Source organism: Battus philenor, unplaced genomic scaffold, assembly GCF_028537555.1.
Source record: "Battus philenor isolate CCGP_79_NKW_IND1 unplaced genomic scaffold, ilBatPhil1.0.hap1 SCAF_14, whole genome shotgun sequence".
NCBI lineage: Eukaryota > Metazoa > Arthropoda > Insecta > Lepidoptera > Papilionidae > Battus > Battus philenor.
In genome coordinates this window covers 9,885,832-10,010,000 of record NW_027181676.1, presented here as the reverse complement: position 1 = coordinate 10,010,000, position 124,169 = coordinate 9,885,832, and the positions used below count along the sequence as shown (strand labels likewise).

Below are 124,169 nucleotides of genomic sequence, written 5' to 3'. Positions count from 1 at the left end.
CATTATGACTATGTAGTTATTAAATTTTCATTTCTTTTTCAGCAGGAATCTTTGAGATAAAATAAAGGTTATGCAACGACCTAATTTTCAACTAAAAAACGTCATCTTAATATCTTTTGAGCATTGATGAGGTAGTCGAAAGTGAACATTGTTTTTGTGTAATAAATAATTTTTTAAATTACGCGCATTAAGTTATTAATCTGGGAAACGGGTTAACTTTATGTTAAACTACGACTTTCTGCGACAGCATCTACCAAATCTCTAATGATTTAGACACCCAAAATTAGTATACAAGAACATAGATTATTCAATAAAACACTCCATGTGTTTAATTGAATAATGTTTAGTTTAAGATAAATAGATAAGTAGGATAATGGAACATAGAAGCGAGTTTAAAACGTCTATTATATCCTTTGCATTAGTACAAGATGAACCGTCATAGATAAAAATGTTGACATCGCTAGAGTCTACTGCTAGTTAAAACGTAGATTCATGCTGTAAACATTTTACAATCAAGCTGTAAGTAATGAAGAGTGTTATAAAAATTTAATTCCCTTAATATTTTTTTTGGTCTTGACTATACGGCTACCTAAGTGGCATTTGCAGATTTTATAATAGCAAAGCCCGAGAACTCCCTAGAAAGTCTTAGCCAGAACCGCTAATTTCTACAGTATTACCAGATTGAAATAGTGATAAGTTACTAAAAATAACTTTACAAAACTCATAATGCAGTAAAATAAGGAATATAACTGTCATTTTCCCAGAGATATTTGGGTTGCTTTACATCCTAATTTTTACTTATTGGACTCAAAGATGGGAATGAAAATACAAGCGTTATATAAGCAATATGGAAAACATCGATAGCGGATGGAAATTAACTATCAAACATCGTCTTAAAGTTGTTCGACGTATATCTACTTGTCTAACTCAGGGAGCAAAAGCGTATTTAAATTGCCGTGACCCCTGCCTTATGGTAATGTAGCTTCGGCAATGCCAATTAAAATGTTAACAATGGCAGTAGTAAAAGCTCTATGGCTTCATTGAAATCAGACCGGTTTGGCACAAGCCGTCCCGCGGCTCTGCCGTTTGGGGATGTTACACTTCGTTCATTATTGCAACGGATTAACATTTTAATATGTATTAGATCCGAGAGTATAAACAATAACGTTTTGATATTGGGGTCTTTATCTAGGGAGGAATTATTGCACTACATCTAAATTAAAGAAAGATGTTTATTTTACATCTTTTTTATATATATATTAGTATTAATTTTAGCCGTAATAATGTCGGTTACATTATTACGACCAAAGCAGATACTGATCAACGTACATTCTAGTTTTATGAACTTCGTATTATTTATTTGTATTTATGTGTGAATAGATTATGAAGAGTAATCGACGGTAAAGTAATGGGATAATCCTTACAGTATTAATTACTTATCACATAATTATTCGTACTATACTGTAACTAAATATGTTAAATAGATTTTTTCTCTAAACAAAGAATTAGGAATGAAATATGATTTATTCGGTCTAGTCTTTGGCGTACCAAACAACAGCACTAACATTAATCAAATAATTCAATGAACGCCGAGCGGTGACAGTAGGGAATCGATACACCAGATAGTGTGGGGAGGAAATAAAAACCAGCGTTGCTTCCTATTTCACCCTTCGGCTTCCATGTCAACGGTTTTTTTTTATCGGCGACAATTCGTAAAGCGACTATGCTTTTTTTTATTCGTGAGATGACGGTTCAAAATCTACATACAAATGGCTTATTAGATCTTCGGTCTACGACGCCACATTAAAACAAATTTTATTTTACTTTCTCTTCATTCTCTATACAGAAAGTTTTGGTATTATTCTTGCTAGTGGTGAGGGAGCGAGAGACATTTTACTTTAAACAACTGGTGTTAAATGTAAAATTGATAAAAAAACTATGTTCACCTCTTTGTATTAATTTTATCATATCAACATATTAATATTATTAAAAATTCATATTCAAATTTCATTGAGTGAACTCATAATATATTTTTAGTTATGCATTTATGTATTGTTTTCTGATATTTACAACATAGAGTATTAAATAAATAAATCGACTAGAAAAATCAGAACAAAAATACGAAAGAATAGTTTTTTGTAACGAATCTTTCTTTTTTTGAAATGCTATTAAAAACTTAGTTTGGGTAAAAAAAAACAACTTAAAACCTCTCAAAACAGATTGGACAACTATTAGCCACAAATGTTACATTACAGATCGCGTCAAAGAAACAGCAAATCGATTTGTTTTGCATCGGCCACATGATGGATGGGCCGGCGCACGCCGCGATTCCGATACGCACCCTTCTATTCACAACCATCGGGGGATTTGGGGCGTGAAGGGTAAATGAATAAATTAATATACGGCCTTAGAATTCAGCGCGCTGCAGCTGTTGCCGTATTTGCATTAGCAATGCACTTTATTAATGTTGCAACTTTTGATCGAAAAGTACAAACAAACCTTTCAACAATTATCGCAGTCGACTTCTTTCTTCTATTTGATTCTATTTACTTCTGGTAAGAGGTACATTCTTACACAATATTCTTACGCAAAGGAGGAAAAAAATCGTAGTATCTTTTTGTTTATTTTTTTCTGTTTATTTATTTTAATCTTTTTACCCTTTGCGAAATGGCTTTTGATTCCTTAACATTAGTTAACATAGAGCGGAGTAGAAACAGCCAAAATAACAACAAAATGCATTAAATACTGTACATACCTGATAAACAACTCTATCTAATTACTAATAAACGTGTTTTAAAAGGAGCATATAATATATACAGAAAGTACACATACACTTAAAAATATACTATTGTATATAATGTATAATTTAGGTGAAGTTGTGTCGATCCCTCCGCTTATTAGTTTCGAATTTTCTTTTTAAACATATAACGATTAGCTGTCTCAAATTGTGAGAGTGATTGAATTGCAAAGATAAAGCGTTGAACAAAAAAGGAGATTGAACGAAATCAGATTTGTGACAACTACATAGTAACGATTGTGATTTTTCTCGTGGTTACAGTAATTGAAAATATGATGTAAATTAGTAAAGCGTTAAGGTACGCAAACCTGCTTAAAATTTTATAGAAAGTTTCATACTAGTAGTAGATTAATACAGAATAGCAACAGATAGACTAGTACAAAATGTGGCTCCACATTAAACATATTCAAACGTATTTTTAGTTATATAGTTTTGAGTTATTAATTTATTATATGTTGTCTCGAAGTAGAATTTACAAAACTCAACCGCGGTGATTATATTTATTCTTGTAATATTTTTAACACTGCAATGAAACTCAGCGTATTAATCTTACCATTATATTAATAATAACTTTTTAAATAAATTATCTTTTATCAATATTTTTTCGAATCAGTGTAAGATCCAGTTAGGAGTAAGTTGTAAATAATATAGTAAATGATCCTCATATCAGAGAATCTCGTAGTTAAAATTGCCGTCGTAGGCAAGGATATCGGATTTCACTTTATCGCTACGGACAGTAGCGTTGCAGAAGTTGACTTTACGAGTGAGATGTTCACTTCCATTTATAGTTTGTATTTACTGTTAATTTAATAAGATTCATTAAAATTTTAATAAAATACTGAACCAAAAATTATTTTTTTCGATGTTAATTTTATAAAATGGGGACGTTACTAACTTATATTCAAATGATTTCCTTGTTGCTGTGTCATAGTATTGCAGTTTTGTGGAAAATATTACGAACTAACTTACATTAAAAATAGACAAATATTAAATTAAATATTTTCTATCAACAAACAATACTATAAAAGTTAGTAACTCGGGTTAAATTAAATTTAGTTCCGACACAAATAACATTGTGTAAACAATAATAACAAAGTTCGTTGTAAACAGTTCCCTGCAAAGTTGTCGCAGTCGGAATATCCTGCCGTCTCTGCTCCTGCAGCTTCCTGCAAAACGCGCGACGTTTAAAGTTGCTATTGTTGGACTAACTGGGTTACCAGTGACATTACCGCTGATAATATTCATTCTGTTTTACTATGATTCACAGTTATATTTATATCTTCGAAGTGACATTCTCACTAATATTAATGACGAATAATTATGAAGTTAGTCTATTTAATTATTGATGGTTCTAAATTTAAACACGTTATTAGGTTATCCTTCATGCTGTGAATTACAATAACGTTGGTTCGTGCTATGTTTTTTCATATAAAACAAGTTTTTAAATTATTTTGTACATTGTATTTTACTCATAAATGTGTATATTAGTAAATTTGTGGTGTCACCTTAAGCAAAAAAAGAAATGTTCTTTTAGGTTTTTAAAAAATAGAAACAAATGTGTAGAAGAACTGGATAATGAATGCTTCACTTTATTTCCCTCGTTTAAGTTTGAATTTTATAATTATGAAAAACTAGTTACACGCCTTTTTATCACTTGTGTGTTCATTAGACGGCGCAAGGGAGATGTTTACTATACAACGAGAAAAACACGAATTATGTTAAAACTAGAGAATTAACTATATTCCTGGATGTGTCACTGGTTGGCCGAGCTGTAGGGCGACCGGTCGGGGCGAAAGTCGGCTTTGGCCACACAGTGCGACCGCCGCGGTACATACCACGCCACAGTCTCATCTAAGCCACAGCTATGCGCACATCTTCCCCATCATAGCCGAAAATTCCTCATACGAATTCCGGAGTCACGCGTGCCGACATTTCGGGAAAGTTGAATTTTTTAATTTCGAATTGCGAATATTCTGAACCTTTTCGAGTTCCGCGAATAATCATTGAAAAATAGTTGCAGATTTTGGCGGCAAACGGGTAAAGTGGTGTTTAGTGTTTGTTAAAGTGCGTTTTGCATACTTTTAAAGCTTTTAAGATTTTTTTATGTGTGCGGTGTAACAATAGATTATATTGATGTGAAGTGTTATATTTTTATTTTGTGCACATTTTGATTTTGGATTTTTTTTTGCTCCGGAAATTTTTGGTTGGTTTTTTTGTCATGCTATTTTTACTTTTATTATTACACTATTTTACCTATTTATGATATTTAAACTTTGTGCTTTACTTTTTGTTTTAGTTATTTACCTAAATCGTATTTAAATCTTGGGAAACTTACTGAAAAGTGATAAATTTTCGTGTTTATAGCTTTTTTCAGTTTGGCAAGATGTGTTATAAATATAAATGATTTATTCTATTTCGAATGTCTATAAGAAACACGGCGGGAGTATTTAGTGCTGAATATTAGTCTAGGAAGGACCCCATTAATTTTCCTACGACAAATGCAATCACTTTATATTAACGGGTTTCTGACGACTTGGAAAATATTCATAGAGAGCGGCTTGCGGCGGCCAATCGTGATTAATTTCTTCTATACGATAAAGGTATTACACTTTTTACCTGGCGAAAAAAGGTCCATGTGGGGTAAAAACACTACGCTACTTTGCTCTAACAAGTATAACGATATAGAACTAATACATATTAAAAATTTAAAGAAAATTCTTATTCAAATTTGATAAGACTTTTAATAATGATGTAAAATCTTTTCTTTAGCCCTGTTGAACTTTTTTTATTTCAGTATGAATATCTAAAGATGAAAAGAAATAAATTTTGTCTTAAGATGTTATTTGCGCGGGTTTCTATTCGTCGGTCTCATACATAAATATGAAGTGTTTGCTACGCGACATAGAAAGAAGGGTGTACATGAATATGTTTAAGCCAATTCAGTACACGTATAATATGTTAGATGTTCTCTGCATGACTTTAATTGTACTAGATCTTGCTTTAGAGTATAGAAAAATATCTACGGTGCATGGGATTGAAAATTTTAAGAAATGTAACATGCTTTTCTTGACTAATTAAATTATTCTTTACTATAACTTCAACAGGTTTTTATGTCTTCATTTACCTTCATTTTTATTTATCATACGAGTTTGCAATTCGGCTTATAATATTTGTACACCCGGGTCGAGATGAAAAGGGTGCGTGTCTAATGATGGGCACAATCACCCTTATTCCTTTTAAGGATTTACTATGGCAACAATATTAAAAATTTTTGAATAATTTAAAAGATGAACAATCTGAGGCTACAAATATACTGAGGTGTGCAAAGTCACAGATCGTTGTAGAAAATTCTAGATTCTATTTTCAATTGCTTTAAGGATGCGGGGTTATGCTTAAGCTCTCTATACGAAACTTCACAGATTTTCTGAATACAATTACAAGAATCATCATCATACATTTTTTTTTATTCTCACGCATATAAACCCCAGCATCGCATCGAGGACTGTAAGAATGCCTTCGGAATCTTAAGTCATTCTTATCGAATCTTATTTTATTATTAAAACGATTGCTGCACATATGTTTAATAAAGTTCATACAATTTTTTTATTACAGGGGGTCGAATTCTAGAACCTTGGCGTACTACTTAAGTTCACTTGGCCACTATGCCGGTTACGTACTTAAATGCGTTCAATTTACAAAACCAACTCTTTTATAATTATTTGCATTAATTATAAATTTTAACAGTAAAGGCTACCTCTTTTCTACGTAGAATTAGCGCGGTAGTTGTAGGAATCAATAACGCTAAAACGAAACCAATGTCCGCAGTGAATTGCCGCTATATTTAGTCTGCTCTAAAATATTTTCGTGAAAGCTTTCAAGCTTTAATTCGGCTAAGTGACATTGGCGCGAGAGCCTTCCGTTTCTAATTATTCCTTAAATGAATTTCGTCAACGGCGTCGCTAGGCCTTTTCCACTCATACGTGTAGGTATTGCGATGGCAGTCGCGAACTCTCTTTTATAATTCATAAACTGAGTATGTTTTTTGGTTATTACGTAATAAGTATTTCTCTTAAATTTTTACAACACTTTTAAATGTTTACTCTGCATATTACGGAAATGTAAATGTGAATAAATAGCTCACCTATCATAAAATCAACGGTTTCAGAGATAATAAATGATTTAATAGTAAGAAAAATCGTTTTTAAAATTCAGATTGCTATATATATTTAAATAAACTGAATGTATAGATCATTTGTCAGCGAATGAACTATACTATCTACCCCTCTTTAAAGCTTTTACCACTTATTTCCAATAAATTTGCATAAGCATGAAAAAAATTTTGGTGTATTTATCCAAAAGATCTATCTTTGTTTTTTTGTTATTAATTAAACTGTACATTTAAAAGAAGTAATATGATGATTAGTGTTATAAATATTTTTTGGTTATTGAAAATACTTTCTTAAACAGCGTATAATGTTTTATTGAATAATAATTGAGTTGAAGTATTTGTTAAAATAATTAGGTCTCGGTCGTGCTGGAAGCTGTTCAAAGAATTAATACAACAAATATTCAGTAATGTTTATTACTAGGCCAATGAGAAGTAATATTCCATTTCACAAGGTAATAAGCGCCGACGTAATGTTGCGCAGGATATTGTAATTGTATCGCCTTGCATATCTTGTCACTTTAAAGAATATAATGGAAACCTTAATTAATTTTTCAATTTTATGATCTCATCAGTATTTTTTTTTTAATTTATGATGACGGAACTATATAGATACAAAATGTGATATTGGTGTTAAATCGCTAATAATTTGTATATAATAATTCAAAATTACAATTTCAATTTTTTTGTTACTTTATTTAATAAATACGTTTTGTTTCCTGACTACTAAGATTAAATTTTATAATTGGAAAAAAAGTGTTATTAAATAATCCCGAATATCTGGTAAGGAACATTTATGCAACAAGTATATAAGAATTTGAAGATCGTTTTTGAACGTTTATTTAACAATAACTATTACTTTATTTCCCATAAAATCTTTGATTACCGAAATATTTTGACAGGGCGTCGTTTCTGCAATCAGGTATAAAGTTGTTTTCTAACACATGGCCGTTCTTATGAAATTTAATTCTAAGTATCAAGTCAGATTTAAGTAAAATTTATTGGTATTTAGCGCTTATCGCATCGTCGTGGGCCGTTCTTGCTTTTTCCTTCACAAAAACCGTAATATGATTTCACACTATTTATGATGACGATTAACGAGATAAAATCAAAACTTAGATGGGACTTCACAAATACAGTCGTTCCTAATAAAAATCCAATTCAATAAAAAACGTCTCCGTTCTCTTCGATACAGCTATCGATTTTGATAATAAAAAGTATGAAAGAGCCATTGACGCAAACCTTCCGTACAATGTTTAAAGAATTGTTCATTTTATTTATATTGTTACTTTTTAACTCAACAATATGTACTTTGTCAAAAGTGACAGCATCCGTTGGTTATCCTTTTACAATTTGTTGGTTAGATTCATGGTCCAAGCTAAGTTTATGGCTTCTTTTCTATTTATCCGAATCGCTGTGTATTTCTTAATGAACATTTTCCTGTTAAAAAATAACAACGCATAGAATACATATGAATTTATGATACCGAAGGACGTAGCCTAAAAATAAAATTATTATAAAAAGTACAAACAGAAGGTTATGTAAGCCGCAAGAAAATTGTTGTAACCGACGCAACGTTTTCATTTAATTTAATAACTTAGTTCTTCTATTTCTCTGACTGTCGTAGCGAGTTATTGGTAGCAGTTGGTTCGTATGTCTCAGTGTATTGACACTGTAGCGCATTTAAAATGAAGCAATAAACGTTTTATATTTGTATTTCAATTCATTACTAATAGACCATTAAGACATGTTTTAAACTTATGAGCGTAGACTTAGCATAGATACCTCGGTTTTGAGGAATTCCTACTATTTTTAATATATCTCTGCCTCTTCCCATTATAAGATTATTCTTATACCTGGTATGTCAATATCAAATCGTAGTACAAGTTTATCGAAAATAAAGATTTTTTTTAATTTTCTCTTAATTTTAGCCATAGGTAATAATGTATATATATAGGTACGTATGACAAAACTATGTATACATAATTTAAGAAATCAATTATTAATTAATTAAAGATTATGAAGCAAATTATTTGCTTATTATTTCCTAATTCGTATAACAATACATATTCGTTTCAATACAATAGTTTTATGCAAACATATATTTATATACAACAAAGAACTATTTAAAAAGTTGATTATTTAATATATTAATTATTATAAAATTTCAGAGTGATTCATTAGGAACAAGCGCAAAAGCTTTAAATGTTTTTCTTGATAATTACTTTGACATTTTTAAAGATTTTACGCATATCCAATCACTGTACATATAAGTCTGTATAATATAGCGTTACTTGTATGTAACGATTGATATAAATTCTAAAGTCCCACTTACACGCGCACAAACAGTTTTGTAAAATGGAATTTAAAATTGCTATCCATTCCAATATATTCCGCGGAATGGTGTTATTGACTCGCACGGGAAGTTCGCGAATAACAATCCACTAGTGCAGTTTCTAAACGGATACTACCCCAAACTGCATTTGTTAGTACTTAACTTTAAAACTCGTACGTAACCGTAATAAACATTCGCCAGCGTCGCAAATACTTTTAAGCTGCAGTTTCTGATTCGTAAAGTATATTTCCCACATTGCATTCAGCTTTATTGTTCTTTCTTTGTTTATCTCTCAGCGATACTAGGTATAGCATTATACTTTTTTGACTTGTACTTCGTTTGACTTATGGCATGTTATTTTTAGATTAAACTTTACATGCAGCGAATCCCGTTAGCGAGGTATTTGCTTTATCTTACGGTTCGCAAAAAAAAATAATGCTTGTGTACCCTATATACGTATACATTTGGCTCGTTCTGAGGGTGGCAAGTAAGTCATTGATACGTTTTTGAGTAAAAGGGTCCGTTTACGTGATGGATTTCCGGTTTCCTTTTTTGACCACACGAAGTATAAAAGCGTTAGGGTTATTTGACCGTGGTGGGTCTTTTTGGTGGAACCTCTATGTAGGTATCGACGGATGAACTTTACTCTCGATCAGTTTTGATAAATAAGAGTTGTTTATTGTAATCAGAAGTAATTAGAGCACATAAATGTGTTACCATGATGTTATTAATCCTAAAAGTTACTATTTTCAAATGATATGAACGATTATCACTTATAAGTAATATTATAATAATTAAAAAAAACAATAAAGTAAATAATGTCATAAAAGAATAAGTACATCGCATGAACAAGACTAAGAAAAAATAATATACAACACACCGTCGCCAGTACGTTTTTCGCACATAAATTCTGTGCCGCCTTTACAACGTCCAGTGAGGTATTGGCCGGCCGTGTCAACGCAAACCGCAGAGCTATTTGATTATTATTTATTTCATTTACTACTAGTGTCTTGCGTTTAAGAACATCAATTCAAATGGACGTCTTTGTGTTTTTGGATTATTGGTAATAAAACTAATTTTAGTGTTCATACCCACCGAAGCCATAGCATTTGCATGAAGCAAACGAATAAGAACTTCAGGTTTCTAACAACTGTTGGACAATAATAATTTTCGGGATACTTAGTTATAATTTGTATTAAAATAATTTTAATTACTTGAATTGACTCATTTTGATGTTCACCTAATGGCAAGTCTTGTGAATTTCATCCATAACAATATGGTTCTGCGCCCGTCAATCGAAAAGAATTTCTTGGATAACTTTGCTTGTCACTCGATGGTACCTCTTGTTAATCATCGAACATTAATATTCTACTTAAGTTACTTATATATTTTTAAAAAGAATTTTTAGAAATTATTCCCGCCTGCTTTTTAAACTTAACGGACGTCCTGCCTCCCTCCTCTTGCACGCGGAACTTCGTAAAATCAGTTTCAAGCCGGTAAAACAATCGTCTTAAGCTGGCCTGTGCATGCGAAAAGAATGTTCCTATTAAATTTCAAGTTTGAGAGCATTATAGTTCCAGAGATATCGTAATGAATCAGTACATAGGAGGAAATCTTTCGTGTGTGTGTGTACGCGTGCGCGTGTGCGTGTGTGCTCGTGTGTGTGCGTGTGCGCGTATGCGTGTGTGCGAGTGAGCGCGCGTGTGCGTGCATGCGTGAGTGCGTGTCTGCGTGTGCGTGTGTATGTATGTGCGTTTGCGTGTGTGTTTGTAGGATGATTAGTTTAAGTTGTAAAAGCTTTAAAAGTGTGAATGTATTGGTTGTCAATTAATACACGGAACAAATTAAAAAATTGAGATTTAACACCAAATATAAATTAATTATCCTTTACTATTTGTACCAGCAGGCTTTGTATGTATAATAACGCATGACTACGCACCTTCTCTTCTTTTCTTGTTATAAGGCTACCTACAAATTTATGATGTTTCGTATTTTCTTACATGAGCGCAGTACGCGTTTTATTTGTTTCCGTTTAATAGTGAGAAATAATAATTTTGATAAAAAATTATCGATTGAGTTATAAAATTAATAAAAAATGACAAATGCGTAGGATTTGGCGTGCCATATTTGTCATATTTATAATTTATAAATGTTAATGTTATTGTTAGCATTCCAAATAAAAGATAGACTGTTGACCTTTTATTATTTAACATTCATAATTTATTATCAAAATATTTGGATAAACAAATTATTGAATATTATCGTCTAGTTATTGTGAACATATTTAAAAATCTCCGTTGAACTTTATCAGAATATACACGATACGTTATTTTTTGTCTTTTGCTGCATACAATCTTTAATAATAGTGTAAGGTATAAAAGAGATGTAAATTTATGAAAATAATTGTCTTTTACTGTGCTCTGTCTAATCGACAATCGCCTATATTTCGGTAGGTCAATACATACACCGGTAATTTGTGTGCCTTTACTTATATGTAGGCTGTCTGTCCAATTTTCTATTCCTTGCTATATCAATCCCCATGCGCACAAAGAATGCGTGGGTTAATAGGCGAGAACAAATCGTGCGCTACCGTTGGTATTACACTTTTATAAATGATTTCAAAATATTTGCGTGGACTCACTAGGTACCCTGACTTTATATATATAGTTAGATTCTCGAAAATTCGCTGGATGCGGGTAGCGTAAAACCGGTCATCATGGCAATGTCATGGGAGGCTTGTTTTGCAGTGAGCATCTATCGGCTGATATCATGATGATGAATAAATAATAATTCTTTATATATTTCGTGAACTACGGTCATATATTTTCCCAAAGTACTTATATATTCAGCAATACAAAAGTGCTATGGTTAGTTATGCGTTATCAAACCGAAAATGTCTGCCATTTGAAAGATATAAATATATTCGAATATCATTTTTTCAAATTTTACCGCAGCCATGAAGGCCATCGTGAGATCGATGGTCGGATTGTTATGAATGAATAAGTCATATTTGTTATTTTCATATATAACTTTACAAGGAAATCTTATGTTTATTTGTATAGATAATATTGTTACGAGTTGTTTTGAATGGAAAATATTGAGGGCCGGCTACTGTATAATATTTTTATAATGTCGTAATAAGATTTTGTGAAACAGTGTCATTTAATTATCAAATTAAATTTATTTCAAATTGAGGTAATGGAATAAGATATAAAAGTCATAGCCAAATTTTAAGTCCAAAAGTTTGCACTGTTATTAACTCTAAACATTTCCTTACTGCTACTCCATAAAATTGACCACCACAACATAAAAGATAAATTAAATATTACTCTATTAAAATAAATAGTTTTTAAATCGCAGCAATTTAAAAAAAACTTCAGGTAAAAATGTGAGCGCTATACACTTACGTTTTCAAGGTTAAGGGCCCTTTTGCCATGCTAGAACTTTTCATGTTTAATATTTTAAACAGTGCTAGTAAAGTTAAAAGTATTTTCTCTGATTTTTTTTTCATTAATATGAGGTAGTTTTGTTAATCGAAAACATTCGGATATTATAATGTGAATTGCGATTATTATTTTTTATTATTAATTTTTTTTTAAATTCATTTTATTTTTCTTTTTTCAGATCTAAGATTATTTTTTTTATTAAATGGTCATATTCATTTATACCAGATTTATATTTTATTTCACTGTATTACAATAATGAAATTATAACATCTGAAGTAAGTTACGGGCATTTACTATTGAAGTAAAATGATCAGCTCTAAAAATTTTCTAAAAGAAAATAAAGCCTTTATTTTTAACAAAAATTGGACGCTTTATTCTAGAATGCATTTATTTAGGATCTGTGTCTGTACGAGTTAGATATAATACTTTTCAATATAAAGCTTTTCACTATTCTCTCAGACAGAAAATGTTTTTCGTTTGTTGAATAACAGCCGAATGCTGCGATTGCAGCTTCTCTCTCCCCAAGTTAATATACTTTATTTGCTATGTCTCTTTTGTTTTTCGGTGAACATCTTGCAATTCGATTGAAAATATTTTAATAAGAATAGATGTACAAGAAGTAAAGGTATATTGGAATATTCTTTTTAGATAAATTAATTACTTGTTAATAGATTTATGTTTAATTTAGAAATATTTCTGATAATGTAGTGTTCATTAGGAGATATTTAAAACTTTTACCTTTTTAACAATAAAATACAAAAGCAAAGGCTCGAATGAAAAGCAAAAAAAGTCGTAGAACAGTTTGCAACGATTCAACATTTCATTCAACATGTTAAGTGATTTTTTTATGAAAACGGTTGAATGGGCTGTTCGTTTTCTTGGCTAGAAGTTGCTTTAATACATATAAGACGGTACCAACATAATCAACGTATAGATATATACACATATAAGTACATATATTTCATGTACCTACCTTAAATAGAACTCTATTAGCAAATTAACTAGAGTTATAAAGCGCGATTGTGATGCTCAGAGTATATTTTGAATTAAAAATTAGCAGCGTTATGGTATAAAATGCCTGAAAAATGGAAATATATTGGATTATTCTATTTAAACAAAATTCTCAATCTTCCACTTTATAAAATATCCATTACGTCTTTATCTCCGGTTCATAATATATGGATGAAAGCCAATAGTAGTTTAATATAGGCATTACGTAACTTATCCGATTCATATGAATCGCTGAACATACAGTCTTTTAGCTCGCTACGGCGTGGTTTGCAACGATCCGTGAGAATTAGCAAAACACTTCAGACTTCTTACTGCTGGATATACTACAATAAGGAAAATGTATTTTATAAAATTAATTATAATCAACACTTTACCAATAGCTGCGAAGAGTTGAATTCACGACCTTAATTAAAACGAGGTCAGGAATTGGGGCCACCCCGATGATTACTTGATGCATTAGCACGGACAATTTCATTATCAGAAAATTAATCGATAAATACAACCCTAACTAAATGATATTTAGAATATTGTATTAATTGTTTTTATGACGATTCCAATATTCCTTAACAATAGTAGTTTGTTTGTTTTTACGTTTCCTGCATTATTCCATCCACATTTTATAAACAAATTATAAACCTAATTTCATAGTAATTTAGAATTAGAAGTAAAAATTATATGAATAGGTTAATAAGTGTTAACTATTGGACATACATAAATTTACGATTAGAAAAGCACTATTGACATATTTAACTGTTGATGTTTATATTGGCCGATTTAAAATCGAGTACAGATCGATATATTAGATTTAATGTCACGCGATTTCCAGCGGTGTTATCGTATTTAATTATTAAAATATTTAATGGATAGCTCAATCGTCTCCAGTTTAACATATTCAATGTATTTAACACGTAATCGAATGTACCTGAGATCCGCACACGGAATCCTTGCCTTTATTTATGTACACTTGGACGGAATCACCCTTTGCGTCGCCCGCTCGACGCACGGCAACCAAGAAAGCATTCAAAATGATTTATTGTAAATGGTTTTCTACTTTGTTGGCTAAAATAATAACCCCCACGCTCGGATTGCTGTTCTATATTCGAGGTTTTATTGTTATTTTCCCCTTTGCTGCACGCCGATGCGATTCTCAAAAAATCCAAATTTGCAATCCCTTTCCCATTAGCAGAGTTGGAGTGAGTCAGCAATATGGTAATTAGGAGTGGGTCAGGGAGGATCGAACCATTAATTAGTGGCCCGCGTGAGAATGACTGCGGAGTCATAAATGTAGAAGCTAGGGAATTGTGCGTCGAAACGGACATCGGTAGTGTGAATAATACAAACGTTCAAGTACAGTAGGCAGCGCGGGTGGCTTTGTCCGTCATTACAATAGCATTGTAAGGCGAGCCGATTGACGGTTTAACTTCGGAGGTGTCATGAGAATTAGTGGGCTATTATTGCTCCATAGAAAAAGCTATGGTCAAGCAGAAAGCAGATAACAATAATTAGTTTGGACTTCACAAAAAGTGACATAAATCCTGCATAATAAGTTCCACGTGGTGCAAAAAACGTTCAATTTTACCTGAATTCTTACTTTTTTTCGCACAACTCCGAACGCCGGCCGCTATAATAAACACCTCAATTCCTGGCAGAGGGTTTGTTTAATGATTTTCTGTTGTGATCTTGCACAATTCTCGCCCGACTTGATTTTTTCTGCGTTTAACATGCAAGAAAAATAAAAGTTTTTGTATGTCTTGGTAGCATTTAAACAAAAGGGCCCGGGTTTTGTGAAGGTGTGATTTATTTATGACGATGCTTGGAAAGTCTTCGCTTGTTCGATTTGGTTAACTTTATATCTCGTTTTATTTTAGCACAATTCGATTTCAAATTTAATTACACAAATAACTATAATCATTTAATTAGTTTTTTCTCTTGTTTCAGGAACAATGTGGAAAAGTCGTAGTGAAATAATAGTACAATTTTAAGGAACTTCAATTGATTAATATTAAATAATATTGATATTATAAAAACTGTGACAAAAAGATGCTGGGGTGTGCTTTTAGAGAAGTCGCCTCGGTCTTCGTATTCTTCATTCCAAAATACATCAGCTTCACCTCGGCTGACGACAGCCGGTGCCTAGACAAGTAGATGACTTTTTAAATTTCCATAAACTTGAAGAATTATTCGGCCACATTCGAAAAAAACAGAACCACTAAAAATTAGGAATATCTATACTTCAAACAAAACATCTGTAACTAAACTAGTCATAGTAACAAATCGAAGAGCGATAGCAATAATAAGTTACCAATAGCAGAAGTAAAGAAACAAGCTAGTAGTGAAGAGCGTGCTTCAAACGCCACTGCGGTGGTATGCTTTATATTGCATCTTGTATCGACTGCGCGCTGACTGGTCGCTACGTCACGTGGCTTCCCAGCGCGCGACTCCAGTGCTGGATGCTACTAACTGTATACACGTAAGTACTCATTTCATTTTTATTATTTATTATAAAAAACACTCATTTTTCAAATTAATTTACTAACACTCGTTAGTAAATTAATTTTATGTTTTTCCATGGTGATACAGAATTAGTTTTGCCACCAGTTTCTGAAACTCGCCTATCGAATCACAGATTTACAGCTAGATTCGTTCTAAGGTCAAGTGATAGTCGGAGCGCCCAACAAAAAACTCCATCCCTATTATCACTACGTGTTGGTTCGAGGTGGTCAACATTCTTAGGATATACTAAAAGTACTTTCTTCTTAGATTCAATACCAAACTTTTGTGCCACTGAAGCTTGTCAGGTTACTTGACCGCAGTCCAATGCTCAGCGTTGCTACTCATTTAGCACCACCCAGGTAGCACAGGGTGTTTGATGTAATTCTTGTAGCCACGTTCTCACTAATATCTTATATAAAACGTTTAAGGACGTAAATATTGCAGTGTATTTATTAGTTAAGTGTTATTACCTGATTTTGTTTTGTTGCAAAAGAAATATTCCTAATTATTTAAATTTTTTGTTTTTAATAATTTTATAATCTGTTGTTATATATGCTGTCTATTTATTTTTAATGAAATCCTTTTTTTGAGATATTTAAAATAAAAATAAAACTAAGCTATGCTCAGAATTTATCTAAGCCATCGAATCAAAAATGAAAAGATCTGAAGGCAAACAAATTTAACTGTAAAAGTCCAAGAGATAAGCAAGTGGTTGGCTATGGACTGGCTTCACAGCGTGAAGAAGAGGTGGCGTCTGGAGGTTTAAGGTTTGGCAATGGAGACAATGGCTGGTCCATCGTATTCAAGCGCAGCGTAGATTGTCTACCCACAAGGTGGACAGATGATCTTGTTAAAGTCATCGGAAAACTTTGCATGCCGGCCGTTTTTTACTGGCCTTAAGGGAAATTTATGAGAGAAGCTCATGTACAATAGTTGAAATGATGATGAAGATGAAAGAAACATGTATTTTTTATTGGTAAATGCCGTTTACTAGTTCGCCATAAACGTAGCCACTGAGCAGGTTTGCGATCGCAGATTTGATTAGATTGGACTTTATTGGAAATGAACACTATCCCTCTCACTTTTGTATTAAAATATCTTTCATTACGTAAATTAGGAGCAGTAACGGCCAGCTATAAAATACAAAATAACTATCCCTTACCAAATATTAGCGGGTATTGAGCTACTCCGCAGTACGCTGCTAAGTAATAGTTTTTACTGTTTTTACTTTGCCTGTATTAATTTTAAGCTAAGCCAACAATCAAAAGCTTGTTTTTTTCTTTCGATCTTACAACTGTAATGTGTTTATGTAGTTTGCCACTTAAGTTGGTATTGTTTGTTTTGTCACAAAAGAATAATGCGCCGGCATTGCCGAACCTTGCTGTATTCGATATAAACCTCCATTTTGTGGATAAAGTACAAAAGCAAGGTAAAAAATGAAATTGGAAATATCCTATAAATGTTAGTAAAATAATATTATACAGTGATTTTAGCAGTGATTGGATGAATATTAAATGAGGAATGAACGTATTTTTAGTGCATTGATTATCGTTTTATTTCATCTTCTTCGTAAAATTTAACAAAAAAAGTATCTTGAATTACTGGTTGTAGAATTTATGACAGTGTTACTTCTAATACCGAGTTAATTTCTCAGGTTGTTCTTACTGTAGATAATATAAAGCGCAGTACAGTTATGTATAGAATTTACGTAGTGTCGGTGGTTAGCAATTATCCACGCGCACCGCGCATTTACTTGAGCCCTACGACCTTTTCTGCTTAACGCTCATCAATGTAAAGGACATAAAACATCTCCACGAGTTCCGTCGAATTCACCGGACAACCTCTGTTCGCGGTGGCTGCTTGCCATTGGATTTATGACGCGGCTTTCATTACTCGCCTCTATGTGCTTTAGCTTTGTTCGCTCAAAAAGTTTCACGTCAAACGTCGTTCTTTTATTGTTATGATTAACAGCCAAGTTTTCTTTGTAAGAAATATGACATTTTTATGGCCATATGGAAGTTAGAATGTGAGCTTTGAGACAGAGTAAGAGCCGCATTAGCTAATAAATATTTTCTAAACAATAACTGTAGCGGCGTGCAGTTACATGTTTAACATTTTAATATTCTGTAATATTTTAAAATATCTAAACTGTTTAAGAATCAACGCAATATTTGATTTTTCTTCTACCGTATACTGTCACATAATAAACGGTATATTTTAATATATGGGAATATTATGTTGTGGATGTATTATATTATGAAAATGTAAAAACTGATCACGTTTACACTTTCCAAATTCAAATTAAACTTCTTTTATTCGACTTACGATGGATTATATCTATTATTACCTTCGAAATGACAACCACCTGGTTGGAAAATAAATGCCATAGACCTGAGGCGAATAAACGATAGCAACCAGAGGGACAATTTCTTTAAAAAAAACATAAACTTACGCGTTTAATTAATATCATTATAGCCTAAACGGAAACACCTTATTCCCTAGATAAGCTATTTTCTATGAAATCATTTACAATATGGTGCGACGCTAAAAATGTATTTTGACAGTTTTTAGAAGCGTATACATTACCTGTAAAAATGGAGAAGTACAGTCTTAAAACTTTAAAGCTTTCCACAATTTTATAAATTGCATTAAAATTAATTTATAATGTAATCAATGATCTACTGTCAATATTTAACGTTCATATCATGGAAGTTATGAATGATGTCTGACATTGGTTACTCGTTATGTACGCAAGATAACATAGAACATTTGACAACGACCTGAAATGTTTGCATATTTAGTTTATTTAAAAAATCACGACAATGTGCTAAATTTACTGGAATGTAACATTATTTGATTTCAAATAGATCATATACTAATGTGTTTTTTATTTCTGCATGTGATTGTATCTAATTCACCTTTTCCCCGTTCTCTGAGCACGCATTAAATTCGTTAGATAGACATACTTTTGTAAGTGAATCACAGATTAATCAGAGTCAAAATAGGAATACACCAAATTGCAGATTAAATAAAAATTAGTCCAAAAACACGCGTACTCGAAGGGAAAACAATGAACATGAAAGCAAAAGAACATGTCTCACAAATGACAGATGTAGTTTGATATTTTTCCTCGTGTAACCGCATCCTTATCTTGTCATTACAAACCAATGAGAAAAGTCCCGAATTTTATAGTACATACTTTGTTCTGGTAATACATCAAAGATATTTTAGAAAATACTTGACGTTGATCATACATGCTATTTTTATTAAAAACAATAAAGTAAACATAGTGTGAAAAAAGATATGTTTTTCAAATATTTTATAAAAAAGTTTTTCTTGACAAGTAGTATTATTATAATTTTTTTGTCAAAAAAAATAAGCAGCAACTCATTTATTAAGATGTTGTGTTCTGTTATTTACTAAACAGTCGATGCGTACTAAGACATCTCAGAGAAGCTTACGATACAGCGTTATCATGTAAATAGAACAAATATTAGCATACATATTACTTTTTCCTTCCTGATGTATCTAATAACATTTTGGCAGTTCATCAGGTGATATAGGGTAATGTTTTGAATTAAGCCGAAGAAATAAATATTTCTTCTTAAGCGGGAGCTTCTTTTTCTGTATACAGTGTGATATTTTTTAGGTATAAAAGTTTAAAAGGGATCAATCTGAAAAATATAACATCAATTTATGTTATGTTTGGAATGCTACTGGCCAATAACTTTTGGCGATACTAAATCTGCAGAGACAGATAGTAAACAATAATTAATTTTAATATCTTGTTAACTTAAAAACGATTTTCTTAGTATACTATCATCGCGTTAGGTTATATTTCTGAAGTTTAGTACTAGTTTTTAGAAAGGGTGTACCATATATTGATTCACAGCAAATGATAAATTATTACAGTTTTTTTGACTTTTTTAGATTACAGATTGACAAAAGCAATACATTCATTCCTTTAACCCTTAATTAGGCGCATTAAGAAAATCACTCAATTAGGCGCATGGGGTCTTACATGACCCCAAAAAAACATTGAGAAAAGAGTACCAAAAACTACTAAACTTAATGGATTTCTATAGTAATTAATAAAGTTCTTTAATATACTTAACTTTAAGAAACAAATACTTACTATGATATTAAAAATATTAAAAAAAAAAACAAAACAGTGAACCTCTCTTTAAACTAATTTTTTTGGCATAGCCGAGATCAACTTAAGAAATAAAGTTTATTCAGCCTCATCAGCGGAATCTTCTGTTCTGCATCCAACGCAGTACATCCTTGAGTGTTGCTGACAAATAAATTTACGACACTTGAAACATTTTGTTGGCACTTTTTTGTCGTCCTTTCTAGGACATGATGAACAGCGCCCGCGCTTAGCTGTCGATTGATAAACCCAAGTTTTTCACATTATAAACTTAATGGAGCCTTCTTTTTGTTGTCGCTGGTACAGCACGTAGTTGTATGCGACGTTTTTGGTGATCTTCCACAAATGCCGCAGCTATTTTCTTCAAGAAAATCCGTCTTATATATGTCAAAGTCTTCTCAGTATTCGCTTTGTGTATGACAAATGGGTTGATGCCAGGTATGTTTATACTCCAGGTAAATGTAAAATAATATTTTGTGCTCGGGTCCTTACTGCGTTCGATGGTGGTACTTTACACCATTTCACTTTCGGGCCATTTCTCTGAGTATGTCGAGATAAAAAATAATTATCTTCATTTGATACAGGGGTGTCTTGGATATGTTCAGACTTCTCAATTTGGCTTTCTGAATTAAGAGCACTATCAATGACAGCATCGTTTAAAGTTTCGTCTTGCGAATCCGAACCAGCAACATCTTACTCTTCATCAAGCACTTCATCCAGCCACTGCAATACTTGTTTGTCGTTAGGCATTTCAATTCAAAAAAAAGAAAAATCATAGAAAAAAACACAAAAATACATAAAGAAATCATACCGTATCAAAATAGACACATACAAAGATAAATAGTAAACAATATACTAATATAAACACAAAAAAAATCACAAAAGTAAAAACTTATCTTTGCCAAAAAATGGAACGTAACTGGGCGCATGGGGTCAGCTCTCTAAAGGACAGCGATGTGGGCGCAGGAGTTAATGTTCTGGATGCGACTAATTTGCGTACCTCGCGGGGAGTGAGGAAGCTAGAAAGAGCGTTAGTACGCTCTGAAGACTGTAAGCCATTATTTTTTGAATTTCAAGCGGCCCTGACCCCATGCGCCTAATTAAGGGTTAAAGCTTTTACATCTGTAACCAATCATACTGTGCGTAATGTTATGACTCTGTATTAAATATTAATAACAACTAGGCAAGGTAAGAAATAAAAAAGGTTGGAATATTCTTTGTTGGAATATTGTTTTGTCCGAAAAGGGTACTACTATACATATATGTGTAAATTAAAAGTGAGCTTTTAAATATATGAGTAAGGTATATATTATAACCAACCTTCGGTTCTCTTTGACAGCATAATTAAGTTACTCTTAAACTTGACTCATTTTTATTCGCACGTTAAGAAATCCTCTACAGTTCGAATGAACAATAAAAAAATAGCGTGCGTGGGCACGCTCGTATTGTTTAAACCAACGCTCAGTTTCATATTACAATTACCGAGTTACGACATGTCTAGACGAATTGGAAGGTAGACATTTTTTCTTACTACTACTGTTATAATCGTAGGTGTTCATTGTAAACAAATTTATACAGATAATATTCAATATTATTATTATTATTGTATGTTAAAATGAAATATGTATTATTAAATCTATGATTTTCTTTTTCTTAGTGGGCTATTCTTCTCGGAGTAGACGTGATATATATCAACATAAATAAACATTTCTTGTGGTCGTTATTACATTTGCAATGTATTTATGCATCTATCATATGGACTTCTCGGCTATCCCATTTTGACACGAATGGATCGATCTGGTCAAGCCATCAACATAATTTCAATCATAAGATGTTTTAGGCTGAAAATATGCATAATTCCTAGATTTTCAATAGAACCTGTACAGCTTCCATTTTATTGGTGCACATCCTAGTTTGATCGAACAATGGTTATTGATATGAGCGTCTGATCAAGCTCTTGCGCCTTTTTATTCGGAATGTTAAACGCTTTTGGACTCTTAGCTAATGCCGTGGCTCACATACGGGGGCCTCTATGCTCAGTTACGTCATGAAGCATCCGCATGAAACGTCTAAGAGTATGACAGCTGTCTAATCTATACCCGTAATATAACGGACCACGCCGCGGTTGCAGGGAAGCCCCGAGTTTTGTTAATATAAAGAAATTTAATCGCTAGTGCAACCGACATACCGATAATCACGGCGTAGGTAGAACGCAAGAATGTGATATATTGGAGAGGTTTATGCCTTGTAGTTAGCATATCGACTTTTATAATAATGATGATGAAAGAAGTTTAGGCTAAGCGCCTTTAGTACTTTATCACAAATTCCACGAATCTGTGGGTATTATCGGGTAAAAACTATTTGTGTATGAAAAACAAAATTATTTGCCATTCCATTCAGTAGACTGTTGACCGCGTGGTCTATAATGTCTAGGCCCTATATTTGCCTCTCCAAGGACGTGTTTGAAGTGTTCGCAATATTGACAACGAACATTGTTCTTCAATTGACTTTTCGGAATTGACATGTTAGTTTGATAAGCGCACGCAGTTGACTGGTAAAGGAGTGTAAACTTTATCTTGTGACATTCTTCTAAATGAATTTAGAGTCAAGGCTACGGTAAATATAAATAAAAATAATTTTCATGCAGTAACATTTAATTTTAATTATCATTTCAATTTATCAGCGTCAACAAATGGGCTATTTTGTAATTATAATAAAGTTTTAAAAATTATTTATTCTTATGAAACTCTAATTGCTTCACTGTTAGACGAAGTAAACAGTAAGATATCAGCCGTTAAATCGAAGTGTAAATGTAATAAAACAGAAGTTATTGCAATTATCATTTATTTTACTGCAGGTGGTCTCACGAAGACATGTTTTCTACGATTTATCCTAGACACTTAATATATGACTTCAAATCTTTCAATATTTACAGAAATGCATTTTAGTTTATGCAGCTGAAGTTTTAGTAGACTGTCATATCAATTTTATTAAATCTTATCTTATAATTATTTCTAAGTGTGTTTGTTCATAACAAAAAAAAACATTTTTACTTAATGGTTATTAAAAAACGTAATATTATAATGTTGAATATATATTTGTCTTTAATTTGTTTTATTAACATCTTAGCAAAACTTTTAGTAATTCTTAAAGGAGTTCAGGTGTAACAAAAAATTGGAATATCTATTCGAACAATAAACATCCATCACTTTAGAAAATATCAAAGCGAAGCCAATTAATTTGTCTTTTGAATGTCGAATGAAATAAAAACTAAAGTTTTAAAAACACAACTGAGATCGCTAATTGCAAAAAATGCGAAGTGAGAAGTTTTTTGATTTAAATTTCTTTAAAAAGTTTTGAATATTGTCTTTTATTAAACCTGTTGTCATTATTTAAATATTTATATACCCTTTTTACAATCTGTGTAATAGCGGACCTAATGTCTTCAGGCATTCTCTATTAGTATACCCAAGGTTGTGTAGAGATAATCAGGAGGCAAGCGTCTAATTATTGTACGAAAGTTAATAAGTTAAATGAACCTATGCTGCATATACATGGTAATTTCTATACTTATTATATAATTACACATAAAGAAATCTTAAATGAGGAAGACATAATATATACATAAATGGCATATACGTAAATATATAAACTATATTTTGTAACTCGTTATTAGAGAGAATTTTTAAGGTGTAAATTTAGTTGTTGTGCAGTATTTGTGAAATATGTACCGCTGTTAAATAGTTAAGTAGCAAGTTGAAGAGTTTGCCCAAAGTCAAGTGAATTTTCTGTCTGAGAGAAATGTTTGTACGCACTAATTTTATATAGCCGGTTATTGTTGACTTGTCACAGTACTCGATTGTGTTTGGAAAGCGACTTTTACTCACGCAACTGTGTAGGTGGGTTATTTGGAACGCCAAGGACAATATTTTTCTAGAGAGTATAATTTTCTTATTTCATTGCTTTATGTAGTCTCGCTTTTGAACGTTAAATAGTATGAATGATGGACTGGCCATTGTTACTTTGTAATCAAAACACATTATTCATTTTATAATACATTCTTAAAAAAATGTATGATGTTTAAAGTATAATGATATTTTCGATCTATTATTTATTTTAGTCGTTTGTGCAACAAATTGTGACAGTATATGTTGTCCAACTAATGTGATGAGTAGCTCATAAAAAGCGAATATGTTAAGGTAGTTACTTGCGCAATAAGAGAGATTTGTTGAACTGTTCCTTTTTAGGATGTTTTGTAAGAGATAATTTATACTAAGTCCATGTGTACCGTTAACTATTGTCCCTTATTTGTAAACTTAAAGGTTAAGACATTTAATTTTTTGTTTGACTCTAGCCCATGTTTTTTTTTAATTTTCTGTAATATATTTTTATAAGTATTCATATATATAAGAAACTTTCACCAAAATACTGACTCATCACGATATCTCTGGAATCATAATGCTTATAGACTTAAAACTAAGTATAAGTATTCGAGTATAATAGTAAAAGTAAGCTAAGAATGAAATTTATGAAATTCCAACCGTAAGGCTGGTTGTCGGAGCATTTATAAAGTTCGCAAAGCGGAATTGCGACAGCTGGAGGCCAACTAGCAGTCCAGCATATTTCTATCATCATCATAATTTTATCAACTCTTAGATGCCCACTGCAAGTCATAGGTAACCCTCAATGATCACCACAATTACTAGCATCCAGCGACTTCCAGCGACCCTGATGATGTAAAAGTAATAGTAATATTATAATATAACATATCTGTATAGTATTTTGTTATAGTTTTTTGTTTTAATATAAAGGATGGATAGATTTTAACAAATTTATTAATATTCTATTGCATTGATTAAATTATTTAACACACTATACGGTTATTCAGACTATTTTCTAATCGGGTTGAAGAATTAGCACTGACCTATCTTTACTCACGCTAACATGTCTGCATGTGACACCCATATTATCCATTATAGGCGCTACAAAAGAACCGGACAATAACGCGGAAAGCGATGAGAACGTACGTGACAATAAATTAATTAGCACAGTACCGCGGTCCGGATCTGTCCCTCGGTATCGAGCTCCCTCAGGTTAGGTGGTCTTTCACGTTTGGAGAGGGAAGTGCCTTTTTAAGGGCTGAAAGGATATGATGCTTATTATATTCCTTCATAATAAGTAGACTACGTCTGTGATCGTGTAAAAAGCGCTAACGATAATCTTTTTTTTAAATCTGTATTTATTATTTTTAATAGAAAATTCTAAAGATATTATTTGCTATTAAACAAGGTACTGTGTGAAAGCACAGGCGGTGTGGTGTACAAAAGAGTTAAATCGAGATTGAAATCATTTTTTTTATTCTTTCTTTTTCATATATTCAACACAATTACATAATGGATAAAGGTTATTGACATTCTCACCAGCAAAACTAACCGAAAAGTTGTGATGCATGTAATTATAAATATCTTACTTTGATAAAGTAATAAATATAAATGTGACATTAAGGCTAGAGTCTATTTACGGACGTAAATAAATATTTCAAGAACTGGAGAAGTATTAACACATTCTAACGCGCGAATTGCTCTTTCATACAGGCATTAATTGAGTTGTCCGTATTAATTCGCAATAAGTTATAAAGGCGGTTCCATTAGGCTTTTACATTTGGTTTATGCAAAGAGGTTTATAGAAGGACCATTCGAATGAGAACTTTTTACATTGTTTTTGATATTCAATTTCTTGCAGGTGTCTTCACAAAGCGTTTTTCTTATTTACATTTATGCAGAAAATTATTTTCATCAATATTTGATTTTATCGAACAAGTTAAAATTTATGTAAATCGTTGATACTAATAGTTATCACATAACTAAGCAATTAAAATATCTTTGCATCCACTTTATTAACCTATTTATGAACACTAATAAAATAAAAAAAAAACTATTATTATATTATTACAGTGTTAAGTAATTACAATTAACAAAAGTTAAATAATGTAATGAAATCAAAATATGTAAGATGTAATACACATTAATCAAAAGCAAAATGAAATCGAGTAAAATGTCAAGTGACGCATATCTTTAAATTTTAAAAAAATTGGACGGAGTAGTAATTGTGAGTAAATGTTTTTAAAATAGAGCTCTTGTTCATAATAATCAAATTATTTTAGAATGATTTTCATCTGTCTTTTATAAATTTGTAATAAAGGTAACATTAAAATAAATTAGAAAACTCGGTTTGTGACTATTGTAATAGAAAGAACATCACAGAGTGTAAAATTCATAGAATTATTTTAAAACGTCACGTAGAGTTTTAATTAAATTTTTGCGTAGCCAATCCTTACCTCTTGACATGATTTTAAAAACAAAATCGGGATAATCCTGAACAAAAATCATTCCAGTCGAAGAATGTCCAGTGCAGAGCATAGGCCATCCCATAGATTTCGTTTAAGACCGGTTCAAAGTTCCAACGACTTTAACAAAGTTCTCGTCAAGGATATCCCGTATATGTATAATAACAAAATGCTTAGTAAAGTTATTAATTACGATACTGTATATACTGTATATAAATTGAAAGGTTAGCCTATATTTAATTTGTAAAATCTGAGCGATATAAAATTTCATGTATAATACAAGAATGCTCACCAATTATTGAAAAATTCTCTGCTAACATTTAAAAAAATTGCATGTGTTCATTTGCGACCGGATTAAATAATCTGGTTTAGCTGAAGAGATAGTGCGTATTATGATGTAAAATGAATAGTAAAACTAAATGTTTTCCTTCGGTTTCATGAACGCGTCATAATAGCAACGTCGTCGGAGTCTTTTGATCCGGTCATCCAATATGCGTAATTGTAGGTTTAGCTCATACCGTGCCAGTGTGGTGTAAGTGACCGGAAAAAGCGGGCTGAATCCATCCTATTTTTATAATAATAAATCACATCAGGCCACTCTTTAGATTACCAATAGGACTGGAAGGAAGCGTTCTGCATCCAGCTTCTTTCACTAATTTTAACAACGTCTTATTGGAAATCTATAGTGAAGGTGTGTGATCAGCATTAGCCGTGCTACGGCTGAAAAGGTGGTGATGATGATGAAACCGCAATACGCTGATATTATTAGATGAAAATAATAAGATAAAATTATCTTCTTTTTGTCTCTTCCGTTCTTTATCTTAATTTTTGTCATTTTTAAAGGTAACATAATCATCTTCACGTGGTACAAGTGCATTCATATGAACATTTTAATCAGATTTTACACAATTAAAATTTAAAATTTAGTTTTAAAATCAAATAGTCAAGCAAAAACACTTATCTCTATGTTACATCACAGTACTATGAAAAATAATAGATATTCGGACTATCGTCCGATAAAAAATTATTTAACAGCTCTCGATAAATAAGCCCTCGCTTTAAGGATAACTAGGTTAAGACCACGCACGCTCACCGCTCTGTCATGTAGCAGGAATGTGGCCAATCGGGTAAATCTGTAAATGCCAATAGAGCTAGCTTCGAAGAAAAAAAAAGGATTATAATTATACTTCTTTTTTTCACTTGATAGACACCAACTGCAAGGCATAGATCTTTTCCAAAGATCGCTATGATGACCGGTCTTTCGCTGCCTCACATTCAGCAATTTCTGGCTACTTACGTCGTCGGTCCACCTGGTATGGGCCTACCCACGTCGCGTCAACCGACTCGTGGTCGCCACTCGAGAACCTTTCGGCCCCAACGGTCATCAGTATCACAAGCGATTATACTTACGTGGTTTATAATTAATATTGAACATTTCGTGATTATGAGATCTTAATACTAATTATGAATAATTACACCATAGTTTGCTAACGTCGTTTTCATTAAACTAAATAAAACAATTAGAACCGCGTGCGATTTGGTATAGTAGTCATTTTTTTTATGTCAAAAATTTTTTCCTGTTCGCTTTGCGTAATCTACATTGACTTTCATGGGTGTAATTTCATAAAATCAATTAATTGGTTCATGAGTTTTTAAGACCTAAAGAAAATATTCTTATCAAATCCTATATCGTGATGAGAAAGAAATGACAAAGGTGCACATATATACATACATATATATACACACATATATATATATATATATATATATATATATTTATATATATATATATTAAAAGATAAACCTCCTGTTCACTCACAACTTAACCCACGCAATGATAGCGCTTGTTTTAAAAGTGAAACAGTGTTTATTATGAACAGGTACATTTAGTCGGAGGCTTATTTTATCATAAACTGTCTTAAATGTCTTCTTATAAACATATTACCTCAGTTATACGATAAACTTAAAGATAATAAAATGATTAAATATTTTAATTATGTTATTATTACACTTTTAATGATTACCGTTAATTTACAATAACTATGGTTGAAGAAATTAATTTAATAATATAAATATGCCTGTCGTAAATCTGGCTTGTCATCACAAAAGAAAGAATTGCTCTTTTGAATGTTTTTTTTGTAAATGTTTACATATTTATTGATAAACTTCAACACAATGGTGTTTGAGTCGATCCAATAAAAAGTGGTGATCGATTGAGTGCTATACATCCGTTCTTAAACGAAACGGGCGCGCATTATGAATATTAAAAAGAGCATAGTTTTTTAATCGACTGGGGCGTTAAGAATTTCGTTTATAAATAACCAGTCGCTTGAGGTAGCATGTTATTAGTGTCGTCGGTTGAATTCGAAAAAAATGATCTTTATTTTCTACCGAAATTATTTATAAGAAACATTTCTCCGCGTGGTAAACCAAACTATCTATGCCACGGGGCAACTTGACATAGCGTGTACAATAATTACGTGTACTTTATTAGCATTCACTATCATTAAATTGAATTTTTATCACTTGTCAGTTTAACTAAATGCATAACCGCCGGATACATCGTAAAATAGCCCATTGAGCACCTAACATTTTTAGATTAAAGACACATTTGATTGTTGGTGCAGTGGTTATAAAAGCATGTAATATTTGCATATTGATTTGTACGAAACGAAACCTACTCAGTTTTTCTAATGGTTATTTTTTGATTACGCTTCTTGGCTTTTTATTTCTTACTACATGTAGGCTAAATAAATGTTTAATCAATTATTTAACATTAAAATGTAAAAATGATTACTAGTTATTAATAATAAATGAATATAAACCTACAGTATATTTTTAGATTTAGTGTATTTATTTTCATTGTAATGTAATTTTCATTATAATTATTTAAATAATAAGTATACAAGTTGATTGGTTACAAACGGTATAAAAGATTTAATGGGGTGAATATGTATCTCGTTAGTCAGCAATATGGCTTTTCCACATATTTACACTTGCCAATAATTTCTGATAGTACAGAGTCTACAGGAACAGACAGTAAAAAACAATTAATTTTAATATGCAGTAATTAAATTTTGTAAACGCTTTCTTAAACCATATTGTTATTAATTTATTATTATTTGCGACCCTTGATTTTCGGATAGGGTGTACCATACATTAATTGAGTGCAAGTGAACTATACATTCACCACTTTAAAAAGTTTTACATCTATAACATACAACAACATCACATTGTATAATAATCGCTAGGAAGCTGAACTCAAGTTAAAGTTTACTCGAGAACCCGGCGCGTAACAGATGGGACGCGTACCTCACGCCAGGACAAAACTGTTGAGTAGATCGAAAGCATTTTACGATTATTAAACCTCACAATTGACAACCGGGAAGGCATTCCTGTCGTACCCATATTTTTATAGCGTGTAAACCCGTCGGCGCTTTTTTATATCATCTCTTTAAGTGACATAAATTCTAATACAAAGTCCATTTGTGTATCTCGGACGTCTTAAAAGGTACAGGGATAATCGTTTTTCTGCTTTTTACAAGGAACTCATTTCAATTATCGGGCGATTTGATGGGTATAAAACGCAATGGTATGTGTCTCGGAAACGGCGCCCAACTGCGGCCGGTAGGACGCTATGCCCTTTTGTTCTTTTATTAAAATTTGGGACGCTAATTTAATTATAGAATCTCATACTTTTTTAACCTAAACAGCTGTCTTCGATATTCTGTGCATTTTTTTCGGTAACGGTTTTTAAAAAACCCTTCAATGCAACACAGTAACGTACACTTTTTTAAATTTGTAAACTTATGTTAATAACATGCCACTTTTAACAAGTTTATGTGATAAACATGAGCACAGGCATTTTTATTGATGGTATTAATATTAAAACCGAAGAGGAGCGTTAATTAATACAAATCAGTAATTTTTAATTAGTCAACTCCTCGATAGTGTATATTACCCAGTAACAATCACAATCTCGACAGTTAATCTTTAAATGAACTTAAAATATTTTTAATCTACGGAGGTGTATCAGTCACAGATGATTCGACGCGGGATTTAAAGATTAATTTTGGATGTGGGGAAAAAGCTAAGCGTAGTTATCAATATGACGTGACAACATTTATATTTCGTATAATTTAATTTTTATTTCATTTGAGTAATAAATATATTATTCGAAATTAGAATGAGAAATTAAAACATTATTTTCTTATAATAGAAGTTAAACTGGACTAAGTATTTTTATTAGTTCAGTTAAATTAGATTTGTAGTCGTTTTATTTAATACAATATACTGTATACGATGGCGGTACGACAACATCGACAAACTACAAAATATTGATTTACTAATATATACATAAACATATACGACGATCGGTTATAGGTAAAGCTTTTAAAATGGTTAATTGTATAGACCATTCGTCGACAAAAAACATAAAAGCATAAAAAAACTGGAAAATCTGCAAAAAATCTACAAAAACCTTAAAACATAAAAAAATAAACCATGAATGTTTCTAAGGTCATAAAATTACGCTCAAATTATTGGTTGGTATTATATGCATGTAATGTACCCGTGCATTTTTTTAATAAACGCCCTCTAAATCCACCTCTGCGAATAGAATTTCTAAAAAAATAAAATCTGTTCTTAGAATTAGCCGGGCATAGATCACTATGGCTAAAGGAATATTACCGAAGCCTTATGGTTTATTTATTTCCTTCAATTCGATAAAATTTTTATATGATGTAAGATTATGCTTTGAATTAGTATAAACTGTCACGTCTACATGTTTCAATCTCACGGTATCAAGGAGAGCTGCGTGCGACAAGAGGATAATTCGAACCAGCGAGTGTTACTGATACTACGCTCGAAACAAACGTATAAAGCCTTTGTTTTTTTTTTTAATTTAGTCGGCAGTGGAATTTTTGAACAGGACCAGTTGGATACCGTTAGGACGAAATTATAAAATTAATAGCCCTTTTCTATTAAGACTTTTACTTAAAGACACTTTATGAATTAGTTGAAATGTGGTAATGATATTGACTTTCAATGTTTTACTTAGACGGTGTTGTGTAATGGGTTGGAGTATTATCGTATGCTATTAACAGATAAAATTGAGGTTATTTTTAAAGGAAAAGGTAAGATTCGGGCACTCACTTCGCCTTATGTTATATGACCGTAAACTATATTGGTGTTTGATAACAGTGTTACTATAAGGACTAAGCTAAACTACTCATTTCCTAGCATTGTTATTGTTCTTCATATTTTATTGATATCAAATATATTGTGTTTTTAATTTACGTTGTAAGTTATTATTTATATCTAAATCAAATAGCCCTGTTCGTACGCAAATTAAAAATGTTTGATGCTTTTTATATATTTTATATATACATATTGAGCTTTTCACGCTCTAGAACACTAGTGAAAACTGGTTTCCAAACTATGATCGTTAAAAAAATTACCGATCTTTCGCATTTATTACAGTATGTTGAAATAACTAACATTTTTTTGGCATTTTATCTCGCCTGCATAGTCCAATCGCTCAGCATTTCAACATCCGTTAATATCAGAGGAATTTGAAAAGCTCAATATATCACTTGCACACTTTATATCAAATTAAAGCCTTCAACTGTTCAGCTATATGCCAGTAAAAGATAGATGGGGCCTACTTATATTATAACAAGGTGGCTAAAGCGATTCATCAAGGCCTTGTCAATTATTATTCTGGTAGCGGACGCGGTCATCTCGTTCGAGAATGTTCACTTTAATTAAAATTTATTTGACACAAAGCAAAAGGTGGTCCTGTTATTGTGAGTTAGAATTTGTTTATCGTTCGGCAAGTAATCAGCTACTAATAAAATAGAAGTGGAAAACAAAGAGAGAATTAGATTTATTTTACAAATGTACTTTTCAAAAGATGTCTCAGAATTTCCCTTTCTTAGTTCTAAATATAAAATTAAAAGTATATTATTAAATAAATCTTATTACAGACTTCAACATATTTTAGTCGACCGAAATTTGTGGAATTTAGTTTGTTGACTTATTTGTATGGTTGACTATACAATGAATACATTGAAAATTGTTAAGTATCATTTAAAAAAATAAATTGTTTATGGCCAGTTTTTCGCAGCAGTTTAGCATTATGTGTCGCTAACTGCGTATTATTTTCAAAAAAATTAACGAATTAAAAGTGCATGTTAATGCCTATTCGAATAAAGATTTTTTGAATTTATATATTTTTTGAATTTTAGGAATACTTCAAAAAAACTAAATTGAATAACTATTTAGCAAAGTAATAAAATACGATAATGTTATATGTCCGTTATTTTTATAATTACCGAATAAGATTACTTACAATATAAACGCGGTGCATTTGAAGATCTCAAAGTATTTTCATTTTATATTCGAATAAATCATGTGATCCCGCCTTTGCCTATCAATTAACCTCAATTACTTATAATTAACGCCCCCAATCCACACGTATTTTCTAATAAACGAGACTTTTCTATACGTACCATAACGTAATGTATAGCATTAGAACCGTTCCGCTGTCAATAAATTGTTGCACGATTTAAAACGATAATAGTTACGAAGAAATTAAGCAAAATTTATGCCTATTTTTATGTTTCCAGTGTATTTATAGTATATTAATGATACGGTTTGTTAATTTAAATTAACAAGCGTGTAATTACTTCGTTCATACATTGAATCGATTTCCGTGCCTAAAGTAATGTTTAAATGTTTCAGTGAATTGTAAACTAAAATTGTTTTATTTTCGCTATACAATTCAAAAAATCCGTAAGTTTTAATTGATGCTTTAGATGGACAGGTAACAGTAGTTTCATTGCGAAAGATTTATGGTACAGACTGTCCAAAATCCGTGTTTTTAGAAATAAAATAACGTTATGTATAGTAACGTTATATATGTATAGTAAACAAAAGCCTTTAAAACTTCGGATGAATACACGTATAAATTAGTTATTGTTTGTCTATAGTTGCAAACTTTTACTGTCGATCATAGCAAACCAAGTACAGCCAGAAGTTATTACTCTGTCGTATTTTAATAAAAACTTAACCTATTTCAGTTTAATCATGTTACACAGTGATTGGTATGACGTATAATAGCTGTAAAGTTTTTTCGCTGTATAACCAATCACCCTTAAATATAAAACTTATTTGTAATTGTTTATGTTATTAGTATTATTTATTTATTATCATCTTAATTCGCGACTTTCACATCACTTGCGTTGATCATTGAACGATCACGCTGCTGTTGTGTGAAAAATGCAAATCAAATATTCAAAACATTCCAATATACAGGAAAGTTAGAATAGGCCCGCTTAACACGAGTTTAATAAAATCTTCGTCGTCGTTCCGGCGAGCATTTATTTGCGCAACCTTTCCATTTTGATTATTAATTAAATTTAAATAGCGTATAATTAATTCCCCCTACTCACACGTTATTACCATATCGCCGGCGCGACTTTACCCACCTTTATTTCGAGGCCCTGACCCGTTTCCAGGGCTCGAGTTTCCACTCTATCTGCACTCTCGATCTAAGCTAGGCTGTATACGTGCCGACGCTTAGGCTTTATGTAACACCTCCAAGTTCAAGTCGGTCGATACGGTTTTTGATTGTTTGAGCTTTCACGTCCGTAGTAATTTTATATAGTTTATTGGCATAGTTAACGTATTTCAACGCAATATTATACTTTTAGTGTGCTAACATATTTGTATTAAGTTATGGTTTTTGCATTTAGATATTGATCGATTTGTTTTGAACTTATATTTTCTTATAAAGATATAAATTTTATTTTATAACATTTAATCTTGATAAATTTACCGTGAAACATGTGAAAAAAATTAGATCCGTAAAATTTTCTTTGTCTCTGTTTTAGCATTAACAAAAAAGTAAAAAATAATGTGTCATCATTGTTTATCTACAATGATAACCGATCAGTTCTTTTATTAGCTGCATATACTAATAAGTAAAGCAATTATTTCTATAGAAATAGAGTATCGAGTGCTATTTTGCCGGTTACTTTTGTTCATGGTCTTTTATTACTTAATACTCTGTGATCGGACCAGTTGGAAGCGGCTTGAATCCAGTGAGTGTTTCGACGATTTTAACGATGGTAAATGCTGGGCCAGCTGGTAAATGGACGTCTTATGCTGCCTTTGCTAGTCAAAACATTTAGGCCCCAGCGGCCCTCACTTTTACACAGCTTATATCTAAAATTTCATATGTGAATAAAAGGGAAAAATAAAATTAAACAGCTCTCTATTTTTTATTTAGAAACTTTTTATATATTTTATGTATGACAGCGAACAGCTGAAGGCATTCTCCAACGGTTAACCGTTTTAAGAGGGGAGACGAGGTGTTAGCCAAATAATAATAATATAAATAAAATATACGCCCTCATCATAACAAAATTGACATTCCATCATCATTACTAACTCTTCTCAACCTTAGACTTAATGTTTTATTGATAAAATGTCCATAACAGAATAAACTGATGTTTGCAATAGTGCCTGTTGAGAGAATAGTAAAAGCACCCTCCTAAACTTAAAATTTCAAGAGATGTAGAACATATATCATAAGCCAGCATTTATTTTATTAATTGACATTGACATTGAAATTGATTTATTGAATTATCCGCATAGAATCGTTTACAGTAACTACTTGTTTTTGTACTTCATGAGAAGAACGCCAGGAGGGTCTAAGTTAAAGGGAACTAAATACATATTGGACTCCCATCCTTCAACTTAAAGATAAGAGGTTTACAAATGCGTTCAGATCTAAGGAGAATCCACAAAAAATTCACACAGCGTTTTTTTCTGGTCAATTTAACAATATCTTTAATACAATAGTAGAATAATTTATTCCCAGGTCTTATTACTAAATAAAAAATCCTTCTTACCATAAAAGTTTTTTTTGCAAGGGTTTTTTTATAAAAGTAGATAATTTATTTTTTCTTCACGAATACTTTCTCTAAGAAAGATCTCACAAGTCGCTCTTAAATTATCGATTGCACATAAAGCTGTCTTTTTAATTCGGAAATTATATCTATATCAGCGCTATTTCTCCATTTCTATAACCCGTACAAATATGCTGTGAGAATAACTCAAATAGACTTGCTATAAAAATAAGTAAGCATTGCTACATAATATTGACAGTATTTATCCTTTTTAAATGACTACATTTGCATATTTTAAAGGAAAGGTGCATAAAAACATTCGGCATTGAAAAAAGTCTAGCAAAAGCTACAGCTTTAAGATTGCTTAAATAATTGTCAGCCGCAATATCTAAATGTCCGCAGTATCGTAAACGATGCGGAAAGAAAACGAGTAAATAAAGATCTTCGCGTCTTATTCCAACCCGCATTGCTAGCTCCCAATTAGTGCTCTGAATTTATTTCGAGATATCACCTTTGTTTTGTCTGAACAGATTTATCAGAACGACGTTTATACAATGAGATGCTATTTAGTCAATGCACGGTTTTTTCTTTTACATTTTATCGAATACCAAAAATCTTGAAATTATTGAATATGCCGGGGCTTAAATGCGATGGTGTGGTGACCAACCCGCAACCGTAGTACAGCACTAACAAGGTGGATAGATGGCGATGTTAAAATCGTTGAAAGACGCTGAAACAGGCTGCTTCGGACCGGTCAGAAGAGAAATGAAAGAGACCTATGTTTCGCAATTGACATTCTATGGCTGAAATAATGATAATGAGATTACCTCTCATTATTTACCCAAACTCTAAATAAAAGCGATTTTATTCTCTATTTCGCAGTCTAAATATACATAATTCGCTTGTTATTCGTATCACAATTGTACGTTAACGTTATGAATAGCTACCTGTATTTCACTTAACGATAGTAAATCTTTCCGTTATATTGATTAGACGTAAAACGGCAGGTATAATTTAAAAACACAGGATTATCATGATCATTTAGTCTGAAAGTTATTGAATCTTACTTAAGTGACAGAACAATGAAGAAAGAAAAATTTAAGCTAGTTGTGACTTAAATAGAACGTGTGACGAATTATTTTAGCTTTTCTTTAAATAAAAAAAATCGAATATTTCTAATTAAATTATTCTACGCATATACCTATTATGTATGATTAGATAACATTGTGCTATTAAGTTAAGAATCCAGCTAGCACATTTTTACGATATGGATAAAATGCGAAAACTTGAAATTAAACTAAAAATAAAACAAACAAGTAATTAATTAACGACATAAATTAAGCGCAAATGTATCGATAGTGTCAATAAAACGTTGAATTTATGGCTCTCAAGGCCACAATTAAAGCGAAGATCGCGTCTGGAAAGCTTTCAATACAATAATATTTATCCAGACAGATGTTATCAGTGTGCAATAATCCTTTATCCGATTCGTTTGCAGAAAGATATTATTTTAACGCGTGTTATTAAATTATACCTTATTTTTATTATTTAATTTATTTTTGCCTTTTATTATTTCTTATTAATTTTTAACTATTTTAATTGATTGACCAGCATATTGAAATCACAAAAAACTACAATTTTATACGTCTTTTACGTATTACCCACATGTTTTATTTTAATTTTAGAATTAGCAGGATTATTTTTTATGACAGTAAGTAAGGTGAGAACCTGTCTTATTCTTTTTATTCATCTCATTATGAAAGGAAAAAGAGCCTGCTTAAAACAGTTGGACGCTGAAAAGAGTTTTGTTAAACGTTCGGGCGTATGTGTGTTAAAACGACGACAACTGCTGATTACGAAAAATATACTATTTGAAAGTAGCTTAGTATCTACTAAGGTGGTTAACAGCAGTAGAGGTGCGTTTAGAGTTACTGCGAAACAAAAACAAAAAGTCACGGAGTTATCAAACTGCCATCGTATCGAAAATAAAAAAATAAGTAGTTGAAGATTCATAACTTTAGCTTTGTTAAAGTTTTAGTAACAAATTTAATAACGGCGATTACTTTATGTAAAGCTGTAATATAAATGTGGATGAAGACAGGCGGTATTTGGTTATGATATAACAACTAAAATACGTAACAACGTCAGAATAAAAATCATCAATCAAAATCAGAATTCTTTTTTCATTAAATTAGCAAGCTCAATTATTTTTATTTTTTTACATTATTCTCTTCCTGCTAAAAGCAGCTCTTTCCGCAAACATCTAGTACATGATGAGTTGATAATAACCTGATCAGTTTCAGCCCAATTTCACTAACAGGTAATCATTACTCAAAATCGTGTTAACATTAAAAGCATATTAGTATCGCGCTGGGCGACTGACAACTCGAAAATGAGAAAGGTTTAATAAAGAAACCCGGGCCGCGATTAATGCAACATCAATAAAATACTTTGTTATTTTATATTTATCTCCTTAAAGCTAATAATTGCTCAGTTACAACATACAACTTATATCAGTAGGTACAAAGTTAACGACGTGTGGAGTATGTGGTTGACATATGTTTACATGGATTTTATTAACAGTATAATTGATGTTAATTAAAATATTCTTAATTGGTTTATATCCCGTAAAGTTAGTTCAGGTTTTTAAGTATATATATAGGATGATAGGTTAAAGATGTAAAATCTTTAAAGGGGTGAATGTACAGTTTATTTGTAGCGATCACGCTGTATAGAGTGATAAATCTGAAAATTATAATATATATTTATACAGAATTATATGCCTGTAATTATATTATAACAATATGCATACTTTTGTTTTAATTAATTTACGACGTAATTAGACTTTAACCTAACAATTACATAGTACTAAAGAAATATAGAACACGGACAAAATGCATTGTATCCGTTTAAGTTAATTTCGCAATTTAATTATAAAACAAGTGAAAATCAATACCAAAATGTTACCCATTAGATAAATTGTTCATCTTGATCAATACAACATGTTCACTAACAAAGCATCAATTCACAGTCAATAGTTGAAGAACGTGAAATGAATAATGCGGAAGTGAGCAATCAATATCAAAATCAATCTGTTGTAATGATCGTGCATCAAACAAATGATTATGAAACTAATATTAAGCCGCCCGATGAATACCAGCGTAGAGCACCGGTGAGCAGTCACGATTTGACAGACAACACTCATTAGCATTGTTTATTTTAATTTTGAAGCATGCTATTACCACTGTTGATGTCTTTAAGTCTGAATACGTCGGACACGACTATGGGCCTTTAATAATGCTGTAACTATGATTGCCTAAAATTTTTAACAAAAAAAATTATTACAGCTTTAAGTTCCCTGATAACCAATTTTTATATAACAATGCAAGTACACATAAATTTAATAGTGGCAATAAATATTTAGACTAAAAAATATAACAATTAAAGTATAATATTTAAACATGTGGAAAATTAAAATTTAAAATCACACGTATTTCAAGCTCATAACTGTGTAAATAAATGATTTCACACTTAACGAAATTAGTTGAAAAATATTATAAAATTTTAAAAATATAGTAGAATATAAATATATTATCATAACTTTTGATTATTTAATAAAAAAATTTAATCTTAGAATTGTTAAAACAGAATTGCATGAAAATTACTTATGTGATACATAGGCATGTCAAGTTTCCTAGTTAACCACGAAAGCATGGCTTATATTCATAAAAAAACAAAGTTTAATATGTTTGTGTATTGAATTAGACAGGCAGACAGTTAACTACACCTCTCTTACCTCTCTTTGAGTGATTACGGTTCTAGGACAATAAGGAATATAATTTCAAGACGACAAGAACAACAGTTGTGTGGTCGGAATTGTTAGAAATCTTTAGTGTCGTTTTCTTTGATGTTTACGAATGTACGTGACGAACATTACACTCCTAACCATGTCCGCGGCATAAATGCCTGACAATAGAGACTTGTCCATTTGAATATACAACCTGAATGTTCTTCAGCCATTAACAGGCTCGTATTAAGGTTTGTTAATTGGCGCCGCGAACTAGCGCCGTTCTCGCAAACCTCCGGCTTTATGTCTTAATTTTTAAACATTTAAAGCTATTTCGATCCCGATTCGAAGAGTTAACACCATAACGTGTGCACTAAGGACCAATTTATTTTTTAACACCACAGCTTTAAAAAATATGTTATTAAACGTAAGCGCAATCTTTTTTCTAAATATTGTTTATTCTCATTACAATTGCAATTTTAATAGCAACATTCTGCGTGTGAAACAAATCATTAATTTTTAAGCAACTTTGTAAGGGTATGGATGGCCGTCTGTCCTTTTCGTTTTGTAGACACTTTACTCTTGTGACTAATTAAAGTTAATTTAAAATTGTAACAAATAAAATAATGGGGTAAAAAAATCTTGGCTTAGGTACAAATATTTCTTTAATATTAGAATGTCGCCTTTCTTTAGTGATTGATAATAATTTTTGATATACAGATTATTGCTTTATAGTACCGAAATACTTTCAGAGAGTTCATATTTGGTAAACGATAAATGATGTATTACAAATTATGATGATGTACACATGTTACGAAAAACATATGAAACATTATTAAGAAGTTAATACAAATGTGTAATCCTTTCGCATACTTTGTTTAATTCCGTAAATGAAATAATATTCATTAGTTCTAAATGATTTCATTATGATATTTATTGTATAATGTGGAGCGTCATTACATATCTATTTATTAAAAAGTTCATCAAAATATAATAATAATAATTTTTCTTATCATCATGTTAATTAAAATAGCTGTCACAATAATAGCTTATGATAATCATTCATAATAGATTAAAAAATTCAAATCACAGCGGAACAAACTAGTCTTGAACATACGATTTAAGCACGACCCTTTTTTATGCTCTACATGAACAGGAAAACTGGATACATTACAGCAGAACATTCGTGTCATAACTCAACTAGGTGGTAGAATCGTAATATCTCTAATGATACAGTACACAAAAATTGGATCTCTTATCAGAATGAAATCTTAATCGATATCGCAATGAAATCATAAAAAAAATCTTAATTATCACATTTTGCATAAAACGTGTTGAAAATAAATTATTAAAGATGACTATGAGCATAGTGAAATGACGTGGGAGGAAGCTTGAACCGTGTGCTCGCGCTACGAAATGTCACTTGGCAACTTGTTTAACAATATTTATTCAATAGCGTACCGACTTGAATACCTGAACACTTGAAACACTTGTATAAGAAATTATTATTACATTCACATTTCACTAACTCATCGTACCGTAAGATGAAACGAACGGCGGCAAACGTCTGAGCTACCAAATTCTATCTTCAATTGCGATTGTCACGGTAATCAATGAACGTAATAAAGTTCGTGACAAATTATGAAAGGGCAAAAGGCGGCTTTACAAAGAAGATGAGATGGCGCAAAATATGACAAAAACAAGAAAGCTTGATACAGTTAAAGTGTGATTGATTGCTGTTGTTTGTCACACGGTTGTCAAGATTGTGAGGTTTAATTGAATTGAATGACAAAATTGTTCTGCTACTGGTTTTGTTTTCGTATTCGCTCTTTGTATGAAATAGAGTCGAAATTTGGGGAAAAGAATGTTTATTGGATGAGTTTACAAGTTGTTTGGACGCGCGTTGACGTCGGAAGTCACAGAAAGGCGAGTAGTTCAGTGGCGGGATTCCATCTGGTCATTAATTTGCCTCGCTTCAGCGGCACGGAGTTTAAGCGCGATATGCAAAACTATCGAGATATTGTGAGAAGCGGGTTTAGGACAGTTAAAATAAAGTTAAGAATACACATAGGCCTTTAATAATTAAATGTAAACTATATTATCAATTACAAAGTGACGAGACAGATTTCGTTGTAATCATGATAAACTCCTGATCCACGAGCTTTGTTACTAAAAACGAGTTTTAGGCTATTCGACGTCTCTACCTTGTTATCTCAAACCTACGGAATATGTAAATGCGAATAGGGCAACATTGGCAATATCAGCTACAAAAAGCGTTTGACTGTTATCGAATCTAACAGCTTTGGAAGGTAAAACGCGTAAGTCTACAATATGATATTTAAACAGAAATTTGATGCAAGTAACATGGGTTTCCAAAGGATTATGCTCGGGATTTCTCTAGATGATCGCAACAGGAATGAGAAGATTCGTAGACGAGCGAGTGAATTGAGAACACGTAGTGGCAGTAGGTAGGCCACACAGATAGATGGCCACAGTAGAACAAGCGACCTTGTTTTCAGGTTCATCAGGTTTTCGGAAGACTCTGGACGCAAGCCGCTTCTAACTGGTCTTATTGGGAATCTATGTGGGAGACCATGTCCAGCTATGGGTGTCTTACGGCTGAAATAGTAATGATTATAGTGAGTCTTTCTTATTTTTTCGGAATAAAAATGAAGTGAATCACTTCGTTTGCAGTGAAGAAATATCTTTAATAAAATATAATTGGTTCCCGTTGTAATAATACGTGGTTAACGTCTTGTGATAATAAAGGTACTACTACGAAACACGATTACTTTTACACACTCTTAGAATGCGAACTCTGACAAATCGGGGTACTGTTTGCTCTTCGTCTGTCTATGTAGATCTACCAAATTTGTATTCAAAATTCCAGACATTTAAGTTCAAATTAAAATTTTAACAGCTTGTAAGTTTTTAGGCTATTGCTGATTACGTTAACCATTTGTTAAAAAAAAGAAAGACGTAAAACAATAATATAAACATATTTCTGATAGTAAAACGTAATTAATTGCACAAAATTTTAAAAATATGAACTCTAAATTAAATATATTTAAAATTTATGACTGTGATACATATTATAAAATAATCTATTGAGTCTACATTGGCTATGTGAAAGACAAGAATAAATACTTTTTTTTTTACTAAGAATGAAAAATTAAAAATGAAAGAAAATAATGTAAGAATGTGCTTATTACGTCACAGTCCTGCTCCCAATCCGCGGCGGTGCTCAAAGCTCTATCCGGTGCGATATCGCCTGCGATATGGCGCCAGTCCTCGTCACTACCTACAAGCTACGCACCTTCTACTTTGTGAATCACATGCCGATACACTTCTGTTTCGCCCATATCTACTTCCATTCACTGTCATTTATATCATTGCTTCAATTCAATTAGCTGCAAATATGTTTCGTTGTTTTAATGTTATTTTTATCTTCGTATTGATATATTGCCTCTTTATTATCTGTATGCAGTACAATAATTAGGTTTATGAATTTTATTTTACTATATATTTAGTTTTGTTAATATATTGTGGTATGAAAATAGGAATTTAAAAATACATCCCAATTTTCTAAAATGTATTTTATTACATTATGCATAAAAAATCATGAATTATTTAAAATTTTAAACATTCATGTATTTATCTGATTAAATTTTAATGACATTCTAGAAGACTCAGATGTTTTAAATGATATTTATATGGTTCATAGTGCGATCGAATTTATAAGTATTCTTTAGGCGTACACAACTATTTTATATCGACACTAAATCGACACCTGTGGTTTGGGCATACCAAATTGTTTCAAATGGGAGTCTCATGAATACGAATAAGATATCATTTCAGATGGTAAACATTACTTTAGCAGAAAACAGTAAATATGTACAGTATATACCGCTTATGTTTTACTAATATTTTTAGTGGCTGACATCATTCCAAGATATTGTTGTAAACTTAGATCATTCTTAATCAGCTTTATAAGACTGATTAAAATTTTGTTTTATGTATTATACATTTCACTCTTGATATTTTATTTGAACCGTTATTAACATGTGTGTAATTTTTGTATCAATTCTTTAAAACTAGTAATATCAAACAGACAAATTAAGTATTTATTAGTTAGCTGCTAAACTTTACGGGTATATTTTTGAGAGGATCAGTCCCTTTAATATATAATATAATAGATATTTGTTTTATCCTTTAACAAACACATATTGATTGTATAAAATCATCTATTTTATTTAGTGAATATAACGTATATTTATTATGAATATTGGTGATGAACAAAGGCGTCGCAATAAATAATTTATGATAACATTTTCAAATGTTTAAATATAAATTTGATCTTCATCCGTAGAAGCAAGAAGTCTAATATATATTCAATAATTGACCACTCGTTTAAAAACTTTAATCAGTTTCGTTATAAATTGAGCTGTATTTCATTTTTCTCCACCTACACGTTGCTACATAGAGCCAAAATTTATGACAAAACGACCAAATATTGATCAAATGTATGCCAATGGTTTTGCCTTGTTATTAGTTATTGTCTACAAAAGTGAACGGTAACGTCTTGATTATAATGTAAGAGATATTAACTTTTTTATACCGTATACTATATTTATTGTTACTATAGACACAGCTTTCGATGAAGTACAACTTTGAGATTCAATTCACGTAAGCTGAGCGAGGAATGTAATAAAATCACTATAATTGAGCAGATACTGCTTCGTCTATTGATTGTAAAGCTATTGATTTGCATCTTATTTTCGGGCCCGCGAACTTATTTGTCTAATACATTTTGTGTCACTTGCTCACGTACACACGGACGGGAATCAGGGTGGGCCAGATTTTATGTCAATTGTACGATGTCACGTAAATGTTTATTAAAGATACGTCTCATTCACCTTAGTAATAACGTCCTCAGTTTGTGTGGATCGACAAGATTTTTAATGATGTTTAAACGAAGGTCTTACACAATTATTTTTATTACAATTTTTTAGTCGGTACTAATCAGCTAAAGTAAATTATTAGTTCTTTGTATAATTTTTTTTCGAACAAGAAATAATTTTATAACGTCAAATGTTTTTCTACTTTCATTAAAAGTCGTAATTTCCACGTAACTTTCAAACCATCTCGGCAAAAACTTTTCTCGTAGCCCTTTCTATATAAATCTTTTATTCCCAAAGAGTGAAGTATACAAAGACGATCTAATGTATGTGACTCGGCCTGCCAAAATATAATAAGGTTTCTCAAGAAATTGTCAATGTTTGCGCAGCATTGTTTGTGCAATTTTTGTCATATGTAACTCTAACCACAGCAGATTTATAGCGGAAGACCTCATGAGCGACAAAGCTTTTGATATTTTATAGAAATTGAAAGTTTGTCAGAGAATAAACACGAGAAAAGCGATGGTCGATCATGAAGTTTGACTCTTGGTGAATTAAGATAATAACATACGAGTATACTATAAGGTCTTGTAAGTGAAACTGTCACTGTAAGTGTTTCTGGCTACTGGAAAATTACTTATAACATCTCTAAGTAACATATGTAAAATTCAGCTTTTATAATCTAACGTAACTAATGTTACAATTCATTAAAGTTTAATGCATCCTGGAATCTGAAATCTGCAAAACTATGTCCTTAAATATTACAGTAAGTAGTTGTAACCAAGTAGTTATTTGAAGGTTGTGTGTTTGATTTCCACCTATCATACTTTTTAAGATTTGCAACATCGCAGTGTTTACAATCAGTCGCGAGAAAATATGTATATATTACAAAAACGAAAATACATGTGATATTTAAAAATCTTCTGTAGGATTTTTATAAGGCCTTCGTATATTGTTTATCTTTAAATACAGGCGCTGCCAGGTGATTTAACAAAACGGTGTGAAACAAGAGATTTACCATACAATCCCAATAGTTTTTCTCACATAAATCTACTTTAGAAAATTATGGTTGTTTTTTGTTTTAATTACAAAGATGGCATTTCTAGCGGAACCTAAATTTTCTTAATTAAACCATAATTTTTGCTGGATATGTATTCGTCACCTTTAGGCGTTATATATTTTTGTTATATATATTATTTAGATATTATTAATTTAGTAAAATAAGAGTACATTGATTAAATAAAAAATCCTAATCTGAATTTCCGGAAACAACATTCAGTTGTATTAATGCAGAAAACACGCCTTTAGGAATATGGTAAATTCTTTGTTTTTCTTCACCTTTTGCGGAGGGCGTTGATGTTAAATAATTATTAACAAATATGTGCCATGTGAGTAATATAAAAGCTATCTTGACCTATATTATTACAAATTTTTAGTACAATGTTTGTCAGTGCTACAGATTACCTGGTCATTTTCACAGCGGAGCCTTTTTTTAACGACTAAAAACATTGCATTCCTCACGGAGGAATAGCGTGCCTAAAATTATAATAAATCACAAACATTATTAAACTAAACAAACTAACGTTTCAATAAGTTTAATGTTTAATGTCTCATACAGACAAGCAAGAATACGAATAAAACATGGGTGGCCCCCATCAGTATGAGTAGGCACATCACGTTCTATTGATCTCGGCCATGTGACGATACCCAGTAACTGCTCTAAAATTATATAAAAAGCGACAAGTAAATTATAAGGCTACCGGGGAAGAAAATTGCAACATATCGACAACTCTGTTCATATATGATATATACCGTAATAGAGACGCTTAGACAATAATAATAGCAGTTATGCAGGATTATTGCTTATAGGTAAACTTAAAGGGGTGAATGAATGGCTAGATCATTTGTCAGCATAAAGCTTTAAAACTTATACACCTATTCCCGATCATCCTTTATAAAGTGATCACTCTCAAATTTGTGACATTTTTTTCTGTTGCGTTACGATAGGTCAATAATTTCTACCAGCACAAAGTCAGTAGGTACTAATAGTAAACAAAAATTAATTTTAATCTGTAATAATTCGAATTTTTAAAACGCTTTTTTTCACTATCATCACGTATTTTTTTATTCCAGATCATATTAATTTGTGCTTACGGTATACCATATATTAATTTACAGCCAAATAGCTATACTTTCAGCCCTTTAAATCCATCCAATACACTTAGAACTAATCAGCATTTCTATTGTAATTATTTATTTATTCATTATTATTCTAATGACCTATTTTTGAAAAATAATGAAATCACTACATTATTTAAACTGGCATTTAATAGGATATATGCAAAGTAAAAATAAAAGGTATAACAAATATTTTGCAATCCGTTTATTGTGGGTAAAACATATAATGTAAACATTAACAAAATTTTTTGAAGATTTCACTAAAACCTGTTTTCAACTCTTAAGAATCTTTTAATTAACATAATTATACAATAAATTATTGTTTCGACAAATAATTATTAGCTTATATTATTTGTCGAAACAATAATAATAATTTAGATTAGAATCTGTACAATTTGTAATAATATGACATATTTAATTAATTACTCGATATCTCCGTATTCCACATGAAATAAATCTGATTTTTTTAAATTTATATATCTTTTTTGTCATTATTTCATTGTATATTGTTATAATTACGTTAGCAAAAATTACAATCCTGAACCACAACTTATTTTCAGTAATGAGTCTTCAAGTTTAGTGCTTAACTCTGTGTACAACAGTGTTATCTAAAGAATAATTTAAATAAATTTTTTTAAATTTATGACGCATTAGAACAGTGAAAACAAATGAAAACGAACATATAAAAAAAATTTAGTTTACACTAGCCTCTTTGGCAAGCTTACAGTCGCTCAATGGGCTATGGAGAAGGCCATTCTCGGGATGTCTGTAAGATATCAAATAATAATAAAATCAAAATGAGATCTGTAGGTGACCAAAAGTAACTGACATAGCCCAACGAATTAGCAAGTGGAAGTGGCAATAGGTAAGCCACATAGCACTCAACGTTCTGGATTAAAGTTTAAGACACCGTCAAACAGGTGGACAGATAACGTTGTTAATTCGTTGGACATTGAATGCACGGGCATTAGTTTAACTTAGAAGATATAATAATTGAATTTCTTTTTCAATAGCTGCCAGTAAGTAGAATGTTTTGATATATGATTTAGTAGAAATAACACTAACAATTTTTAAATACACACGAGAAAAAACTTTTCGTTGTTGCCTGGACTTAAAGCACAAATAAATATTATAATCTAAAGAAGCTTTCCCAAAGACACATGTTACGTTGAATATACGGAAATATTAATGGTGTTGCTAATTTATTTTATTACTTTTTAATATGTCAATTTTATTTAATCGTGCCATTAACTATATTTAATAACAACATGTCAGGTTTGAAATTAAGAAATGTTTTCTCGAAACACTGATTTGTGTTTTAAATTGCACGATCAAAGTTTAGGTTAATTTAATAAATGCAAGTTTTTATTGATGTTAGAAAAATTATAAAACACAAACGGGTTTAGCGTTCCAAATGTGTTTCTTACTGTATTGAAAATGCTTGAGAGGAAATTTATTTTCATAAAGACAGTAACTTTATTAGTTTACTTCATTTATTTTTTACTTTGATTTTGATGATTATGTGTTACTGTTGTCATGTTCACGAAATGATTACTAATGAATGTTTTTATTTTTTATTTTACCGCTAACGCAATAGTTAGAGCTTTGCAAAAAAATATTACTTCACGAAACGGTAGGAAATGTGTAGATAATGATGTTGTCCTGTACAAGATTCTTTGAATTGATTTCTAATTTTCTTTGGAAGGAACATAAAATTATCATAAACGACTTGTCCGACACGTAAGTCCACTTGAGCCAGTCTGCTAAAGAGAGAATTGAATACAAGCCGAACCTATTGACCACGAATTAATATGAATATTCATATATAGATTCTTCAGAATAATAATTGATAGCAAGATTTTAAAAAAATAAACTTGTTTTGATGCACAAGAGACAGGTGACTTGGTTCTAAATATTTATAATTGTCTTCAAAACATCGTTTATTATTAGTAAAGATTTTGCATCTTTTTTATTAATCGCTGAAACTTTTTAATTTATTGTTTTTGTAGCCTTATAACGTTTTAGCAATGTAACGGTGCTACTATAACTCTAATCTACGAAGGAAAGGGTTTCAACATCGTCGCCTGTATATTATCTACTATCGTTTTTATTTAGTACGTGACAATTACTACGAGTATATACATCATGTCACATACTACATAAAAACAATCTATAATATTAGACTAGACATGGTACTGTATTGTACTAGACTGTTATTACTCGACACCGTTTTGCTCATCTTATCCTTTGTTACAGAGGAGATCGTTTTTGAAAAAATTATTGTGTACCATGTTACATCATCTATGCCGATCTTTGATAGCATGTACTGCTTTGGCTACTATAGTATCGAGCATAGTTCGGACGAGCGCTTTGGGCTGCCGCCTTGTAGTCGCTGTCCGTCTACTTTTACGGGGATCAAAATCTATTATTGCATCAGTTGTCGTTTAAGCCCATAGCAGCCTCTTGTAAGGAATAAATCTCCCCCAAAGATATCTATGGGAGGGATATACCAAAATAGCCACGCTTGGAGGTGGGGTGGTATTAGCATTGTGGTATTACGGTACGCAGAGAACGCTGCTGCCCATCCTCTGGAAACTCATATGTGAGCTGTGCTGATTCTGCACAATTAATGCACAAAGTGTAAATTATACAAGATTGTATCTCGGGAATCAAACTCACGACCCACGATTGCCAATCTCAGTCGCCTACCGCTTGTATTATTGCCAAAGGATTTAAGTTTATTTTTTTTTAATGTGAAGTCCTTGTTAATTTCTTTATAGACATTATAAGAGAATACAGAGAAAAGAAATGAAAAACAGAATGGGTCATTGCAGCGATGTATATTAAATTTTTTACTTCAAAATTTTGTTATAAAAATAATATAAATTTGTTAATTGATTTGAGGTCATGTAAAAATAAATCCATTACACATGATGCGCTAGTTGACGTAGTGACGTTTGTGCAAATGAAATTAATGCAAAGCAGACCGATAAATCATAAAAATAACGCATGCGGCATATTCTGATATATTTTGATAGTATAATGGCGCTGTGTTATAACTTCGTATATAAATATTAATAAACAGAGTTTCTTACTATTTAAAGGGAATTTTAAGATGATGACCAGTACCAAATAGTATAAAAGCTTTTTAACTAATAAAATAATTCAGAGGTAATTAATTAATGTAAAATTACTGTCAACAGATGCATTTGCGTATGCCTCTTATATTAATTATTCATGATAAAATCTGACAACGACAATGATTCAGTTTATTTAGCCTTTATTATTATTATAAATTCCTGATGATACTCTAACGACTTTGTTGTAGTAATTTGGTCACCATTTATTCGTAGAACATACATAATCAATCAAGATAACTCCACCTTCCAGCATTTTTAAATCCAAGATAATAATAAATGTAAATTTCTGTTCTATGGTTTCATATGCTAAGAACTATGACAAATCCAGGTGCTATCGCTGTCGTATTGATGACTCACTACTTTCCCCTGCGTTTGACAAAAAAGTGTTATAAGGCTTCGATATCATTTGTCAATCCAAAGCAGGATGAAGAAATACCACACTTCAGCATTAGTCACTATTGTTTCCGTTTGAATAAACTTCCCAACTAACGAATCTGGTGTCCTCTTTATTTTTTATTACAAACAAGAAGTGAATCATATTCGTTACAGTTTAAAAACTTAATTGTTATTTGAAATGGAATCTTTTAACTTCAAAGTCGATAGATGAGTGATGAAAAAATGTGATAGAAAACTGGGCAAGGACGTATACTTTTAAGGATTTCTTACAGTGGTTTTGAACCTTCAATATAATTTTTTTTGACCTAATTATGTCAACACGTTTATATAATTATTCCGAAAATAAATTTATGGAACACATACAGAATGGCGGAATGTTAAGGCGAGTACAATTACGTTAGACGGGATTTATTACATGTTCCCCCGAACTCCGCTTACTGGGAAGAAATAGACCACCTCAATATCTAATGTCTTTTATAAAAATCATCTCGTTTATTTCAGCTATAAGACGACCACAGATGTGTCTTTCCCATAGATTTTCAATAGGATTGTTTGGGAGCGGAATTCATTTTTCGTTTTGGTGGTCGTCGTACGCCGCGCTTGCCGATTTGTGTTCTGTACTTCAGAACTTTAAAGACCCAGCGGCCGCCTGTACCGCGCGCTATGTCGCCCATTACCAATTCAACTTGCCTGTTGTTTGCCGTTTATTTAAATATGGAACTAAAAATTTAAAAAATGAAGTATGGACCTAGAGATTTTATTTTCAACTATTAATTCAAATTAATTAAGTTAAAGCAACTGACTTAAATTGGCAGTTTAATTTTACGAAATTCCGCAAAAATAAGACAAAAACTTGTTCAATAAACTGGAAATAAATTTTCCACTATTATGCAATACGAAGCGGCAAATTAAGCGAGTTGTTCAGCTTAAAGTGCTCAACAATAGTTCGCGTGACGTCAAAAGTGGGTGAGCGCGAGCATTACTGGGGTTGGGGTCACTGAATTAATCCAATTCAAACACGAAGCCTCTGTAATGTTGTTATGTTGGTATTCTTTATAGTTGTTTTATCTGTGGATTAGAGTTAACTTCCGCGATAGTTAATAATGATTCTCTATCTGGTATTGTAACTTTATAAATAAAACTACACGCGTTTAGCGGGTGCTAAATTACCAATACGCACAACAGCACGTATATGCTCCTACTTCATGGCATCAAAATTGATAGCCATGACTGATCGAGGCGATCTCTTTACGTGTATATAAAGACTAATAAAATTTACAACTAACCGAACGCAGTGGTAATAGGTGCATTAATGAAGGCGTTCGATTAAAAATCTGCGTTCGAAATTCAATTCAAAAGTGCAAGAATGATTAAACATATGCAATACTGTGGCCGTAGTGGCCAGTAATACAAAGCGTTCTGACGTAAATGCGGAATAAAAGCTATTATTTTTTTTAAATTGTCATTGATTAAAATAAATGCGTAGACATCACACGTATATTAAGTCTTTGTATTTATCTGAAAAGACAGCTGTCACTACTCAATGTTTCTTTTGAATAAAGTAATACCAATACTACTCTATGTAATAATTTGTACATACATCAACGTATGACCGTGTTATTAGGTCAACACGATTCCGCGAAACACGTTAACAATGTATCCAATGAACAAATTATTGTGTTATAACAAAATGGTTTATACTACTATTACTATTACTTAAATTGACGAGCAAAATTACTAATATTACGTTATAATAGCAATGATTTAATATTATTATACGTTTAAAGCGCTATATTTACAGAGATTTTCGTCATACGTTTACGGAACCGCAATTAACATTTTTAATGACACAATTTTAATTGCGAGATCTTATTTTCTATTTTACGATTGTTTAAGAAAAATGTAAGTACAAGATTACTCTTTCACGTTGTGTTATAAGGTATCAAAAAAAAGGCAAAGGGTTTTATTACTGCATTAATGTCGGCAATATTAATAGATGTATATTTTAAAGTCTTTTTCACTCATGACATAACACAATAGAAGTCATATTATATATTATCATATCAGCAGGTAGACGCCCACTGAAAGGCATAGGCTTCCCTCAATGATTGTCTCAATAACCGACCTGTCGGTGCCCGCATTCAACGACTTTGCACGACTTTAACTAAGTTATTGGTTCATGTTGTTGGGGGTTACCTTCGCTTTGCCTACCGGCTTGTGGTCGCCATTCGAGAACCTTCCGATTATTTTATTTTAACTAAAGGCTACGAAGGTTCCAAATGCGCTTTGGCCTGAAAAGAGTCCACGACAAATTCAGATAAGATTTTTTGTAGCACAATGAACTGTAAAAATTGTTGCGAACGGTTATTATTACTTGATATAACATAATATTTACGTGAAAAGTGAGTAATACAGATATATAAACTGATAATATCCTTTTATTTTTGAAAACACATTTTTAAGCTGAAGAACACACATTTTCCTAGTAAAAACTTTTTTCCTTTGTTTTTGTCTTAATATTTAAATTAACAGATCAGTGAGAGTAACATTACCCAACTAATGGTTAGCGCATCCCGAATAGAAGATTCGTTAAAAATGCTTAAAAAGTCAAAATCGTAGTTCAAAAGAATAAGAGAAATAGTTTTTTTTCCCATGTTGGTTACATACTGGCATTCTTTGAAAATCATGATATGTTTTAATGAAAACGACTTTTTCTACTATATCAGTAACAAATAAGGAAACTAAGATTGTGTAAATTGCCGATTTGTCTATAAATACACTGCGGGTATTATAGCTACCTGTACGCCTACATCTTAACGGGTAGTCTAACACTTGTTTGCGTATTATAATCACTAAGGAGAGTTTGCGAGTATGTTTGAACTTCTCAAACATCGCGCGAAAGGAATTTCGATGCGTTTACAGTGTGTTTTCCTAGATTAAATTAACAGTTTACACACGGTCTGTAATAGGACAATGGTCATGCGCCTACATGTGAGAGAAACAAGCATTTGATTAGTTATATTCATTCAAGTGTTTGATTACTCTATGTTAGCAAATATATACCGAGGAGGTTTTAGTTAAGTTATTTTTGAACAGTTCCACGAATTGAATGTTTATTATCACAGGCAAATAGCGGATAGTGTAACGGCAGCAGTTAGTTATGTCCGGCTCTATTATGGATAGATCACTACTGTGCTTTTTATACTTAGAAATGGAATGGTTTTAAATGTACTAAATATAATTTGTTAAAAAAGTAATTGAGTGATTTTGAAATGGCAGCAATTAAGCGTAGTTATATTTGCTTTTTATAAAAAAATTACACAGTTTAAGAATTATGTCATGGTTTCTATCTTTTAGTGTACGTCAAAAATATGTTTGTAATAAATGTCTTGTACATGATATACTTTTAGTTTTCCTTGTATTTGTTGCAATTCGTATGCTAATATTTCGTATATATTATTTCTATGAAGTTGCAACTGGAAATTTGTTCTCAACCCGTATTGCCGTATTGCAACAGTAATAAGGTAAAATTTATGATAAATTCTATCTGTCATTTAAATTTCTGCCGTCTTGATAAACATCTAATCCGATGTTTTCCTTAGATTTAATGTTTGTTTACATTATTATTTTTTGCATCAGCTGTTGTGGTTTATTATTTATATCTGAACGTTATTTATGAAAAAGGCCTAAGAGACGTTAATTTACATTTTGCAAATTAACAGTTACATATGTAGGTGGAAAAATTTTCCGATAAACATCATGACAACATATCATTATAATATTTGTTTATTTTTCGTCATAGTCTCTCAAAGCTGGTATTGATGAACTGTAGTAATTAAATGTCAACTTATATAACTTAAGTTTAATTTAACTTTTGTGATACAAATTAAATGCGATAATTATTTAATGAACATATTTAATAAAAAAAGTATTTTTTTTCTTTCCGAGGCCGTTGGCTTCTGTAGGTCATCTAGATAGATACTATTACGTTTCTGAAAAATAGACATGTCAAGTTGAAGTGGTATTGTGCAGGCCACATAGCACACGAAACAAATGGATTTTGGTATATTAAGATTCTGGAGAGGAGTCCATGGTCCGGTAACCATATAAGACATTCTCAAAGTAGACAGTAGATATATGACCATGTTTAGGTTGAAGGCGTGAGAAGCAGGCCGCTTCCAACCAGTGTAATTGGAAATCTTAGAGACTCATGTCTAGTAATGAAAGTCCTATGGCTGAAATGGTAATGATGATTGAGATTATGACTGAATAAGAAAAGATATACTATCTTTTTAAGGATGCATGCATAATATATCAAAGAAACATTTGGCTGACTGACCTTTAATCGTTATTATTAACCGCACAATATAGGTTAGCTTTGTTTTAGTCATAATAATAAACTCTTTTGACGTCACGAAATATTCATGAAAAAAAAAAGGTAAACCATGGCTTTTGTTTTAAGTTTTTCTACTAAATATCACTATAATCCTTTACTTGTCGGTTAACCGTATGGCAGCTAAACGTCATGGATGCGCCGTATCACCAAATATCAGGTGAAAAGCCGACTTCTATCTACACAAGTTATAAAAATAGTTTTTAATATTAAAATATATGTTCAACACAATTGTAAAATTTTAACACAATTACTGTGTGGTATCACTTAAGTATATTTAGCTCATAAAGAAGATTATATAAACACGTAATGGATTATTTATTTGACTATAACAGATTAGTCTTGATTGTAAAATACAATAAATAAAAGTATTGTACTGTTATATAATGCTATTGTTATTAATGAATTTACTGATTGGATAGACTCATGAACACATAACACCGTCTTTTGCGGTTTCTACTAAAGAACTCTATGTAATTGTTCTGGCATGCGGTCGCGCGGTGTCATCCTAATAACCATATTTTCTTCCTTTGATATGTCGAACCTTGATTACGTCCGCCGAATGGCACGTTTACTTGCACAACACGCTACGATTAGCGTGTTTGTCGTTTCAACATTACGTTCGTTCTTAATTTAATAATACTATTTCGTCAGCAGTTTTATTATTATTCAGTTTCTAAAGAAAATTGTACAAAACCTAGAAAATAGCTATTCATAACATGAAAATATCGATTCTTTGCGCTTAACCTGCTTACACGGGATCACCGTTAGCCTTTCTCGATTAAACGATCGCTTATTACGAAACGTTCTTTTCACTTACAGCAATATTTGCGGAATATTTTTTAAAACAAATTCCGTGCTGCACACGAAAATGTTAAGTTGTCAGCGTTTAAATGGCGAGCGTGTACGCGCATTAATTAGTTGGCTAACGTTTGTCAACAAACACTTATAAATAGCCGGGAAAATTCCAGATCACAAATCCGAAAACATCGACCACTCGATATGGCACAATTGACACTGTAAAAAATACTATGTATAGATACTCTATAAAATTTTGTCATACAAAAAGCTGACGACAGTCAAGATAAGAATAACACAAACATTTTTAAATAACACTTTTTTATTATTGTTTAAATACCAAACCAATACCTTTATCTAATTTTAGACGATTACATCTTAAGTAATCTTAAAATATGAATAGTTGTTTTTATTTGTAGGTATTCGTATTGAAATTTTTACAAACTGCCTTAACAAAGTATGTTTGTTATAAAGCAGTGAAGGAACTAACTAGAAAGTAACATAATTTTTTATTTCTTTATATGTATTCATCGTAAGGTTTGTTTTAGCAAAAATCGTAACATTTGTGATAGCATTAATTGACGCCTCTCGAAGAAAAAGTGCGTATAACATTTATAGTTATTTGGGTGACAATCTAAATAGCAGTTAAATGGAACTGTTAACAGTTAACATTAACACTGTCAACAATGTCAATAATAACAATAACAATATCTCTAGCTTCTCCCGGAGACCTGACAATAAGTTCTATGCAATGATTCTGTATAATGAAAAAGGTGATGGAAATAGGTGTAAAAACTATAAAGGGGTGAATTTATAGCTTATTTGCTGTCGATTAATGTATGATGAAATCAATGGTTTCAAAAATAATAGATAATAATAATATAATATTAAAATGCATTTTCAAAATTCGGATTACGACTTTTTAGAATTAATTATAATCCCCAAAGACTTTATATGGATAGATGGCATAAGCCAATTGCGTTATAATTAAAAAAATGTAATAATTCAGCATGATCACTTTATATAGAATGATTGGAAATATACAGGTGGTAGGTATAAATATGTAGGTATCTTTTCAAAGATTTTACTATTGTCAATCACTACAACTATTAATACATCTACAGATCTAATTGAATCAAACGTTATATATTTAACACATTGTGTGACATATTTGATCATACAACATTTGTACTAAGTTTAAAATTTTTGAAATTTTCCTCGATTTAGAACAGTTAAATCGGAACGTTATTTCGCAATCTAAGGAATGTATTGACACAATTGAACAGGCCGTAGACGGTGCGTAAGTCGTAGATATTTCGAATGCATCCGAGCTCTTCGCCTTTCGACCGTTAATTCATTAAGATATTGTTATTACTTAATAATCTTCGATTAGCAAAGGAATTTATTTCTTAATACAGGCAATAACAAACTTATACGTACGGACGAAGTTAACAAAGTTTATATAATCTATGATTCATATCCACATTACACGATCATTTTTAACATTCCAATAAATTTATTCTTTTAATATTCTCATGTCGTTGAACTGGTTAAAAGATCGGCCTGCAAAATGTGCTAATGCAGTTTGTGAGTTTGAAGAAGCCTTTTGTTTAGTGCATGTTGTTTTAGTGCTTTGATCTTATTTGCGGAATTCAGTTAACGCAGCTAAAGCGAGGCATGCTAATTCGTTTTGAGCAGTGTGCTAGATTGCGCCGATCTGTTGAATAAAGGATTTGCTTCAATCTGCGAAATCTTTTATAAATTATTTTAAATATTTTTTATTTTTAAATTAAAGAAAGCAAATTTTTTGATTAATCAGGCAATAATGACTATTAAAAACTTTGCAGGTTTTTATTATGTTCTTCTAAACGTTGTCCAAAGTAGATGTCGGCGAAAATGTCTTTAGTGACTGTTGTTTGTGAAATGTATTGTTTGATATAACTATCTAACAAGTGGTTTAACGATAATTGATTAATAGGTATTTATTTATTTCTCATCGAAAATATTTTAGATAATGTTACAAGTACATATGAATTTACAGTTGTGTAACAAATCATATGACTTGTTTGAGGATTCATATTTACTGAAAAATATTAAGATTTCTTGGCTATGTTTAAAACTTAAAGGATAAATGAGAACTTAATGATCAGTAAAAAGCTTTGTAGTTTTTACATCTATGTCCAATCGGACTGTATAAAGTCATCATTCTTAAATATGTTACATTCATTTATTTTTTCTATTAGAATACGGCAGAGCAATAACTTCTGTCATAATAAATCAGCAGAATAAAAAGAGATAGTGAACAATTATTAATTTTAATTTGTAATACGAACTTAACAAAGTTAGAGAATGCGTTTTATTACTATTTTATTATTATGTTATTTATTATTTCTGTCATACATTAATTTATAACGAAAAATCTGTACATATAGTTATACATATCTTTAAAGGTTTTACATCAATAACCAATCAGCCTATATATGATTTTTTCTTAACGGAAAGCATTGTATAGAAAGGTTGAATGGTCTTAAGAATTTTATGGTGTATTTGCAGAGTGGTTTTGCAGCGATGCAAAGGCATGCACTTTACAAACATGGTTCGATATTACACGGGTTTTGACTTAACACTTCAATTAAAAGGAAATATTTTTCTGCCATTACAATTATTTAATATGGAAATCAATGTACTTGAGAAGTAATAGTATCACAATGATGAAACGTATAAAGATGTCGATTATTAAATTCCAACAGACCATTGAGAGAAAATATTTGAATGCAGACAAATTAAGAGGTCAGAAATGTTATTTGTTTGACCGCAGTAATTTCAACACCAAATATTGACTTGGTGTAGTTGTTTTACTGGACTGCAAATGTCGCACTTGACCCCGTAAAAGTCTATTTGGAAACGTCATCAAGTTTAATCATTGTGAATGCTAACACGATTAACAGTCGTACGAATCGCAGTGAGCAATTGCTGTGAGTAATCCGTTTCGTTAATGCGTGCAATGGTCGATAAGAAGCTTTTTCCTTTCCTTTTGTATACAACCGTTTTTCGTTTTTAAAACTAACTACACTCGTATCGTCTTACTTGATTATTATGATTTATTATGAACAAATTTAAATCACCGATAATATAATTACGCAAAATAATAAAATAATTTTAAAATAAAAATACAAAATTATCCTTAAATTAATATTACACAAATATAACATTCAAAAATTATATTTTTCACACTGAACACTTTGTACGTTGTAGATATTTTAAACAAAAACAGGCACAAATTTTTTATACTAATCAAGCGAACGAAACAAACATACGTATGATAAAAATTATATATAATGAACGTTTATCGCATTTCATTAAATTGATTGCCATTTAAAAGTCATATTTTAAAATAGTACATGATCTCAACATTATTGAGTAAAGCATTCGTCAATTACTACTGCGAATTTCATATCTAAAGCATTTTTTAAGGAAAGATTGTAATTTACAAAAGTTTTGTAAATTTTTGTCTATCATTTTACTACTTTGAATTCACTTTGTTCGATGATTAGTAAAATGTTTTAGCACTTTAAAAGCTCGTAGCGTATTGGGTCATCACAAGTTCAACGACACTTTGATAGCAGACCACATGACTGTCAATGTCGTCTCGATATGTCTGGGTTCCTGTAGTAGCCGCGCAGACTATTCTAACTTCGTATACGCTTCGATCACAGACTAAATCTGTTCACAGAACGAAATCTGTGAAACGAACAGTGTAACAAATTTGTGTATTACACAATGTGTGGGAATCTGACGGTGTCGTAATACGTACTTATCGTTAAAGGGAAGTTTATGCAACAGCCGTTATCTGGCTATTAGTTAATTGATACAATAAAGTGACGTAGTCAAGCTTTTACTGCCATTTGCTACGGTATGTGAACTTTAGATTGTGTATGAATTCATTTTGGTATGCAATGTGCAATTTTATTTCTAATAGAACTACGCTCCTTAAAACATAACTATACACACCTTACGTAAACAATCAAAATTATCGTATAAGGTCTCATTAATAATTTTTAATCGGCTGTTTGTTATATCATATAGATTTATCGCGATATGAGATGAACATTGGTAAATCACCTCGATAGCTAAACATAAAAAAGAATAATACCGATAAAATAAACATTATTATCGTTATATTTTAAATTGTAGATAATTCATAGTGAACAATCTTTAATATAAAAATATTGTGATAGTCTTTTTACTAGACAGACAAACAATTTTGTTAAGTTGTTCCGAAGACCCTGGGTGTAGGTCGCTTTTTAAGCAGTCTTATTAAATTAAATATCTATGGGACATGTAGTCCAGCAATAAACGTCTCGAAATAACGATCATGACGATTTATTTCTAAAATAGCGAAATACCAAAATGTATTTTTTGTTAATTCAAATAGTCGTAGTTTTAACAAGAGAGTATTCAATAACATATTTCTTATCGGAAATTAAAGGTTATCAATTTTAAATACAAAGATGTTCACTTAAACTTTGTCTACCGAAGTGTTGAAGAATGAAAGAAACACGTCATATGTCATAACTTCCTTACGCTTGTAGGAGCCGCAGACGCCGTAAGTGTACTCGTAATTCCAGATATGCAATTCAACAGAGATACGGTTATCGTGTGAGGCGATACTGCATATTGGCGCCATGGATATTAAATATATTGATAACAATAAACGTGCTCGATAAAGTGATAACTGTCAAGCGATTCAAAATAGCAATTATTATACGTATATACGACGGTTAAGTCTGCGCTTTTGTTAAACCGTATTAATAAATGAAAATAGGATTTACAGATTAAGAAATGTTTTATTTCTTTACGTTGCTTGCTCCTAAATTTTCGTGATAAAATAATATTATATGTTGCGTTGTATTATGTATTATACCTTATTTATTATAAATATATATATTATATACATATGTATGTATGTCTGTCTGTTTAAGTATGTATGTTTATGTTCGTTTGTTTGTAAATATTATTTAGTTTTGTACAAGTAAACTACCCATTACTAGTACTTCTATCTTTTCCATACTATGGTTGTCTGTAAGAGATTGCCTTGTGTGATAACACCGCCTTTGTACTTTTTTTGCATATTATTGTATATTACTTTTTAAATGTTTTCTAACGTGTACAATAAAGAATATTAAATTAAAAAGATATTTTTCAATAAATAAAATTATCCAGTCAATGTTTGCATAGAAATGATAGTAAGATAAAAGAAAAAGAAATTGTAGTAAGATGATTGAGATTTATAACAATCTCTAATAGCTTTAAAGAGGAGGATATAAGTCATTAATAATTAATGTATGGTACATCCTATCCATAGATAAATATCTAAATTCCGATTACGACGTATTGGAATTAATAATCGTTTACTATATGTACCTACAGACTATACTCATCAGAAGTTATAGGCTTATCACATTCTTAGAAATAAATAAGTTGTAATGTAACATATTTTAATGACCAAATTTAACAGAGTAGTTGGAAATAGGTGTAAAAGCTTTAAAGATTTTTGCTGATAAATCGGTTATATATTCGACCCTTAAAATATATTTCACCTATAACCAATCAACCTGCATAAACCACAACAAATGTAAGGCATAGTCAAACATTGCATATAATTTTCATAGCGAACAGTAAAAACTTTAAGAGGACGCGAAATAGCTCGAGCAATGGTCGACTTGCAGTCGTAGTTGGCGGGTTTGATTCCCGAGATACTATCATACATTAATTATAATTTGTACATAAATTATATAGGAATGCCACTACTTACAAGTTTCCAGATGATGGGTAACAGCGTCTTCTGTGCACCATAATACCACACTGCGATCGCCAACCCCCTCGACAAGCGTGGCGATTGTAGTATAGGACGCCTCATAGTAACCTTGGGGGGAGACTGCCTTGCAGTGGACGTCTATGGGCTGAAATGACGATGAAGACGACGAAAATAACTTAGCCAATAGAAAAACGTAACGTATATAATTTACCAGTAACAAGTGATAATTTGTTATTACATAGAATTTGAATACAATATTTTTTTTGGTCTTTTCCAAAAAAAAACCCATATATCCAAACCCAGATATACTATCCTTATGTATATAAAATATCAGAAATATTTACTAAAGAAATTACTTTTAGGTGCGTTAGTCATTTATAAATTCGTGTTTCCGTATAAAAAATTTACCAACTCATGTAATGTATGATACATCCTGTCTAACAATTAATGGTTTCGGAAATAATAAACAATGATAATATTAAAGAAGATAAGAAAAAGCGTTTTAAAAATTCAAAATGTAGTCAAAAGCCATACACAAATCAATTGTTTCGGGAATAATAATTAACTTAAAGGGTAAAATATGTTTTCAAAATTAGGAATACTACATGTTAAAACCAATTAATCCATACTCGTACTATTTGACCCTGCAGAATTTGTACCGCCCATCGCGTCATATCATAAAAATATTTTTTTGACATTTTCAGAGTGAAAATGTCAAAAAAATATTTTCTATGTACAGGAGGATTGGAAATAAGTATAAAAGCCTTTGGCTAATAAATATACATTCACGTTTTTTTAATTTTTACACCAATTATCTTATCTAATATAATAAAACGGAAAATATTTGGAATAATTTGTAATATATAATTTGGTATAAAAAAATTCTTTTGGCACTATATGATTCTCAACCGTTAGCGTAAACTGGATGATGAAAACTGAGATACTTTAATGCGGTCATCTGTAAATTTTGTTCTTTTACCAATTTCTGCCAGTAATTAGCCAGTCCATCTAGAACTCATTAGAACATAAATGTAAGTGGGCAAGTTGTAGAAGAAGATGTGGTGAACACTAAGCATTAAATATTTGACCCGAAGTAAGAAGTTCCATAATCCTATATAATATCAATACCGTAGCTTAAATGCAATTTATAAATAAAAAAAACTCTAAAATGCGTTTAGGTTTAGGTTTATAGTAGTCGCTATCTTATTATCGCAATTATGGAAAACAATCGTAATAAATAACTAGCCATTAAATTCTTTCTATATCTTTAGTAGTGATCAGCAATTTCATATTGTTAATTAATTTTAAGTCTTTTTAACGCCCGTTACCGACCGGTCCAAAGTTTACACGACAAGGATCGACGAGTTCTATCAATGCACACTTCGCCGGCAGTTATATTTGTCGACTGGCGCCTCTCGTATGTAATTGTTCGAACAAATACACCCGAGACGCCTGATTTACTAATGTATCTAGTTTTAGCACTTACACAAGCAATCGGGATTCTTCACGAAAACATCGGGTCCCGCCTACGTTTGCATTTTTTATTTATTTAAAGGTTGAATGAGCAATACTAGCCCTCCGGTAGAAGAATGAGACTTGCGATTGTAGGTCGCTAGTTTGATTACCGTGATATAATCATATATAATTCATACTTTATGCATTCGTTATATAAGATTGCCACTGCCACAAACAAGTATCCAGTAGATGAGCTTTGGGGGAGGCATATACCTTGCAGCAGTGTTTGTCTACGGGCTGAAATACCCTATACAACAGATATCATGTAAATTACACTATATAAGGTTGAAGAACTAAAATCTAATTCAATTTTTCTAAAGACATCAGAATTTTGTTTGAAAATATCGACACTGTTTAATTCATTAATGTTATTGTAGAGCCTAATAAGTAATATTAATTACACAACTGTAAAAACATTATTGATTTTACAAATATCTAATAGGAAGATGTTAAGTTTCCGTATAGTATAAATATGTTGATTTTTAGCGACGATAGTAATGTTGGCGTCTCTAAGAAAGAGAGATGTATTTTATGAAAATAGACTAAACTCTACTATTAATGCCTGTTAGAAAGAGGAAAGTACAAAAATGTATAGAATATATTTTGTAATAAGTTGTTACTTATACCCTTAATAAACAAGTTAGTTGTAGTTGTGTAGTTGTGTAAAATAGTTTAATCTTATTTATGTTAAAAAATATTTTCAATTTTTTTAAATGTTTGACCATTAATTGCCACTGTATAAAGTTCTGTAATTGAGAGGTAAGTCATATGTTGATTATTCATGTCAAATAATTTCATAAAGTTTGCTGCATTGAGCTCTCCGTTCCCGCAAGTGGGGATCGAAATATGGCGGCATGAAATATTCATTCCAATGCATAAAAATTGATGATTCATGATCTACCTGTTAGTATTTAACAAAAAGTTTTGATGTGCTTCAAAAATTTTTGTAGTGAAGACAAAACATGTTAGCAAAGAAATTGCATTTCACTTCACAATGTCGCAATTGAGGGTGTATTGACTCGTTCCATGTGATATTTCTTCTTGTCAGTTCTCTTGATTTGTTGCTTGTAGCAAGAAGTTATTTTCTTTTCTTCAACTATATTGAAGTTTTGAAGATTGCATTTGGCAAATTTTCAACGTCTTTGTTACTTCAAGTATCTTATGCTATTAGATATAAAATGATGTCTCTTCGTTGGCTAAGAATTATTGCTTCTATTTTTAAATTCATTCGAGTTAACTTGCGAAATAAGAGAAAATGAGAATAATGACACATACAAGTACAAACTACACTATTCAAATACGTGTTTTTTTCTAGTTAAATTCGTTCTGTCTTTTTAACATCCTATATTTAAGGCGGCTTATCTAATAATAACCGTAGGCATCGGAGAAGATTTTTAAGTAAGTTATTATTTGTTTATAAACAAAATATTTGAAGAACGGTTAAGTTATAACAAACATAGCCGCGTAACGCAGAGCACCATGTCTAATATATTATGTAACAAAGTATAAACATGTAGTCGTGGTTATAATATGAAAATAGATTTTATTCGACCTGCAGAAAAAACTTAAAATAAATAAGTAATCATATTAAATGAATAGCAATGAAAACACGCAGTGTCCTTGTGTGAAATCATAGACACTGTAAATATTTGTGCCCAAAATGAAACTTATGTATGTTATTGAGATACTGTGCGAAGCGAAGTCGTTGTTATTGATTTCGAAATGATTGTTCAAATCGGTAGTCTTTGACATTCTCATAGCACTAAACACACTGGCACCAAAGTGAGAAACTATTCATGAACCGTTTATATTTCGAACTTGTCATCAATAGATGTCTGCGGATAGCTAATCCTATGTATATAGGTTTTTCACATATGTCAATAAGCCGTTATCTTCGGGCTCCGCGAGACAGTCTGGTCTAAGTATTGTGGGTCACGTCGTTTTCGCAGCCACTTTGCGGTTCGATGGAAACTTGTATATAGCTTATTGCCACTTCATTTATTCAAAATAATTAGTACTTTTTATGGACTGTATTACTTTTAAAAAAATAAATTATTAATATCCAAAAGACATTTTGGTCAAATATTGATTTCTTTTTCGGAACAGAATTCAATTGTAATTTTAATTTAAGTTAAAGTTTGCTTCCTTTTTAACTTTTAATAATTATTGCGATAGGGAAAATGATTTAATGTAACTATTGTCATTGGTTATAAAGATGTTATAACAGATAGACAGAAAGATGTTAACATAAAGAATGCAGCCTCTATTTGTCAGCTTGTTTAGTAATGCACTTTTTTGAGTCATTTAATTAGACCGTGTTTTCCATATCAGTAGTAAATAGAGCTTTTTAACCCGACAGCATTATTCAATGTCAACAATAACATACGAATTTTTTTTCAAATATAACAAGTATATTTTTTCCTTTAATTAGGTGGTTGACTATTATTCAAAATATATACATGTGTAATATCGAATTTCTTCGACTACGAAATTATTACATTACGATATAAGTTCTAAAGGCAAAGTTTTAAATACATATCATAGTCAGAAAATGTGTAACTATTAAAATTAATCATGGAGTATACGTTACATTTAATACACATAATATTTAATGAGCAATCTTACAAGTACAGTATAAGCATGTTATTATAATAGGGATTTAAATTCTCGTATTTGTTTTGTTATTTAAATTGTGTACATATACGAACTTGATCTAATACAAAATCAATACTTTACAATGATTGAATCGTTCAATGATTGCGTCATTCGAATAAGTGTTATTTAAAAATACGACTACTGTATATTAGACATCAAATGAAAAAAAATATTTCAGTACAGTATTTGTAAGTTCTTTTTTTATTTATTTTAGCAGTGAAAAGCTTTTGTTAGATTAATAGCATGTAGAGACAAACAAAGTCGTAAATTTTAACAAACATCGCTAGATGTTTTAAGTTATTGCTGCTCTTAACGATTGGTAATTTAAAACTATTCGCAAAAAATATAGCAATTTACGTATTAAATCATTTAGTATAATGAAGTCATAGATATAAATTATTCGAGAATGTACTGCATTTTGTGTTCCAAAGATATAAATGTACAACATGTGAATGTTATTGTTTTCTCTATTTTATTGTTTGCTTATTTATTACCTTAAACACTATATTTTATCGTCAAAGAACTTTTAATAATTCTTTTTAAAGTAGTTTTTCTGTTGTTTAGCTATACCTTTTTATTGATGGAGGTTTTGCTATCGGAAGTTATGACTCTGACCACCTTGAAACCCATGAAGTTGCTATGGTAATAGTATAAATATATACTTTTTATTGAGGTATTGACAATTTCAAATAACACAAGCGCGATCGATAGATTTCTGATGTGTAAAAGCTTTAGCACTGCTGATATTAACGTTATGGTTTGTTGGATGTTACCTTGATATCATAAATTAACGCCATACATATTTTTAATAACAGACGTATAGGGCGTGACCGCGTTATACAATCATTGGATCGTTAAGAATTAATTATTGTATGGTAAACAAATATTTTTGAAATCGCTTGGTGGTGTTAGGTTAATTATCTCCTGTGTTCTATCCACGCAAGCATGGGAGATATGTAAACTCCATTATGATACCAGTGACCATATGTCATATAAAAAGCACAACCACATTTGTCGTTTGAACCACTAGAGCAGTCAAATAATACATATTGTTTTACCTGGCTGATTCTTTCATGAAATTAGTACACTGTTAGTCGAATGTAAATGTCCGAATGTAAATGTGTAAAAGTGTATGTAAATGACGAAGCTGCAGCAGCCCGAAGTCGAATATTAAGCTCCGAAATTGAATTTTATTGCAGAAATATTCATTACCAATAATCTAATAGCAATACTGACATTATACTTTTTTAATATTCGACCATGACCCCTCTAATCCCTCACATACTAATGATTACAAATATGGCATCTTTTCATTATTATTTTATAACAACAGCAGGTAGCCAAATTTTCTTTGAAAACATATGTCTACCTTTTTAACGTCTTGCAGTCTGTATATAAGTGCTTGTTAACATCTTCCTGAATATTCAAAGAAGTTAGTAGCCAGTGTTGACACGTCCCTTATGCGAAAAACTTAATACCGTTCAACGGACCTTCCGGACCTTCTTAAGAAAAAATTACGGCAGAATCTTTTGATGAGTTGGTTTGGCAAATTGTCCTAAACCTCAAGGCATTTATCGATCTGTAGCGCTTGAGCAGCGACTTAAAATAAAATAATGTACCAATTAATATATAATTGAGTAGAACCTCTTAATTGTATTGTTTATATGTATACGTTATAGCTGTATTTATCCATGAGAAAAATTGTAAATATTGATAAAAAGCTGTCGTGACTCACAGCTGGGTGAAGAAAGATCCGTATAAAATAGAGGCAACTCCTCTCCCAACTGTCTGCTCTTAGTAAAAGTAAAAAAAAAATATTGTAAACAAAACACTAACGGTACAAATTAGAACAATATTACATAATATACATACGCCACTTTTACACAATAAAATGTAAATTTTAACGTTAATACATATATTTTTTCATAAGATGCACAATGTATTATAAATGTTCGAGATTGTCGTTTTTAGTAACATAAGACAAAAGCATAGCTCTGGTACGTGCTACCAGTGATAGTTTACGGCAGTAAAATATGGTCTCCTTACTCTGCGTCTCATTAGCAAGGTCACAGTTGCTCAACGGGTTATGGAAGGGTTAAACTTGGGAATTCTGTACAACATCAAATCAGGAATGAGGAGATGCGCAGACTGCTGAAAGTAGCTTACATAGACCAAGAGATAATCGTTATCGACATCAAAATCATTTAAGTCCTACGACATTCAATGCCGAATGTAGGCCTCTCCAATAGATCTCCAAAAGGATAGGTTGAAAGCGGTCTACGTGGTCTCCACTCCACCTTAAAGTTCCAGCGACCATCTGTTCGGTACGCTATTTGACTTTCCACAGCTACTTAAATTTAACAATCCACTGTACTATGTATTTAAAAAAAATATATTTTTAATTGGAATACTTTAAAGGAAAGGTCGTCTAGAAATATACCGTGTTCGTTTATTTTTTCTCGTTATTATTTACGACCTCATTATGCGTGTTGCATATTTAGTACCTTTTCCATATTTAACGGGTAGTTAATTTTCAAACAAAATGTCACAAACAGTCATTAAAATATAATAACTTGAACGTTTTTTTATGTATAAGGAAATCATAAGAGTCAAGTAACAGAAGTTCAACTTAGTTCAACATTAACTTGTCCTTTATTGCGAAAACCTTTACATGTAATCAATGTATGTAAATAAAGGAAACTGTATGAAACTTGAAAGGTCACGATACTGTAGTGCATTGAAGTGTAAATGATCGACCAATATCAAGCGGTCAGTCACAGCGCGGGTCAAGGCGAGTCTGTCAAAACAATCCTCTTTACTGAGGTACCTGAACGCTAAATCTTATATTATCCAGAACCTTCATTAAATAACTTTATCTATTGTTGCGTATATTCGACATTATCAAAATGTCATTGAAGACATGTTGTTTTATTTGCAATTAAAAGGTTTCCTATTAAATTTTTAAATAATGCGTAATAATAATTCTTAATTTCAAGTAGAATAATAAAAAAATAACCTTTTATGCTTTTAAACCTATTTTCAATCATCCTATATAAACTGATCACTCTGAAAGTCTATTCTATAGACCAATAACTTCTGACAGTACAAATTCTGCAGAAACAAGAAATAATCGATTATGTTTTGTTGTATGTATTATCAGTTCGTTACTAATTACTTCTGTAACTTTGATTTTTGTATAGGATGTGCCATACGTAATGTATGTAAATGAACTATATATTAATAAAGCATTTTAATCTATAACCTGTGCAGATATTATAAGTTTTGCACATACGTTCGAATACGGAATATATTTTTAATCATTTCTTATAGATTTCTGTTTAATTAGTTTATCAAATCAACCAATTTGCTAGCCAACATATTATCAGATTTAGGATTGTGGTATTCGTCCTAAAATAATAATTATAAAACCTCCAAAACAAACTATGTGTGTGTCTTTACATGTATGTATGTCTTTGGAATTTGATTATCTGATTCAGTTCTTGATTTAAAAAACTCTGGGAAGTGGGAAGCAAATGAATTCCAACAAACTGTAGAGGAAAAATGAGCCAGTTAAGTCGAACTGTGCAAAGTTGAAAATCAAGGTATTTAGTGCAGCGGTTTCTAAAATTCAATATTTTCATACTAAACTAGAATTTGTAATTGGGATTCAGCAGAGGACATAGCTTCATAGTTGCTTAACGAATTAACCCTTCTAGTTACGTAACATAATGCAGCTCGAGCCGGCTGAATAAACTTGGCTCACTCCTCGCGTTCTCTACAAATAATTAGACTCTAATATAACTGTAGATGAGTAGGACGAAAATAATTTAAATTTATGTTCGATAAATGTTTTGTTTTTCCCCGTAATCTGTTTGCACTAAGCTTGATTTACTTTCATTTTATCTTTATTACACTATTTTAAAACAGTTTTCTCTTTTACTCATAATACAAATTTTTAAGGATGTTTTGATTCTGCGTCGGTATTAGTTTATAGAAGTGTAGTAGTAAGTCTATAAGTTTTAAAATGTTAATATCTCTTTCAAAAGTATTAACTATTGATCTCAATACGTTCCTGTATGCGATCGTAGAAATAATAGTTTGTTAATGCAAAAAAAAAGTAATTTACCTTTAATAAAACGACTTTATCGCACTAGAGCGGGATTTGTTAACTACGACGACGAAAAGGAATAAAGGTAGGTATATACAGTCGCATTGCCCCATTTTGATAAAGCCGCGCATAGATTACACGGCGACCACTCGAGCGCTCAGGTGCATGTAATGCAGTGGACGATGCTCTCTTTCTACACTACATCTTTATATAAGAATATATAGGTAACACAATATAAATTTCACTTCGGTTAACCGAAAATTCTAACAGAGTGAAAATTGTAAGGTCACCGTCAAAAGTCTCGTATCCACACATCTCAACCGTACGCACACGAACAAAAAAGTTTAGCTTATAAGTTTATAATCAAGCAAGGTTTTTATCTCGTAGTCGTTCGCCGCCCGCCGTGCAGCGCGCATGTGTCCGCCGTTGCTGAAGCCTTATAAATACGCGAGTGAAAACGCATACGCTCGCATATGAAAAGTAAAAAAATCCACAGCCCGAACGTTCAAAGAAGCCCCGTGCGACAAAGACGCCTAACGGGCGAAAAGTGGAGCGTTTTTAAATCGCGCGAGTTTATTCGGGAAAATTATGAAAGTGATGTGAAACATTAGAGGTGTTTCTAAACGGTATACGTCCGCTTTTCATGTTTTTTTTTTCCAAGTGACTACAAAAGCTATTGTTCGATCTTAGATTTTACAAAGGCATATAAGTATGCTATTTTAAGTGTTTTTTTCGCTTTTGAATGCGACCTGTGTTGAAAAAATATTACATAAAAGTGAACTGTACTGTTTTACTAAAGGAACAGCCGCAGTGTAATTCAGTTAGATGTATGTTCAACATAATATACAACGGGTCACAACATGACGGCAAAGTTCGGCTATGTAAGTCTTAGTTGTTAAATTTTATTTTTATTGTTTCCCAGCAAACGATTTTCATTTCCTTCTGCCGTTATCGTCTGTAGATATGTAGTAGTTAATGTTCAAAAATAAAAGACGAATTGATTTATTTACGTTATTTTTGTATGTGAATTTGTTTGATATTTTGATAATTAATATCGTTCGTGTGTTTTCAAGGCTATATATATTTAATGTAAAATAATCTGTTTATAATCAAGTGGCCTAAGATTGTGACTGATAAACGCTTCATTTGGGATATTTAATTTGCATATTGAAGCACATGCCGATGCTGTTCTATATCCAGCTACTGCTTTATTATACGGGACACGTTTACGTTGATGAGAGTATTAGTAGAGAATCATATAAATAGAATATTTAAAAAAGCAATTCACAAAGTAAGAAAATGTTATACAGTCATTTAAACCAGTGCATAATGCTGCAAGGAAATAAGTTATGATAAGAATTGAAACAGTAAAACTTAGTTATGATTATTGTTATGATTTAATGATTTTTTTAACAATAATTATTACGATATCTTCAAGTTTCGTAATAAACTTATCTTAGAATTTAGATAATTAATTACAATAATATTTGTTTTGCTTTAAAATATACAGTTGCTCAAAATGTTTTTATTCAAATTAATACATACATAAGGTTGATACGAAATGGAATGGTAGCCAAAGAAATATTTTCTTAACTTCACTATAAAAGTTATACAACAATAACTATAAAATTTGTTTCATAGAAAAATATTTACGTTTAATGAACATTTAAGAAGAAAAATGTTCTTATCGTTTCAAAGGTCAAGCACAGCTGATGTCTGATGTCAAATCAGACCTCCCGTGAGTAAACACATTAAGATTTTATTATTTTAAATTGCGAATAAAACAACAAATATTAATCACAATAATCATTAAGCTTTGTGTATTTGAACTAGCATACAGTTTATTTTATTATTAGTGTTTTATATGGAATGTAGATACGCCCTTAGGAGAGATTACTTTGCAGAAAATTGTTGATATGGTGGGCAACAATCTTTCAGTAACTTAAATATTGGCTGAAATTTGTGAAATGCAGACCTCAAATGTGTTTGTGTATAATATATTAATAAAATAAAGTATAATTTTTTTTTCTATGTTAAATACTATATAATATTTTTATTACGTTTCTATTATTTTAATTTTTAAGGATTGCTAACAAATGTACTCGTACATATTTAAATATTAGATATAATATAATAGTCATTGATACAACCAAATTAATTGCTATTTAGATAATATGCTTCCACAACATGCGCCTTGTTTAATACGTTACTTATATATTATATGATATAATTTTTCACATCCGGTCATATCAATATTCTTATCGGGTATCTATTTAGTATTAGATCTATAGTGGATTGTAAATTCCGATGATTAGGTTTTTCAGTATTATTGCTGTTTACTTTTTATATTTATGATACCTATAAATTTGAAGAAACGAGTTTTCAGTTTTTATTTAATACAAGAAATCTGTCAAATTTTAATTTAATTTAAATACATAATTTTGTACTTCCACTATATGTGACCAGCTATAGATTTCACACCGACACCCCCACTAAACTTTCAACTGTACAACATATACTTCATATATTTTTAATACATCATTGAAGGAACATAAATACGATATTCAATAATTATATTGACAATTGTTAATACGGATTATACATACCTGTTTTATTGGAGGCTATTTCTCCCTACAACGTTAATTAACGACTTGTCAATTATAGAAATAGCAGTAGATGTTTATGACTACATACGTGTGGTAAAATCATTTGAATATTGTTTTACAATTATGTGCGACCTTGGAATATTTTTCAGAATATTTTACTGGTTTAACAATCTCGAATTATAAATTAAATGAACCCTGAAGCATAAGCGTCTAATTGTAAATCCCTATTGTCATTTTCTAACAAATAATAAGAACAAAGGGAAAGTAAGTGGTTAAGTTATTTACGTTCCTGATCGTTTAAACATACAAGAAGTATAAGTTTTTATGTTAAGAAATGTAATACGACATTTAATAATATTTTTATTATTTTATATATACCATTGTGGATGTATGTCTTATTACGAAAGTTAGTATCTGAAAAGTACGAACTTATGTCGTCGAAAGTAAAATTGAGGTAAGAATGCGTTTACACGTGAACAAAATATTAGTGTACATCTGTGGTTTGCGTGGTATGACGTAGCGTATTACCTTAATGTTGATGAAAAATCAAAACAAACCAAGGTGTGTTTTTGGACTGATGTCTACTTAGCCTTTTCTTGGAACATGTTATGGAAGTCGTAGAGTAAAAATATAATGCCATGGACTATATCATGAAATATTGATCGATAATTTTACTACTAACTAAGGGTACTTAGCAACACGCAATCAAATATTGCAGGATTATTTCTAAAAAATATAACTCTTGTTACTAGTCCGTTTGTCAAAACACTGCAGTTATGTATAAACGCATCTTTAATTTTTTTTATTTATCGCACAACCTTCTCGTTCACTTGCTTCTAAAAGTAAATAAAAGAACGCTATAGTAATTCTGTCTGACGTATGTAGTTTAATACCATCTTAAATATGTAGTGCATTAGAAATGACCGCCGCGGTGGTAGCGCCATAGCAAGTCAATATAAAAGAGGCGTACTATATGTAGTACTGTTAGGTGGTGTTTAGAAAGATTTTTATAATTATGTTATTTTTTAGATTTTTAAGTTATACTATATTATATAATTTTTGATAGTTTCATTTTTATTTCATTTCACTACTGTAAAAACAGTTATTGTAACTTATGTGTTGATTAAAATTTTTAATCATTCACTCTAGCAAGTATTAATGTTATTTTACTAAAATAACTTTTACTACTACTTTTTACTTTATTTTTACTACTACTACTACTAAAAGTAAATATACATATGTATGTATATATATAAATATGTAAATAAATAAGAAAAACCCTCATTATAATTTAATATGCTACTGTACATTCGTGTCATAAGTGCTTTTCTAATACTGATAAACTTGAAACTAGATTTTTTTGAATTAATTTAAACAATTTACATTAAAATCAAACAAAATAATCGTATTCTCTTGATTTATGAAGGTCATTCACTACTATATTACGTGTATAATTAATCATTTAAAGTAGTTTTAGGTTGAATATATAATAAATTAAGTATTTAATTCATGTTAGAACCATGTTTTAAACTGTGGGTCTTAATATTTCTTATCCAATGAATGTTATAATCGTCCTCCATGCGTCGTATCCGTCACTATTGAGAACCGTGACCCTTTAGAAAGTTTGTCGTGTACTATGTGCCGATCTTCGGCGGTGTGTATTACTTCGGCTGCTGTGGTATTCGAATGTGGTTTGGACCTAATCGGACCAGCGCATGCGGCTGCGGCCTCGTGGCCTTCCACCACCTATCTATCCAGTGATCAAAAAGTTTTTTCTAATTTATGTAAAATAAAAGAATTCAAATCGGTGCCTAGATAACTCGCGATTGTCAATTACGACTTCAAAAATCTTAATTTTTATAAGTCATCTGTACCTTTGGTATTTCCTATGAAATATGATATGAGCAGTATCACTACAAAACTTCGTAATGTCATAACTATTCGCATCACCGACAAAAAATAAAAAATGTTGCTCTCAACGTCAAACATACTGTATTGTATTAATTTAAATAACACGGCTTTTTAATAATACTACAATGATATTCAATAATTTGATTCTTAAACATTAAATTAATATTTAATTGCCTAAACGTACATACAATTCCGCATTACTCAATACGTATTTGTGATCATTATTATTTAAGTACTACAAACAAATTATTATGCTTATCTATTCTCACAAATCGATTTCCTTAAAAGACTGCTTGAATTTAGATAAAATTAGCTTACGTTTATTTTAATACGATCGTAAAATTCTCACTATATTAAATAATTCTGGTTTGACAGGTGATAAATAGGTACGATATAAATTGTTAAACGAAACTAGCTAGAGTGAAGTTTTTCGCAAAATGTATTCAAACCGAGTTTACGACAATAATATTGCTATCGATATCGATTTATTGGTATTTTATTTTTGAATAATACATGCGTTAAGAACTTAAAAAAGATTAAAGTTTACAGGCTTAGATTTTATTTGTTCGGGTGTCTTTGGATAAATTTTCCGTTTTTATAATTACTCATAATTTGGATCATTAAAAAAAAAATCATAGTTGAAACTATTGTCTCACCGTAGTTATCTATAATCAATTTTAATACAGCATCTGAATATTTGATCGAATATAAAACTGATGAGAGGAGCACCAGATAATAGCACAAAATATTAAGACAATATTTCGTGATTAATCTCATCATAATTTATGTTTAACGGTACTCGAAGTACCAACTCTTTTGCAAATATCCTTTGCTACTTTTTCCTCCCTTGTAGGTATTCTAGATGCAACAATAGCGGGGCAACAAAAAGATTGCCTTTTTCTATAGGCTAAAACTGCACGGTCTTTTTTAGCGTCTTTAGTCAAAACTACGGGAACTCTTATATATTCTGTAGTTCTACCGAAACTACCATACCACGCCTTAGGAAGATGAGGTGGGGGCTGAGGAAAAATGCGCCGCGTCTGCGAGCGTTGACGGTTGTAAAGTCGTTACAGAACCGAGCAGCCACTACTTCTCCCAGTATCGACGCTCGCATACCCAAGGCTCGTTACAGATATTATGGTAGCTCTGTATTATACTGTAGTTTTAATTATGCTAGCTATTGCTTTATTTTTTTTCTAGTTTTATGCATGCTGTGTCCTGTGAAATATATGTTGGTTATCAGTAGATGAATAATCTACGTCGTTCAGCTCTAGATAGCACCGTTCGTCTGATACGAATGTAATAACACCATGTAGCTCAAAAAAGGAAACTCGACACAAAACTCTCACCCTGTCAATTGCTGTTAAACAGGAGATTAATTAAAAACGAAGACTTTTATAAACTACCTTTTCGAAAATGATACAAAACATAGTCTTGAGCTCTCATACTATTTAAAAATTACCCACTTTTATCTGTCCTTAGAACTTATATGTACTTATGCCATGGATTAAGCGACCTGTTTGATTTTGTTCTATAATATCTCTTAAAAGATTTCTATTTACGTTGTTAATAAAAATATTCCTGGATAAGTTAATCATATAAGCTAGGATAACGCTATAACTTATTACTGGCACCTATTTTTTATTAAACAATTGACAACAGGCGTTACTCTTTTGTGGTCATTATTGATTGTGCACGTTAAATTTTTCACATAACAAAGGGCATGTTTTCGATACTTAAATCATGATAAAACGTTAAATTTTGTATGGCGTTATGTACATTACATAGCTTGTGAGATCAGTAGTAGTTTCACGGCAAGCCCTTAAAAATTTTACTCGAAGAAATAAGAACGGATATCCGCAAATTAACACCTAGCCTTATAAATTATCAGTTTATAGTGCTGTAATCAAGTTTGTCTCAACAAATATTAGCACAAAAGAAGAGACGCCTGTGTATTTTTACACCTTGGTTACTCAACAACGTTCCAACGAAAGTAAATAATAATTAACATACGACTTTTGAGTTTTATGGCGGGTTCGTTCTATAATGAGAACATGTCAATACGTACGTTATTTCAAAAGAATTTTCTGGGTATTTATTTATTTTTCGTGTTATAATAATACATATTATTATTTGGTATCCAGGTTGCCAAATAAAATTCTTCATAAATATATTTTTCGTGTTTATGTGTGTATTTTTCGTATAACATAAATTTATGAAGATATGTATTGCATAATGTTTTGGGGCGACTACTAACATAAAACTGACATATTTCTTGCTTAAAAAGGTGTATAGAGCAATTTTGTAATTTAAAACTAACGAAAAACTGTCAGCCATATTTTAGAAATTTAAGGTTACACACGCTCCATCATTGTACATCTACGAGACTGCTATATTCACTTAGGCTAATATACTTGCACTAATGTCTTTCTGGTTAGCGGAACAGAATAAAACCACCCTTGGCCAAAACCACCACGTTTTTCCAAAAAAATAAACTCGCACTGTCACTGGCATATAACAAACTGCAGCTTACGCTTCGCGAGACTGAATCTACTGCTCATGACAAGTGTAACTTGCACACGCTTTAGGTCGTATAAATATAAAAAAATCATGATAAGTTTATGGTTTAGGAAATGGTTCGCAATCTTGGGTTACACTCTTGGGTTGTACTCTGAACTAGCATCTATCAAAAGATTCAGATTAGTTAATGGTTGACAGAAAATAGTGAGAGTAATAATTGCATTGGGTTATCGGCCTCCTACTAGATAGCATCAGGAAGTCAAAGCCTTATAAACTGAAAACAATATCCGCATACGCGTCAAGAACGTAACCGAGTTAGGTATATACGTGCCGTATCTACACTGGTGCATTAAATCGATTAGGATACATTGATTATATGATCTATGAACTTGGTTTTTGTTTTAAAACGTTGGTGCCGTCATGACACTGCGTTGCGAGGTGACGCGGACAATTTGATTACTAATGATTAATAGTTTCGCATACCGCACGTTCAGTTTCATATTGGCGAGTGACGCAACCGGGGAGTTAACGTTTTGTTGACGGTGAAATATATGTAGTAAGCCAGGAATGTGCTGGAGTTGGTGATATTTAAGCTACCGCTCGCCATCGGACACTTAGACCGCCAACAAAGCGTTGTTGGTGGTCTGAAATTTTGTAGAATAGTAACTATTAAAAAAGTTAAAAACAGTATATGCTACATGCAAGATAATTTATTTATACTACTTATTTGTCTACTTTTTATACAAGAACACATCAAAAAAATTTACATATAATTGACCAAATAAAGTGCAAAGGGAGAAACGTGATTGTAAATGTACTTTTACTCTTAACTTTTTCTCAATGTGGAGAAGGTTAAAAATTTATTGATGCAATTTAGTGCGATAAATGAAAAATACCGAAACCATTAGTAATTTATTTAATTGACACTAATGTAAATTGCGTCACAAAATCTATTTTAAATTTGAAAATGATACATAATTTAAATAAACGGCCTGCATTTAGCGGTATCCATCGAATTTAATAAGATCGTCTAGTTACTTTTTACGAGGATGTTCTTCCGTGGCTTGTTAGATCTCTACACAAAAACCTTAATATATTTGTTATATACGGTATCAGTCCTGTAAACTGACAATTCAACTTACTCATCCGCTAGGCAACGCTTGCCACTTTTGTTCATCTACTTTTCTCCTTCTTCACGATTCGACCTCATACACAATCTAGATAAATAATAACAAGAAATCTAGATAATTTACACGAAACTAATATTTATAAAGCAAGTTTTAGAAAATTGACACGTATATATATTAATAATGAAACCAATTCGCATAGATTTACTACTTATAATAACATAAGTAAGTAACGAAACTGAATTCTGTCGGCGTAGTTAGCTTTACCGGCGCCGGCTAATTTTACAAAGGTCGTTTTACGAACGTATGTTGTATCTACGTTAATGAGCACATACAATAATTGATTGAGTAATGTTACTATGACGCATTTATGAATGTGATAGAATTTATATTTATTAGTATTTTCTTAGCGATCAGCATATTTGTAGACTAGCAATTTAGTGGTTATATTACCTTTGTCTATCATCATCATCATCACTAAAGCCTTAAGATGTATCCTGCTCGTTGCAGGCTTCCCCTGTAGATTTTTATCGGGACCGGTTGGAAGCGGCTTACATCCAACGGCTTCTTTGTAAATAAGTAATATTCAATTGAGTTATTTACTTATCTACATAATCGGTAAGATTGTCTTTTATTCAACCTGGTGATCCTTCATGCGAATCTTATTACACATCTTAATGTTGTAACTTATTTGAATGTATATATATAATAAAAAATTTTGACGCGATTTCCTAGCGATGTTGATCTTAAGAGCTATTTAGAGTATGTTATCTCTTGTGGGTCGATCCTGTAACCCTATAGCCAAAATCTATAACTACTAGGCAATCAATGCTACAACGGTTGCCAGATTGTTAAATACAAAAAATTTTTGAAATAAATTTTGCATAAAAAATATATATACGTTCCAAAAATAATCTCGGTAATATTTTTTTAAAATTGTGACTGACATAGCTAACATTATTTCGATTTAAATCGTGACTGACATTTTGGTGGTTACAACGCATTTTTAATATAACACCGCGTTACATCGTTCTTGCCTTTGGTGCAATAAGACTTTCAAGTAATATATTCAACAGCCCTCAATTGCTACTATTTTTAAAAAATCAGGTTTTATGTAATATGTGTCTATCATAATAATAATAAATTGGTTAAAAAAATTAATACCAATAGAGATTAATTAGTTCAACATTTTCAAATATTACGCGATTTTACATTTCGATCACGTTGACGTACTTATGTTTCTATATAATGCAAGTTACGCAAATGAACTGTCGTTACGAGTGAATAATCATTCAATATTTTAGGCCGGTGTGTTAAATAGATAATCTTTTCGATAACAAGTTGCAATATCGTGGTATATTTAGCGGTAAATGATAAATGAAACATTCAAATCTCGAGGCAATTTTTTAATACGAATCGACGGAGTTCAAAACTAAATACATGTATTGTTTAAGGGAAAGAAATAAACATTGTCAACGTTAATCCCATCTATAAACAACGTTCAGTGCACCCGTATAACAAATTTGCTCAACGATATTGACGCTTTCAATTTTCAAGTAGACATCCGGAAACTGTGCATTCGAATACATTTTTCATATGCGAGGTGTATTTTAAATTAAAAAGATATAAATTTTAATTTATTGTATACAATGGAACCGGTTAAAGTGGTAAAATAATTTTGATTTATCGTCATATTATTGTGGAATGTAGTTTTAAAACCACATAAAAATAATGGCGCCGCGATAAAAATTCCAAAAAACTGTGCAATCAAATTTGTTTTATTTTTTTTATAATTAATAACACTCATAATGGATTGTTAATGCAATTCATTTGTTGTAAATCTTAGGTTTTTATATGATCTTTTATGACATATATATCATTTCTGTCAGATATTTTACCATCAATATTGTATTCATTTATGAGCAATTAATTGTTTTAATAGGTTTTAAATTAATTAGTCAAAGCTAATTTATGTAAAAAGTTTTCTTTGTAGTGATATTAATTGATGAATCCTAATATATATGGCCTATTATATAGGCCTATATAATCCTAATATATATAGGGCTATATCCAGCCAGGTGTGAACGAACTACGGCTGTGATGATAATGACATTTTGCTAGTTTAGTATTTGTCAATACAGATTTGTCAAAGATGTTAAGATGATGAAGTAAACTATGTAGGTATACATGAAGAGGGCTCTTTATAACATTTTGGTTTTCTTTTCACAGGTTACCACAGCTTGCCGTCTCTGCGAAGATATTGTGCCTCCTGATGGTAAGTTTTTTGACAAACTTTATCTTTCTATATTTAAACTGGATACTATATATTTATTGGATATTATACGAAGAAACATCACGGTTTTTCTTACAAAGTTATTTGTTCAGTTGATAGTTGAAAGATTACTTAACCGGTACAAAAAGATTTATGAGTCTAATTGCTCACGTTATCGCCGTATTCGCATTAGCCAGGTTTGATAGGAAACTGTCCGCAACCGATACGTATATACGACTCGAGATAGCATATTTTTGTACTTAGCTATTTTCGTACATCTCTATTCACGTTTTTATTAACAATCTCAAAGAGGTGTTATATTTATATGGTTAAAAAAATATTTGGCCGTATCCTGCCGGATTCTCGATGGTAACTCTAGTAAAATTTTCGGACATTTCTCATAAAAAAAACAAAACTTTATTAAAACGTGTAATTATATTATCACAAACAGCAAGAGAGAAAGAGTAAGGGAGATGAATAGAGGAAGTTACGCGGTAAAGCAGAGGGCGCAGTTTACCGCGTGTACAATGTCTTCATTGGTAATTTCGCTATGGTTTTAAAATTGATTACGTAATCGTTAACTGTCGCAAAATTAAAATTAAAAAATTAAAGACTGTAGGATGTCCACAGCTGAACATAATCCCCCACTCCCATAGATTTGCAAGAGAACTGGCTGGAAGCGACCTGCTTTGCTTCCACATCAGAACTTTAAGGACCCAGCACTAATCAGTTGTGCACTCTATGTGACCTGATTATTAGCTTCAGCTTGCATCCTCTGGTTAATGTCGATTTGAACGAGTAGAGGTATCTCGAGCATTACCCTTTTTGCGGTAAAAATTTAATTAACACACAGTAAATAATTACATGTATAATTGTTCATTTATTTTATATAAGCGTTTACAAGCTGTATTACACAGGAAAGCGAAATGTGGAGAGTTAATTCTGTTATGAGGAAGGCGTCGTTTTTACACGAACGCGGTGAATCAAGTCGAGTTTAAACACATATAAGTTCCGATATAATACACGGTTCGTCAAACGACAGTCTTTAGCAGTCGCCACCTATCATTTGCCGTGATTACGCACACGAACGCTACACGCTACGAGATGAAGAAATTTAGCTTTATTAAATCGTGCAGTGGAGAGTTTTCATTATTTAATCCGTCAGCTAATAGCGCCGTCTTGTGTGGCCGTCTACGTTTACCTGATAACTATATAGGGGGTTTCATGTACATGTGTAAGTTAAATTTAGTCTTAATATACATTTTCGCTTAATCTGTTTATTTTCTAACTCGTCATCATCATTATATTAATTTATTTTCTGGACTAGAGCTTCTTCTATACATTTCTAATAGGGCTAGTTGGAATCTACATGTATCCAACATCTTCCGACTAACTTAACAAGTACAATGAGTGATAGTTGAAAACTGTTATTCCCTGGATTCAGATCTGCGAACGAAATATTACTTAAGTATTGCTTGTAAGTACTTACGTTAGTCGGTTTGTTGTACTTAAAAACAATTTATTTATTAATTAGTTTATTTATTTACTGGACACCATAGATTATAACTGAAACCAAAAAACAATTCATATAGAGGTACAAGAGGCGGTTTTATCGTTTAAGGCGATCTCTACCAGACAACTTTTGGATGGAGATGAGAGACATAAAGGAGAGGGTTGTTTAGTGTATACATATATACAAATACTCATATTACGTACGTGTGTATACGATTAATATATGATAGCAGTGATGGATTTACGGCATCGAAACGTGGTCCCTCGCTCTGGGCATCATTGATAATCTCACAGCCGCTCAGCGAGCAATAGAGAGTGCAAGTTCTGGTATTTCTCTCAGAGATTTAATACAGGAGTAAGGGGATCCATATACAAAAGAAAGTAACCGACATAGTCAAGAGGATTGGCAAATTGAAGCGGCATTGAGCAGGCCACATAGCGCTTTGATCAAATGGCTGCCAGTGCCATAAAGTTTAGGTGTGATAGCCAAGAACCAGCATGCGTAGGGTAGGACATTCACCCACAAGGAGGACAGATGAACTTGTTAGTTGACGGAAGATGTTGGACATCACTTCCACCTGGTCTTACTGGAATGCTATAGAAAAGATTTATGTTCAGCAATGAACGTTTTACGGCTGAAATAATCATGGCGTTACATGTGTTACCTTTCATATAAGTCTCGTAAAAATTATGATTATAGCTTTTGTTTATCCCGGATTCAAATTTTATTTGTAAGCCCGTTGAAGCTGTAACTATAAACAGTGCTTTTTGCCGCATTAATCTAACAGTTTGCTAACTGTTTATGAGTTTACCCGTTGTTAAATAACGCATGCGACTTTTATATGTGGTTTAATATTTACTTTTAATTAGATCACAGAGGTTCATGATTATATTAGCTGTATTATGGTTTGTATACGTCTATGACACGTTTTGGTTAGTCAAGTTGGTATTACCTTAGGATAGTGTTGAAAGAAATCTGTTTGCCGCTGCTCAACAAGTTGTTTGCCGTTATTTGCCATGCAAACACTTATTACATACAAATAACCTTTATCTAGGCCAATGGTATGGGTATGCCCACAATTCTACATTAATATAATCGTGGCGGTGCATTCATTAACAAAAATCAATTATTAAAAATTAATAAATCTGTATTTTTAATATAAAAATAAATAAAATATATTATCCATCAAAAATAATTGCTCAGAAATTCCCAGATTTTTAAACAGATCTATATTCCTTTTATTTTTGTATAAAATTATTTTTTTCCGCTTTTAGTTGGACGTTATTAGCGTGTGGCCAATTACGTTGATTAGCTACGGCCTTACAAGTAAAATTTTAACTAGAAATCAATTTATGTACATGTCAGTAACAATTCCATGAATGCTGCTATCGCAATTATAATAGCTAAATAAAAATAGAGGTAATCTCATCATCATCATCATATGATGTCCACTACTGGGCCTAACTAACCTATCATATAAATTTTCAATAACACCGGCTAAAAGCAGCCTACATCTGCCGTTTCCCGATGACTTCAACTAGGTCATCAGTCTACTTTGTAAGTGGACGTTCTACGCTACGCTAATAATAATTATTTACTCTAAAAATATTTTTTTACCCTGTTAGAATATCATCAATAGTCTGTTCTGAGATACTTTATTGTCTTACTTTTGAACACTCTTTGGTTTTTTGAATCATGTAAAGTTTGTTGAACACATCTTTTCCGATATAGTGGTGGCACGTGATAAGTTATATTTTTTACGAACAGGATATCCTATCATTAGATTTCAAGAAAATTGTCCATGTTGATATGATAAATAGAGAATAATTTTTACAATAGTTAACAAGCTTATCTTAACACTCAACATACATTGTAACGGTTAATAAACATACTGCGTTTTTCATAAAGTTGAATGCAAACATAAAATTGTACATGTATGGCAATGGTGTAATGTATGAAGTTCGGAAAACAAAAGTGATTTCTCTAATGTTATTTTTATCATATTCACAGTGACAACGTGATCATAACGAAAGGCTTGGTTAAAACCACTATAACTATGTTATTGAATAAAAAAAGGATACAGAATGTTGTAGAACGTCTATATTTACTTACATAGTAATGATGCCATTACTTCTTTAACAATTACATAATTTTTCATCAATTGCGCTCTTTTCAATATATACTTTGTCACAAGTGCTTCTTTCAACAATGTAGGTCAAATGGTTTGTCATAATAAAAATAATATTGCTTACTTCCTCATTTCTACATTTGTTATTACATAAAAAATTAATATTCTAATCTAAACTATTGTGTATGATTTACAAATTTTTAAAACCAGTTATTGAGAGGAGCAAAAATAATTATTATCATACTTTTTTAACATTGATTCTAGTAATATCTTTCCTGTATAAAACTAAATCTAAAAGAATACACTGGTGAAAAGAGAAAAAATGTCTGTGACCAGCATTATCCAACACAAAGAGCTGCCTCTGGGGTTGGTTACAGTAATCGTTTATAGGCAAAATTTGACTACGATTATCTAAAGTAAAGAAATTTTTAACTTACATGAATCGAAGCAGTGGAAGTTAATGTTAGCAATTATACCTTATGATTGCAGAAAGTTTTATAGGCGCAATTTTTGAATTATTTTTCTTCATTATGCCACTATACACTATATTCAATAAAGAAAAACTGCTGCCTGACTTTCAGTTCCAGCAATCACGTACCCCACAGGGCTAAAACTCTACAATAATATAACTTTGTTCTAGAATGTGAATACTGTATTTTTAGGTAATCAGTCTATGGTAAAAGGTATGCACGATTTAATGTTATCAAACTCATTAAAACCATTTCGATGAAAACGTTTTTAATAAAAACAATAAAACCATTTGTTAGGAATTTCTCAAACTAGTATCGTATGCTATTGATTTATAAAATATAAACAAAACCAGTCAAGTTATTTGTTGTGGTATATGTGCTTTATCTGTTTAACTAAATTTACTTATATTCGGCGATGCCCGGTACTATTAACCTCATGATTCGTACACGAGAGTTAAATATTACTTAAGTGTTGGTACATTGTTTTCAATTGACATAACGAATCAGCTCGCTTACAATACGAATTTACTTTAATTATGATATTTAATATACAAAAAATTTAGTAAGTATAACATACTAGATCTAAAACCGAAAGTGTTAGTATAAGTAATTTCTTCGAAATTTTGAAGTGGTTTGCCGAGTACAGTTAACGTTGACCGTTTACTTTACCTTAGCATATACGAGAAATTTTAATGCGGCATCTGTTGAAAGTCAAAAGATATCGTCATCGAAAATTATACAACAATGAGGAAAATTAAGTTTGGACTAGGAATGTGAAACGCAATTTAGTAATAATATATTCACTCTTATCGCTTCAAGAGATAATTTGTATTCAAGCAGCTATTATGTGTGTGGGGTCTCATCAAGACGTCCGCATATGAACACGATATAATTTTCGTTAAACTGATTATATTTTATCAAAGTTCGCAGCGTGTAAATTTCCGATACACTTGCGACAGATAGTTTCGGCGGAGTTGATACGTAATCATCCGTTAATAATGTGTGCGTTCGAGACGGGATAGATAAGGTTATTGGTAGATTGGAGGCCCTAAATACTTATGCTCCGACGACTCCCGTCCTTGAAATACTCTACTGATTTCATTCAATAATTGCTTATATAGAGCTTTAGCTTGAATTGAAAGCGTGAATTAGAACATTAGAAAAAAATGGCAATGATTTTCGGGCTTTTGTACAAAATCAGTACACATTTTTAAAGACTATTTATTCCGTAAATTTTTAATTTTAATTAGTATAAACTCGATGGACATTGAGGCTGGAAAGTTTACAAGTGGACGCAGCACGAGTAGGCCACTTATCAGGTGGAACGACGATGTATTTAAGACCTCGAGAAATCAGAAGATCGGTCATCGCTGATGTGATGATGATGATGAAATAAATAAGGGAGAAATCATAGATTTTGTGTTTGTTCTACACTTACAAATGTGTCCTGACAATAAATTTGTTGCCTGAAGATGGATGGTAGGAATTAATTAAAACAAACAAAGATAACGCACGAGATCAGCATGTAACCTTGGTGTGAGTTTTAACCGCCTTATATAAATACGTCAAGTAAACAAATGTTCATAAAAAGTTAAAGTCCATTTAAACAATTTATATTACTTGACTCGGTCAAATATAATAAATACATTGATATCAATTGTAATTGATTAATATTGCTTTGATATTTTTAATTAGTAACTATGTAATTATGCAATAATAGTATAATGTTCTAGCACTGCTATAAAATCTATCACAATTATTATACCAATTGTTGTTCTACAGGTTGTTTTAATTACCCATCGTCATTCCATTCCCTTAATTACATACACATAAGTATGTTATGTTTATTTTAGCGCCGCTGAGACTATTTCCCTATAAATTAACATCTTCGTTTCCTGTATGCGTAGTTCGTGTACTTTTAAAAATATTTTAATAAATATTTTTTTATCACGAATTAATTTGAATCGTATTTTCATATGTAGATATTGAGCAGTTAATATTAAGTATGACCTGTTTTGACGAGTTAATAGTAATGTGTCAGGTTTATTAGGAGCGGGCGTTTTTATAATGAATGTTTCGTAATGTGGGTTTAGGGCTTTAAGTTGATACTCGAATCTTGATTAAAAGTGAATTTACGATTATAAGGCAGCTTTGTGAGAATTTGATTTGGTATCGTAGTCTTAATGCTTAAAAGGTAGTTTTTTCCCAGGTAATATGACTTTGAAACGATATTTATAATTGGAAAGGGGTAAAGCCTCTATTGCATTGGAAACATAACTTGAAACGCAATATGGCTGATCAGTGACCGCGGCGCGGTAGCCTATGCTTTCCCACCTGAATATGACACCGTCTTTATAATAGCGAAAGGACCTAAAACGATAACCTACACGATTGAAAATTGGACTTTTATTACTTGTAAAATAGAAGTTAAAATTGCCTAAAGTTGCGCCATTGGAACCCACAGTCAGACGATTTAGCTGAGCACGGCTGACCCATTAAAACGATCGATTGTTTCCTTGTTGTGCTGCCTGGGACGGAAGGTTTAACTTTATTATTATAAAATTCTATACCCCTATTTAGATGTTATTGCGTTGTTAAGAGAAATACTAAAATTAGCTGCATCTACTAGATATAGATGGGTTATGCATCATACTATAATTACAGTGAAGGTTAATATATCTTTATGTGTTAGTCCTAGACTAAAATGCGATATTGTTCCAAATTATCGGTATCACAAGAGCTTCCTATTTATCTGGTGAATGAAATGTATATACAATATTTAGCAACTTCATAATACAAGAATAGCTTACTTCATGCTTTACTAAGCATCGTATAAATTAACGTAAAATTTCAAGTTTTTTGTAATAATTTAACTACCCCGGAAAGAAACATTTATCGCGAAATATGCTTTATTCGGAATTTTACTGATTGATTATATGTGTGCCGTATATTTGCATTTTACAATTCAATGTTTTTGATATTTGTAAAAAGCAAAAAAATCGAATTATGTGCGCCTGTATAATTTATAAATATTCCTTTTTTGTTTCAAAACGATCACCGTTTTTTGTAAAAATACTTTATTAATCAAAATCTTTTAAGAAATAAGCAAATAATTTCAAAACAAACTTTGTTTAAGTATTGTACACTATTTGGTATAATGAGATAAATATTCAGTAGCAGTTGCAAGTCTCCGTATAAGATAGATTGATTAATATCTTTGTAATGATATGCACGAAGAATACCATTAAAAGACAAGCGAAGGAAATAAAACACTGTAAGGGAAATATTAAAACTATTTTATATTTATTATTTATTAAATATTTAGCAACTACAAGTTATATATATATTCACTTTTATAACATGTTAGCCACATCAAGTATTTTATAGGCATTTGTTTTTCGAAAATATTGTTGTTAAATATTGGTAAAATAAACTACATTTGTGCAGTGGTAGTCCAGTGGTAGAGGACTAAGACGTGCGATCGTAGGTCGCGGGTTCCATTCCCAGGATACAATTCTACACAATTCACACTTTGTGCTTTGATTATATAGGATTACCGTTGCTCACCGATTAATTTCCTGTGGATTGGCAGCAGCTTCCTCAGCGCACCATAATATTACATTGCGATCGCCAAATCGCCTGCCAAGCGTGGCGATACAGATATCTTTGGGGGAGACTTGTGCCTTGCAATCAGCATCTATGCGCAGAAACGATGAAAATAGTTCGCAAACTAAATAAATTCGTTTAATAAAAATATTTATTTTTATGAATAATTTAGCTATTAACTATGGAAGTAACAATATTATATATTATTATAAATTGTTTTTTTTTACTTTACGGCAATAAACAATATTTGATTTGTATGTCGGTAATAACAGTATTAAATTTAGTTTAATATGAACACTGGCAATGTACGATGTAATGATATCTAAAATCTTTAAATAAAAGATGCGTTAATAAAAATGTGTCAATACATACATATGTATGTATATAGCCTCAGATCAGTAACATAATTTAGGTGATTACAACACACTTCAAATATTTTAATATCATTTCCGAGAATCTTATTTCATTTGAAAATTAGCGTAACTATATTTTGAGAAATAGAAATGGTGCTGTTGGTTTTAACAAACGACATTTTTTGTGTCGTCACAATCTATTCGCCAAGAAGACTTACAACTTTTCTATAATATTAATATTTAATAATCTGTGAGACCCGGGTTTTAACTACACTACTAGAACTCCCTTAACAACCCACATATGACCTACAGTGGTAACCAATGCTTTTTATTTGTTTGTTGAATAGGACATTATCCTCACTATCTTTTACTTCAAAGAAATCTATTACTTAACGAAATCTTTCATATAAGATCATGGTTGTACCTCAACCCTTAGAGATTATTGATGTTGAAGGCTTCAAAAATAAACCATAAAAATTTACCCTGTGAAAATCATTTTAATACTGCTTCGCGACAGAAATAATGATCGCAAAATGACTTATGATTTTAGATTAAATAACCTGTGCTACTTAATATTGTTATAGTTTATATGAACTACGTTATTCTCATGATGGCTCTGTTCATTAGGAATAAAGGACACTGCTATTTTGTATGAGATAAACATTAACATTTTAATTAAAAATTAACAATATCAATACATTTATAATTAAACTATAAATCATTTTTTTCAGAGCCTTCTCATTTATTATCGTATATTATCAAATAATCCATAATATTTCGTTGATTGACAACGAAGAATTGACCAAATATTGATAAGACATAATATTAATCTAGTTTTACACGTTAATCTTTTACTTTGTTATTCTGATACAACAGTTTTTTTTTTATTTTTTACAAACAAAAAAATATGAATGTTGTCTATATATAAAAACACTTATAATGGCTTGATGATGATTTAGGTTGGGGACTATTCTCGAATATTTATTAAGGTTAACATTGTTACAGGTGGTGATCTGCGGTGCGGTGCCGTCGATGGTCCGGTCTATACGTCTCTACAGCCAGTGCTCGCACATGTACGTCAACGTGTTCCCCAACGGCACCGTCATGGCCCGCTCCGATGGAAACGACCATCGTAAGTGCTATAAACGTCCTTACTTAATTTATTTGCGCCCGTGTCCTTGCTTTAGTTTTCGTTTTCGTTTAGGCTCGCTTGATCCTTATCTCGGCGTTTTCAATTGCCATTTAAACAAGTATATGTATAGATTTTACCAGGTTAACGGACAAACGAGTTTCTTTTTCCAAATTAAGTGTTTTGCTTGAGCACATATTTTGATTTCATTAAATTCAATTCAATTGATTTTGATTTATAAATAATTAAGTTTTAATTATCTTAATTTAATCTTATTGTAGCTAATATTTAAAGTAAGTTAATTGAGCTATCTTTAGAGAGTGAAACGTGCGAGTATAGAGTCACCAAATGGTACACGGAGCTATGGCTTAGCGGCGTAGCGGAGTAGTATCGGGCTTACTATAAGCATGTTGGTAGGTGGGGCCAGACGTGAGGAACTATAGGAATATGTCAATACTCAAAGGGTCAACGGCCAGTCACAGCAACAGGTAAAGCCCGCCGTGCAATATAGTAACGGGGAATGGTCAGCTCGCAGGAATAAATAGGTTTAGATTCCTGGGCGACGATTGTGGTTACAAACATTCCTTCCATCTCCATATGTATTTTAAAAATTGACGAAGATTCACATAGTACATTCAAACCATGATTGGACGGATCTATGGCAAATAGGATTCTCTTTCTCATGTATATCTTTATAATTTATGTGAGAAATTATTTTTAAAATGATTTGGAACTTTACCAACAATGTTAAAATACATTTTTAGCAGTATGAATAATTTTTTTTAGATGACGGCTTATCAAATATACTACGCGAAAGAAATTTTTCTGCCGACGTCTATGTAATACCATAACTTCGAATTATTCAATGTTTGCCGTAAAGGCACGCAACTTCTAGCGCAATCACCTGTGCAAATAAAAAGTACTTTCACCTTTAGTTATTTCGTGAGGACGCAGACGTATTTACGTTTGCTCACGGATTATCGCAAATCTGTGAACGAGTTTCGCGTTCGAAGGAATTTTTATTCTCGTCCCTGACGATGAAATTAACATTTCTTAGATGCTAATAGGTGCTTTTTTGATATTGCCTTCGGTATTTAATAATAATATTTGATAATATTTTAAATGTGGACGTAAATATAAAACATATTTGGTTAAATTTAGGACAATGAAAGCTGTTGAAAGTGAAAAATCCTTACATATACTAATCAAATGTTATTCATACAGCAGAAGGGGGCCATAGAATGATGTCGATTAATACTCGAACTACTAACCAAATGTATAATTATTTTATCAAGATTAATTTCGTACACAGGTGCTCCTTTTATTACAATTGTAGTACTCGTATAGTGGTTATAACCTCATCATTTCATTTTATCTTTTTTAATACACCTCATTACATATGTTAAATATTGCTATCCACTTAAATCAAAAAAAGGCAAAAAATTTACATACAATACCTATGGAGCTCATATGTATTTTACTTGTAGATATCCGTAAAAAGCATAAGAAGGAATTTGATCATTGTTATTATTAATAATTTCATGAAATTGTATAATATTATAATATAGACCTAATATTAAAACGTTTCAAGCGTTTTCAAATAAAATTAAATTAGTCTTTATTACATAGGCATAACACTGAAAATTCCTTACTTTGGTAAATAATATTAATTATGCCGTGGACATCAAATCGTCGCGCCAGATTGTAGAGTTCGCATTACATCCAACAAGCACCGGCTGACCCAATAAAGATTGCAATCCATCAGCACTTGGACACGTTAATAAATTTAATAATAACATGATTTATTTGTCAACAATATTACATCAAGCATTTCATAACGTCGCAACTAAACGTGCTTGAAGTCACTTGGAGGCTAGTAGACGAGCGATACATGATGTAGTTACTATTTTTTCAGAGAATTTAGATCAATATATGTAAAATTCCGTTGAAATGTTTTATTATTAAATATTAACTGATAGCTTTCATTAATTTGGACGCAGGTGACGGGACCAAACCATGAAATAATCATAAATTTGACATAAACTCCCATGTGTAATATCTTAATTCTTATGCAAAAAATTAAGAACTTCAATAATCAATAATTAGAAAAAGAAAATTGTTGTAATGTGATATTTTATTTGTGAAAATAAAGCTTCAGAATAAGTTGCTCCAACACTGTATTAAGTATATTCAAATTCTTAACATCTTTACACAAGTAGGTATTTACACGCGCTTTTAAATCGACCTTTATTTTAATATTATAAGTAGTAAGCTACCACCTGCTCGGAACGCTGATCTATTCACAAGAGAGAGCAAGAAACTGAACAGTTTATCTTTTATATAAAATTTAATAACTTTTCATGAGTACATTATAATATCAATTTTAATTAGTCAATAAACCATGTTCCACACATTTCGATCAACTAAAAATTCTTGAATGCTGTAAGAGCTACGTATTGAAATATTTTATGTTTAAAACTACAAAAAGGATATCTTGTGCAACTTTCTTATAATTGCGTGCACTTTGGTATAAGTATAACGGATTTTATAGGTATAACGGATTTGTTAACCTTTGGAAGACAAAAATTAGGTGTCACGAGTTTTTTTTTATTTTGTTCTTATTATCATGGGTCTGCCTCTATTTTTCATGTAACATTTTAAATTATCGCACAAAAATAATATATTAATAAAATTTATTGCGAAGGAACTGTTAGAATGCTAATTTCTTTAAAAGTGTTATTGTGAAAGTGACCACCGAAAAACCAGAGTTTGTAATGAATTCTTCACAGATCAGGTCGCGTTTGGAACTCTCATAGCTTTAAGTTCATGCTATTATGGAAGAAAAGAGAGGAGAAATCCTTATTTGATTCTAGTTTCTATGAAATTAGTATTTTTCTGCAATCTTCTCGTGACTGTAAATGATAAATATGGATTTAATAAAATCAATATATTAATAAAATTAATAACTTTAATTCACTTCATTATTAAAAAGCGGGTAATAATACTTTTGAGTTAAAATGAATACAAAACGAATGTGATGTAAATTAATTTAGAGGATTTCACGAATATGGATGGATGTGGGCATCCAAGATCGGGCATCATAGCTATCTTTGCTGGAGACCTATGCCTTGCTGTGAGCATTTATCGACTAACATGTTGATGATGATTATGATGACATGTTTTACGCTATAGGAGTTTAGTGTCCCACACGTGTCCCATGGTTTGATTGTAGTAATCATTGAAATGTGAATAAATAAATCAACGCGATTGACCATTACTATAAACAATACAAACAATAATCGCGTGAGAATTATAATAGCTACGGTGCGAGAAAAAAAATCGACCGTTCGGTTATCGTGAACGTTTGTGAAGTAATTAAAGAACCTACATGTAATATTAAATTTAACGATTTAATATTGCATCACCATTTTACATTGACCTCTTATAACGGTTCCGCGTTCAAATAAAACGCACAACGCAAATAGCTCCAAATAACTAAGTCGATATCGTCGCACCGGACATAAGTAACGCCTACTGCCGAATATCGCAAGAAATATGTGACTCTTTTTAATTAAAATTAGATTTGAATGTACTGATAAAGAAATTTAATAACTCTTTCATAGGTATATAGAAAAATTACTATCAAAAGTGTCGATGCCTAGAGGCAATCGCTTCTCTGCTCTGTATCCGAACACACAAAACTTTCACTGAAAGCTTTTGAAGGCTTGTAAAAAGTTTTCTTTTGTGGTTAAATCTGAATTAGACTATTGAAAGAAAACTTTATGGTTTAAGTTTTATTTAACGACATGGACAATATCTTGTAAATAAAATTATTCAACTTTTCCAAAATGCTAATATTATAAAACTGCAAGAAATCCTTTTATTATAACTATTATTTTTATTCAATATAAATATAAAAGTTGTATTTCCGAAAATATAAACAGTCAGAAATGTCAGTAAAACTAACATCGCGGCTTTTTCAACTTTTTTCAGTTTCTAGACGATAATTGCAGCATCCATAAAAAGATAATAGTGAATCTTAATTCGTGTGAAATCGACAATCGACACGGTAAAGCGGAACGGCGCCTTCCCAAATTAAGTTGTTATGTTTAATGAAATGTTATAATAAAAGAGCCATAAAGACCTTCGCAAAAAAATGCTGCCGCACACATGCATGCTCCCTCATTATCGTTGTATAACCTAGTAAAAACTAAATAACGTAATTGCGCGCCACGAGAAAATAAGCGCTTGCCGCAAAATTGATTTCTTTTTCGAATTCCTTGAATCTGATTGTTCGTATAAGAGTTTATTTTTTGTTGAAACATCGTAATAAAAAGTTCTTTTATATAGACGTTATAGAAATAGATTTTCAAGATGTTTATGTTGAAAGGCTTGGATGGCACTTTGGTTGCCGTGACCGCAGTCGACAAAAAATGTTTTGTTTGGCTTCTGCAATAATTGCTCGGTTTGTATTTATGTTTGTTGCTAACTAGCTCTTAGAGATAGCGTGTTTGGTTTGTTAATTGCTGTTTGTGGGTGTAGTGTTTAGTGAAGGTAATAAAGCTGTTGTGTAAAGCATTTCCCCTTAACGCGCGACAGAGAAATATTTATCTAACGCAAAGTTTTAAATTGGAAATGTGTAACTTACATGAATCCAACGTGCATAAGAATTCAACTAAAGTTTGTTTGAAATTCATATATAATCATTTACTAAAACAATTTAAAATTGTAAAGAAACAAATAAATTCCGAAGTCGAAGAACTTTAATCATGTCACTATATTTTATTTACACTAAATTTCTACGGATAATTAAAATTCATTGAAACTGAAATCTAAACGCAAATAAAGATAACTTATCTGTATAATATTGCTTTTATTGCCGCATGTGTTTGTAACAATTACACGTTGGGTGGTCCGGTTCGTTGTTTTCAATGCCGATGTCGCGAATAAAAAAATATAACGTTCCATGTTTACCAAACAGCTTACTTTGTAGCCGCGAATTCCGGTTATTTGAACATTATTATTAGTACATGCAGTTACTGAAAACGCTTTTTGATATACCGAGGCATTCTGCTTATGCGTTCAATTTTAATCACATTTTCGATTGTATTTCTTGATTTGCTATAGATTTAACGAATATTTACATATACATACAAATATACATATTTTTGGCCTAGTAAAATCACGCGATGTGTTTGGGGGACAGTTAATTTTTTATTAAAACAATCTGAAATAGGTTTCATGATGTCGAACGATAAGCAATTATTCGAATTGTATTATCTAAAGTACAGAAGCTGTTCCTATGCATTGTTGTAACGAAAGAATATTTCTAACAAGTGCCGTTTATCTATAGTGAAGCCGGCACTTAGCTATCGAAATATACATTTGACCCAAATTTTGTGACAATTCCTTACTCAATCATATCGTATGATAACGCATTTTCATTCTGGACAGCCTTTGAGATAGATAATATTTTAAAGTGAATTTTATTATTAAGAGTCGTTACGTGTTGACATTATTTCGACGTGAGAAATTCACCTACTCTCTTTATGTCTAGATTTTTGGAAGTAGTCAAGTATTTGATATGAAACTGATTATGACATGGAAAATTTACTTGATCTGTAATCTTACAGATGTTCGTTAGAGATCGCAATAATATATATATACGCAATATTTCAATATTGTGGACTGTCCTAACTGGGTATATATTTTTTTAAATAACAATGTTATGTGGTCGGGACAGATCTGTATATATGCATATATAAATGTTCAGTTCTTCGATGCTACTAGCGTGCATTAGTGTCAATGCCATATTGTGATACTGCATTTGTGGTCGGGTAAGTAGATTGACTAGACGGCAATTTGATATTACTTGGTAATTTAACTATTGACAGTAACCTTAAGACTGATATGTAGGCATTAGGACACGCGATATCCCTTTATATATACGGCTTTAATTTTACACTTAATAATCCTTGACTTAGAAAAATTTCAATAAAAATTATAAAGGGTGAGCCGTGAAAAGTAAATACATGTTTTGAGGTTATATGTTTTTTATTAAACAAAAATACCGTCAAGGTTTTCTTCAAATCTTAGGGAACATTCTTTACTACACTACATTATTCTACATTCACACGTGTACAGTCCGGTACCTTCGTGCGATCATCAGCGTGCAACTGGAATAACGAACCAGAAAATTTTTATAAGTACGCAAACCCTTTAATTCAGTGAACTCAATTACAATTTACCTTTAAAAGCCCCCTGGACTAACAGTAACTATATCTTTATACTGAAGGTACTATGTACTATATATTGAAGGTTTTCAAAGCGAGCTATAGAAACCGCAGCCATCCCTTCTCGAATGTTTTTTTATAATTCAGCAAGTGTTTGCGGAAAGTTAAAAAAGGCGTTGCATTTGATATGTCCCACAAGAAATAACAAGGACATATCGGGACTGTCACTCTTCTTCGATGTAACTTTTCTTGGGAGTATTTATCATACGATATCGATGCTGGCTTTAGATGTGTGACAAGTTGCCCTGTCCTTGTGTTGTTTTCATTGAGTTCTTGAAGCTTTGGTTGCAAGTTGTTGTTTTAGACGAACAAAAGTAAATTTTATTAAAGCCCATTATTTACGTATTTTAGTATCTCAGGCATTAATTGAATTTGTTAAAGAATTACTTTTTTGCTTTACAAAAGCTACTGAATTTTCTATTATCTTGTTTAGAGATAAATTTTATTAATTTTAAACCACGTTTAAGGCCGAGTACCAATATCAAATCAATATTTATTAATAAATTTGGATAACTAATTACAATGAAGAAATGTGTGTAATCATATTCAATGTGATTTTTAATAAAAATTTAATTACGCATTCTTAACGCCGAGATCGAAAATATTTCTTTAATCATTATTTCCATAGTACGGCGTCTTTAACTAAATAACTTTACATTACATCTTCTTTGAATACACAGAAAATAAATTAAAAAATAAGAAATAAATAGATACAAATTAAAAAAAATAATAAAATATTTCTCGGAATAATTTATTTTATTCACGTTTAACAACTTTAAATAATTGCTGATAATGGTATTTTATAATGACATAATGATCATTTTCTAAAATATTAATGGATGAAATACGAGAGTTTAATAAATAATTAAAGAATTAACCAAGGGACGCAAGTTTCATAAAGTTTGCGGAAATATAAATTTAATGGGTATTATAAAGAGGTACGAAGTGTACCTATTTTGGCATACAAATTTTGGCAGTACTTAGGTTTACCTATTATTTTGTTCCTTTGTTCGTTTCGGCCCATATACGCCCCCTCTGTATATAATCAACAGCAGGCCATATAATCGCCACGCTTGGCAGACGGGTTGGCGATCGCAGCGTAGTATTATGGTACGCAGTGACGCCTATCCCCTGGAAACTTGTTTATGTAATAAGGACAATTCTATATAATTAATGCACAATATGAATTATATAAAGACTGTATCCCGGGAAGCGAACCCGTGACTTACGATCGAAATCTCACTCCTCTATCACTAGGCTACCACTGCTCAATTTAATTCAAATTAAACTACTTATTATTTACAATCTTCGGACAGTGCTTCGGTATTTAAGAACAAAATTAGATTCTTTAGTTATTAAAATATCGATGTTAAAATAAATTTTGCACAGTAAATTTAAATATTTAAAATATGCAATAATAGTTTGTTTTTAAGTAACATATTTCATTAGTATAGCAAGGTAGCAAAAAATATTTAGTATCGTCGCTATCATATGTTATATGCAGTGCTCATTAAAAAAAATTATAGGTAGGTAGCATGCGAATAAAATTTCTTACTTGTAGAAGTTTTATTATTCTTATCCTACACATGTAGAAACGAATATAACGGCACTCATACATTTATGGCTGTATTTATTAAGAATTCAATTACGAAGACGATCCCGATAAAGCTATTTTATATACGAGGTCTCCTCCCCATAATTATTCTCTGCCAAATACATTGCGCGTGGTTGGTTAGTTGATACATATTAATCTTTTGTCAATTTGTCGAATGGCAAACCTTTCGTGTTGCGTATTATTCATTTACGAGTAAAAAGTCATTTATTTTTACTTGCAACATAAAATTATTTAAATTATTTTATATGCATTGTTATTGAGCGTTGAAAATGTATTGCTTATATTTTTTAAAACATAATTTTTTTAATAGAAGTTTATATTTCATTTTAAATTTTCTCTATCAACTTTTTTGATGTATATACAGAACGATAGGTTAAGGTCTTAAAAACTTTAAAGGAGTGAATGTATTACTTATTAGTTTCAGAATAAATTAAAAAAATTAATGATGATATAGTACGAAAAAGCTGTTTCAAATTCGAATTATTATATATTAAAATTAATTATTGTTTATTATCTGTCCCTGTATACTTTGCACTGCGAGAAATTATTGGCCTGCCGCATTAAAAAACGCGATAAAAAATAAATTGAGCATGTATATCAGACTTATATGTGTAGGTTGTTATAGAAGTATGTATTATTGATTGTTTTATTAATATCCTTTGCAATGTTTATCTAAAGTAACTCCGGTCTTCCAAATATTTATGGGTTAAAGGATTATAAATAATAATTTACGGCGTTAATCTAGAATTAGAATTAGTTATCGCGTGCCATTGATAATACGCTTGCTGTATCCAGTCCAAATTTAACCATTCAACCTTTGTAGAATGATATTTCAATCGATGTATTAAAATAAATTTTAATAAATTTTATTTTTTTTCTTTAATTTAATTTTAATTTTAATTATTTTTAAAAATGATAAACGATATATTTTGTCGTCGTCATTTCAGCTCACAAACACCAATTGCAAGGCATAGGTCTCCCCCACAGATGTCTGTAGGGGGATATACCATAATCGCCATGCATGGTAAGCGGGTTGGCGATCGTAGCGTGGTATTATGGTACGCAGAGGTCGCTTCTGGAAATTTGTTTGTGAGCAGTGGAACCTCTATACAATTAATAAACAAAGTTTGAATAACATAGGATTGTATCTCAAGAATCGAAACCACGACCGTAGGATCGCAAGCCTTAGTCCGCTAAGCTACAACTGCTAGATCGATATTTATAAATCACATATAACTGCCAAATACATTCATATTTATACGAAGTTTATAAAAAAATATCAACGTCTTCTTATGGGGTGGCAAATCCATGTTAACAAATGAAGCCTAGGCGTATCCTCTTACCTGGGTGGCGGTAGCAGAACCGGTCATACGTCTCCATTACCGTACGGCGTTTACGTTGGCTATTATTATTTTTGTATGGATATACTCTAGTCATTGAAACGCTATAAAACGGTTACAGTAAAATCAACTATCACTTTCACAACTACAACTTTGGTACATATAATTAATTACCACTATCACAATTAAATAACGAAAAACGTTGAGATTTCAGGAACTCGATATTGTTATACAAAATGCTTTATAACAAAATTGACTAACCCTAACTTCTCGTATCACAGTTGTCTTGAAAGTTCCCTTTACGAGAACTTTATACTTCGAAAACAGTTTTATTGTACGGACATTTACAAGCTGCAATGAAGCAGTAATAAAAAGAGTATCGATCATATATTATTCCTTAAGAGAAAAAGTCTAAACAGTTGTTGAGAATCAAACAATAACAGGTGATTAGTCTGTATTATGCTATTTATTATAACTATAATATTGATCTGTCCGGCTGATGAGACTAAAAAATATTTTTATTTAGATGCTGGAAACTTACTTCACGTATAATGTTATAGAAAGACTGTATGTTTTTATCTGTATCGAATTGAATTTTTCTTTTGCTACAATAAAATAAAACTAAGAAAATAACAGTGGTAATAGTGCTTAAAACCATTAGTTACTTTTTTTGGTTATTTTATTTAATCACGAAAATATTTAATACGTCAGTAATCAATGCCGGATTAGTTAGTTACTACGGTAATTGGTGACTATTCATAAATATGTAAAAAATGTGCCTTATTTTTTAAACCTTATGTATATTATGTTGATTGTAAAATGAATATTATACTCTTATATAAAGGCCGAAAAATTAGCTACTTTAAATATTACGTTTTTACAACTACAACTAATGCTTAAAATGTCATTTAAATTCTGATTGGAATATTTAGGTTTCAAATCTCGTTTAATGTATTTGTTTATTTAAAATTTGATTAAATTTTATCATTATTACACAGCAAAGGTTATCACAAAAATGCTATTGTAAAATACAATTACGTAGTAGATATAATGAAAACATACTTAACTAAGCTTCCAGGGAAGCGTGGTTGAACTTCACACTTGATTCACGTCAAATATCAACCTACCGCAGAGGTTATATCCTGCCAGATTAGGCGCCACGACAATCTCTTAATCCATGGATTCAGACTTACTTTAAAGGCATATCTACATCAGTGCCGCGTCGGGTTTAACATTGGATTTCATATCTAGAGCGCAATACCTCCCTTAATTAGACCTTTGAGAAAGTTTGCTGTGAAAAGTTTCATTTTAAGCGTGTCTTTTATAATCCACGTCAATGACAATAATTTAAAATTTTTTATAGTATTTGAGTGTTTTTAAAAACTTATTAAATATAAACATAATATACAGGATGTTAAAAGAAATCAGATGAAATAGACAATAGATAAACGACGAAGGACGCTCTTATCTCAAACGGTGAATTCTTTCAGACAAACATTATATTGTATTTAGAAATATAATGTATACATTATGTATCTTTATTTGTTTTTTCCATATTGAACAATGTTGAAATAAAGATTACAATTTTACACACTTTAGCCCAAAAAAAAAATAACGTTTTCATCAAATTTATTAATAACTTTGGATTAATTACGTTATTTTTATTTAATACATCCTAAGTTTCCCCGAACGGTAAATTTTAGAAAATTCCGGTAAGAACCAGAATTTGCCACTTTTTACCAAATCAGTCACGATGACATTTAGCTGTTTAACACAAGTTAATATATCAGGTCTATCAAAACTATTTACTCATTTTGATATTTCCGGAAAAACTGCAGATTTTAATCGTCCAACATTATCATTATTAGCATACCAGTAAATACTAGTAGATTCCCCTGATGGTTAATCCTAGATAATGCTTGTCGAGCCACTATTTGGCTTCAAGGGTTTTTTTTACTTATCAAAAAGTAATGTTTAATTACATTTTCTTTCTATTATCTTGAAAAAACCAGACTGGGTTCACTAAAACGACTGTCTCAATCTGGTGAAATAGAGGCCCGAGCCGAGGCTCCTCCGGGTACTCTAGAGCTTCCCTATCTTAAAAGAAATGTAAGGTTAAGTCCCTCTGCGCACTGACAACTTAAACCCGCGGAATCTGACTATTGCCACTAGAGCAGCAGTGAAAGTCTGGTTCAAAAAAAATACTTTTACTTCTAAACTAAATAAAGAACAAAATGCAATGAAATTTTGACAAGTACAGTTAGTTTGAGAGTCTACGAAGAATGTTGCCGCATAAAAGTATGTGCGAGACAAGGGACTTATTATACGTATAGCAAAAATGTAATTTAATTAATTTAAATGGAATATTTTATTATGATATTGCCTTAACCTGTGTCGGGTGTTATCGTTAGAGACGACGCGAATTACATAAAAAATGTTTTACGATCAACATATTTGCGTCTTTTTACCGAGACACAAGGACGCTACTGATAACGAGATTATTCTAGTTGGTATTTAAGAGACAAGTATTTAAAACTTTTAATTAATTTATGAATATTGTTTTAAATTACGACGACGTTGATGCGGCCCTTATGTAATGCATCCTATTGGAAATCGATATCCAGCAATGAATGTCCTGTGGCTGAAACTATGATGATGATACATATATTGTATAAGCTAAGCTGCATTCAATGATACTTACTAACACTAAACACTTTAAAAACCGGATCTCTTAGGAGTTCGAGTTAAGTTTCGACTTTTCAAATTATCATCTGTACTCAACGATGCAGTTATTTTAATCATTTTTTACATTATATTTGTGATGACAAAGAAAATGTTATTCAGTTTTAATATTGTCAAATTATAAAATAATAACTTTTAATGTTTGCCAGATATCAGTAGCAATAAAATATATACCAGGAATTAAACCTACACGCTTAAAATTTAAATAATTGTTGTCGTGTTTCTAATATTATATGTGGTTTAAATTTTGAGCTATTATTTCATCGTCTTAATCATTTCAGCCATAGGTTGTTCTTGTTTCAACTAAATTCGTCATTAAATGGTAAATTATAGGGAATAAGTAGTTCTATTTTAATTATCTATTTAGAATTTGTCTATGACGGTTATGATCTTTTGACATCTTGCAGAACCCCGACGCACTTAGCACAGTTATTGAATTTATACTATAATAAAACCATAAAACTTACATTTATGTGTTAAAAAAATACATGTATTGTTGGTAAATTCAGAATCTTCGATTATAATGTCAGCCACTCAGACTGCCCACGCAGTCGTCTCGTTTATGTACACAGAATGTCGGTGACAATACAAAGAACTTTTGACGTCATTACATCACTACCTTTATTTCTGTTATCTTATTTTTCGCTTGTCCTTAAACAGTTTCATTTGACATACTTAAAACAAGGAAATGAGTAAATTAAATATTTACTTTTTAAACTCAAATCAATAGACAACTCGACCTACAAAGCGACATGACGGTTTAAATGAAAATGCAGGTAAAATACAAGATTACATCGATAGTCCATTATCATCAACGATAGTCGGACGTTGACCCGATATATATGGACATAGATATACTTTATAGTTTTACTTAATATTTATGTATTCCGAAACAGAAGCTTTATGGCTAATAGCATATGACATGAACACGAGCATTCATCTATAAATGTTATCAATGTAAAGTTTTGCGTTTCTGTAACATATTGATATAATTAAAACTTGTTATTTTAAAGCAATAGTTTTTATTATTTTCATGTTCAAGTATTTGGAATTTGTATAGTATAGGGTAATTGTGTGTTGTATTATACAGCGCACAGATAGGATGGTAAAAAGGGGTCCTAAAGTTTTGAAATGGAGACCAACCGGCCAGCGTAGATTACAACGTCCTCCCTCTAGATAGACAGAAGACTTTGTTTAAATTGTCATAAGACGCTAAATGCAGGTCGCTTTCAAACGGTCCTAATAGACATCCTTAAAGGAAGCCACATCCAGCAGTAGACGTCTAACGGATAAAATCCTGACAATTACGATAATTTTATAACAGGATTAGTTTGTTGAATGAACTAATTTTGTTCTGTTTCGAGAAAGTTGTAACTTCAACATTATGTAATGGAGTTAGAGTGAAACTTTAATATTAATCCCAGCTGTAAAGTAAAAGGGGCCTACTAAAACTCTTCCAACGCAGAAATTTAATATTAAAAGTTCACGTACTAAAACGAAATACCAGACCGTACAACGGATATTGCGTGCCTAGTTTTCAGAAACACGAGGGAAACCGTAACGAACTAGTTGTTGAAAGGGTGAAATGATGTAAATAAGAGAATTGCGAAACTCGTATGTGACCTGCTTGCTAGAATTTCAATGTAAAGAACAGTTATTCATGTATAAAACAAATAGTTTTGGTGTTACAAAACCTTTCTTGTCTTACCTTTCAAAAACAGTTAAAATAAATAGATTGTTAATGATAAATATATGTGCTCATTTTTTATTTTAATAAAAATTGGTTACAAAAAAATAGTAATAGTTTACAGTAAATTATAATGTGTAATATCATTACTTAATCTGGCGCCATTATTTATCAATACCAATAGATACAATAAGATACGCGTGAAAATACTCTAAAACCACTTTATTCAATATTCTCTTTAAAGCAGAATCACGAATTTTCCAATCTTACAATGCAACTAGCGTCGAAAAATAAATATTCATCTGGCGGCCAACTCCAAAAGAGAAATGTTTACCTTTACGACTTATGATTACGTTGTCTTTTTAAAAATTAGCCTATGTCTATTAAGAAAGTTAAGCAATGTGTGTTTTCATCTTGTTATGAGAAAAATTATCCCACGTGCATACAATGCAAAGGGCAAATATTTTTTTTAAAAAAAAATTTGTGTCTCCGGTTCACTTTGTGTAATTTTGTCTAAAAGTGAAATAATTTTCAATTACCTAATAGAGATTTAGCTTTGTAAACTGTTCCAAAAATTGTGGACAGTTCTAAATTCAGTCTCTTTTATAAAATCTTTTGAATTCATTATTTAGTTCACTATATTCTAGAGCTCATGTATATTTATTTATAAAAATATTTTACATCTTTATCTCGTGATACATTTTTTTTGGTATGCGCTGCTATACCCAGTGAAGAAGGATTAAACTTTCTACCTGTTATCATTATTCGCCTGGTATCTACGAACAAATGCTTCGGGAGTATAAAACGAAACAAAGAATTCTGTTTACATAATTATAAAAGTAAATTACACTGAACATACGTAAATGCAGATACTAAGCCACGTGTGATTTAAATATTACACCAAATTGTTAACTTACGTTAGATATTTTTTAATTAAAGTATGTATGCGGGATGGTTGGTTAAAGATGTAAAAGCCTTAAAATATTTACACCTATTTCCAATCATCTTGTATATAGTAATCATCCTGAAATATGTTACATAAATTTGTTTTTATACTACTTCTGAGCGCTATTTATTATTTCTGAAACCATCAACTTTTAGATAAGTTGTACCATATACTAATTGATGATACATGTGTGTTTTATTATAACACATGTCCATACTTTATTGTTGGTAAATAGTAAGTAAGTAAAAGGACTACCTTGTGATCTCGCGAATACAGTCTGATAATTTTTATCTTAACAATTGTTTATACATTTTTTCGTAATTTTCACTATACTCAACAGAAAAACGACTTGCGTTTTAACTGTATATTATAACAATTAAAATTTAAAAGATTTATTATTCTAATATTAAATCTATGACCATTTATATAAAATACTATTTTCCGTGTTGGATTGTAAAGTATTGCAAGGCCATATATAGTATAAATATGTGTACAGTTAAATGATCTTATATTTTTGTAGATCCCATTGCAATCGCGTGATACTTTTAATACCTTTTCTTTGGCGTTACTGCACCCAGCTGGGTGATTTATGAACGTTATTAGTAATTGAGTTTTTAAAGGCGACTTATTAAAAATGAGAAAACGAAAATAGTAAATTTTCTTAATAAGTTACTCCTCGGAATGTGGTCAAAGCATAAATAGGTTAAAACATCTGGAATCATATAACGGTAAGCAGTATTATCACTTTCACATACTACGTAGTATTGAAATTATAACAAATTTATGTCCCGATGCCTCCAGCCGATGCATTTTTTATTTCTTTTAATGTTAATTGAAATGACATGGTCGGTGTCACAGCCAGCCAGTCTTTACTTTTTTATTTTATTAATTCTTTTTATTTGTATCCCATAGCGCAGGCCCATCGAATTCTATACACGAGCTTTCCTCTTTTATGTTATCTAATCGATGAGTGGGGTACGCTTACATGGCGTTAAACTCAAATTTATTACTTCTTAATAGTAAGTAAGATCACATTCAACGTCAACAGTGAAGATTTCAAAAAAGATTTCGGAATAATAATATCCTATTTGTTATAAAAACTGCAGCAAAAATTACATTTTAAAACGATTACTAAATCAAAATATTATTCGTTATGCTTAAAATGATAAAATACGTATAATTATATAGTAGAAAATATTTTAATGTTTATCACATTCAAAGATGTATACAATAAAAAATTCAGTATTGTCAGCATTATAAAACATATCTCTTCTTTTTAAAGTATTACCACAATCAGTCAGTCGTTATTTTATACAATAAACAATAAAAAACGGTAAGACTTGAACGTTTTATACCGGATATATTATTCTTGATAGTATTTAATAGCAATTAATTATTAATAATAATATACGGTTCAAGACTACTTTTTAGATCGAAGTTTCGTACTTTGCCAACACAGGTGTTGGACATCCAGGCCAACAATAGAACTGTATTCGCAATGTATATATTATTGTGAATAAAGCAACGATTTATGACTGATTGTTGGTATTCTAAACGGACTTCTAGATTTGTTAAAATGTATGCAATTTGTTGCAAACGCCAATAAAATGTAGACAAATAACTTTATGCTTGTGCTATGTCGAAATTTGTGTTACATCATGTATTAAATTATTACTTCATTTATTTTAAATCGCTTACTTTATTATCCATATAATGATAGATTAATGTTTAACTTTCTTTTACTTTTATTTCTGTTTATTCATGTACCAACTGCTTAGCAGTGTTAAATAACTAATAAATATATATGTGACCAACTTTCCCTGTTTAACTATGTCTTGTTAGATAGGTTTATTATTACATAAGCCATGGACAAGAGATTATTGACAAGAATGAGTGTACACCCGGGGCGTTCGTTGTAATCCAAGATTATAGATTTAAAACTCTAATTTAAAAAAAATTCATTATCTAATGTGTCAATTAAATTAGTTAATATTTTTAATTTGGACGTAATCAACTTTGGTCACTGATAACAATTTTAATTTATCCATGTTATTAAATATAAGAAATACGACTTATTTTTCGTCTAAAAATAGATGTAAAAAATTCTTGTCAAAATTAACAGGATGAATTTCCAAACTCTTAAAATGTTAAAAATATTTTACTTTTTAAAACAAAAGATAATAGAAGAACAAATAATTTACAAAAATTATTCTAACCATTATTGGAGCTTAAAGCTCAATAATTTTTTCTTTTATTGTAAAGAAAATTTCACCAATTGATACGTTTAACAACGCTTCACTTTTTAAAATTATAACCTCCTTTGTTCTAGCGAATCTCACCATCAGCACGAGCGGCGTCAACCTAGAACTGCTCATCCACTCGCCCGTACAGGACATGTACCTTTGCTTCAACCGATCCAAGCTGATTGGCAGACGTTTGGTAAATACCACTTTTTGTTGTTGTTAATTTTTTTGAAACTTCGAAACAGAACTGTAGAACAAGTTCATATTAGATCAGTTTTTATTTTGCTTATTTAAAACAAAACATCGTTAAGATATTAATTTATTTATTTATTTACCAACAGTCCCGATTTCAAGCGGAGAGACAGAACAATTGTCTGTTCAAAGAAGAGTTTGTAGACGGCTACAGCACCTTTCATCTGGTAAAGAACAACGACCGATACATAGGATTCAATCGTCGCGGTGTCCAGCTACGACGTCTGAAGAGTCGCCTATCCAAACGTACTCACAACTGCTTAGCTTTCATGAAAGAGAACCAAGACTTCGATATAAACAGGCACAACAACATGGTTGCCGCGGATTTACCTCGACGTCCTCAGCGTAGACTCCGACCTCCCCAACAGAACTCCATCAAACCCCCCTGTCATGGCGTCCGCCACCATCACAGCAGGCATCAAAGGCGAAGGAACTGCGAAGGCACATAGACGTTTCCATTATTAGCAGCATTTAGCTTCAACGCTTAGCGCGTTTCGTCGCCGACGGTCGACGGGCCTGTGGACAGAGTATTAGTCAACTACCGCAGTATTATTTCAGTACGAGGACAGGACGACGCTAGGCTAGCCGGCCGCGGTCGCTTCGAAACGCCAAATGGTAGCTACGGCGAGTGAGAGCAAACAGAACGGAGGAAAAAGCCGGGGCGGCTCGAGATGTGAAATTCCTTACGGTCGTGTAACATCGCGCTCGTTTGCTCTGCGCTCGCAGAGACTCGTGCTCTAAAAGGAAAAAAGGCTTTCTGAGGAAAGAGCAAACAAAATCGCTGGTCACGAGTCTTCAGACAGACCACCGCTGGATTTTGATCGGCGAGCTAACATTACGTCGCCTTCATAGAATGTGTTCCTTGCTCACTTCGACGTACGACACTCTGAAGCTCGACTGCTCCGGCTGGCTCGCAAATAATGTAGTAAAAGCGCCTTTACGTCAATTCTCAGTGTATTATTATTTAAATGCTTTAATATTAAGTTCGGATCGTGTTATCTGCTTGTAAATATATAAAACAATAATTGTGTTTACTTATTTATCGACGAAAAAGTTAATCAGAAATTAGTAAACGTAGAGATTAGTTGTATAGTTGTATTAAATTGATTTATATTTAATGATGGGTATTTAATCTATCCGACCAACCGCTCTCTTGTGATTATCCACAGATAATGTAATTATTAAACGTAATTTCACTCCTGTATACTTCTACCAAACGTTCTCCAATATTGACTAACGTTGCTTTGCGGCTTATGAGTTTGATGTATGTTTTGAGCTTTGTAAATATTATTTTAAGTGTTTGTTTGAGAGTGATAGGTACTTGAATCTCTTTTCGTTATTAATATGATTTCACGGTTGCGATAATAAGCAATGCTTACATTGAACAAAATAAAAATTATATTCCTAATAACATTCCATAACGAAAGTCTTCGGCGATGAAAAATTTTAATGATTTCTCGCATCATTTGCCATAACTGTTATAACTAGTATTTATTAGTGGACATTGTAATCTTATATAAATTAAGATCTGTGCCATAGCGTGGTGGCAGTGTACGACTTTGTGTTCGCAGTGTAATTAGTGTGTTAAGTTAATGTCTGTTAACTACGAATAGTTAAAACGATGTTTAACGTAAGACAGATAACAGAAAAACTTTATTATCCTATACCCAGTATAACATGTTAACGCGGCTTGAGATCTTGCGTGTGCCCACGGCATAAAATTGCTTAACGCCTAATATTGTATTCCCTGTAATTGTTGCTATTGTAACCATACAGCGTTTACAAATAATATATGTACAATTGTATACATTCCTTTAAACTATTCCATCGGTGTATTCCGCAATCGGCAATATTATATAAAATCGATACATTCCAAAGCGATAACTGTACGAAATACTACGAAGAACTCATTTAAATACACAATGAAAATGTTATACGACTTTGTATATTGTATCTCCGAGAATTGTATTTATATTTCAGACGCTCAGAACGAAATCGTATAATTGCTAAGAAAAATTACGAAATTAAAGCATATTTAACTCGCATTACTGTGTTATTATTGATCCACGCATACCTATACACCCACGAGCCCAGTACAGTCATTGGACGAGTATATTATCATCCTCATATCTGTCGTCGCAACATCCAGCATCTGGATGTCTGCTGGAAACCTATGTTCCGCTTTTACTACAGCTGTTACGCCCGCCTGGAATAGCCAAGATATTGCGGACTGGGAGCTTGTTCTTTTTATCTATCATACAGGGAATATTTGTAGATTCTTGCCACGTTTGTGATGCAGATTGACGAGCGCAGTGTTTTACATCAAACATATCCTGGAAATGCTGCTGCTGCCCGTAGTCTCTGAATATTTTTCTTTAAGGCGGTTCTTATGGCAATTTCATAAGGAGACTGGGGATATTTCACAAGAACCATCACGAAATAAAATACGCTTCAAGATATATTGACTATTTTATTTAAGTGGTCGTATTTAGTTCTGTGACCTTTCCTGTTGTTGAAGATTCATTTGCACTATTGAAACAAAATATTTAAAAATGTTATTGTAATTATGGTGTACAATTATTTAGATATAATTCATTATTAAATATTTAATTGATTAAAAAGTAATTAAATATTAAACAGGTTTTTATATTTCGTTATCAAAAATTTAAATTAACACAAACAAATTTGCCAAATGTTCACATCTAGATTCGTAACCATGGATAGTAATGGAAAACGATTTATATAAAAGGCATGTAAAATAATCCAAAATTTTACAAAGTCCTTACCGCCTATTTGCTTAGCAAATTCCACACAATACAAGGTTCAATCGACGCTCCACTCATGCGAATACAAGGTGAGGGTAAAATTACTCCCGCAAGGCCACCTTATACAATTACATCGCAGATATGTCGCGTTACTTTTAAACATATTACTTTTTCTATCACATTCATCATTTTATCTGTTTAATTAAAGTACCAAAAAATGTTTTTTATACATGACATATATTACAACACTAGCTGTCCTTCGCTGTTTCCAATAACTTAATAAATGCGCAGTCAATCCCCTTGTGGGTGGAATTTCGTAAAATCGTTACTCTCATCTACTGGGTGAAAGAAATTTTTCTATGAAATTTCAAATATCTAGGAGTGTATGATTCTGGATACATCGCCAAAAGTTGCATAATATAGTATATAAAATATATTAAGATCTCTTAAGTAATAATACATATAAGTCATACGTTGTCTGCACAAGACCACTGTAAGTTTCAAAGCATATAAAAATATTGTGAGACCAGAAATTTTCACTAATCAAATTTATTACACTCGAAACATTTAATAGTGTTTTGTCATATTAATATTATTTTATCACATTCGGTATTTTTTAGTACCTTCTAGTCATCCAATTCTTTTCAGAATTTGTTAAATGTTGTCTGTAATATGTATGTAAAACTTCTTCCTTTTATTTAATAATTGGTAATATAAACGAACGGCATAGCTTATCCCCGTTAGTAGCTGGGTGGGTCAAAAAAAGTCGAGACTTCTACTAAACGGACCGGAAAAGGAGCGTTTGCGGGGTAAATGTATAATTCAAAAACAAACAGGGTAAAGTGGGGCTAACTGGGCACGACTGGCGTCGACGCTACTCGTGCATACTTCGATTAACACCTTAATTCGAGGACAGCTAAAGATAGCGTAACTTGTGAATGCCTACATTATTTCGTACATTACATAATAATGATACTACAATGTAAAATGCAACTGTTGATAGTATTGTAAACTTAACACATGATGCAATTAAAATTTTTGATTACATGTTTTAACTAACATTTTTTATGATCTTTGCGTACATTTTTTCGTGCATTAACATATTATAAAACTATATATTTATGTAAGCAAACCATCTGATAATGGAAACGGATTGTGCTTAGGTTCGATTCTCTTCATTATCATCTACTGCTGGACATAGGCCTCTCATATATTTCTCATGAGACCATTTAAAAGATATCTTCATACAGGATATTTCAACGATCTTAATAAGGTTGTATTTTGAACACGAACCTCTTATGCACTAACATATCGTAATGCAAAACGCGTTACATATGACAGTACAAGCCAGTAATTCCTGGAACCTCTTCTTAAGCGACCCCAAACCTTCTGCTAGAGGTCCGTGAATGTGTATTAAGCTTAATTACTTTAGCCGCTCGGCCATCTTAAACTAGGCAAACCTCTTAATGCCAATTTACAAACCGATAAATGCTGCAAGACAAATACTAAAACGATGGTGAAGAATGATATGGTGCTAGTAATAGAAAAGGCACCATAACAATACAAGTATTCGCAGTAACGAAGAGCATACTTGATTTTTAATTAACCTTAGTGGTACGTAATCTTGTACGCCAGCTATGTAGGGAAATCACAAAAGTGTCAATATAAAATGCCTTCCCCACCACACAGTATTAAACGAAGTCATAAAATATCTGTTTATCTATACCATTAACGTTATCAAGGTTTAGATTTTATACGATAATGCATCTCAAAGAATTATTGTAATTTGTGTGCCGTGTTAGCACAAAGTACCACAAAGTGTTGTAGATGTCCTTATCTTTTACATCTTTTTCGAACACAGATCCTTTCGTGTAAAATTAACATAATTGATATTTATAATGATTATGTATTTATAAATAAACGTATCTTTAGTTTACGGCGAGCTTGGGTACTTATTGTAAGGCACTACTTTGTATTCTCGTTGCTTGACTTCGCTATTTTTATTTTGTTTAGTTTTTATGTTAGAACGTGATAAAACGAACTGAGCAATCACGGTCCTTCCCAAGGCATTGTAATATAAAGTTTAGAAAAGAACTACACCTGCTTACGTCATTATAATTCAAATCAGGAAACATCTTTAGTCAATTGGTACACATTTAAAACATATGAAGGCATGCAAAATATAGCGACTTTGATGACACTTAAACAAAAGGAGAACTTAGACAAAAGGAGAACGAAATATAATTCTACTTAAAGAATTAAATTAACAAACTCTTGAAACTTAACCTTAAGCGATCGTCGGTCGTGGGTTCGATTTCCAGGATAGAATCTTAAATAATTCACGCTTTGTGCATCAATTACATAGAATTTCCACTGCTTAAAAACAAGTTTTAGAGGATGGGGGCATCAGCAGCCTCTAAATACCATAATACTACTATGCGATCGCCAACTCGCCTGCTCAACTTGGCGATTATGGTATATCTCTCCACAGAAATCTTTGTGGGTGGACTATGCATTGCAGAGGCGTCAATGGGCTGAATAGGGATATCTTGGGAATGATTCGCAGGATACTTGTAATCTTAAAGATGTCAAGTTTTAATTTTCAGATATATGTAATGATTCATTTATAATATTTTATTTAAATTAATGATATTTTTGAAAACACTACTCATATAAATGTCTAAGAAATTGTCAGTTTACAGTCGAAAACGATAAAATGCATGAACGTCATTGAATAGAGCGGCACGAATTCTTTGTCTGTTCTCAATTACGTAAATTAGGTATTTTATCATTATTACACCGCCATTTATACAATTGTCACGCGTACATGACTTAAATTTTTACTTTTACGTCAATATTGTACGTATTAAACACATAAAGATATAAAAGTATTTTTACAGCGTTAAAGGACAACGTCTCTTTAATTCTTGTATCTTGTTGTCTTTAGTTAAATACAGGAATGCAGGTATATTTTTAATTTAGATAATACATAGTTGAATGAGATGGTTAATATGATACGTGATATAAATACATAGTATTAATATGTATACACTAATGATAATAAACCGATCGAATCAATTGCAGCTAACCGGCGTTGGAAGGCACAAAATGGTCACAGATATTAATTAGACGGGCTGTTACATCAGCAATATGGGGAGTATCTATGTAATGTAAGTATCTATGCAGGATCTATAAAAAAAATCAAAAACAGATAAAGGTTTGTAAAAATGCTGCTGCACAAAATATTGAAACATCACAAAATCAATCAATCCCTTGGTCCTCCCCATACTCAGCCACGGGTCGGAAATTTGGACCTTGAGGAAGCCTCGTCGAGATCTACACGGCACTTTGCTATTTCGTTACATCAATTTTTAGAGTTCTTCGTTCAAAGTGGTCGAACATAATCTTAAATAACTGATGATGACTTGAAAAGTATAGGGTGTACGTGCAAGAGGTCACAGTCAAATTGTTGAATTCGCCCGTCTTTCACACGCCTTTTCGATAATAGTACTTGAGATGTATCTGTACGATCCGAACGAAAGTTACTGAGGAAGCCCTCGTGCTATGATACGCAAACTAGATATAGGCTAAGCTCATCCGACGCTCTACAGCTTTACACCCTCAACCCTATCGAATCTATTTACAGATTCCAGACAAGAAGGCACCAGTGTACATTCAAAATTAAAAAATTAAAATACTTAACTTTATGCTGCGCTTCAAATTGCCTAAAAAAATCGGTGGCGCAGCATAACCAAGCCATAGATTTTAGAGGAACACGAGCCTTAACGTTAAGTAAACTAATTTTTTTTTAAAATACTGTGAGTAATTAATTATCTATAGTCAATACGTGCAATAAATATATTATTATTAAATAGTGTTTTATCAGTGTTACCATAAATAGAGAAATACGATCATGAACCAAAATTAAATAAAGAATATAAACAGTTGTTTATGAACCAATGGTGCCATGGCAGCCTTGTGGAACTTTACTCATAAAGAGCATTATATACCATCACCACTGTTTACAAACAGTGATGAACAATATTTACAGACACTGGACCAGCGCGGTGAATTACAGTCTATGCCAAAGAGAGGGTCGGCGATCCTGCAATTAAAACATTAAAAGGAAAATGAACATTGTATATATATATATATATATATATATATATATATATATATATATATATATATATATATATATATAGTGTATTTAATATTAACTATGCATTTTAATATTACAGTTATAATTTATTTCGAGCGTTCATGTTGAAATGAAAATGAATCGCCAATTATATTGATAAGCGCAAAACTCTAAACCGGCTAAACTAATTCGCCTAATTTTTTTCCATAATTTAGTTAAGCCACGAAGCAAGGGAAAAAATAAAAAATGCAAAGAAAAGAGTAAACATATTACTTTACTTGTTTCATATACTACAAATTAAATTGAAATACCTTTACTTATCTGTTGAATAGCGATAGAGCAACCACACCATCCACATCATCGAGCTGGATACGGTCTTAGTCTAGCTCTTCACGGAGCACGGAGGACTCTCCGAGTACCTTCATCGGTTTAAACTTAAGGGGAGTCCCGCGTGATTCTGTGAACTGGGTGTAGACCACGCCATGGTGCATCTGATAGCTAACGAACCTCGGTTTGCCTTTGAATGCCGGTTGGGCAAAAAGATTAGCCAGGACAGCACCGTCTCACTACTGAAAAATGACAATGGCCGGCCAGTGTTTCTCAAATGCTGCAAGAAAATAATTATGGAAGCAATAAAAAGAAATAAAACTGGTACAAATCGGGTAAGCAACCAAATAAACAAGAGATAGAGAAAAGAAAAATAAAACTAGAATTAAAAGGACTAGAAACAAATAATAAAAACCCAAAATAACTTTAGGTAAATAAAATAAAAACCGGAAACTGTTATAAATTGTGATAATTCGTAAGAAATTAGCATATTAAATAAGAACGTAAAACAGCACAAGATAAATTTTAATTAAGATAAAGACAAGGCGGAAGTGAGGCGATGAATGAACGGAAATAAGTATGAAAAAGAATGATAGAAATATGTAGAATGAAAGAAAATAAAGATAGATCATATCAAGTATGATAAAAGAGTATAGAAATAAATTGAAAAGAAAGTGAAAAATATCAAACACTATCCTACAACAAGATAGGGGAGCACGAGTGGAAAAAAAATCTTTGGTATACCTTTAAATTAAATGCAATAAATTTTGACAAAGCGGAATCTCCCGAGGCAGTTTTTTATGTAAATATGACACAAAATAAGTATTCGTAAACGAATGTGTCTATGAAGAATGTCACGACAAATTTGCAATAATCCTGCTATTGTATGCTATGCTAAAGTTAGGATTTCTGAAATATTTATATTTATGGCAAACTCACCTAACTATTTTTTAACAATAACATCAATATGGCAATTATCTTTGTGATTGGAATAGAAAACACGATCTTACTGACACATACACCCACATCTATTGTTTATGATAAACAGAACAAAATATACGTTTCCATACCTGAAGATGTCAATGGAAAGGTTTAAATAATTACGGTCCTCCAATATTTGGTTGACGCACTCAATTTACAGTAATGTACAATAAAAAGTAATTCGTATAAAAAAAACTCTGGAAAAATAGCGTAAGTTGTATGGTTGTGTAGTATTCGGTTCCAAATATCACAAAAGTTTTGGTATTCGATTTTGTCTTAAATTCAAACACCATAACGAAAACCGTCATTACTTCCTACAAAAGAGAAAAAAAACATATCGAGAAAAATTATAGTAGTTATTTTTCTAGAAATCTCCGAGAGCTTAATAGAAATAAAACAAGTGTTAAATATGCCGAAATGGAAGCACTAAAGGAAAATGTACATTTTGGTAAAGGAAAATCTAAACATGAAAATCCCAATTCTATTATTTTCTATGAAATTGTTAAGGATATTGCTCGTGGTAAATTTATCCATCTGGGTAGGAATTTGTCAACGTGTTTGCACGCGTAACACGTATTATGATACAACTGACTACGTCATGTATCGTTCTAACGTACGTGCATTATCACTGAACCGTACCCATACAGAACGTACAAGAACGTTTTCTTTTGCTTGAACGTATTTAAATATCTTTCCTACTTTAAGAAATAATCAATCGAAATAAATTATAATTGTATTAATAGAATCATGGGACGTAAATAATGTCTGATCTGTAATTAACGTACGTAATAATCCACTGACTACTAAAACAAAATATCTGACATACTAAAAAAATCGTTTTTTGCCTAATATCTTTTGAAGGTTCTTAGAGAAAACAATGGATTATCAAGGTGGACATTGAACCTGGTCAAGATTGTCGGAAGACGCTGAATGCAGCCGTTTTCAATCGATGTTATTGGATTTCTTCGAGGTAGATCTATATCCAGCTGTGGGCTACTTACTGCGACAAGTAATAATGATGATGATGTTTTAAAAAGATATGTGTAAGTTTTTAGTTTCCCCCTACCCTCACGAACTTAACATATGTCGATTCACGTTAATCATTGTTTTAAAGAGTTAACTTCATTAATAAATATGTCAAATTATTTGAAATAATTAAAATTGTCTCCTATTAATAGTATAAAAATAGATTATCTATATACGTTTAGTAACAACTGTGGCCTTTCAGTAAATTATGAATGCATTTTTTTATCAAACGTAATGTTTTTACTAGCCGGTTCGTCAAATTGCTACGCCCATATGACTCGCTTCACGGTTTCTAACAATCGCTGAAACGAAGCATTGCATCATACAAGTGCGAACGCAGCACGTGGATTGTTTACGGGCTCCATCACTTAATCGTTCTTTAGCCATACATAGAGTACTCGTGGTCACATCTCGTTACTTGTTTCCAGGAAAATGATTACTAATTCTCTGTCTTGTGACAATTGCACTATTCAACTTCACGGTTGTAATTTCATATATCAATAAAAATACACACGTGTGTGGGTTGTTCTAATCGAAACTGTTTTCTTTCTGTCGTGATTACAGATTTCTGATTCTTGTGGTTATGTAAACAAAGTTAATGTGCTTCAATTCATTAAAATAATGAGTAACGTCAAATAAGAAATTAAGATGTTAAAAAAAATTTTTTTTGCGCCATCAAATAACATATAAGAAGCAGTAGAGGACGTGTAACTAATACATACGTGGTTTTATAATACAAAAATCGGATAATTTACACGTAAACCGTAAAACAACGAGTAAAAATCCGTTAAATAGTTTTTCTGAAAACAAATATTGATGACTGGTGATTCTACAGATCGTCCACATTTTTAGTCTAAAAGTGGCGTGAGAGCATAAATAAATTTGACTGTATGAATGAAAGATTAATTCTTTCTTATCCCTAGGCGACTATCTTTTGAAAATGGACAAGAATGTTAATAAGGGAGGTGGCAAAGGCAGGAAGAGGATAAAGGTAATGGAACCGCCATTTATTGGATGGAAAGTGGCATTAGATTTCTGGGATAGAAGATTCTGCTTTGGCCTAATATTAAATATAGAAAAACACATCTATAAATGTTTAGAATTTATAACAACCAAAGATTTCTTTTAAACCATAGTCTAAGCTTTTCTAATACGCGATACAGCGGGTCCAGTCACTTTTTACTTAAAAAGCCGATATAGAAGAAACATATTTTTCAAAAGTATGTATGTATATTTTTATATTGCATTATATATAAAACTTCTGTTCTGCAATAAGTTGGGAAATTTTATGTTAATTTTAAATAGCTGGCAATGCTATTTGCTAGTTGTCATTTAGAGCTTCATCGGACTTCTGGTGGCCAACCGCTTAAGACACTAGACCTCTTCCCAGTAAACAAGTTTGCAAACTGATTCAGAAATCATGGCAGGGTAAGTTACTTGAGTAATTTGGACCTCCGTGTCCCACATATGAAAATGTAGTTTACCTAGTTTTATTTATATATATAATATATATAAACTTAAAATTTTATTCTAAGATCTAATAATAAGCTCTGTTTTAAAATGCATTTAAGTATTCAAAAAATTATAAACCGAAAAAATTGATTTTAACGTCAATCGTGTTATTGAGGGGTAATGATCTACAAGTTCAGTCTCTGGTTTATAGTACTCTGCGTTTAAATGTAAGGAGAGGTGTTTTGGATCGGGGACGCACATAGATTGTTTGTAGATACTAACGCATGCACTGATGTAAGTGTTAACCAGCGGCTCATAGCGCACGCCTGCAGGTACAGGTGCGCCGATAGTCGTGAAGTGCCCAAACAGGTAAAAACAATTTCTTTTGAAGCCGACTACATTAAACATCTGTTTAACTGGCCACCAATGTAAGGACGTTTCTGGTATGTGTAGTCAATGTTTACTTATATTTAGAATGTTAATGTTTCTATAGATATACACAACACGCTTGCTTATTCAACTTAGCAGATCTCCATAGATTTTTATTCAAAAGAATATAATCTTTAACACGGTCGTAAAATATAATGCATGTGCATGCTGTTGAGTCAGAGTTCATATACGTCATCAAATTCTTTTCAATGCGTCACATTCTTTACGTAATGTTTGCAAACTAGTTAATCACCAGTTTTTTAAAATGTAATAAGATCTTACGAGAGCTTTTTACTTTACTTCACTTTATTTTTATTTAGTTGTTTAATAAATTCTCTCGTTCATTTCTGCAATACTTCCTTTGCTATGTTTTCTTTCGTATATTATATATAGAGTGATAGCAAAAATTTGAATTATGTAACACTAGTAGTTTAGTCGTGTTATTTTCCATCTTATGACTTCTGACTAACTGCAGGCTTTTTCGAGGCTGAATATCATCGCTGGTCATGTGCTACAAGGATTGGTAATAAATGCTTATATTTCCGCAAATTAACAACTAAATACGATAAATTTTATTTATGTTTACTTTAAATAAGTCACTATTTACAGGCGGTGCTAAAATGAGTCAAAAGCGATGCGAAATTTTTTCACGTCACATAATACTTAAGGTCGAAACGCTGTATCTTTTATTTCATCAATTTTTTTTTAATATCCATACGTTGTCTAAAAAAATGTCGAGTTTTTGCTAAAAAATTTTGGAAAATATTGCCAAAAGGTCGTCACAATACAAGTATTGCTTTTCGGAATAAACTTTTTATTACGATTTGAAAAATTAAATATATCCAAAATTAAAAATAAGAAAATGTTTAATGAATTAACGTTTTTCCTCATAACCAACCACATTTGTGAATCAGAAATTTATTACGTTAATTTTTTTTTTCAATTTTAAATCTGTGTGTAATTTTAAAGCTGTGTGTGTGTAAAGCAATTTTAAATTCAAAATCGAATTCTTTTTGGTTTTTACAATTATTTTTCTACGTTTTTTCCAAATATTCTTATGCCTTGACCTAAATTCTTTATCTCTTATCAGTTACAGATTTGCAGACGTGTGATAAACTGCTAGAAAATCGAAAGTGGTTCCATTTAGATAAAAATATTTGAGCATATGGAAACAATTTATAGACTAGTCTGAAAAACTTTTGACTTATGTATAATGGTTAATATATATATCAATGCGAATGAAATCTTGATTCTTTTAACATTAAAACTATACATTTCATAGATGTTACATGTTTAATTTAAAATTTTATACACTAATATGTTCTGTGAAATGTAACAAAAATTTCCATCATTGTTGATACTTTCGCGTCTCATACAGTATTATTATTTTCAAATCAAGTAACGTTTTAGTTTATAAAACTACAATATAGGTATTCTATTTATTTTCAAGATGAATTTATGACGAGATCGTATTGTTTAGAATAAATAGCATAACCACAAAATAAGTAATACTCCTATTGGTATTGTTTATCTGTTACGTATTTGCACTCTACAATTCCTATCACACTGGTTAGAAAAATTACGGTTAAATATGCGCTTGCCTCATAATTTACATACGCTCTTTGATCCATGAAGGAGGGGAGTACATTCACAAGAATTTCGAGTTGAATGAGTGCATACAAAAATTCTTCACGGGTCCAAAACGAACGTTAATCGAGACGCATCATACCCGTACCAACTAGTTAAGGTTTGCGTTAACTGTTAGCACAAACAATCTGGCCGCCGGTCCCCCCACTGCCACTACCTGCGTGAGGCTTGAATCGAGTAACGCTTTATCCTCACTTTAATATTTCCGAAGTGGGTTTTCTGTTTATTTTACCGTTCAATCACTTATACTGTTGTTTTAAATACTAGCTCTTATTGTAAGGACACACGATTTTCAAATAAAAAATATTGTGCTACACAGCGCCTTTAAGTCTAACACTATTTTTCTTACTATTATTTATATACAAATTGATTGATTATGGGTGTAAAAGCTTTAAAGGGTCAGTAAGAAGCTTTAAACCTTTACATCTATTTCCAATCATTGATCATTGATTGAGCATTGATCACTCTGAAATATGATAATTTTTTTATAAAATCAATAAATTCTAGCAGCATAAAGCCTGCTGTGAGATATTTTAAATATAATGTAATTTTAATATGTAATAATCAGAATTTTGAAAGCGCTTTTTCTTACTGTAATATAGTAAGTCAATACATAACATTATTTATTATCTTTGAAACCATTGATTTCTGGATCGGGTGTTCCATACATCAATTGACAGCAAATAATTTACACTTTCGTCGCTTTAGAGCTTTTACACCTGTTAACAATTATCTTTTATATATTTTACGTAGTTACTCGTTACGATATCTATGTAACCTTAAGGCTTAATGACTTGAAATTTGGTAGAAATATTTCTTTCGCCGTATATGAGTCAACTATGAACCAATTTTAGTAGTGGTGGCCCAGCGGTTGAAGAATTGCGATCGTAGGTCGCGGGTTTAATTCCTGGAATATAGTTGTCTTATATAATTCACACTTTGTGCGTTGATTGGGATTGCCACTGCTCACAAACAAGAGTCCAGAGCATAGGCTGCACTCTGCTCTCGCCACACCTACGAAGTGAAATAATATTATAATTAAAGTTTTCGTGCAATACTTCCCTTGTACCAGTAAAACGTATGTGTTAATTTGTTTTTGTCTGGTCATTGTTGTGATAAGACATTAAATGTATATGTACAAATGCAATACGCTACAGTAACGGCACTATCTACAATAACATTCGTAACTCTTATATCTTATGACCATAATTTAATTTTCATTTATGCGTTTTAACATTTTTACGTACCTCCCGTACATAAACTTATTCATATTTTCGACCATATTAAAAACTATCTAGATCAATATTGGTATATACACACATATATATATGTGTTATGTGAATATAATATTCTCAGCCCATTTTCAACTTTTTAGTAAACTATTTTAATTAACGAGATAAAAAGACTTTTATTTAAAATCATAAATTACGCATTCATTGATGTAAATTTTATTGTTGAAATTTTTCTCCTTTATAAATATAAGAAATAACAGCCCCACGCACATTATTTTCGACATTTAATAATTTAATTGCTTTGGGTGTTAATTTGAAGTATCTCTACATTTGATCTATAGCGGAGAGTAAGGCGAAAATCAAACAAAAGTTCATAAGCCGTCTCTATTATACTCATCACAATGGAAATGGAGAGATCGGCAAACAGTTCTTTCATTTAAACCGCCCTTGAAAACTCTATGCGAAAAAATTGTATGGAGGAGGTAAAGCCAGAAGAAAATAATTTATTTTACCTATACCTATGATTTTAGGTTTATAGATATATATAGATATATATTAATAGGTTTTCAGAAAACAGATTTATTGCAAAAAAATTTAATTTAAGACGGGTAAATTTCAAAACTATTAAATATTGGTCGTCTTTATAAAATAGTTGTTAACCCGTTGAACTACATACGTTCCGCCTAACAGTCAACGAATGAGCTGACTACGGATTTTCAAATTTAAGTTATTTTTGTACACGAATGAGCCGGAGTTTTTTTAAAATATAAAATTTTTATCGTATTATGATATTTATACTAATTCCGACGAAGATAGTTCCAAAATACAAAAATCATAAAAATTTGTACTGCCGTTCCTGAGTATTAAATAAGGTAACTAACACGACTTTGTAGTATATATAGGTGATCAAATCTAGAAGTTCTCAGAATAAATGTTAATCTTTTTAATTGATAACATTAAATCAGAAAAATTTGTAGGAAAACGATGTCTCTATACGAAATTATTAAAGATACATTAAAAAAGGATATAAATTCCTATGCGTAGTGTCAAGAAATAGAACTGTTAGAATTCAAAGCGTAAAAATTTGAAACATTCACGATCCTTATTGAAGAATATCAAGGAGATCTTCTTTTTTGCCTGTACACAATAACAACAATTATTTTTTATGCAAACCGCATAGGCCACATTTGTGATGGCAAGAAGAGAGCCATTATCATATTGTTTAGCGGCACAATTTTCCAAATTCCACCGTGAAGGTTGCCGCGTCTCTACAAACACCCTCAGCCATTCAACCCTTCCACTTGGGCTTGACAAAAAATACTCCACTTGGTAAATATTTAACGTCCACTGTCTAGTCGTGTGGTTTAAAATGTAAGCATGATCGAATGAATACTTTAAGAAATTATTTAAAAAAATATTGATTTTATTTATATGTTTAAAAAAATATTTAAACAAGATTTCATAATTGTTGCAAAATATTTTATGGGATTATTGACAAAGCTCTTTAGCTTGTTTTAGTCTGTAGGCTTACATCCCAAGCATTATTTATGCGATCTACAACCTTAGAAATCACTCATTTTAGCCCATACACACCCTCTGCATGGAATAAGCCTCCCCAAAAGATATCTATGGGGCGATATGCATAATCGCCACGCTTGGCTGGCTGGTTGGCGGAGGCGGTACGCAAAGGAGGCTGCTGCCTATCCTCTGAAAGTTTGTTTGTGAATAGCGGCCATTATATATAATTAATGCAAAAAGTGGGAATTATTTAAGATTGTATCTGAACTGTAATCGCAAGTCCCAGTCCTCTACCGCTGTGCTACCACTGCCCATGACTTGACTGAAAGGTTTGAAAGAGTACGTTGCAAAGCAGATTCAAAACGCCACTGACGTAAAACAAATCAAAAGTATAACGAGCCAATTTAAGGTTTCTTGAAAAAATCTTTGATGTCAGGTAAACGTAATTTGGTGATTTTCTAGTTTAAACAGATTTATCTATTTCTTTCAGTAGTCATAATTAGAAATAGTACCTTCCTTTAGTACTTATTTACAATTTAAGAAAATATTATTACAAGCAACTTTTATAATTGTTAATTATTTCTTATTTGTCAATCTAAATTATATAGAATTAAATTTTTATCCTAAGAAGCTGGACACAGCTTTATTGAAAATATGAGTTTGCCTATATTCAGCAGTGGTATACTATGGCTGTCATGATTATTAACATGTAATTGTTATATTTGTATAAAAATCTTAGTTATTAAATTGTCTGACTCGCGATCGCTTTTTTTATTTTTTTTTATTACTCTTTCTCCCTTTTTATTTTCGGGACAGAGACTCCGAGGCTCCTACTTTCACCTTCCCTCTCTCATCCTTCACAAATTTTGTCATTTATCATACAGTATTCACCTACATTACATTTACACATCGTCACTTTTCCTGTCACACGGTTTTGTTTTGCCTAATCGCGATCGCTTATAACTTATTCCGTTAAATGAAATTGGTTTTGTGTTGGCCCTTCGTCCTTTTAACGCCACTAGTGTGTTTGAAGTCGTCGGGTATTACAAGTCCATTACGTTCTCTTGCGGATATGTTATTAGTTCGCCTTGTACGGTTGGTACAGTATTGTCAACATAGAAAAAAAATCAAATCAACTTCAATAATAAAATATATTCTTTTCACTTCAGTTAAACAGACTCGGTTTTTAATTATTAATACTAAACTATCAATGAGATTCCATATTTAACAAATAAAACGAAACGCACATAATAAGGCATGAATCTGGTTTATTACACAGCTATTTGATACGCTTGCTTATTTATGTAAATATGCGTAAAATATAATTTTCAGATAACTAACCTGACGAAAATAAATTTTTAGATAAATATTTGACATTTCTTTAATTTTAAATAAATAATACTATAATTCTTTACAAGACCGCGAATAATAAATAAAGTGAATAAGCTTTCACGTTTATAATTATTATTGCGTTCCATGCAGACCAGATATTTTTTTTTTATTTTAAACCCTGTTTCGCTAATATATACGAAGATATAGTATAAAATGACAAAAGGATATGTTTATATACTTAAGTTAAATCTCCTTTCTTTCTTTATAGCGCCGGGCACAAAGTTTCCTAGCCCTTATATTTATCTATTCCCATTACATTTTCGGACAAAAGGCGTCGAGTGTTTAGTTGTCGGCTGTGACGACCAACAAACGGGCGAGCAAATACACCGGGTTCCCACGACACATGCAACTAGTTTGCTTTTGGGACTGGAACCGTTCTTAAAGTTATCACGTACAAAATAATTATCGATCAAATATAAATCCAACTACAAAATATTTACGTAGTGATGAAGCCACGTATCCACGTGATTTACATTATAATCCTCTAGTCACACAATGTAGTTTTTCGACTAAATCAGTAATCTTATATAACCCATATCTTACATAATAACCGAAGTTCAGCCCTCGTGGGCACACTCAATTAATCATCATTGCTCCATTGGCAGGATATCCACTATTGGACATAGACTTCCTTTATAAGTTACTAATAGTAAAAGTTAAAAGCAACCTCAATCCAGCATCTCTTGACTACCTTAACAAGGTCGTCTCATCTTTCGCGTGGTCGTTCTATACTGCAATTCGTGATCTTCATAACCTTAAAGCCTCTCTAAAAATGTCTAGCTTAAAAGCCTTTAGCCATCTTAAACTCAGAAAAGTTGTAAATTCCAAAATGAAAACAGTTTCAATACATATTTCTAACGATTATTTTTATAAATAAAACAAAATCATGACCAAAACATATACTAGATAAGAGAAGAATAAACTTCATATTTATGTGTAGCTTTAATCGTTCCCGGACCTTTGCCCTCTCCGCAATGCCTTTTAAATGTCTTGAGAAAATACCTTTTAAAAATTACAGTTTATTGTTGCAGTATGAAATGCTGTTCATTATGTAGATAACAGACATAATCATAATAATAAGGTCTTAACGCTTAGTGCATGAAGTTTATGTAACATATGTACCTGAATTCCTATGTCGATATATTCCTATATCTAAGACGCA

General features: G+C 31.5%; 1 protein-coding gene across 2 annotated transcripts; it reads left to right on the top strand.

Annotated features, from left to right (window-relative positions):
- Nucleotides 1–4,653: 4,653 nt before the first annotated feature.
- Nucleotides 4,654–108,142, top strand: ths (thisbe). 2 transcript variants are annotated; one of them, XM_068777777.1, is made up of 6 exons: nucleotides 4,654–5,000; nucleotides 15,693–16,224; nucleotides 79,738–79,783; nucleotides 88,856–88,982; nucleotides 105,932–106,041; nucleotides 106,187–108,142. In XM_068777777.1, exons 2-6 carry the CDS (start codon nucleotides 16,121–16,123, stop codon nucleotides 106,544–106,546), a joined length of 747 nt encoding a protein of 248 aa, XP_068633878.1. In that variant the 5' UTR covers nucleotides 4,654–5,000; nucleotides 15,693–16,120; the 3' UTR covers nucleotides 106,547–108,142. The 2 variants fall into 2 exon arrangements, with proteins under 2 accessions (XP_068633878.1, XP_068633879.1); XM_068777778.1 differs by lacking the exons at nucleotides 4,654–5,000; nucleotides 15,693–16,224 and adding an exon at nucleotides 69,780–70,225.
- Nucleotides 108,143–124,169: the final 16,027 nt, after the last annotated feature.

What these genes read in the sequence shown, in the direction of transcription:
- ths (XM_068777777.1), top strand. Translation starts at nt 16,121, where the DNA reads ATGCTTTATATTGCATCTTGTATCGACTGCGCGCTGACTGGTCGCTAC. An exon ending in ATGCTACTAACTGTATACAC is followed by an intron (nt 16,225 to 79,737) that starts GTAAGTACTCAT and finishes TTCTTTTCACAG; the next exon opens with GTTACCACAGCTTGCCGTCT. An exon ending in AGCTGATTGGCAGACGTTTG is followed by an intron (nt 106,042 to 106,186) that starts GTAAATACCACT and finishes ATTTACCAACAG; the next exon opens with TCCCGATTTCAAGCGGAGAG.